The sequence below is a fragment of the Lissotriton helveticus genome, chromosome 4_2, assembly GCF_964261635.1.
Source record: "Lissotriton helveticus chromosome 4_2, aLisHel1.1, whole genome shotgun sequence".
Lineage (NCBI taxonomy): Eukaryota > Metazoa > Chordata > Amphibia > Caudata > Salamandridae > Lissotriton > Lissotriton helveticus.
The window spans coordinates 117,979,601-118,123,779 of NC_136064.1; the positions used below are offsets into that span (position 1 = coordinate 117,979,601).

At 45.0% G+C, this 144,179-nt stretch overlaps 1 pseudogene; it reads left to right on the forward strand.

Moving 5' to 3' along the window:
* Nucleotides 1–25,828: 25,828 nt before the first annotated feature.
* LOC144751962 (nicotinamide N-methyltransferase-like) lies at nucleotides 25,829–103,405 on the forward strand (annotated as a pseudogene).
* Nucleotides 103,406–144,179: the final 40,774 nt, after the last annotated feature.

A 144,179-nucleotide genomic window follows, 5' to 3' on the forward strand; every position in this document is an offset into this window, starting at 1 on the left:
AATGTTTTTGCATGGCTGCAGAAACCTTTTATCCCTTGTTGTTTAACTAAAACAATGTATTGGTTGTTCAAATTAGAGAGTTAACATGTTTACCCCAGCGAAGTGGAAGAAAGGCCTTGAGGTAAAGAAATATGGCTGAAGTTCTATGAAGTTGAGTTGCTGAATGCCTCCCTGAGAGTCCAAAGTATGAAGGTCCTATGGTTTCCACAGGCTGTGGATCTGATAGTCTCCAGAGGCTTTGGGCTCATCGTCACAGGCCCCTGTATCTGATGGCCTTAGGAGGCTGTGAGTTTGATTGTCTAAGATGCAATGGCTCTTATGGCTTCCATAGATTAAGGATCCAATGATCTCCAGAGACTATGAGTGCAACGGATTATGTAGTTGAAACCACAGCTGTACTGTGTACAGGCAGTGGTCACAGTAAATCAGAGATCCAGGCATGGCAAAGAGCCCCTTTAACAGGATTTCCCTATCAAGTGTACATCTGAAAGAGCTCGAACACTTAAGACTAATTATGAAAGCCTATAATTTTTTAGATAAGCGCTAACTCCTTGTACTGAATATATAACAATTATATGTTTGGTTTTCTGCAGCTAAAATGTGACATCACATATAGATTGAGATACTGCATTAAAATAGCATTGTCCAGGTATTTTTCAGGATATTCCTTTCCTTTAAATTGCATCATCTTTTCTTTGAAATTATTTAAGGGGGGATGAATATTTTAATTATTCCCAGTGTTTGGCCAAAATGTTTCTAGATCCTCTGTTATGAGATATGGCCATCTCTGCAACTCTAGCACCATAAATAAGGATTCAGAACTGGTGGGGCACCACTTCGGGGGTTCAGGATTTTTTTAGGCTGGATACAGGCATTAATTTCAGATGGTGGGAACATTTTATGTCCATGGGGCTCTGAAAAGGAGCTCAGCAAACTAACCCATGGAGTCACTCCCGTAGTTCTGGGTGCAGGCCAAGATTTAGGGCTCAAGAGAAAGGCTATCCTCTGAGGGTTAAAGTCAGGCTCCAGGTAGAAAACTAGTCCTCTAGATACAGCAACAGTCTGACAACGGTCTGACAGAGTTCACGGCAGGTCACAGTTTGCTAGATTTCTACATATTGATTGTCAAGTTCTGTGCTCACGCACTTAAGCATTACAGTGCAGCACAGCTAGTACTCTTGTTGTGTTCTGCAGTTGTAAAGTGTGTTTCATATGGTACGCAGTAAACGATGGAACACAAGTCTTGCAAAATGTTAGTACCTAACCCCTCATTGTAGTGTCTTTCACAAATTAAGTAGCAGGCATGAGCAAATGTTGTCGAAGATACCATCTCAGTTGATGATTGACAGGTGGCATAGAGAAAGGCCTAGTCCCAGGGGTAAATGTTAAATGTAATTTGTAACGACAGCCCTGTAGGTATGTGTGTATGTACCATATGCATGTAGTAAAGGAGCCATAGCAGCCATGCACACCCCAAACATTAAAGGGCCATCATTTGAAATGTTGTACTTTTACATTGCACTAAGCAACTTGCATCATGTGCAATGCAATGAATACAGTGAAAACGCTGAAGCAACATATGAGCAATATATGTTCCTCAGATTGTCTACATGAAGGCACCGTAAAACAATGCAGATCCAACAGCTGTGTAGCCACACCCTGGCCCAAGGGGATGTTCAATTGGTTGGAGTGGGTGTATATATTTAACATGCATGGATTTATAAGAATTCCCTGATTTAACATATATGAATGACCAGGGAATGCTCCAAAAATGCCAGACCTCCACAGTTGATGGCTACGCAGGAGAAATAGGTTCAATCTCCATTTATGTTAAGCGTTCCCACTGTGTTGCATTGTGCAGCACACATACACAGATTAAAATGCCTCAGACAAATGTCAATTGGCAGGAATATGTGCATTACAGGAAAAACCTGCTTACAAGGCATGCTCCCTTGCTCCATGTTGCGAGGTATCATGTATTGCTGCTAGTCAGCCCTTTGTGCACCAGTGCCACAATAACTCTGATGTGGCCCTTACAATGTTACATATGGTGTAAACCTGTCCTTTCCCATCACAGCACTCATTTTGTCTTCCCAGGGCCCATGTGTCATGGTGAAAGGGGGACTGAGATGATGCATGCCAGAAGTACTGAATACATCAAAAGCCTGTGGCATTGTACATGCATTTATTGATAGATACCTATATTTGTCAACATCCAGCCCACTTAGCCCTGCAAGGTGACTAGCATCCTATATTAATACAATGTATACATATGTATCCACTCAAAACCACCCCACACTCCCCAACCTAGGGAACCTCACCCCTTATGACATTTCTCCACCTTTGCCGCCTTGTAGTAATTGTTCATCTAGTTCACCTCTCTCCCCTAACCATCTCCCCTCCCCAGGCCTCAACAAAAACGATCCCCCCAACCCTTCGTCTACCAACTTCTCTCCGTCTCCCTCAGCTATCCCGGTGATCCTGGGATTGAGTAGGTCCCCGCCCTCCCCAGTCTCACCTAGACCTCCCCAACTACTCACCACCATCCACTGCTCCTCTACAATATTCAATGACCCTAAACCCCTCAACTGCATGCTGGTCAACTGCTGATCGACATCCTGTCATGCTTTAGAAATCGCCGAAAAAATCCCCAGTGAAAGCATTGACATTGCTTTTCTCACGGAAACATGGCTCAATGCCCACTCCTCTTGACATGCTTTCTCCCCTTGGTTACTCCATCATTAGCAAAGACAGGCCTGACAAAATTGGAGGGGGCCTCGCCTTAATCTATAAAGAAGAACTTCAAATTCTACCCATCCAGACCCCTGATTTTCCTACTTCGGAATACCTTGGTGCTGTACTTACTACTCAGGGCTCCCCCCCCCTATTCAACTCCATAACATCTACCATCACCCTGGTGACCCTCTTCCCTTAGTTGAGGAACTGTCTGATCTCCTTATTCAATCTTCCTTGGAGATTTTAACCTCCACTGGAATAAAAATGATGACCCCTCGATTCAACTCATCAATGACTTACTTGATATGAGTGACATGAATCAACTCTGCAACTCTCCAGCTCAATCCAAAGGTGCCACCCGTGATGCAATTATCACTAGCAAGGATCTGGCCTCTCTCTCAAACATCATCCCCATTGACTGGTCTGACCACCACCTCATCCTCTACTTGATCAACTGCTCTGTACCCCCCTTTCCCTAACTCATTCAAACAAAAGAATCTGACAAGAAATCTTCACCTTATTCCCTCTGACGAACTGGAGACTAAAATCAAAGCTCATCTGCAGGCAACTCCCCACTCCCAAAGTGCCAGCGACCTTACAGAGCATTACAACAATTCTATTGTTGAAGCCCTTGACCAAATCGCCCCGGTCAAACTAAAACTGCTAAAAAATAAACCCTCTAAATCCTGGTTCAATACCGACCTCAACAATGAGAGACGCGCTCTCAGACTGACTGAACGCAAGTGGAGGCAACAGCCTTCCCCCTCCAATCTTGTCCTCCTCAGAGCCGCAAGGGCCAACTATAAAAAACACATCTTTAATGAAAAAGCTTCCTTTTTTCGCTCTCAACTTGACAGGGCTAGAAATCAACCTAGGGAACTCTTTAATATAGATAAAAAACAATCTGCCTCAGCCCCTCCCACACTACTGATCCGGGTCAAGAGATGTGAAGAGATTGCTAGCTTCTTCTCAGATAAAATCTCAAAAATCGATCAATCCTTCGTACTATCCACCCCTGACACTCTACCCTCATTAATTTTCTATCTTTTTCTCCCCCCCCCCATGCCTCCACCGGATTCGGCCCTTCTCCCTCTAGCTGTCACCTCCTCTGATGCCTCCTGCCCCACCCCTCAACTAAAAAACAAGGCTTCCTGGAATAATGTCTGTCCAGTCTCAGAAAGAGATGTCCTCAACATCCTTTCCAGGCTCAAACCATCCTCCCATACCAAAGATCCCCTCGCGGCCAATCGTGTTCAAGACCTGAAAGACATCATCACCCCATACTGGACCACTATCAACAATTCCTCCTGACCCTAATGACTTAAATAACTTACGCCCGATTTCTAACCTTCCTTTCTTATCTAAGGCCCTGGAAAAATGTGCCCTACTTCAATTGGACAATCACATAGATGCTTTCAACCTTTTGGTTCCCTTACAATCTGGTTTTCGAAAGGGGTGTAGCACCGAAACAGCCATGCTTAACATCATTGATGACATCCACCACTCCCTAGACAAAGGTGAATCCTCCCTTCTCATTCTTCTTGACCTCTATGCTGCTTTTGATACTATTAACCATGCCGCCTTACTTAATGTTCTCAAAGCCCGCTTTGGCTTTGACGGTACTGTTCTCAAATAGTTCACCTCCTTCTTCCAACACAGAAACCAACAAATCAAAATCAGCGATTGCCTTTCCAAAACCCTGCCAGTCACCTTGGGAATCCCTCAGGGCTCTATTCTCTCTCCCACTCTATACAACCTCTTCTTGGAACCCCTCATCCACATTCTCAAACAAGCAAAAATCAGTTATCACCTCTATGCTAATGACACCCAACTTTAATACAAGATCATATCTCATGCCGATGTCCTTCATCTGAACGATGCCTTGACCAAGATCCAATTGTGGTTCCATTGCAACCACCTAAAACTAAACCCTAAAAAAACAGAAATCACCCTATTCTCTCCCAAAAACAACTCTCTCCCTATTCACCTCTGGATTTCTGACATCAAAGCCCGTAACTGTTCTCTCTGCATCTCTAACTCTGTCAAATCTCTTGGTATCAGCGTCGACCAGAGCCTCAGTCTTACTCCCCACATAAAAAATTCGGCCAAAGGTGCTCTCTTCGCACTATACATCATCTAAAAAAAATTAGAACATTGGAATGTTGGGAGCTCCATTGAAAACAATGGAGTGCTCTGGGCTTATAATGGCTGGTATAAGCCTGGAGCTCCAATAATCCAATGTTTCTTTGTTCACAGCTCTGGCTGTGAACAAAGGCTACATGGAGCCAGAGGGGATTCCAATCCCCTCGCGCTCCCTGAGGGCATTGTTTTTTTTTGTTAGAACATTCTGCCCTCTAGTGGCAGAATGTTCTAATAGCCTTATATCCCTTTGTAGCTGGGCTATACCCGCTATTAAAGTCCCTCTCCCTTGTTAAAGGCCCTAGCCTTCGGCTCGGGCCTTTAACGCTGGAGAGGGCCTTTAATAGCCGGTATAGCCCTCTACGGCGGGCTATAGGGCTATATTAAACCCTTTATCCCTGCTGAAGACTTCAAATCAATGGTGCAATCATTGGTCCTGTCTAGAATTGACTACGGCAATGCCACTCTCACCGGTACCCCTAAATCTCACCTTGCCCCTGTCAAATCCATCCTTAACCTTGCTGCCAGGTTTATTTCTGACTGTAAGCGTTTTGAGCACATCTCTCCCATCCTCAAAGTCCTCAATTGGCTCCCTGTTGAAGGCAGATCCACCTACAAGACTGCTTGCATCACACACAAAGCCCTCCATCAAAATACCCCATCTTACCTCTCCAACAAACTCCACAAAGCTGGTTGTATTAGATCATTAAGGAGAACTAACACTCTTGTCCTTGTCCCCCCTTTATTAAAAAAGAACTCAACACAATCTCCATCGTCCTCTGGCAACGCACCTTCCATCTGGAATGCACTCCCCAAAGAACTACGTTGCAACTCCTCCTACTCTAGCTTTAACAATGACCTCAAGCTTCTACTACTCAACAAATACTGGGGTCCTTAATATATAGTCACTGACTACTACTTACTACCCTTCCTAACCTTTTTACTCTCTCCTCTATATGTGTCACTCCCCCATTCCATCCTATTCTCTAATTTGGGCCATCCCTGCTCTACTTTTCAGGATAATCCTTATTTCCTTCCCCTGCTCTCTCCTTCCCCTCTCCCTCCCCAGTTGCCCTCACTATCCCGCCCTCCCTCCTCCGCTCCCAATTACCTAACCTTGCATTCTTCCTGTCCCACTATCTTTTATTTGCTGTTCGACCTTGATTTTTTCTTTCCTTGCACATTTCTCTGCATTTAAAGTACTATGGGCCAGATGTAGGTAATCCCCGATTACCGATTCTTAAATACCGAATCATACCGATTCGGTATTTAAGAACTGGCAATCGGGATGTAGGTATATTTACCAAATCAATTACCGAATCGGTAAATACCGATTCGGTAAAATTACCGAATTTACAAAGGGGGGCAGGGTGTCACTTTGACACCCTGTTGCAACCCTGATTCTTGCTTGTGTGCAATATGACACACATACATGGGCATGTATGTGTGCCACATGGCACAGGTGTACATGCATAGATGTGCATGTACACCGGAATTTGTTATTTACCATGAGATAGTATTTCATGGTAAATAACGAATTCTTAAGGGCCTTTGGCACTATTTTAAGTGCCACATACATCTGGAATTACCCATTTGGTAAATATACCGAGTCGGTATTTTACTGAATCTGTAAATTTACCAAATCGGTAAATTTACAGATTCGGTAAAATTCGGGCCCCCTACATCTCAAAACTAATTACCGGTCGGTAACGGCCGAAATCGTCCGTTACTGACCGGTAATGGGCGACCTACATCTGGCCCATTGTCTCTAATCTTCCAATCGTCTCTGGACACTGATGTACTAAAGAGATACTGTAATTCTGTTTTTACCAAAGCCTGTAAAGCACTCTTATACTCTTGGGTCCAGCCAATATATAAAACCTATATAAAACCTTTTAAATAAAATAAATAAATACGTGAAGATTGATGAATATATCTGGGATGACACAGCATTTATTATTGCATTTGGACCATGTGTTGCTGCACTATTTATAATGCAATGTCAAAATCTGTGTTTTCTAGGTGGACATTCAACCCGGGTGAGTTCAACAGCATCCAGGACCCCAATGCATCCAGTAAGTGTAATGAGTACATGGATATAGCCTATTGACATCTGTGTGTGATCCATGTGAGTTGTAACACTGTGGTGTATATTATGAGGTATCTATCAATCACCTGCAACCAATTTACAGTCAGAGTGCCAATACAACAGACCTTGGCAACAGATTCACTTTGATTTGACAAGGAGGCATGTCATTGTGCATGTAGGGGCAATCTAAGTAGACCCACAGCATGTTTACATTACTATGAGTCCCATGCAGGTCCATTGCAGTTTTTCCTATGTTAGCATGAGCATGTTGCAGACTGTAATTACTTTGCACAAATTACTTTGCAACTTGACACTGCTCCAGGCAGGTTGCTCCCCCATGCCGCAACACCACCACCTGGTGAGCCTGTGTTCCCTGCTTGCTGCTGCTGCCGCTGCTGCCAGTTCGAGGCCCTCCTCCACCGGCAGGCTACCACCTGCGCCTCATCCCTGGTGGCCAGTGGCTGGTCGTAGGTCTGCTTGCACTCTAGTGCTTTGTTTTATTGCTTAATTGTTTTTCTCCCTCGGTTTTTCATTGTTAATACTGTGCCCAGTGCCCTTTTTTGCCTTCTGTCCCCTTGCCGTTCCTGCCCCCGTCTTTCCCACTGCTGTGCTCCCTGCGACTCTGCCCCCCTGCTTGCACTGTATTGCATCTGATTTTAACTATTTAAATTGCTTGTTTTTCCTCCTTCACTCTTGGTTTCTATGCCCTGTGCCCTACTTTGCCTTCTGTTCCAGGCCAATTTTTCATGCGGCTGTATCCCCTGCGGCCCCGCCCCCCCGCTCACCCATCTGATCACTCCCTCCTCCCAGCTGCTCCTCCCTCCCACCTCTTCTTAATATGGCGTCTGCTGTGCGGCCACGCAGTGGGTGTGCTGCTGGCACTGAAAGGGGCACATAAGGCAAGCCCGTCTACACCCGTCCATGCCTGGACCGCGACTAGCGCCAGAACCCGTGGCCCCCATGAACCCCACAAAGCCTGTGTCCATTACGATGCCAGCACCCACCCCGAACTCAACACTGGACAATCACACACCTGCTTCCTGGCCGCTCCGAAGCGCATCCATGGACCCTTCTCCTGCCGGAACTGCAGCTTTACCAGCATCCTCCCTGCCAAGCGACCCACCGTGAAAGAATGCAACCACCTCAGATGCATCTTTCTCAACACCCTCTCTGCCTGCAGACACGCCGTTGAACTCTGGGACCTACTTGACTCAACCTCCCCAAACGTCGCCTTTGTGACGGAGACCTGGCTGAACCCCTCCTCAGCACCCAACATCGCCATAGCCATCCCAGACGGCTATAAAATCACCTGCAGGGACCGCACCAATGGAGTAGGAGGAAGAATCACCATCATCCACAGGAACACCCTCAGAGTCTTGACCTGCACTGGCTACCCCTCCACAAGAGGATCACCTTCAAGCTCCTGACCCAGGAACACAAGGCACTCCACAACACTGGTCCAACATACCTCGTCCTCGCCACAGTCCCCCACATCCGAAGATTGACCTCCGACGGCACGTTGTTCTCCCACCTCACCGCCAAGACCTGGAACACGCTCCTCATCCTCCTACAGCAGACCCAGGACCTGCTATTCTTCAGAAGACTCCTCAAGGCCTGGCTATTCAAGCAGTAGCAGCACCCCCGCACCCCCCCAGCACCTTGAGACCCTCACGAGTAAGTAGTGGGCTTTACAAATGTTCTGATTGATTGTTTTGCTTTGTGCCACAATGTCCCTTCACACAAAACACGCTGTTATTTTTGAGATCTGCTCTTTCCTGGGATTTAGTCTGAACAAGAAGACATGGTTGAACAACAATGCCCCTTGGAATTCTGTTCTGGTCAGGGCACAGCACCTAGACAAAACATACAAATGCATCTGTTGTTTGAGAATGCATACTTCTTGTCATATAGGTATGCAATGATAGGTAACACACACACATGGAGAGGGACCTTTCCAGGGAAAAAGATCATGAAGGCACTTGAGATGTAGAACTTTCATCTGTGTATACTGAGGTACAGGGTCTGCTGCTAACATCTAGAGATCTTTTGATTTATAATTTTTTTGCTTCAGCAGAAAGGGAAATTAGGCTATGCTGTTACATATAATGGCAGCTCCAGTTATGATTTGTGGACTATTGCTATGCTAACCGTATTTGTGTTAGGCATTGTTTTACTTGTTGTGGCACGTACACTGCATACTCGAGCACAATAGCTAAACATTTCAGAACTTATTGTGGACTAGTATGAGTGTGAGACTGAAAGGGTGTGTCCTGTAACCACGATTCCTAAGAGGGTTGGGAGTGTTGTGTCCTGGGGTGTTTAATCACTTGTTCCTCTGTGAGTGAGTACAGGGCAAGTGAGACACTATAGGTAGTCGGTTACGAGCTTGTGGGTACTCAGGTGGTAGGATGACTCAGTCCCTACCTACTAAGGTCCCATAATCTCATGCATAGTTCTATAAATCTGCTGAATGCCTGCAACAACATCTGTATAGTTGTGATGCCTTTGGCACAGGAACCATCATCTGGTGCATAATCTACAGATGTTCAAAACATTCAAATTTGTTCATACCCCAACATAACAAATCATGGTTTAATGGATGTAGCAGCAGTTAAATGAACATCACTAAGCTTGGCTGGCAGGTTTCTGTTGTCTATGTCCATATTTCGGTATGGTACAGGTGCTGATGATGTGCAACAATAATACACAAACACTATTACCAAGTGTAAACCGGAAGGGATCATGAAATCAGAGTAATACAAAATGTTTATCAATATGCAACATTTATTCTTTATCATACAGCATACTATGCTCATACATGCTTCATACATTTGACCTTTAGTGCTACATAATTCCAGTGTGACTGACCATAGGTGTGGCTGAAGATACCGGCTGATTGGGACTTAAAATCTTTGTTGACTCATACATGTCAGGTCTGTTGTGTTGGCACACTGACTGGAGCAGTGTGTTAAAGCAAAAACTAAATTGTTAAATCATGTAGGACAGCGTCAGCACAGTAGCAATCACAATCAATCCACTTTTCCTATGATAAATGCTGCAAATGTTGTTGTGATAGGGCAAAGTTGCACCAAATCATGGATTTAACCAATGACAGTGATAATATTGGGAAATACAATAACAATGCATGTCAAAATATATGTATGTATAGTGACAAACTTGCATCACCTAATGTGAACTCCCTCTCTATCCCGAGTCAGAAGCACGTGGTCAGGCAGGTACCGCGACAAAGGCCAAAGCAACTGATTGACTGATCACAGGTGGGGTGACATGTAACCCTTAGACAAACACGCAAAGAGGAGAAACCAGATCAATCCCACAGATATGCAGCAACACCACAATGGTCCCAAGAGACTGGCACCAAATAAAACACATTTGGCCCGTGGGGCGTGCGTTTCCAAAACACCGCACAATCAAATGTCACACTATGTTAGGGACACTCAGCCAATCCGAACACAGCATATACACTATACACAGTTACCGGCACTCCCAATGTTGGAAATCTGGACACGCATCCACTAGCTCTGCATTTTGTCCTTGCAGAACCAAGACCCACCTGCACTTCTTATCAAATGACCAGATTTATGAGTTTGTGGCTAGGCCCAGATTCCTGTTCCAAAAAGAGTACAAAAATTGCTTTATAACACCTTCTGAAATATATCAAATGACAGCCCAAACAAATGTGCTTTGAGACAGTCGTCAGACACTGACTCTACTGCCTGCTCTCCCGGCCGGTATGCTTAACCCCTTGGCCACGGCGCAAATTTCGCCGCGGTGCTGGGGGGCTAGGGTGTGGGTGCGGTGCTTTGGCGCTCATGACGGAATCACGCCACCATGAGCCACGGGCGACATGTGCTCATGGTGGCGTGGTTCTGTCATGGCCCCGCCCACTTATTATTTCACCTGCACAGGCAGGGAAATAATTCCGCGTGGGCGGAGCAGCTGCAGCATGACGGAACCACGCCGCTATGAGCACAAACCACCCGTGTCTCATGACGGTGTGGTTCCGTCATATGCAGGCAAGGGGTTAATTAAACCAACAATTCCTCTTTTGACAAATACCTCTTGTCTTTCATTTTTTCAAGGTAAAATTATATTTGAGCAACAACAAGGACTTAAATTCTTCATTTACTCAACGTATCATGAGGTATGGCTGTTGTAATCCAGTCTCATGGGTATTTGAGCTTCCCTCAGATTAGTCCATGCCAATACTATGTGAACCCTAGAGGGTCTATTGTGGATTTCATTATATTTGCTTGGTTGTGCACACACAGGCCATGTTAGCTTTGCACACATTACTACATATTCATGTTTGCTTTTGTGCCACATTATATTTTCACACAGAACCTGCGGTTGTTTTCTCATTCTGTTTTTCCTGGGATTTAGTCTGAACGGCAGACAAGGTCAAACAACAATGTCCCTTGCTATTATGTTCTGGTCAGGCACTCACAACAACACACAGCACAAAAATTCAGCTGCTGTTTATGAACATGTGTACCTTATCATATAGGTATGCACATTACAGTAAAAAACAGCTGTATATGGGATAGATGTAATACATTCATCTGCATATACTAAGGTACAGGGTCTGCTGCTAAACCTAGACATCATTGCTGTATAATCATATTTGCTTCAGTAAAAGGGGAGGAGGATTAGGCCAAACTCTCTTATAGGATGACATGGCTTTTCATAATATACAATTTATTGACAATGATGATGGTATTTTTGCTAGGTAGTAGTTTTAAAATTGTGGCACGTATATTGTATTAGATAAACATTTCAAACTTCCTTCCTACCTCTTTCATACCTTGCGGATGAGTATGAGTGTGAAGGAAAGGGAGTGTCCTGTGTTTGCGATTCCTGAGAGGGACAGGAGTGTTGTGTTCTGGTGTGTCTATTCTCTTGTTCCTCCGGTTATGAGTAGGAGGGTAAGGGAGACACTATAGCTAGTCAGCCTCAGGCTCATGGGTACTAAGGTGGTAGGATGACTCAGTCCCTAAATACTGATGTTCTATGGTCCATAGCATAGTTCTGTTCCTGAGCAGAATCCCTGTAACAGAGTCACCAAGGAGCATTTACACTGATGCCCTGGAGGCTGGAGGGATGTAGTCTTGTTACTCTAGGTAACCATGGTGTTGTACTAATCATTACCAGAATGCCTGACTGATGCACATTGTGAGTGTGGGTCTATACATGGCAGGTTCCCAGTCATATGTCTTTGTAGGTCTTAACTGGAAGTCAGCCTTCATATCTCTGTGAAATGAGTTAATTGTGGAGCACATTGTGCAAATATAATTGCTGTTAAACCTACAGAACACTAGTAGAACTCAATGCATGGATTCAGTCTCAATGGCATGGTGTGGCAGCTGAAAAAGCTCACTAGTCTGCACATGGATTAGCCTTAAAGTGCATAACTCATCCCTTATTTGTTGTTTCTTGGAGGCAATAATACAATGCATGGTATAAAGTAATGTAGCTGCACTGTGTAAAAGTTCACATGCAGGAATGCACAGTGCTAGCAGCATAAGTTCATTTCATTGCCCACCTACTGGTGGTCTACGTTATACTGGCTAGCATCAATGCAGTCACATTGCATCATGCTGCAAGGATCCCTTCTTTATACATACAAAGTCATTGGACAGATGCCTACTCCAGTATGGATACACACACTCCTGAGATGCATTGTCTTATTTAAAATGCAGTCCTAGGATAATACGTGTATAGACATATGTCTAAGTGAAACTCATCATGGTATTGCTTAAAGTGTATACCAGAAGCTATATGTCAGATTTCAGTGTATTTGCTTGAGGATAGATTGGTGAAAATCACCCTTGTAATGTTTTGCAGGAGGTAGCCAACAACCCTCCATCCATGCAAGGGCTCCCTTCCTCGAATGGCTTACCTTATAAACGTTCACGTATGTTGATGATCAAGTTTCAGCCCATTTTCATGATGCAATGCCAACACCAAAAGGCTCAATATCTGGACTGTGTGCCCACTTTCCTATCAACACATCATCCTGAGTGTGACTCCCTGTTCTGGATTATATGGTTGTAATCATATTGTGTCAACATTTTCATATTGTACATCTACACTAAAGATTCTTGACTCAGTTTTCCTTGTACGATTAGGGGCTGTATTACGGATGTCTGTGCCAGCGCTAATTGTCGATGTGCACCAGAGTATGCGCCCAATGGCATTACAGAGGATCGGTCTGTATTGCGCTGTGATATTGGCGCAGACTTTGAACTCTGTGTTTATGTGCGTTTGCGTCTGTGCACATATTGTATTAGCGCACAGGCGCAAAAGCACATAAACACAAACATACTCTGGTGCACAGCGACAATTAGCGCTGGAGCAGTCATCTGTAATAGTGCCCAAGATGTCTTTATTCTGAAGATATAGTGCCCATAACTCTATCTCAATTATTGTTGTTGGTCTGGACAGCCACATATGATTGCATAGCAATGCTAGCCAGTTTTCCCATACATCATGTACATTTGCAACGTGAGCTAATAGTTTTTGTGCTTTACTTCCATAGCTAACATGACTTGAAATCACAGAAAGGTGTCAAGGGAGGTTTATTTTGAAAATTCGCAATAAACCTGAGACCACTAATTCTGAGGTTTTTAGGGATTTAATCTGCTTAGTTTTGATACTTTAAAAAGACATTCACAAATCAATTGAACATGTCTTTTAAAAGGAACCACCACATTAGTAAATAACCCAATTGCAAAACATTTGTATCTGTGATTTAGAACCATTTCTTTTGTGAGACAATATATACAACACATACATAATACGAAAACGTTATTTGTGACAAAAAATATATACAGCAAACCAATGATCACAAGACATACATCAATAAAATATGTGTGCCAGCCTGAAATTAAACCACTCCTGTATTTGCACTGAAAACACAAGGCGGAACATTTCTCATTCAAAGACACATGTCTACTGTCCTGCCTGTGGGAGGGTGGGGGTGCATATCCTACTTAAGGGTGTTAACAACCTAGAAAAAGGGGGGACGTCATTTCTATTCAGTCCCCTCATGGCACACCCTGTTCTACCTTCCCCCACAATCAACAGCCAACGCGCTTCGAATCCCCAACATTTCCGGGATTGTCTTCAGGACTCGGACGTGGTTTTTTGGGCTCTCAATTGTGCTGCAGACAGCAGTCTAATATCTCTTCTTCAATTCATAGTATTAATCGAAACTTAAATGTTATGGGTGTGTGGGAGTTCTTGATAATGATTTAAAAACGGTCCAGGATCTTGAGACTCGTGAAATGTAGTTAGCGCTCGCGGGCTTGTCACCGTGAATGTCTTCTGCAATAATCCTAACTGTTTCCTTTCATTTCAGCCATGCAAATGCAGTTGGAAAATCATCTTGCTCCTATCATTCAAACCGGCATCACCATTGAATATATATATGTATATATATATATATATATACCCACTTTCAGACCAGGTATACAGGACATAAAAAAAGCTAAGAGGGAGGCCCTAGTTGAGCTGTGGGCTACCTTTTAGGTGGCCCCAGCCTATAAGACTATCCCTGAGTCAGTAAGCAAGGCATATGCACCTCCCCGACTGTACACCAGCAGGGATGTGCTTACACTAAGGCCAGCAATCCAAGCTGCTGCCATGCTGGGTTACACCAATCCATCAGTAGAGGAGGCTGCTGGACCTCCACCAGGGCAGCAAGCCTCCGGGCGGGTAAGAGGATCTGAGGTCTTACCAGTCCAGGTGCAGACAGCCATGGCTCAGTCCAGTGCCAGACCTCCACAGGGCTCAACACCCCAACCTCATTGATCGCGACCCATCAGTTCTGATCTGAACAAGGATCACATACTCATGAGCGTCCTACAGGGTGAAATAAAGTCAGAGGGATGTTTGTTGCCCTACTGGAAGGTGATTCAACAAGTGGAGGGGAAGAAAGGAGCACCAGTCCCACAAAGTCCAACTCTGAAAGGGAAGCCATGGGCTACAGTCCACTCAGTCAGGATTATGGCATGGAAGAAGCATCAGGGAGGGAGGTTGCCGCCAAGATTTTGTCTAGAAAAACAGCACGCAGCACCCCAGGTGGGAGTTAGAAGAAAGATGAGAGTTAAGGATAGAGAGAGAGAGCTCTTCCCTGGGAAGTCCAGCAGGGTGAGGAGACAATTCTGTCTCCCCCTGAGAGAGCTGGAGCTAGGTCTGGGTCCCCACATAGAGGAAGGCCCCTAACTGAGTAACACATCAGCATAGGAGAGGAGCTGACAAGGAAATACATGATCAGGAAAGACTGAGAGGGACACAATTGAGACACATAAAGAGCAGCAATGCATATTTATGTGAGCATGAGGAGAGCGACGAAAGGGAAGTCCAACACTCAGGCAGACCCATATCCTAGAGAATTAGTATCCAGAGAAGCAGGGGATCTCTTTGTGTGACCTTTCTGTGTCCACTGACTAATGCAGTTCTAGGATAATAGGTGTATAGACATATGTCTAAGTAAAACTCATCATGGTATTGCTAAAAGTGTATACCAGAAGATATATGTATTAATCGAGACTTAAATGTTATGGGTGTGTGGTAGTTCTTGATAATGATTTAAAATGTGAATGTCTTCTGCAATAATCCAAAGGAAGGGCCACCAGTATGACCATTCTTGGCCATAGGAGAGATTCTTCTAAACCAATCAAATGACCATTGCTGAGGATTGCATTCAGCATTGAGGGGGAGATCCAAAATAGAACTATTCCTACCAGCAGGAGTGCCTGAGACAGCGAGAGCACTATGTCATAGAGAAACCAACATTGCTACCCGAGCCAGGATTTGTCCTCTATTACAGAAAGGTGCAGCAGGAAACAAATACGTTCCTTGGGCACAGATTGATAAAGAAGGCTTCAGGAATCAATTACCCCATCGATGGATGGGACAGGGATTTGGATCTCATGCTTTGAAAAAATCACCCCAGGTATAAACTTAGCTTTAGGTGACATCAAATGTCTGCTCAGCAGCCTCACTGGGTAGCAGACTGATACCATACCTCCCACGTCTGCATCCTCACAATTATGCATATCAACATCGAGCATGGCAGGTTGCATTTAACTCATTCAGACACCAGATCTGGATGTCCCTAAGGGAGCTTTTCCCAGATTACCCGGACATAGGAGAACTGATGGCAGAAAGCATGAAGGCTGGGGAGACCATGACTGAACTCAGACAGAATGATAGGACGATGTGAGGAGGAGACAGGTCAGCCCTCGACCGACATGTGTCCCCAGGTTTTATTCTTCCACAAAATTCTTCAGACAGTGCTATCCATTGAAATCCAGACCAGATTAGATAGTGTAGTAGGTCTAGATACCAAACGTTTGTAGGAAATACATGCCCACATAATACACTATTTCAGGAAGAGAAATGAAAAGGACAGGGAGAAACAAGCACAGGAACGGGCCAAAGAGACACGGCCAAACTGGTCTAATATAGGCTGAAGAAGACCGCCTTTGAAGGCCCACGTTAACCGTTAATGATCAGGTGGCACCCGTCTAAAAGGGAGCTCACTAGGCACAAGTGCTTGCATGTTTTATATGTCAGGGAGTAAACCCTTGGGCAAGGGTCACTCCCTTTTACTGGGGAAATGTTTTGCCCATTTTATGCCCCCCTAGGACATATCTGCCAAATTTTAAGACCCATTTGCCCCCATGGGAGGCAGAAAGGGACTGGACACCAGACATGTGTACAGTTCAATATGGACATGGGTCGCTCCTGTTTATCAGGGCAATGCTGTACCTGTTGTCTGCTCTCCCTGGGGGCAAATCATCCATATTTCTAGGCCCTTCTGCAAGTACAGGGGGTAGAAAGCCTGTAGACACCAGGGATGTTTACATTTACATGTCAGGGAGTGCCCCCCTGGGCAAGGGTCACTACCCTTCTTATTGGGGCAATGTTTTAGCCATTGTATGCCATCCCTGGGGACAGATCATCCCTATTTGTTGACCCATTTGCCCCCACTGTGGCAGAAAGTAACTAGATACCAGGCATTTGTACAGCTATATGTTTGAGAGCTGACACTTGGGCAAGGGACACTCCCCTTTATCAGGGCAATGCGTTGGCCATTTTCTGCAACTCCTGTGGGCAAATCAGTCATAGTTTTAGATCCTTCTGTCCTCAAGGGGCCAGAAAGCCACTAGTCACCAGGGGTTACGATCACCAATTCCTGAGCCCAAGCATGTATCTTATGTATGCTTTATATACATTTTGCTAAGTGTGATATCACTGTTGCCTATAACATACATGTAGATTATCTTTGTGTTTGCAATATTCCATGTTCTTAAAACATAATGCAACCTGCATTGTGAACAGGGAAATGCTCATCCCTGCTTTGGGCAGGCTGAGAGGGCCGACCAAACAGTCATTGGGCACTTGAGTGGGCATACCACTCGGCCCCTGCTCTGCTACATGAGCAGAGCAGCCCCACCGACCCTCCCGCCCGCAAAGGAAACATTGCATGAGAATAGCAGAAATTTATCATCATGTAATATTTCCTCTTCTTGCACTGCTTAAAAGCAGATGGGTGACACTCTTTCACCATAAAGGCGCCTCCACTGGGGGTGTGTCACCCAAAGGCGCTAGGCCTGGGCCCAAGTCGAACCACGGGCCTCATCAGCTACGTGTCCTATCTTCTCCTCACCTGGACGTTGACACCATGGTGGAATCTGCTGCACTCTCTCCAAATCTGTGACTCAGTCAGCAGGAGACTCAGCCAGCTGGGATGTCACAATCCTGGGTACCGCAGTCACCACCAAGTCTGCTGGGGTACCTCCCAATGCATGTGATGCAACAGGACCCCCTTATTCATGATGTTACAGCGCTCCTGCTACACAAGTTCGGCGCAGCTCAGGGGCCTCAACCTTCACAGCATCCGGCCAGCGCAATATCCTCCGACCTGTGATGCAGAGAGGCACGTCCCACCATTGCTAAATCTCATCCATGCACCCCTTTTAATGATGGCACATGGTATGCAATACAGACCTCCCTACCTTGGTGCGCAGGATCACCTCTACCATTCACAACTCCAAGGGACACCAGGTGGTCTTCTCACACAGGTCAGCAACATGTCTCCATGTGACCTGGCTGACTTTATCACCAGGTAAGATCGCCGACCCCTCGGTCTCTACCGCCACGGCCCAGCAACTCCGCAGCACCTTCGCATCCCATTTCCGGTTCCAGACTCAGGCTCAGTGATGCCTCCGGGACACAGGGACTGTCCACGCCTTCAAGGTTTTGGCTGCCATGGTTATGCAAGGAGGGTGCTATGAAAAGTGATACATCACAGGTTTTCCCCAGCAATGCGCTTCTTTTCACATATGTAGCACATATGTAGCCCTGATTCTGCATTTCGACTTCCGCTGGGACTCAGGCTGGTCATCCTGGCTGTTGTGTGGTTTGGGGAGATTGTTGATTTGTGCAGCACTAGTCCCTGCCTGCTCCATTCTGCATTCCATTGATTTTCTTTTTTTCTTTCAATTGGAGGTGGATTTATTGGCTATTTTGGACCTCTAGAGAAGGTGTAGTTCTGCTGAATAGCATGAGTTCTTTGCCTGCAAATTTGCCTTTTGTCAGTTTTTGCCCACTAACTTCAGAATCTCCATCGCCTTCACGCAAGTGTTAACAGCAGTTTTCACAGCGGCTACCTGAAACTATTGCCATCTGGCGACGTATTGTAAATACATCGCTGACAGGGTGATAGTTTTTGGTGATAGGTCACAATAAGAAAACTGCTGCTAACTAACGCTAACGATAGTGAGCAGCAGTTCTTGTACATATGCCTCTTATTCACTAAACACAAGGCCAGCCAAATTCAAATCTGCACACTTCATGAGCCAAGAGCCGGTGTAATTGCTGTGTCAGTCATGTAGGCATATGAAAGTAATATGAGTATTGTAATGTGCCTGACCCATGGCTGGTGGTGTGACTGGTTATGTGTGTGTCACGTATTAAAGGTGTGTAAATAGCCAGTAAATAGGTTGGTGCCTTGTTGCAGCTTCACAGCTAATGAGCTGTGAGTCAGTCGTTCAGTTTTTTGACCGTTCAGTTATTAACTGTGCATTTCACTTTTGTGAGGTCTCTTGTTCATAAAGTTTTATGTTCTGAACCTTTTCTCACCCTCTTTCCAAATCCAACAAGCATGTGTGTGTACTTTAGGAACAGATGTTTGTGAAGCGATATTTGTCTTCTCTGTCTTTCTCTGCCAGAGTGTGCATTGTCTCTACATTGTCTGTTGCTGTGAGTGTTGTAGTGTGCTGTTAAGCGGTTGGTACCTTGTTGCAGTTTTATTGCTCACAAGCTATAAGTCATTCTTTCTGTTTTTTTATCTTTCAATTATTAACAGTCTCCTGTGAATAAAATATACATTTTGAACCTTTCACTCACCCTCAAGCCAAATCCGACCAGTATGGCAGTGTAGTGTCTGTGTACTGTCCTGCTCTCTTTGAAGCCCAGTTTGATTTTCCCAGTCACTGTTCTGACCTCTTCTCTGCAGCTCCAGAGCTCGCTCCACCAGATAACCTCTGCACTATGCAGATCAAGTATTACCTCATCAAAGCAGCCTGGTTAGGCCTGTCAAGGCTGACCAATCATTAGAAGCTGCCAGAAGACTGTATTTTGGCTCACAGAAAATGAACTCCTATAACTTCTTTTCTGCACCAGTTATGATAAATTCAACTGTGGCAGGTTGTTGGATTTATTATTACTAATCTTTTTAAGTGTCTGAATGACATTTTTAGCCCTTTCCTAGAAATATTTGTACTTAAATAAAGGATTCCAAAGTTAACCTATGGACCTAAGTATTTACGATGAATAAAGACAAAAATTGAGAGTTATTCCCTTGCCAGGGCATATAAAACATCTTTTATAATGCCCCTACTTATAGTTACATAGTGTCCCACCACTAAGGCATATAGAGGAGACCTTAGGGGTCACGTATATTTGAAAATAAAGTAGATTACCACTTTAATTTACAAAGTAGGGCTGCCTTTAAAAATAACAGCAGTCAACACAACACAGTTCTGGTAATTCCAGTGCAGAAACACTACTGGGCTCTGAAATCTCTCTACCCAAGTATATAGTAGGGGCTTATATATCGTTTGAATCTCCCTTGCCTTATTATGGTATAGGGACTTTCAGGGATCTGTCATTGCCAATTGTAATTTTACCTACTTTCCATATACAATTATTGTCAGAGCTTTGGCCTGAGGCCTGGTTAGCAAAGTCCCAGGCACATTCAATTACCACTAGTATCAGTCAAAAAATGGGGTAGAACTAGGGGTGGGCGGATTTTGCGTTATCACGTTACACAAATCTCCGCAAAACAGTAAAAGATCTCTGCGAACACGCAGAAATTCCGCGAACGCGCGGAATTGCATGTTCTCAATGCTTTTTTCCTGTCCGCAATCGCTGTTTGCGTGTTCGGGAGGAAATATCTCACGAACATGCATTTTGAGAAAGCGAACAAGCAAACATTTTCGCGAAGTTGTGGAATACAGAATTTTGGGCAATTTTGCATTCTCAGCAGAACACGAAATTACCCAAATTCCGGAAATTCTGTGACTGGAACGGAATTTACCACCCAGGCCTAGGTACAACAAGGCCAAAAGACTGACTTTCTCACATTTCACTAGATGGGCACCAAGCCTGGGACCAGAATTGCCAGTGCCGCCTGTTGTTTGTGATGGAAAGGGGGGGACCTGCATTTTTGGTCCCAGGCTTGGCCGCCACCTAGGGAAACCTACTAAATCCAGACATTTCTAAAAACTCTACACCTGAGAGAGTCCAAAGAGGTGTGGCTTGCATGGTTCGCCGAACAGTTTCTTACCCAGAATCCCCTACAAACTTCAAATTTAGCTAAAATTATAAAATGTTCCTCAGATTTCTGTGTGGCCCCAGCACACATTTAGTACTACTCAGCATTTCTCTCTGTTTATCGATAACAATGATACCTCACTTTTTGTGGCTACGCCAAGTGCTTGTGACAAGGAAGGGACCAAAATGTGTACAGATTGATTAGGTGCCAAAGCGTGTTCATAAACAGAGATTTTTTTTAAATTTTATGTTGAGGCTGACTCTGCTTTGGGCAGCCACACAAGTGAGGTATCATTTTTGTCAGGCGACCGATGGGAAGACATAGGTGGTAGGAAATGTATGCCAGTGAGAGGATCCACACAGAAACATGTGGAAAATGTTATTTTTTTTAGGTAAATTTGAGGTTTGCAGGGGATAAAAAAACATTGGGGAATCCATGTAAAGCCACACCTCCCTGGACTCCCCTGGGTGTCTAGTTTTAATAAATATCTAGGTCTGTAGGTTTACCTAGATGACCAAAAACACAGGTGCCACCGCCTGAAAAAACAGGTTGTTTTGTTATAGACATTTTTGGTCCCAGGCTTGGCATTCAGTTATCTCATAAGGGCAAATAATTGTCTTGTAATGGTTTAAATTTACTAAGCAAATAATCTTGAAACATAGGGGTAAAATATGTGTACAGTAAAGTTCACAATAACACAAGGCCTTGAATTAAAGATCGCACATCATTTGTTTTATAATTTCAGAAGCAATGCCTTGATTACTTACAATGACATACAGATTGAACATTTCAGTTTTCAACACAATGTCCAATGCTTGGTGATGTCTCTTTACATTCTAAAGTCTTCCTCTCAAAGCTATGTTCGGAAACATGCTTCTCTATGAACCGATTTTGATCCACTAACATTTTATAAGATAGGTTTACCAACAGTAGTGCACTTACTGACACTGCTCAATAAAAATGCAAATTGTGTATTTTTTTATTACCTAGAACAGTTTTTTTATATAAAGTCAAAGACACCAGTCTTTCTGAGTTCCAAAATCAGTCAATTCTGTTAAGCACAACTCCAACAGACTTCCTTCTCCTCCAAAATATAGCCTACATAGGTCTAGAGGCAGAGAACTTCACCCTGTCTAAGAGAAGGAGGGCATGTGAGGAAAAAAGAGATGGTGGAAGAAAACGAGTTTGAGATGTCAAGGGGTTGTGGGTGTGCACCAAAGCTGCCCAAGGGGGTTGTCCGTAGTTACCAGGATGGTGATGACAAATGGCTGACAGCATATATTAGGGACTTTGAAATGAGAAGGGTTAGCCCTTAATAGGTGGGTTTACTTCTATGGATACTGACCCCAATAGCCTGAAGGGATAAGCTCCTGACTCTAGGGGAAAAGAGGCAGAATCGTACTCCCACAGAAAACACTGTCAGCTCAGAAAGTTTGGTCTCACCCCAGAGAAGTTCAGGATAAAGTTCAGGGACACCTGGAAAGTCATCACCCAAACCTGGGTGGACTTTGTTGACATATCAGTAGAGGCACTTGAGGGATTGTTTCAGGGTAACAAAGTTAGTACCTATGAGGGGCTCTATAAGTTGTTCATGAAGGAGCACATATTGAATAATTGTAACTCAGACAAGTTACACCAGTATCTAGTTGACTCTAAGTTGTCTACTCCCAGAGAACTGGGGGAGACAGAAGATAGGTGAGTGTATATGCCTGGGATGACTCCTGGTGGCCCATATCACTGGGAACCTCCCCCACACCCACAGACCATGCACGGTATCTCAGCATCATCCTGGACTCCTCACTCATTATTAACTGCCAGGTTAAAGCTTTCTTATTATCCTGCTTCCAAACTCTAAGCCTGCTCCTAATGATCTGCAAATGGATCCCCACTGAGTCCAGAAAGATGGTCACTCATCATCTTGTCAGCGGCAGAACCAACTATGGCAATACACTCTACGCTAGTCTCACCTAGATACTCATCAAGAAACTGCAGCGCATCCAAAACACATCCTCCAGACTCATCCTCAGAATCCCCATCCACAGCCACATCCCCAGCCACCACCTCACATTCCATGTACCCAACAGAGAACTCTGCTCTCCCCAACTGGCCCTGGCTACTATCCCACATATCCGCAAGACCACTGCTGGAGGAAAATCCTTCTCCTACCTTGCACCATAGACCTGGAACAATCTGACTCTCTACCTCAGGCAGTCACCGTCACTACTCAATTCAGGAAAGGAATTCAAGGCTTGGCTCTTCGATTGATCCATAGCACCTTCAATAGATCAGCAGCCCCTCCCAGTGCCTTGAGACCCTTACGGGTGAGTAGTCACACTCTACAAGCCACTGATGGTACAAGAATATCAAAGAAGTCCCATATGAGAGACTCCAAGAAGAGACGGTTTAACTACAGGTCTGAGAGACATATGTGCCACTAACAACATAGTGAGTGACAGGTTGCTCAGAAAAGCAAGGAGAGTAGGCATAGCTGCAGGTGAGCTCATAACCAAGCCTGTAGACAAAGTGCCCTGCGAAAGGGAGGGAACCCTTGACAGGTAAAAGGTGGTAGTCAGTGCTGACCTTCCCTTAGATTGTATCCTAGGCAATGACCTACCAGTGGTCCGTCTGTTCCCAGATGGGGGCGGTCACCGAGGGTGCTGAAGGAATGGACTTTTTCTAAGGTCCAGCGGTGCCAGGGAACAACACCTGAAACCTACGTGGGATACCTGTTCAGCGCACAAATGACAGAGACACGGGACACTTCCTTCGGCGTCAAAGATCAGCGTTTATTACTGCAGGGAGGCAAAAGTCACAAGAAGTACAACAGAGTGTATGTTCTGAGAGTCTGCTTCAAATTGCAAATGTGGATCGCTCCTTTTATACACATTTTCGTCGTTGCACAACATACGAACAAAAGGTTACAACTCAGTTCCCACAATAAACTTCAAAAGGACTTCTTGAAACCCGGAACATAATTACAGTAACATTGCCGGTTCCCAACTGTAAAAGCACATCTTCTCACCGTTAGGCACATTCCACTCTAGTTGTAAACGGACGAAAGAAAGAGACAAGAACAGCTGCAAGGAAGACAGACAACAGTAGAGAAAAGAGTGTGAGGGTAATATCGGAAGCATGATCACAGGATCAAAGGATTCGATCCTAGCACATGCACGGCTGAAACAATAGACCGGCACGGCAAGATTACCCTCAAGCAGAGCCATCTGCCTTTGCAATGTCATTCCCCTGGTCATAAAAGACGCATGAAAGGAATATGCGTCTTCCGTAAGGCTTGGGAACTAAGGGTCATGACGCGGACAGTTGCCTGCTAACTAACTACGTGAGGGCAAGAAACAAAATGGATGCCGTATCTAAAATGGAACCCGAGGGTTCAGACGAAGCAACGCGGAAATAAGGCGAACCCTTCCAAGTAGTGTAGCGAAAACGCGTACACTTACTAAACTCGTCATTTACGGTTCATAGATACCAAACTTGCCCATATTCGATCATGCCCAAAACATCATAACGATTCTCACGGAACCTCAGTGCCCCCCAACCCAAAGTTTCTAGCTAGACAGTTCCTACAGTGAAGAGACTGGTGTTCCAGAAGGAAGGGAAACATAAGTGGAAAGGTAAGTCGCTCTTAAAGGTAGAACTAGTGAGCCAAGTGCCTTCTGATCCAGTAATGGGAGGCCCATAGTTGGCACTGGTAAGGCTTCACCTGACCACAAGGACATCCTGAGCAATCATTCTACCCTGAAATAACAGTAGGGGAAGTGGAAGAGGGTATCTGCCACAGAACGTTGTGGCCCCCCACCCTAAACAGCAAGAGAGGTTTCAATAACCCACAGCTGGCACTAAAGCATCTCACCCATATGTCAGTGGAGAGCTTAGCGGGTGTTTCTGGATCCTGAGAGCTGTCAGTAGCCTGTGCTGGCCTTCATGGCAGCACTGTACTTGGCATGGGAGACAGATCTCATAGCCAAAAGCAAGCAAGGCCCTCTGACTCTACTGGTCATGGTGGGGTTGTTCAAGTGTGGGGTGACCTCTGTGAGTAAGCTGGGGAATGCCCTAGCAAAGTTACAGATAAAAGAGGTGTGTACCTCATTACCCGAGATAACAGGGGGGAGTAACCCAAATAACAAGTAGTGGAGTTTCAACTTAAAATGTATCCTGTTACTGTTAAGATGGCCATAGGAAATGACCTTAACAGAAAGATGTAAGCCAGAGTGGGCCCGGCAATAGTACAGCTACTTTTCTTCACTGTCTTCCTCACCTGACATTCCAGGAAAACTCTCACAGCATCTCTTGGGCATTTTGTCTGAGCGGGTTGTCTCAGAAAACTGGGCTTTTTTGCAGATTTCCTCTCACATTTTGCCCCTATTTTTGACTGATACTGGTGTTTTCTGAGCATGAGTGTTGCCTGGGCTCTGCTAACATTTCTCACATCACACCACACCTGAAAGAGCTCTACTGTCTCCCTATTTACAAACGATTACAATTCAAACTGCACAACCATACTTCCAAGGAGCTATATAACACTGGCCCAGTATACAAAGCTTCTAGATACCTCGACTCATCTGGAATCCTACTTGCACATACCACAGGCATATGAAAAACCAGATCTGGCAGTCGATCCTTCACCAACATCGCTTCTAAAACATGGAATGATGGAATGACTGCCTCTACACTTAAGAGCCTCCTCTTTTCTTCTTACATTTCATACAAATCTGAAGGCCTGGCTTTGTGAGTAATCTCACTAGGCCTATGATGTGACTGGACTTACACCTGCTGATTGCCAGAATAACTTCCCAGGTAATAGTGTGTTCTACAAATATGTCTAACTTAATACAAATTAAACCACATTCAAAATGTGAATTGTACTGGAGCTAAAATAGAAATGCAAGTGTGAAATGCTTTTGAAAATAATTTAAATTGCACTATATAATTATTACAGGTAACACTGACTAAACACAGGAAAAGATTGCAGTGGAGAAATGGCTGCTGGAAATACTATGAACGAATTCTATGATAGTTATTTTAATCCAATACAGTATATAGAAAAATACTTAGTCGAACAATCAGAATTTTTTCATGACCTTACTGAAATGCTTAACGGTTTCCTCAAGACTTTCTCATCTGGAGGTATGTACTATTTAAGTTATTTCATGTTCACAGACTGCATGATTTCTGATATGTTCCGAGTCAGTTGATAAACTGAAACCGAGTAACTCAGCAATGCTCTGACCTACCATGCTTCTCCTTCTGCTAGGTATTCTTCCCATCATCTAATCAAACATTGAACATGAGTTGAGAATCTGCCATAGAATACAAAAGATAAAAACAGTCAGGATCAACATTTACCACCACTCTTGGGATTTGAAACTCTGGTTACAGCAGAAAATAACCTACCTTTTTTTTTAGAGCATGACCATACAACAAAGTCACTCTAGGTCTTGGTTGACAAAGCGAGACCACCCATGTTTAGGCCTCTCCTGAGCTTTTTCCAGGCGATTCTTGGGGGGATGTATGTCACTAGAACGCATGCTTTTACAATGCATCCCATTACGACGCAGGTTTTACAATGCAAGTCGTTACAACGACATGCGTTGGGGGGTGCTGGATAGTGAATAGTTTAATTTACTATTCCAACTCCAGTCCCCATGGATAGTAGGGAAGTTGTTGGATAGTAAATTAAACTACTCCCTATCCTAGAGCGCCCCCAGCGCAATTCGTTGTAATAACTTGCGTTGTAAAAGTTGCGTCTTAATGGTAGTGGGTTGTAAAAGTTGCGTTGTAAAGGATGTTTCCCTTCTTGGGGTCTTATTATCCCATATAAAGGACCCAATTTTCCCTTGGAGTTTAGCAATGTCCTTTTTGCTGAAAGATAATGGGATCAAATTGTACAAAAATGTTAGTGTGGGTGAAATTATCATTTTAACGAGGTTGACCCTCCCATAGATGTACAGGCGGAGGTTTGCCCAGCGCGATAATAGTCTGCCAACCTCGCTAGACACCCTCTTCCAGCTGATCTTTGGTATCTCTGCCAGGTTCTGCGCTAATCCCTAGGTATCTCATTTGACATTTTGCCCCTTATTAAGCCTTTTAAAATTTCGGAGTTAGAGCGAAAGTTTGCTCTTTATACTGACATTCTCCTCATGTATTCCTCAAATACCATAAAAGTAGTACAAAGGTTGCTGGAGGTCGGCAAGAAATTTTTGTGAAGTTTCCAGCTATAAAATTAATAAAGAGAAAACAGAGATCATGGAGTGGAACTTTGCCAATATAACACGTGCCCTGTATATTCTGAGTGCTTAAAAGATAATCCACAATACGGTGCACAGACATAATATCGACTCCAAAATATCGTTTGGACATAATATCGACTCCAAAATATCGTTTGGACAAAATATCGACAGGACAGAATATAGTCTGCCAAAATATCGTTTTTAAGGTAAGTGAAGTAATATCGACTGTAAATAATATAGAAAGTGAAAATATGTAAGTATATAATATAGATAGTAAAAAAATGTGTTTTTATTTTTAGGGTTCAGGGTCAGTTTTGGGTTTTTGGGTAAAGGGGTATTTTTAGGGTTCAGGGTCAGTTTTGGGTTTTTGGGTAAAGGGGTATTTTTAGGGTTCAGGGTCAGTTTTCAGTTTTTGGGTAAAGGGGTATTTTTAGGGTTCAGGGTCAGTTTTCAGTTTTTGGGTAAAGGGGTATTTTTAGGGTTCAGGGTCAGTTTTCAGTTTTTGGGTAAAGGGGTATTTTTAGGGTTCAGGGTCAGTTTTGGGTTTTTGGGTAAAGGGGTATTTTTAGGGTTCAGGGTCAGTTTTCAGTTTTTGGGTATTAATTTATTATATTTTGTTACTATATATATATGTTTTAAGAAATATGAAATAAAACATATTTATTTAACTTTCATTAATTATTTAATTATTATAAGTTAATTTAAGTAATTTTAAGTATATTTTAGTAATTAATTATTAATATTAATTTAATTTAACACTGTTTTTAGTAAATACGATATTTTTTACAACTATATTTTTGTAAACGATATTTTTAACTCGATATTTTTGTACTTACCTGTTTGTAGATAGAAACTCGATATTTTGACTGTCGATATTTTCTCAACGATATTTTGGATGGTCGATATTCTGTCCCTCGATATTATTTCAGTGATCCCCACAATACACTTATTATGGTGCTGTTTAGAGTTTTTAACTGCACATTGCTCTTTACTAGAAGCAATGTTCAAATCAAATGGATCTCCTCCTGCAATTGAGATGTTAGAATGTTGCATGACCACAATTGTTCCCAAGTACTTGTTATGCTTTGGGAAATTTGCTAACAAGATTTGCACCACCATCAAGCAGCGCAGGTCTTGACTTTGTTGGTTACTGCCTCAGAGTCAATATTTTAAACTCCTACGTATTCATTCTTTAAATGAAGCATTATTCTATCTTTCTGTTTTATTTTCCAATTGGTGTCTACACAATCTTAACTGATTTTACTGCTCTGTTTTAGGAATTTCTTGTGATTGATTGTATCAATTTTTATTAATTGACACAAATGAAACTATTACTTCACTGTGGTAGGGATGTGATTAGTTCAAGGGACAGAAATGTGTATTCCACTGGAGGGGCATTTAGTAACTTTGTATTACTCGTGTAACTTTGAATTCATAAATAATTCGACAATTCTGTCAGCCAAATTAAATCAGCGCTGCAAATGTTTTTTAAACAGGGCTGTGAGGCAGCAGTCCCTCTCTGCTTAAATAACACTGTAGATTAAACTTCATATTTAAGCATAAACAACCGGCTCCTTCTTGCAGCTTTGTTTAAATTATCAGTGCATACCAATTGGTACTTTTACATAAGTATGTAAGGGCACCCAGGGGTATGCACTGGGGTGGCTGCACATTGGTGCCTATATATACTTATGAGTATGTAAGGGCACTATGGGTTATCCACTTATGCACAGCACAGGAGTGTCTTACATACTCCTCCTGTGCCCTCCTCCTGTGCTCCTACATAGGGCTGTAAAAGCACTGAGTAGAATGCACTGCACTAAAGTTCAGCATTTACCCCGTGTTGCCCATACATAAGTATGTAAGGGCACTGAGGGGTTTGCACTGCATTGGAGTGTATTGTATACCCATAGATGCTCTTGCATAAGTATGTCAGGGCACTGAGGGGTGAATACTAGTGTGAATACCCGTCAGTGCCCTTACCTACTTATATAAGAGCACTTAGGGGTATGCATTGCACTATAGTGGAATACACACCTCTCATTGCCCTTACATAATTATGTACACTGAAGGATATTTACTGTACTGGCGTGTACTATGTATCCCTTAGTGCTCTTCATAAGTAAGTAAGGGCACCGATATTTTACTCGGCTCCTATTGCCGACGCACAGGCCGCTGGCCACACCCACTTTTAGGCCACGCCCCCTTCCAGCCCTTTCTGGCTCTTAAGCGCTGACTACGAGCGCTCTGCTTGGACTGTGTCTCCTGAGGCAGAAAGCCCGGAGAAGTAGCTTTTGTATTTTCATTGTGTGATAACTTTGTTTTTAAAAAACCTGCAATCAGCACTTTTGGGCGCCGTGCAGCGGAGCTATCGCTGTCACGGGACCCACCTTTTACTCGGCTCCTATTGCCGACACACAGGCCGCTGGCCACGCCCACTTTTTAGGTCACGCCCCCTTCCCGCCCTCTCAGAGGGCGCTACTCACCTCGTTCAGCAACATGGCGACCTCCCACAACAAGCTAATCATCTTAGGTGATTTCAATCTTTGGCCGAACGGTATTTTAGATACCGGACTGCACAATCTTTTGATCTCTTGTGAAAGCGTGGGACTCCATCAACTGGTCAAGGAACCCACTCATAAAGCAGGTCACCGACTCGACCTTATCTTCTCTACCCCTCAGTTAGTACACCTGAATGATATCCTGCCTATGGCTGGACCGATCATGCTCTTCTCAAATTCTATATCACCAGTATGGGGGCTAGAATGCCGGCACACAGCACCTCTTCGGAATTCATGTACAGAGATTGGAAAGCTCTGGAAAAGCTGAGTACTACTGGTGCCGTGTTTTTAGTGGAAGACAGTTTTTCCCCAGATAATCCGGTAGAGGATAACTACGAGGCCTTTTGTAGGAGGATATCCTCAACTACTGACTCCCATGTTCCTTTAAAAAGATGTAAGCCTAAGGGCAGAGCATCAGCCCCCTGGTTCGATGACTCTCTGAAAACCCTCAAATTAGCCTGCAAACAGGCTGAGAGGAAATGGAGGCAAGGATACTCCGACACCAACAAGCTACTCTGGAAAAACAAACTCCTGGAATACAAATCTGCGATTATTAAATGTAAATCTACCTACTTCTGCTCGACTATAGTTACTGCTGCCAACAGCTCCAAAAGCATTTTCCAGATCCTTAACAACCTCATCCACCCTGAATGTGCCAAAAAAAATCCCTCCTACTCAAGCACTCTGCGATAATCTCGCACTGTTTTTTAAGGACAAAATTGAGACCATTATCCACAACCTGAACACTTCCCCCTCACTGGGCCGTCTCAACGGTCCCGGGGCTGTCACTACTGACTCTGATTCGGTGAACCCAGGGTGCCAATCCATGGATTGTTTGTGGGAATTTCCCCCCATCTTGGAAGCGGACTTCGATAGACTGGCGCATGGGATCTCTTTGGGCTCTCCTCTCGACCCTCTGCCCCCTAAAACCTGGAAAGCTTTCGGAACAGAACTCTTCTGCACTCTTTGCAGGATCTGCAATCAATCCCTGCGCTGCGGATTTGTTCTGACTCCTTGGAAGCAGGCTCTTATCACTCCGCTGCTGAAGAAACCCTCCTTGAACCCCGAGTGTTTACTGAACTACCGGCCTATCTCTCTGTTACCATTCCCGGCGAAAGTTGCCGAGCGCTGGGTGAGCTCTTGTCTCTCTAAACATCTGGAGCAGAATCACATCCTGGACGAATTACAATTTGGTTTTCGTCCAGCCCATGGCACCAAAACAGCTGTCCTCACGGCCATGGAGGATCTTCGTATGCGTGCAGACAGGGGCCAGGCAGTAGCTCTGATCTTACTGGACCTGTCTGCCGCATTCGATATGGTCAATCATGTGATTCTGCTGAAGAGACTAGGGGAGGCTGGGGTTGACGGCACAGCCCTGCTTTGGTTTCAGTCCTACCTGCGGGACAGGAAGCAGGCTGTGTCCCTTCCCCCGTTTCAATCTGCCTTCTCCTCAGTACCCCATGGGGTGCCTCAAGGCTCGTCCATCAGCCCCATTCTTTTTAACGTTTACCTTAAACCTTTGGTTACGTTAATAAAATCCCATGGGCTAAAAGCCATAAACTACGCGGATGACACCCAGCTCATCCTCTCTTGGGAGGGTGAAGAATCGATCCCTTTGGAATCGTTTCATGACTGTCTGAGGGATACAGCTGGTTGGTTGCACAAAAACTCCCTGCAATTCAACTCCTCCAAAACCGAGGTTCTGTTTTGTGCTGGAAGCCGGATTCCTCGCCTGTTCCCAGCCGAATTTTGGCCCCCGGAGGTCCCGGTAGGGCCACAGCCGGTCACCACTGTCCGCAACCTGGGTGTCATGATGGACAATAAGCTTAGCATGGAGACTAAGGTTGCGAAAACAGTGTCCACTTGCTCGGCCTTATTGCGCTCTCTACGCAAGATCATGCCACTCCTCCCCTCACAGGCCCGAGCATTGATAGTCAGGTGTACTGTTCTTAGTCGCCTTGACTATTGAAACGCTATGCTGCTCGAGGCCCCAGCTGTATTGCTAGACCGACTCCAAAGAGTTCAGACGGCCGCTGCCAAATTGGCCCTTGGCTGGACCAGGAGATCTTCGGCCACAGCGGCCTTGGCCGAGCTGCACTGGCTCCCTTTGAAGCATCGAGTGGCTTTTAAATCACTCTGTCTTGTTTTTAAAGCACTGCACGGAGTCGGGCCCAAATCCTTGCAAGCCATGTTCACCTGGTACATCCCAACCAGAGCTCTCCGCTCCTCCTCAGCCTGCCTTGTCACAGTACCAAGATTCAACAAGGTCAGGACTGGTGGTAGATCCTTTAGAGTTGCAGCTGCAAAACTGTGGAATAGCTTGCCCCTTGACATTCGCCAAACAACGCAACTTCTTCCTTTCAGAAAGCGGATTAAAACCTGGCTTTTCCCTTAATTGTTTACTCTGGCTACTTGCTCTCAGTTGTTCCCCACCGCCTTCCACCTTAGGAGTAACTTCCAGCGCCAGGATACCTGCAAGGTGACAGCTGCGCTATATAAGTGTTAAAAATAAATAAATAATAAATAAATAAATATGTATGCAGCCTGGTGATGGGCCATCAGGATGCACATGTCACACCCCTCTACCCTTTTTATGATTGTTTAGAGGGAATGCACAAAGCCCAGCTGTTACTGAATCCAGACATGTATTCAAAGACAGGCAGAGGTACAGAACGGTTAAAGTAAAAAAAAAAATCCACATTTCTAAAAGTGCAATGCGATCCATCGATAGTTAACTGGATGCAGCCGAGATTCCTTATAGTAGATTGGGATCGCAATACTCCCCTGCCATGGTTTGGGGATTTTCCTGGTAAAGTAGCAATGAGAGTAACGTGGTGCGAGAAACTTACTCCACTCCTCAGGATTACTTTGAAATACCTTCATCAGGATCTGGTCCCGTCCCATTACAGCAGACTGTCTTGCTTTCTTTATATGATACTCTATGTGGTGAGCTGCAGGAGTAGAATTATTTATTTTATTTATTTTATTTATTTATTTATTTAAACTTGTAATGCGCACAGCTACCCGCAGTGGGTTTCCCGGCGCTAGGGATAGACTAGAGAAGAGCGGTATGTATGCAAAAGTTGCTAAGGGAGGCTGCAAATTATTGTTGGAAAAGCCAAGTTTTGAGTCCCCTGCGAAAACGGAAAAGGTTAGTCTCCGTTTTTAGGGTCAGAGGCAGAGTGTTCCAAAGTTTGGGACCCAGATAGGCAAAGGAACGGCCTCCCATTTTAGCAAGCCTAATTCTGGGAACGGAAAAGTCACCCTTCCCTCATGATCTCAGAGTTCGGCTGGGCTGATAAGCCTGGATGAGGTTCTGAAGATATTTGGGGGCCGAACCTTGCTTGATTTTAAAAACATGGCAGAGAGCTTTGAATCTGATTCTGTTAGAGATTTTAAGCCAATGAAGGTCACAAAGTGCTTGAGAGGCAGATGTTCTCCCCGGGACATTACAAAGAAGCCTAGCGGCAGCATTCTGGACAACCTGTAGCTTTTTTATAGTTGTCAGGTCAGCTCCAAGATATAGAACGTTGCCGTAGTCCAGGCGGGAAACAACCAGCGCCTGGACAACCGTTCTTTGGGTCAAAGGAGGCAACATCCACAGGATTTTTTGAAGCCATCTCAGAGTGGCAAAACAGATAGAGGCTACTTTTACGGCCTGTTGTCTCATTGTGAGGTTCTCATCAACAAGAAACCCGAGATTGCGTACTACAGTTACAGGCTTCGGGGTAGGTCCCATGTCCTTGGGACAATGTTGTGGGCCCCACAGGTGTTTATCCCTGCCTAGTATTACGACCTCGGTCTTATTGCCGTTAAGTTTTAGGAAATTACTCTCCATCCACTTAGAGACACAAATCAAACCTTCCTTCAGAGTAGAGGTGTCTTTGCCCTTTCCATTAGAAAGGGAGAAGATGATTTGTGTATCATCTGCGTAGGAATATAGACTAAGACCGGCCTTCTCCACATTCGTGGCCAGGGGTCTTATATAGATATTAAACAGTAAGGGACTGAGTATAGACCCCTGCGGGACGCCGTAATCAGATGGATAAATTGTGGATGAGGCAGATGTAGAAAAAACCTGGAAAGTACGATCACTAAGGAAGGAAGCTATCCAGGCTAGGGCAGCGCCCTCCACACCCAGGAACCGGAGAGTCTCAAGAAGGATGGGATGGGACACAGTGTCGAACGCCGCGCTTAGGTTGAGAAGAATAAGCGCAGATGTTTCTCCGTGGTCGACACTGTGTCGGAGACTCTCGGTAACTCCTAAAAGTGTGGTTTCGGTCGAATGGTGCGCTCGAAAGCCTGACTGAGAAGGATGTAGAAATCCCGAACTCTCCACAAGGTTAGTTAGTTGTGTGTTGATGTGCCTTTCCAGAATCTTTGATAGAATGGGCAGCAATGAAATAGGTCTGAAGTTAGATAAGTTGGTAACATCAGCTCCAGCCTTTTTTAATAGAGGAATAATCATTGCATGTTTCCACTCCTGTGGGACATGTGACTCTGATAAAGAGGAGTTAAGAAGGTCCATCAACACACGCCGTGGGCCATGCTCAAGCAGTTTTAGGATTTATCCTGTATATACTTATACTTGGTGCTTGACTCAATTTTTCATGATTCAAATGTAGTTTATATAAATTACGTAGATATATTTGGGGGAACTGGGGATGCTTTGTTTGGTTATTAAGCTCCACTATGCCTGAGTATTGTTTTGTTTTGCTGCAGTTTGAATTTTACCCAATTTAGATTCTGTTGCATTTTTCTGATTTTTTTCTTTTTCCCTCTGCGGGCATTCTTTTAGATGTGTAATTTTTTGATCTCTTGTTTCTGAATAATGTAAAAATTGCAGACAAATTAATTTGTGTAATGCAATCGCTCTTTTATCTGGCTTCTTTCTTGTATGGATTGTTGCTCAAGAGACCCACTGTTTGAGAGACACCTGTAGAACTTCCAATATTTTATTGAATGCTAATTCAAAATTTACTATTGGTTCCGAAGAATAAGTGAATTTTAATGCTTCTGTGTTGACGAATCCCTACTCCACAATTTTCCAAAGTGATCAATGCAGATAAATGAGGCAAAATCGTATTATCTTCTCTCACTATATTAAACCGGGCAATTCTAAATGGATGCACTGAAGGAGACCTACCAGCAACCTTCACAAGAAAAGGCAAATTCAGCTCTTCAATTTTAGACTATATGATTTGCAGTCAAGATCTGTTTGGCGAAGTCACAAAACTAAGTATCAAATTTCAACAGGGAAGCGATCATGCAATATTAAGACTCAAAGCTGAACTAACACTGCAACTCACTTCTCCTGTATACATTATGCACTAAGAGAGTATTGTACTTGTTAACCAGGTCCAAGGGCAATTGATATGGGCATCCACTATTCTAATAAAATCAACTATGAATTAATAGAGCTTCCTCTTGTTCTCCATAGTCCCATTTTTCCAGAAGATCAATAGAGACTTTCCCATTGAAGTAGCCTAATAGAAAAACAGGAAGGAATACTCTTCCTTTGAGCACCTTTTCTAATTCCTCAAATGCTTTATTCATAAGAACATCGCTCGTGGGACATGGTTTAATATAAGCATTGAAAATTATTAGGTCAGTTGAAATGTCCATGGAAACATGCATGGGGATGACTACCTGATCCTAAAAGTAATACTTGTGCAACCAAATTGCTAGACCTCCTTTGGCGTGACCCCAGTTCACTGGTTCTGCTGATTTGTCGTATACAAAATACTCATTTTGATTGAAGGACTTTATTGACCAGGTTTCTTGTAGTGTGACCATCGCCGGGGAATCCCCCTGAATGAGCACCATTTTCTCTTTATTTTTTCCTGCTATGTTCCAGGATGCGATGGACAGCCTTCTGTTAAAAAGGGAGTTTGGTTTTCCTTCCCTGTTTATGACTGTTTAGGGAGCACTCCTGCTTAACTCCTGCTTAACTTTACTTTTGTTCCAGATCACTCTCTCTCCATCTTTTATTAAGATGATTAGATTTTCATTAGGTATACTGATGGATTTTTGGTGCTACTGTTTTTTTGGTCTAAAGACTGTATTTTTATACTGTTCTTTTCCTTAAATTTCTCCTTTGTTTGATTTCCTTTATTATTTACGACTGCAACGTCGTATTCGTTGTTGTAAAAGATCTCACTTTAAAAAAAAAAGGATTGTTGGTATAACACACAACCAGAATTCCACAATAGCGACTGTGGTTTTAGACTTTGTCGGGAACGCCACAAATTTTATTTCAGAAATTTTAAAGACTGATCTTATGGATCAGATTCACTATTCTCCATGTGTTTAAAGAATCATTTACTGAGGGAAATAAGTCAGAGATGTCCAAGGAGTACAATTGACTCCACTGTGCCTGGTAACGTATTGCCCCCGAAGTCTGTTTTTTGGTTTGGGTGTGGGATAACACAGATTGTTTTATATCGTACCGAGACATAGAAACGCTTGGTGCAGAAGGATTTAGTTGTTTTTGATTTGATTTCTCCTTAAGTTCTTGGTTGCAGTAACTGATCTCATGTACACTTAATACTGTGCTACATTCCAGGAGACCATGGTAAGGTGAGGCTTGCGAGAAACTAGCCCTGCATGCAAGGACTGCTACATTCCAGGAGATCATGGTAAGGATGGGCTTGCCAGATACTGGCCCTGTGTGCAAGCCCTGCTACATTCCAGTAGATCATGGTAAGGTGAGGCTTGCGAGAACCTGGCCCTGCGTAGAAGACCTGCTACATTCCAGGAGATCATGGTAAGGTGATGCTTGCGGGAAACTGGCCCTGCATGCAAGGCCTGCTACATTCCAGGAAATCATGGTAAGGTGAGCCTTGCGAGAAACTGGCACATGCGTGCAAGGCCTGCTCCATTCCAGGAGATCATGGTAAGGTGAGGCTTGCGGGAAACTGGCCCTGCATGCAAGGCCTGCTACATTCCAGGAGATTATGGTACAGTGAGACTTACGAGAAACTGGCACATGCGTGCAAGACCTGCTACATTCCAGGAGATCATGGTAAGGTAAGGCTTGCGAGAAACTGGCCCATGCATGCAAGGCCTGCTACATTCCAGGAGATCATGGTAAGGTGAGACGTGCGAGAAACTGACACATGCTTGCAAGGCCTGCTATATTCCAGGAGATCATGGTAAGGTGAGACTTGCGAGAAACTGGCCCATGCATGCAAGGCCTGCTACATTCCAGTAGATCATGGTAAGGTGAGGCTTGCGAGAAACTGGTACATGCGTGCAAAGCCTGCTACATTCCAGGAGATCATGGCAAGGTGAGGCTTGCGAGAAACTGGCCCTGGATGCAAGGACTGCTACATTCCAGGAGATCATGGTAAGGTGAGACTTGCAAGAAACTGGCACATACGTGCAAGGCCTGCTACATTCCAGGAGATCATGGTAAGGTGAGACTTGCGAGAAACTGGCCCATGCTTGCAAGGCCTGCTACATTCCAGTAGATCATGGTAAGGTGAGACTTGCGAGAAACTGGCCCATGCGTGCAATGCCTGATACATTCCAGGAGATGATGGTAAGGTGAGACTTGAGAGAAACTGGCCCATGCGTGCAGTTTCTCTCAAGTCTTCCAGTAGATCATGGTACGGTTAGACTTGGAAGAAACTGGCCCTGCGTGCAAGCTTTTGTAGTAATAGGAACAATTTTTCAATTTAGCTGATAAAGATACTGATATCCAGCCCCAGTCTGCATTTGACTTTATGCTGGAGTGGGTTTGGACTACATGTTTTACCTGTTGGCTGTTGTTTAGACTTGAATCTTAAGGTTGCTTAAGCAATTAGAGTTTGAAGGGCCATTTGCACCCGTTGGGATGCTGGAAGTTCATTTATGCTCTGGTGGGAAGCAATCAATGTTCAAATAGTGGGGGTATTTTTCTAACTCTGTAGGTCCTATAGTGATACTCCATAGTGCAATATTGTTTGTGTTTGACCTTCTTCTCCAAATTAACATCATACATCTTGTATTCCTGCATTTCGAGATCTATCAAACTGAACTTTAAAAATGTCATTAGCTTAAAAGAGGTCAGGGAGGCAAATTGTTGCAGGAGATGAAGAATATGTTCCCTGTTCAAGGTGTCATTCTGACCCTGTGATGAGTATTTTAGAGTCAAAATTACCTTCATTCATATTTTTTGGTCATCCCACATCAAATTAACTCTAATGAAATTAAAAGAGCAGACACATTATCATATCTTGGTATTTTATTTGATAGAAAGGGGACGTGGTCTCAGGCGGTTAAATCGAGGAAGCTGTTATTTCATAAAGCTGTAGCTGCCTTAATGAATTTTAGCAGGAAAATTGGCAAAAGGGCCCCAAAAGAATTACTTCAAATAGATAAAGTTAATGCGTCGCAGTTGCTCTTTACGGCGCAGGCATATGGGGCCACGAGGATGTGTCATCCTTGCAGACCACAGAGAATAGGTTCCTGAGATAGTTATTGAACCTACCAGCCAGTACCTCCTCTTTCATTTGTCACACTGAACTAGGCATTTACCATCTTTCGGATATTATAGAAATCCAACCAGTACTCTTGCGGTTTAGGATCTGGACCACAGACCTGACAATTTTAAGTATACAAATTCTAATGGATTGCCTTAATTTAGAGGGGGTTAAGAACATAATATGGCTGGAATATATCAGAAAGGTGATGCTTAATATAGGCCATCCTGAGGATTTTGCCGATACGACTTCTATAGGCTCCATATCAAGGAAGGATTTTAAAAATAACAGTTTGACTTTTATGGAAGATCTTAGAAGAGGGGTGGAGTTAAAAAAACACAGTTTATGCCCATTACTCCATCTTAACAACTTTTAAAATCCAACCCTATCTAGGGTTGCCCATAGGTGATCATAGTAGATTTTTTCTAACACGCTTGCGTCTGGAAACTATACATAGATTAATCTCATTTCCAGAACAGAATGATTGGTCCAGGGATCTGTGCAAATGTCCGTGTGATGATTTATCAAACCAGTCAACCATCCACACATTATTTGTTTGCAGATTCTATCGGTGAGAAAGAAAGAACTGGATTTTGCCTCTCTTGAGGAAAATTGGCCTAAGGCAATGTCGTCCGGCTTTCTTAGTTTTACAATTATTGAAAGACAAATTTACTATTTTATCGGTCTTATTATTTTTAGAGAATGTTTTTAAATGTAGGAAATCAATTTTAATGTAAAGCATGAAGCTCTTCTTCGAACCCATTTCCTTTCAATCGTGATTATTCACATGTATGCTTCAATCTTTTTAAGAGTTTTTTGTATTCTGTTTTTATGATAATCAAGTGATATTATCGAATGAAGCGTGTTTGATTTGATTTGATTTGACTTCCAACACTTGAAGGTTTATTAAAGGAGCTGGTATAGGAGCCATTTGGATTGTGGTTATTTTGGGGTATTCCACTAATGTGCGTCTCTAATATTTCTTGTCGCTAGTCAGAGTTGGCTGATATAAATGCTGCTGCTAAGTGTACTACTGGGTGAATCCATTGTGTGTCATCCTGGGCTCTTGTTTAAGTGAGTATCTGATGATTGCGGAAAACCGTTCACCAGAGAGGTCATAGCTCCCAGCTGTGTTGATAAGGAATTTTCAATCATAGCAGTGTTTAAAAAGACAGGTCATTTTTATAGAATCAAGATTCTGGGCTGCCAGAGTGTGGCATATGAGTCTGCTGGCACCTGGGGAGCAGGGCTCTCAAACTGGACTGTTATTGAAATTTGGGCCAGTCGAGAAAATGTCAAACTATTTTAGGGGTGGATGTGGCTGAGGGGAAGCATTGGTGTCAGACCTGGGTGCAGAGTTAAAGACTGGGGCCATGCCTGCTAGAATCACCAGCTTCTTCTTATTTTTCTTTAGCCTTTTTTTCTACCTCCCAGATAGAGGGATGTTGACGATTTGGTTTTCTCTAACCTACTCACAGTAGTAACAAGGCCCTTTGTCAGTTCACTCATGCTGCTGTTTGTGGTGTCCTTCTGCAAAATTGCAACCTCCAGCTGGATCTGTTTGAGTTATTGGGCCTTCTGGATGTCTGCCCTTCTGTACAGAGACAGATGGCTTGGTCTGTTTTATTAGGCCCTACTTTCAAGAGAAGGCTACGTTTCAGGCTGTCTACCGAGACAGAGAATAACTCTAGAAGGATGCAAATCTTGTCTGCTAGATGGTATCTACTGAGTTTGGGTTCCAGGTGTATTATTTTTCATTCCTTAATAATTACTAAGTTTGCAAGAGTTTGTACTAAATCAACCTGGAGTCCTAACTTGAGGGACTGCCAGGTGAAAGGACTTCTGGCCACCAGAAGAGTGGAGTTTATTCGTAGCAGAATAGCCTCAGTAGATGAGTGCTCTGTTGCTCTTGTTTTTTCCCTGATATACGTGTTTAGGGTGTTTTGATCAAGCTTTTCTCTTGATATTTTATCTGAGGCATTCAGAGTAATGCTTGCTGCAACTTTTGAGAGCAGATCTAATTCATCAATTTGGGATTGTGGCCATGGAGCGCATGGTTCTTGTGGCTCAAGCGGGGTAAAAGGTTAAACCAGGAGCATATGTCAACCTTGTCAGCCCAAATCTTGGTGAACTCATACTTTCACTTTTTTGTCTGAGCTGGTTAATTCAGCAAAGCTGGCAGAATTGTATTATATGTTGATTGATCTGTGGCATTGGAGGCAAATGAGGCTCAATCTGATGAGAGTTCAATGTTCAAGTTGTAGCAGATTTAGTTGGATTGGATTGGATTGGATGTGCATTTGTAAAGCGCGAATTGCTGCCCGGAGGCGTCCAAGCGCTAAGAATACCGTAAGACCAGACTGAGGCACCCGTGGGGAGAAGGGGGGGTAGGTTAGATTGGGTGAAATAAAAAGGTTTTCAGCTGTTTGCGGAAGGCTAGAAGGTTAGGGTTGGCTCTAAGATGCAGCGGTAGGGCGTTCCAGGCCCTCGCGGCGTTATGTGAGAAAGATCTGCCTCCGGTTCTGGATCTCTTTATCCTGGGAACTATTGCCAGGAAGGTCTGACTCGAGCGTAGACTTCTGTTGGGTGTGTAGTGGGTTATTAGATCTTGAGTGATACTGGGGCCAGTGTTCCAGAAGGACTGATGAGCTATGCACATGGCCTTGAACATAACTCTCTGGCGCACTGGAAGCCAGTGAAGGGTTATCAGTCCGGCCCTGGCTGACTGTCTGCGAGGAATGTTGAGTAGGATGCGGGCTGCGCAGTTCTGGGCCGTCTGAAGCCTGTTCAGAGTGTATTCCGGGGCCCCGAGATAAAGTACATTGTTAAAATCGAGGCGCGACTGGATTAGACCTTGGACAGCTGTTTGTCTGGCCTCCATAGGAAGGAGAGGGAGGATTCTCATCAGCATCCTCATGATGCTGAAGCAAGTTGCTGAGAGTTTTGTGGCCTGCGTACTAAAGGACAGAGATCTGTCAAGCCAGACTCCGAGGCTCTTGATGCTGTTTTTAGAGGTAGGTGGCCACATGGAGGTGGGGAGACTGAGGTCTGGGGGCCCGAGGAGCATCAGCTCGGTTTTGTCTCCATTCAATTTTAAAGATGAACGGGACATCCAGGTTTTCACTTCCTCCAGGCACTCTCTAAGCCCGCCCTGTGTTGAAGGGTTGGCAACCTGCGTCAGGGAGACCACTAGCTGTGTGTCGTCCGCGTAGGAGATGATCTTAATCCCAAAAGGACGGACGACATCCGCCAGTGGTCTCATGTACAGGTTGAAGAGTGCGGGGCTTAGAGAGGAACCCTGGGGGACTCCACATTTCAGGGGCCTGCTAGTGGAGACAGACTCGCCGTCAAACACGCGGAAGGACCTATCCTCTAAGAATGACTGGAACCAGGACCAGGCTTTGTCCTTAATGCCAAGTAGACAGAGGTGGTGGATTTACTTTGAGTGTGATAGAACAGGAAAGAGGGTGAGCTGAAGATAATTTATTACCGGGGAGAAAGTAATGCTTATTAGAAAGTGAGCTTCCTTTGATTTTTGCTTCAAAGTTAGATAAAGATGCCTCCTGCTGAGCCTGTTGAACCTGTTGGTCTGTCTTTTGTCTGCCCTTCCTGCCTTTATCTTTTTAGTTTGTAACTGTTACCTGCGGGGAATTGCTGTGATACTACCATTTCATTGCAAGAAAGCCCATATGAAAAAATATATGGCAATTTCTACTATAGCAAAAATGATAAAGATCATATTCAGGCATTTTGGAAGCAGTTGGTTCAACAAAATCTACTGTGCCTTGCCGTTTTTTGGCCGGATTGATTATGACCTGTATCGATAAAAAGATGTGCTTACATGTTGAATCAAGAGCAATAAAACTGAGGTGCTGATTGTGTGGTTATCTGACTTTCCAGCCTTCCACGACCTCATGCTATGGCTGGTTTTGGGTATATTTGGTTATATTTGTAGTGGGAGGGCAGGAGCACAGCACCACACAGAGAAAAAGTAGGCAGTGTCTACAGATAGAACAAGCACAGGTCACAGAATGAAAACATTCTGCTCTAAAAGTACAACAGTGTGATATTAAGTACAAAAATCAGGGGGTTACAGAGCTGCGTGTGATATTGCAGCATAAGATCAAGTCCTGATAAGGGGGTGTATATGATCCTTGCTGGTGGCATTCCAACCCCTGTGCAAACCACACCTGCCACTAGGTTGGTCACTTCTACCCTCTAGTTTGAGACCATTGTGACTAATGCACCCCAGGCTCTGTACTTTCAATGTACTCCTACTCACTTGCCCCATGGCTTTTGTTCCTGCAGCTTCTACATGCGGCACCCAAGCTTTTACTACTGTGATGTATTTACTATGGGTACTGTATCGATCCCCCTATTTCTGACCCTTGTCTGGTTAATAATTAACTAGCAGCCATTCAACTGCACAAAAACCCGTTATCTGATTAGCCATACAACGGCACAGAAGCCCGTTATCTGATTAGGTCATAGCGCATGCCATCTCATTAGGCAAGCACTATTTCTCCAGCCCCCTAATAGGCATACGGTGTTCTCAAAACAAATCAAACCTACCACGACCTGGGAAATCCCCGCAGCTATTGTTTTGATTTAGCCGAGAACTTCAGTAAAGAATGTGCGAACGACCAGTTCGTATGACATCCTTATTGACGTATTTATGTCCATCCTTACGTCAATCTCGGCACCTTTCAGGTATAAATAATACCGACATTGCCTTAAGCAAACACACGAGGTGGTGACAAGATTGGAGCAGCGAGACTTGCCGAGGAGCCCAGCTGACAGCGAAGCCCACAGACGCTGCCCCTCCTTTCTGATGCGCTGAGAGAGAGACGCTGCCTTTTCTCCTGCCGAGAAATCCAGCTCCGGCGCTTCCAGCCGCCCTTGCAGGCAGCTGGGATATCAAGCCCTGAGATAGAGATACCAGCCCTCCAGCCTTCCAAATCCCAGGTACTAAACTTGTGGTAAATAAATAATTAATTACCGGTACTATTTTTGAATACATTAATAATAACAGATAGCTCAATAAATAAGAGGCAGGATCCGAGGAATCTGAGTCGAACGGGCTTTATTCAGGCAAAAGGGAAGGGACAGGATCGGGACAGCCTGAAATAAAATAGAGAGGCAGCTGCAACGTTTCATCAACAGTACAAGGTATATATAGTAAAACATCACAATTACATTACATACAGTAGGCGTAACTAGTGACAAGCGTAAGATAAGAACACATGGGCGTGAAAAGAAGGCGTGCACAGGGCGTGCACGTAGACATGTGATGAGAACGTCACAGAAGTGTCATAAAGTGGGTGGAAACATGGAGGGGGCTACCTTAGCAGCTGGGACCTTTAACCTAGTGGTGCGCGCAAACTGGCAATGACGTGTTACCGGGGAGAACTGGGGGCTAAGACTTCTGCACTAGAAGAGGATACGAAAGTCTACGGTGTCAGGACGACATGTACCTATAGCATATCTGGTATCTGGTGTTTGGAGTACATGTTGATAGAATCTAAAAGTTATCAGGGCAAAGGCCACTTGACACTAAGGCTGGTGCATGCATATATTTTACATGTATTGCGTGTGCTATGAATCTTCCATGAATATTAATACAATTCTCTTGCATGGAGACAGAAAGACTAGACTATAACTGAAGATGTTTATGCTGTTCGTTAGCTTAGGAATGTGAAGACGGAGAGCTGAACTGATAACTAGAGGCATAACATATTCTTGGCAGACAGGCAGGCAGAGCCAGGCCGGGCACCGCGCTGCGCGGCAGGAAGTAAGTGAAGGGTCAGGGATGCAGGTGGGGGCTGCATCGCTCCTCGGAGTGGGTTCAGGAGACTGGAGCTTGAATCTGGTGTCCGGGCCCTTTGAGGCCTAGAAACGGGGATAATGCGATGAATTAACGTGCACAATGTAAAACGTTGGCAACATAGGCCTAATACTCGTTGCTTTCACGAGAGCTGGAAACTGGCATACTAGAGTGGGACACAACTGTAATTGCGTCTTTAATCGATCATAGGGGAATACATGCATATCGATCATGCACATATAACATAGGATGGGGAACACGTAGGCACACATGACAAGGCAAAATTCAATTTTCCTCAAACTGAATAACCCCTTGCAGAGAATTCTTGAAGCAGACCCTTGGCAAAGCAAACTTAACTTAAACTGCTACTTATCTACTCCCGCCCACGTATTAGGCTTAGGTCAGGTACATTGGGGTAGGCGTAGTTAGAAGCACCAGTTGAGTACGATTAGTCAATGTATATATGTATGTATCTATTTTATCCATTTTAAGTATCATATGGCTAAGAAACCATATCAATGCTTTTACAGTATTATTTTATAATTCTGTTATTACTGTATGCACTTTACTTAACAATAAGTATTGCAATAATAGCGATTCATTTCTCTTGTAATGGAAAAGAGACTGATCAATAAATAACATCTTTTTATTGAACACGCCCATCTCTTCCTTTTCTCTACAATCTGGTGAAACTAAGAATGCACTGAACTGACTGAGTAAAATAAGTTGTCTTTTGTTTTCACACGACTCTAGAGATACAATCTTGATTAGGGGAGAGCAAAGTTGTCATGTTCTATGGTTGTCAGAAACTAAATCCCTTCTTGTCTATCCAGGGAGGTTAAACTCCTCCTTGTCTATTCGAGAATGTTTCTAGTGAACTCTGAGCTAGCTGGCAAACACTAAACTTTAAGTCTAATATCGTCAGTAGAAGACCTAGTTAACCTCTGTCCTACGTCTATACTATTGAAGATATTATTCCAATGCGCAGAGCCTATTGGGATAATAGGAACTACACTACACTACCGCTACCTCCCCAAGTCTGAAAGTAACTAGGTCAAATCCCCACCCCTGGAGACTATGGCGCCATAACTGGGGTGATGGCGACAGCAGTAGAGGCAAATGACATGCAGCTGATGGTGAATGGACATCCCTCTTCTCCGGCATCTCCTGTGCATCTCCTACAGCCTGTGTGTGACAAAAGCTGGAAAGCCGTGGGCTGGTCAATCTGAAGCACAGGGCAATCAGTAGAAGGACAGCAATAACAATGAATCAATCCCTAGCACAACCATAGCTTCTTTTAAAGGAAGGGCAAGCACGCTTAGCACCATCACAACCAGTTCTTTAGGCTTTGCCTTTGTAAGAAAATTCTCCTCCCAGACGTCTTTACACTTAGGCTGCATGAAAGCCAGAGTGCAGATTTCATAATTTGCTACCAACCATTGATTTGTGTGAAGCAAGGTGGACATTATGGTACCCAGGGCTTGTCCATATGAAAAAGCAACATGCAATCATATGGTAGAGCACCTCAAAAATAGAGATGCTGCTGAGAAAGAAGTAAAATGGATAGAAAGAGCCAGTGATGAGGAAGAAGTTGTTTTCTGCTTATGATGCAGTCATGTGACTATTGCTTTTAGTGTATAGTCATCACACACAGCAATCTCAGCCTAGTACAAGGAGAAGAGGGATTAATGCAGCCCAAAATGTTCAAGCAGCCTACTGGTAGTTGTATCCTATTAAAAAAACAACAACAGACCCAATAACCCATTATCCAGTCTATGTTCAGCAAGGAGTACCTGCCAAATGTTAGCTCATAGCCTCCTCCCTTAGCTTTCTTAATCAGAGAAGGGTTGATTAAACTTGTGGTGACCCTTTGATTAAAATGTAAGGTTGTAAGCTAGATTTATTTTTAAGTATTGCTGTGCAAGCATGCAGCATCAAGTGATGCAATCGGTTGGCATTCAAGGGGAGTGCTATTCAGTACATCAGCCCAGTCCCATGAAAGACATGTAGACCATTTATCAAGTTACAGACTAGATATGCATCACTGCAGACTGGGTTTCCTTCAAGGGAGTTAAGCAAAACCCGGCCAAAGGTCTCATCACTCAAACAATTGCTATGTTTCGTATGGAAATGGAATATACAGCTGCCGAAATCTTTGAAGAATGTGTTCCAAAAGAATACAAGTGATGTCAAACCAGATGTCTCAGCACTAGATTTGTTCATACTGACAATGGAAGCAATATTGTCAAATTCAAGTCTGATCGAGGGTACTTCAGAGTCCTATGTTTATCGTATTGGATCAACCTAATTATGCAGGACATTCTCATAACCAGAACAAGTAGTTACTGATCAATTGTTGCAGGATTAGCCATTTGAGCACAGAAGCAACTGAGGTTGATTCAGCATGCTAATAGAGTACCAATAAAGTCCTCATGCGGAGGTCCCAACCTGTTGGACCTCTTCCTCCTACATGCTGCAATACATTTTGAGAAGTACAGGTCTATCAATGACAATATACATTCAAAGCTGCTAGGGGCGGGGTTGAGTAGCCAGGTATTGAGTGCTTTCTCAAATTCTAGAATAGAGAATGAGGTCCGTACGTTAAGGGGGAGGTCATTACAGGATTTTGTTGAGAGAAGGAGAAGTGGTGTGTGCAAGGGAGAGGGAAGTGAGGCAAAGGTGCCTGGAGGGATGGTGGAAGTTCAGGCTAAGGTTGATGCATGCTTATCCTTGATTGTGAAGGGCCTTGTAGGTGTGAATCAGCATCTTGCATTGACATATTTTCTAAATGTGGAACCAGTGGACCTTTCTGAGGTGTGTGTGGTGTGCGTCTGCTTGGGGAGGTTGAGGTAGAGTTTGGCCACTGAGTTCAGTATGATTTGTGGCCTTTGCGAAGCTGCGGATCGCATGATTTTTGGCAATTCCACGTTCTCCATGGAACGCAAAATTACCCAAATTCCGATAGCAGAACCAAATTTGGTGTTGATGGAGAGTCATTTGAAGATCTTACGGTGCATGTGAAGAGTGAGAAAGCAAGAGGAAGACACTTTGTTGATCTTTTTTTTCATGGTTAGCTCACTGGCTAGGATGATGCCAAGGCTGCTTGCATATTCTGTCGAAGAGGGTGCTGGTACAAGTTCAGAAAGCCATGAGGAGTTATTCCATGGGCAGCTGTTATTCCCAAAGATCAGGACTTCTATTTTGTCTGTGTTGAGTTTTAGGCAGTTGTTTTCACCAGCCCGTGATGCCTGTTATGCACCTGTAGACGTTGGCCCTCTTGGTGGAGTGGTACTTTGAGTGAGAGTATGAACTTGGTGTCATCTGCATAGGATATTATGTTCATTCTGTGGATTCTGAACATGTTGGTCAAGGGGGTCATGTAGATTTTGAACAGAGTAGGGCTGATGGATAAGCATTGAGAAACGCCCCCTATGAAGCTTTTGGGTTCTGATGTGAAAAGAGGTAGGCAGATTCTCTTGGCTCTACCTTTGAGGATGAGTCAATCCATTTGAGGGTGTCTTGTTGGACTCCAATATAATGAAGCATCTTGATGAGTGTGTGTTGGGATACAGTGCTGAATGCTGCAGAATGATTGTGGATGATCAGGGTGGTTTCAGTGCTGTGGTTAGTGCAGAATATGGATTAAGAGTGGTACAGAAGATTGTTGATCTCCATGTGTTTTGAGAGATGGTGATTAATGGCCTTTTTAACCCCTTGAACTTACGTGGAATTCCCCGAGGTGCAGCCGAATTCCCCAGGCCCTCCGACGCACACGCCCACTGTGACGTCGGACGGTTGGGGGCCGTCCGACAAATGGAAAGGGTTAAGGACTTTGACAAGAAAGGAGAGCAGTGAGATGGGACAAGTTCTTGAGTTTGCTGTGGTTGGTGGAAGAATACGTGAGATGGAGTTTCAACTTCTGCATGTTTCTTTACTTCATGAAAGGAGGGCCTGGTTATGGATGAATTGAAAATGGCAGTGATATCACTGCTGATCGTCTGCATACCGAGGTTGAGACTAAGTTTGGGACAGTGGTCCATGTGTGCAGTTGAGTGGAAGAAGTTGATGATTTCTCTAGTGATCTGCGTGGTGAGCTGGTCTTAGGTGGAGAGCAGGTAGATCGTATCAGGGTTTTCATCTTTGGTAGTGAGTAGGCTGAGGGTGTCAGTGGATCTGGGTTGGGGGTTTAAAGTTTTTATAGATGGAGGAGATCTTGACATTGAAGACGTTCGACAGGTTGTCGCTGATGTTTTTAGTAGTTGAGGGACTGGAGAACTCTCTCACCATATTAAAGTGTTCTTTGCTATGGTTAACAGGTAAAAAAGTCCTACAGATGATTGTGGAGAAGTGTGGCAGCAGTTGTTGTTGTGGAGTCTGTAGTCAAGGGCTCGGAGCTCAGCAGCAGTGTATCTGTGAGTAACAAGAAAAGCCAGGGGTCCTTGCACTGGGTGCAGTCCAGGCGCAGTTGTGCACAGAAGTGCTTGCCTTTGGCATGCTAGCCAGCAGAATGCCCACTGCATGCCCCCACTTGGCAACTGCTTTGTGGCCTTCATTAAGTAGGTCCTGAGAGGAAAGACAGTCCCTGAAAGGAGCTGGGTGGGATTTGTGAGGCAGGAAGCAGGTGGGAGAATAAGGCTGGAAAAGATTTCTGCAAGATGGGGCAACCAACAGGAGAAAACAAGGCAATAGAAAGCAGTAAAGTGAGTAGGCAAAATGAAAAGGTAGAATTGAGCTGGGCAGTGAACTAGCAAGGGGGGGACGGACATGATAGTGTTCTAAAAAGAGGACATCTGTTCCACAATGCCGGATCACTGATACAAAATGTGGGTACCCACTTTAATTTTCATATCAACACCATGTTTCTACTTACAAAGATTGGATCATCAGGAACGTAACTCCAAAAACACATTCCAAGATATATCTGCTATTAAATCTACAACACCTAGAGCATTACTCTCTCTTCCAACTTATGCAATGACTCATATATTGTGAAAAGGCACAGGTAACTGAGAAACAGTATATCGCAATAGAGAACCAAACAGAAGGTTATTTTCATCAAGAGGCATTCACATATTGCTATGGGGTACAGGAACAGTGTCCAGAACTCAACAGAATAGATATAAAATACCTTGCCTGTCCTGTAGCCAGTGTCTCCTCAGATTGGTTGTTCAGTGCAGTTGGTATAATTGTCGCAGACACCACAAGTCATTTTGCCCTCAATGAACTCTTTGAATTTGAGGATGAACTCAGAATTAAAAAAGAAACAATAACACAAAAGAAATGTCTGCTGTGAAAAAAACGGAATATATAAAAACAGTTATATTTTTATTTCTGGTGTGAATGGTCTGTGTGCATGGCACAGATATAAAATTAAGGAGGAAATATACATTTTATAAAAATGTAACCTGCAGCTAATCAAGGGCCCTCTAATTTTACTCTGGTGGAGAGTGCATATCTTTATTTGCATTGACTCATGAACGCACTCATTGACAATGGGAAGGTTCAAGAGTATGGCAATGTTCAGGACCCAATAATGAAACACATACTTTCTGTGGCAGAATAAAGGCCAGTACAGTGACAAATAGCATGCATGCACTGTTGCCGAACAGGTAATATCTTCAACTGTACAATTATGAACCATGTGAATTCAAACAGAAGAAAGAATGAAGAGCCAGATGTATTGCAAATCTTGCAATTCATAAAATCAAATTGTGTATTTTTGAAAAAGGGCTTCTTACAATCTACAAACGCTCTTTGATCAGTCAGATTACTCTTTTTACTCGGTGAAAGGACCTTAGAGACTCTGAATCACACGTTTGAGTTTAAAATTATTTATTAAGCGCACGGTCACCAGCGGCTTCATGGCGCTATAACTGGCAAAATAACAGGGTAGGAACAGTAAATACTAAGCTAAAGGAATTGGAACTACAGAAGGACTAATTAAAGACTTTGGTGAACAAATGAGCTTTAAGCTGTTTCCTGAATTGCGGATAAAGAGTCGAGGCTCTAAGTTCTGGAGGCAGGGAGTTCCAAAGAAGTGGAGCAAGGGTCGCAAATTTCGATCCTCCCCATTTCTTCCTCCGAAACCGCGGGACTGTAAGAAGGGATTTGGTAGATGAACGTAGTTCCCTGGTAGGAACATAGGGTATAATCTCAGATGAGATAAAGACCGGAGCCGTGCCCAGTCGAGCTTGGAAGGTGAGGGAAGCGAGCTTGAACTGGACACGCTCACGGACTGGGAGCCAATGCAGAGATTTGAGGAAGGGGGTGACATGGTGAAACTTTGGCAATTTAAACACCAGACGTGCCGCCTGGTTCTGGACCTGCTGCAACCGCCTTAGACTATATGCAGGTATACTAGCATATAGGGCGTTGCCTTAATCCAGGCGGGAGATGACCATTGCCAAGGTAATCAGTTTCAAAGCGTCAAAGGAAAAGAAACGGGACACCTTGCGTATAGTGCGCAGTGACAGAAAGGAAGAGGACACCACAGAACTAACCTGGGAGTGAAGGGTGTGCTGGGGATTGAGTTTAATGCCTAGTGTTTTTACTGAGGTGGAGGGAACAGGTGGGAGACCTAGGGAATGGGGCCAAAACAGAGAGAACCAGGGACTGGATGAACCACCCGTCAACACCAGCTCAGTCTTGTCTGGGTTGAGTTTCAGATGGTTGTGGTTCATCCAGTCTCGGATGTGACTCATAGTAGATTGAAAGTTAGAGACAGAAGCAGGGGAAGAAGACAGATTAAAGACAAGTTGGAGGTCATCCGCGTAATTATACACGGAGACCTCCATCTGTTGTAATGAAAAAATAAGAGGGGCGATGTAAAGATTAAACAGAAGGGGTGAAAGGGAGGAACCTTGGGGGACCCCGCACTGAACTTTCCGGAAGTCCGCAGTAAAATCACCCAGGCGAACCACCTGGGTGCGGTCCCTCAGGAAGGAGGATAACCATACCAGGGCGGTACCCCCGATCCCCGCCGCCCTGACACGGGAAAGTAAGATGGTGTGATCAACCGTGTCAAAGGCGGCTGAGAGGTCGAGGAGGACCAGGGCCTGGGTCTGGTTAGTATCCATTCCCTCCCCGAGGTTGTCAAGGACGTAGAGTGTGCGGGGCGGAAACCGGCCTGACGGGGAGCTAAGACCCCATGCATCTCCACAAAAGAGCTCAAAGTGCAGGTGACATGGCGCTCGAGTACTTTTGCCAAGAATGGCAAAAGGGAGATGGGGCGATAGTTGGCGGGGACCGAGGGATCCGCGCCCGGTTTCTTAAGGATAGGGACAATGATTGCTGTTTTCAATGGGGGGGGGTACAATGCCCTGAGAGAGAGAGCTGTTGAGAAGATGAAGGGGGGGGTCAGGGCAAGAGGAAAAAATGTGGCGGAGAATGTGGGAAGGACAAGGGTCTAGGGGGGAACCAGATTTAACTAAAGGGATAATTGAAGTCAGGGATTCCTTGGTCAAAAGAGGGAGGGCACCAAGTTGTCCCTTGGGGGAGGGGCACTGGGGGTCCACAAAAATAGAAGAAGGAGGAGGAATGTTGGCTTTGATGATAGCGATTTTTTGGATAAAGAAGTTGTTAAGGGAGTGACATAGTTCCAGAGAGGGGGTGGGCTTCAAGGTGGTTCTGTCGGAGAATGCCAGGTTGTGCACAATCGAGAAAATTTCCCTCGATTGGTTCTCTGCGGCGAGGACTTTTGAGGAGAAATAGGTTGTTTTTGCCGCCAAGATGGCCTGTTTGTATTGGGTCAAGATGTTAGTGAACTCCAATCGGAGTAGGGGGCAGTAGTGAGAGGGGAAATGAAGGGGGAATGCCCAACCTATTTGTGATTCACTAAGATATATATTAATTATTTACAATTTCAATTCCAGTTGCAAACCATTGATTATTAATCAGTTATGGACAATTCAGTTGGGAAGGTAACTGCTTTGGGACTCCTACTTCCAGACAATAATTTCAGATTAATCTGTGTAAGGACCCTGAAGGTATATGATTCATATGTGGAATGTGTTAACAGCTGTGTTTAGAACACAAATGTTAAAATAAGGATATGGAATGTTGAGGTCGGATGCAGTAGTTATTGGTGATGTCTATCAACATTGGGACTCCGTCTCCTGTCTCAACTGTATCTTTATATTTTCTTGTAAATGTACATTAAAAAACAAACTGGAGCTCATCTCCTAGTTATTCAGAAGTACTGTCATTACAATATTGTTCCAATCATGCCCAGGGCTTATGGGAGGTTATGCACCATTAAAGGAATACATTGCATGCTGAGCGCCCTTATGGCCTGGGCTGCATTGATGATTCTGTGATCACTGTCACCGGGAGGGGTGTTCTGTGATCATGTGTAGACATTAGCCAGAAGGGGAAGTAGTGAAGTTTAGGGTTCTGGCAAATCATGAAAGGATATAAAACTTGGCCTTTATCCTTGCTTCTTTGGACATTATTAGATGTTCACATTCTAAGATAATGTGTATGTCTCTCCTATGACACCAGTTTCTGCTTGGATTATAGATGAGGGAGGCACTTGTGAGAGGAAGATGTGTTGTAATGCATTTGGCCCCATTTTTGTAGCCTTCATCCACTACATGTTCTTTATTTTTTCCTGATTCTTGGCTTCTTGCAACTCGATACCATATGGATATCTTCCCCTGGATCTTATTCTGGCTCTTCTCTCTCCCTGATGTCAGGTTGAGTTTGGTGTCAGGCTTATCCATTGTTCCATACATCTGATTCTCAACAAGTGTTTTCTAAAAAAAATGTAAATTGATACTTGTATAGCGCACTACTCACCCGCAAGGGTCTTAAGGCGCTTGTACGAATACCGCTGTGGAACCCATCCTGGCTCTCCCTGTGAGGTGTCCACTCCTGGGCACCCCCAAGGTGGAGGCCAGGCATCATTAGCATTGTCGGGGCCTTTGTGGAGATTAAGCAAGCTATTGCCCAGAGTTGCAGAGTGGGACTCCATGATTGGAATAGGCACCGAGGCGAGAATTATCAGGTCCGTGGAATTTGTTTGAGCCCATGACCCGCCGAGGCGGGGAATTGAACCCTGGTCCCGGGCTGGACCTCTGCATCAGGGTCTGCCGATCTAACCATTGAGCCACACTTCTCCACTCTTTCTTTATCTTTAGTTTTTCCCCCTCCAAACTAGAACTTTCTTAGACGCCTTACACCCTTCCTTATGCTATATCATGCAGGATGATACTGTGGCTACTCAGAGGAGAATATTAAGGGATTTTAGATTGAGACTATGCCAAAGCACATTTTACTTAGGCTATGTCTGATCACCTAAAAAACACTCATTTCTTTTAATGGGTCATAACTAAATTGATTGTTTGATAATGTGAAACACACAAGACTGGAATAGAAAATGCTCTCAAACTAGTTGTGGCAGGATAGTTATCTTAGAAGTTAAATCATAACCTCTCAGGCAGTACTGAAACAGGCATATACCAAGTAAGTTGCAGTATGCACTTCTAATGTAGCAACTCAGGAGGAACTTGCTTGAAAGCCTGAGAGATTTGCTGTGAAGAGAACTTAAAACTCATCTAAAATATCAGCTACACACCCATGGTATAAGGGACCAGTGTCTACTAGCAAAACCCACTCTCCTGAGGTTTTTTCAAAACAAAAGATCAGAATGTCATTCGCTCAGATCCAATAATATTTAAGGAAATGGTAGCCCATGCCAGGCTTAGCTGGGAGAATGGGGTCTGTTCAGAATTGGATCATGAGCTGAAATGAGAGACGCTAGGACCTTTTGGGGTATTGTCAGACAACCTCCACAGTGGCCTTCAACATCTAACCACATAGACGGATAGATCATTTTGAGAAGCTGCATTCATGTGTGGGAGTGGGATGTAGTGGGTTAGCTGGCCAGCCCCTAATCAATCATCCTAGGTGCCTAGACGCACTCGAGACTCATAAACAGTGCTATCCCTTGGAAGGTCACTTGCCCAAATTGCTTACCAACTGTACCTAGCCAAGCCTGACATCTGGGTCATTGTGGAGAGTTGAGATCATCCTGATGTTCAAGAAGGGCTGGAAGGATGATCCAGGACATTACAGACATATCAGTTTAATAGACGGGCTGCAGAAGATTTTTTTGCTGGCAACTCTTGAAGAAATTCACAGACTGGGCCCTTGCCAGTCACTGGGCCCTTGCCTTTTGGACTTCCAAGCTGACATAGACCTAAAACTAGCACACTGGATCAGATGTTGAGATTTAGTGCTATTTACTGGAGAACAGTAGTATTTGAAAAAGGACATCTCTACTTTGGTTCGTAGACTTAAAGTGAGCATTTGACCTGGTCTCCTGCAATAAGTTGTGGGAGGTCCTAGCCAACATGGATGTTCCAGAGAATATTTGAGATATTCTCATGAGATTGCATGAGTTTAACCATGTAAGCATGAGGTATAGAAAGAACAGGGAACAAACTAATTACTTTGGGATAGCGAGGGGAGTCCACCAGCTCTACATTTTGGCAGCAACACTCTTCTCTCTGTTCATTAATGACTTGGTAGAGTTCCTTGATTTACCCAAGAATGACTCTTCAAAAGTAGTCTTCATCAAAATTCCTACTTTATTATTTGCAGATGATACACTCCTTCATCTAAAACCTCTGCAAGACTGCAGGGCATTAAAAACTATTTCTTTTGTTTTGTGCAGATTGAGGCCTAGAGCTAAAAATAGCAAAACATAAAATGTATGGTGCTAAACCCATAGAGGTCATCATGGGGTGATAATTTTGATTTTAAAACTCACCAGGGCCGTTTCTAGGTGTTTTGCCACCCTAGGCGAGAATTGAATTATGCCGCCCCCTCCCGTGTCAAGATTATTTTGCTTTTAAAGTTATAGCAAAAGCACAGAACAGTATTGTGACAAGTCTGGGAAAAGTCCCAGGATTTGCCTCCCTGGGGACATCCTGCTGTTCTTGCGCTCTGCTGGGGTCAGGGATTTGTGTACAAAATAGCTGCAATTTGAAAACAAGACACTAGTTTACCAAGTGGAGCCCCAGGGCTAAGAAACACTACATGGCTTCGAGAGGGCAGTGAAAGCAGGGGGCGAAGTTGACCTAAATCTGTACCAAATGCTCAGAAACACTTGAAAAACACAAATGAAGAGGCATCAAATATAAACTTTATTCAACTGACGTTAACTCCATATTGTTTCATCCAAAAGTCCTAGCTGAGGAGCGCCATCAGATTAGGCGCGTCTGCTTCCTCGGGATCGGGCAGGTGCATTTTGTAGATCTGTCCACTTCAGCTGGCCCCCACTCCAAAATAGCGCCGGTGAGGATTACAGCTTTGAGCTGCCTGTGCCAGGGTGGGAGTGAGCCCTACTGTAATTTTCTGAACACCTTCGGAGTCACGTGGAAGGCTCTAAAGCGAGGCCAGATTTGTACCCAATGCACGTTTACGTTTTGCAGTTATATTTAGGCAATCTCGACCCAAAGGTTTGTGAGCGCTTTACATGAGTGCCACTTATGTTACACATGGAAACATACATTTTTGGTAGGCACGGGAAGGTTAAGTGATTTGCCCAGAATCACAGGATGTTCAGCCGACACGGAGGCTCGAACCTGGTACCCAGCTCCTATGCTGGCATCTCTGGCCCTTACCCCACATCCTCTCCCTTTGGCACCAGGAGAAGGGCTAAAAAGGGGGAGCTGTTGATCCAAAAATAAAACACTGATCAGAAGCACATTTTCAAGACAACGCCATTAAAAATAAAAATGTTGGTTGAAATAAACTTCATATTGTGTACCACAGAATGCCCTAGGCGGCGCTAAGAAATGAAGTCTGTCTCTAGTGCTTTCTCAGGACCGTGCACATACGTCTTTTGCAGCGTTGCACCATTACTACTTACTAGAAGAGGCCTGCGAGGATGACAACGTCGAGCTGGCGGTGGGCGTCGGAGGATGTCTAGTTCTTGCTTGGACAGACATCCCTTCTTGCCAAGCCAATATACTCAAGCCCCTGAGGGAAACGGACCATGAGGATGCCTTTCATGGGTGCCGGCTGGCTGCAATCAAAGGTAAAGATCCTTTCTTAATGGGAGATTCACCCCATCCAGCTCTGTGGAATGGATGAAATGCGGAGCTAATGAAAGGCTCTGTGGACCTGGCCAGGGCTTTCTGGGCCTGCCTGCCTCACATCTGCATCCACGTGCCGGGTGGGAGCGGCAGGTGTTACTGAAGGAAGAATCGAGCTCCTAGTAACGCTCTCCTTCCCTCTCTGAAATAACCGCTATCTGCCCTGCTAACGATTGGCATGAAAGGGCTGGCTTAACTCCACTTAGTGTGTGTTATAAACACAGGAATTGCAAACCTCCATTACCAGTTCAGAAAATGGGAAAGTATTTTATGTCAGTATTTGATGTTTAAAAAGAAACCAACATGACAAATATTGGATTAGGCACTTCAAAGTTTCAAGTAACATCTTTAACTGAAGTGCGGCATTGATGTTAATAGATATATTTGTGCATTGCCCCCAGCTGGCGACCTGAGGCTGTCCAAGTGCTTAGAGGCGGGCACTAGGAGGGGAGGCCCTGCTAAAGGCTGGGGCCACGGGCGTGCATGTCTCAGCACCTTGTAACTAAAGTCCTTCCGAGCAGAGCTATGGACCCTGCTCGTTGATGCCCCCCACCCGCTCGTCTAGCTCCTCTGCTGCTCCTCGGGGACTCGAGGCAACCTCCCCTGTGTTCAAGACGGGGGCACAGTGCTGTGCATGCTGCGTCCTCGGACAGGACTCCACCAAAGCGCGCTGGGGCCTTCCAAAGGACCCTGACCTTCACACACACTTTTTTTGCCGCCCTAGGCAGCCGCCTAGTCCTGCCTAATGGCAGAAACGGCCCTGAAACTCACCCCTCAACAAAATCCAGTACTTAGTTTATCTTGGGGTGTACCAGACCCGCAATTTAAGCTGGAGTGCTCCATCAAACAAGAGTGTGTTATAATTAAAGCAGAAGTCAGAGGTAATGCTTAAGATGGCAAGAACGATGAAATCTAAAAATCTTTCCCCAGCCATAGAAATGTACACAGTGAAAGAGAAGGCTCAGCCTTATATGGAGTTGAAATTTGGGATCACACAGCTGCCAAGGAGCTTACATTGGCTGTAAATAGATTTCTTAGGCTGTTTACCAACCTACTACAAAGCACATCTTGCCTTCCCTTGTTAAATATTTGGGACCATACCCGAACTCCTTATCTGTGCAGCAGAGACCCTTGATGTTTTGGCAAAGGTGATTGTCCGCTAAAGAATGGGGACCTTATAGACTCCTTCTTAGGGAGCTTTTCAGTACCAAGGACCTCTTAAGAATACCATGCTGGCCTATATAAAGGAAATGTTGTACATATTGAGCCTCAATTCCCTTTTGCATATCTCGGAGGAACCCGCTCAAATCCCAAAGTAATTCATCAAGGATAGGTGCAGGGAATACCTTTGGGGCAGAGAGTTTCAGGAGTGTAAGGCAGCAGACTCATCGACCAATTCATTGATCACAAAAATTCCCAATTTATGAAGCTTCCCTTTATGCTTTCTAACGCTCCATTCCAAGAGAGCTATACCTAAAATGTAGATATGGGTCTCTCCCAGTTCTCAGATTCATTGCAAGCTGAGAAAACTGTATCAGATTGAGTGCAGTGTACCCCACTTGCAAATAGGTTCCTAAAACTTTATACCACTTCTACTATTCCGTGCTGTTTACAGGGGTCCAAGCATACCGTGGATGTTACTGGTGTGCCATCTTCTAGGTGTCAGGCATTATGAACAAGCTTCAAGGATTTTGAAGTCCGACACAAGGGAAGCTGCAGTTATAAGCATGTCCAAATTTGTCAACGCTGCCTGGCTTACCCCCAAATGATACCTGGAGGATTTCCACTGCACTTCTGGCTTTATGTAGCTATTTAACTTTACAAATGAAAAATATGGTGTCATTCTCTATTGCTAGTACAAGCTAAAATGATTAGCAACTGCCATGTACTGTGAAGGACGTCTTTTATCTCTCATTTCTTCTCCCCCTTATTCTAAGATGGTACTTGTCCCCCTCTTGACCATATTACGATGCATTTTGACATTCTTTTTTCTTTCCAAACCCCCTCTACTCCTGTACCAGATATGCATTTCAATTACCTCCTTTAATAAACTGTCATGAGATTGTGTTTCATTAAACATTTTTAGGAAGATTTGTATAACTACTTGTTTTTACAAAAGGACATTGTTTTGCAATTTGTATTGCAATAGTTTTATAATCTGCTATTGTATACAAACTACTAAGGAGCTTTTGAATACATTGTTATGTTTTTTCTTGAATGTTGTATGCATCTTAAATCTAAAATAAACAGTATTTTAAGTTGAACATGTGAGATCTAAAGAATTAAGCAGACAACATTAATTAGGAATAAAACAGAAGACAATAGATGTCAGGTTCCTAAAGGGATATAATTTAATTTTGTTCAATGTAAGAGTCAGGTAGTTATTTAAATCTCATCATTCCCACAGCTCAAAGTAGCTATACCAACCTCAGATACAAATACAGAATGCACTTTTAAGCCAGAGTCAAAACAATGCAAATTAATGATAAAAGGCCTGCTTTAATCTTTGATTTAGAAATATGGCATTGAATACTTGACCAACTCTTCAGGGGTTGGTTCTCATATTTAGAATACTGGAGCATTCACCTCTTCAGGTTTGGTTCTCAACATTTAGACATCTCTGGGCCCTGCAAATTAATGTTCCTAGACAGTATGTCAAGAATTTGCTTTACCTTTCATATTTTCCTTAAAAGCCATTACTTCACATTTAAATTGGGATTTTGTGTTATAATCATCTGTAAGATATGGCAAAGGATTGCACTTTGCTGCAGCAATAATAATACAGAAAACATGACGATGAGGTGAGTCAAATTTTTGGGCTCTAGCGTTCTGCAAGATTCTGGCATTTTAAGGATTAATAAATTGAGAGAATGGTGGCTAAGACTATGATTTTGCAAGTCCTAAATGACACAACTCTTATGTACCACACGTCTACTGCTTCTAAGTACCATAATTTAGAGATGTTGCCATTACTCAGATTAAGATTAAGAGTTTAAGATTAAGAGTACTCAAATTACAAACCTCAAAAGGAAGGAATGCTCAGGAATTAAAACATGTTCCCTACAGATCTGAGCTTGATGCAGCAGCAGTTCTGAAATCACTCACCACATCCTACCAGATGTTTTCACAAATGCTTCTAATATATTCTATAAAGAGACTCATTCAGAAGAAGGCATGGGGCTGCATAAATTAGCATATAGAAAGAATGATTAGACCATGCATATGTCTGTTTATTGCCCTTCAGGCATTTGTACCCCTCATATATAACCAATTCTCTGACTTTTATATATTTCTCTAAACAGGTGCTGTTGAAGGAAAAACTTTGATTCAAATATTTTTGCCGCCTTACATCTACTATACTGTACCAATCTGTGACTACTGCACTGAGATCATTTTTGCCTCACCGAATGATAAATCCATTGAAGAGTTAGAGAAATGGCTGAAGAACAAACCTGATGCTATGGACTTGAGTGATATACAGAAGCAGAGCAAATGGTAAGGAATAAGGATTCTACTGATTAATAAGATTGTCCTACTTAATTTTCCTGTTCAAAGTCTTGTTTTAGATCCCTTCTAAAGAACTGGAATGTTCTCAGAATGCAGTACACATGCCAGGATAGAGTCTAAGGGAATGAGTAGAGTTAAAGCTGAACTTGAGCCCTAATAAACTTCATTATCTCATCTTCTATTCTATGCCAATATCACCGCCCCCACTGCTTCCCAAATAAATGCGGAGGATAAAGGTTAATGTGGCACGACCAGAGACACACTAAAAGCAATCAACCAATCACCAGGCCGAAGGGGACCTCAAGGCTCTACCAAGACTGTAGCTTACAGAGTGAGGGAAGCTTCATCAACCTCAGCTAAGCCCGACAGGAAAGACAAGTTGACGGTTGTTAACATAAATCAAGCAGAGGGCAAGGTCGATGTCTTGGCACAGAAACCCTTAAATGATATAACTTGTCAAGAATCGCAGGAAGCCATGACACAACATAACCTGCCTTCCATCATACACGATGACTTGAAAATATTGCTCCACCCTGAATATGTCTCTCAGGGCAAGTGGGACATCCTTAATCGCAGCAATCTCTTAAAACTTTGCGCCAATATCTCAGGTCTAGAAACCAGAAAAACAGCAGATATTGAAAGTGTCTCCTTCCTTACCCCAGGACCAGGTGAGAGCAACGAGATCACAGGATTGCTTTTTTCCATCCTGGATATGGCTCGGGCATTAAAAAGAAATAAGAAACAACTGGAAGACTGGGGCAAAACGATCACGAGTAGGCCTGCGGTAAAATATCCAATGCCCCTGAAACATTGTTATTCGAAGCAACAAAACGCCTCTCTGGAACTGGACATTCAAAAAAAGACTCAATTGCTGGAGTCACCCCATCTATTGCCACCAGCACTGTCCATTCTTCACGGGACCAACAGCGGCACAAATATAAAACTAACAAGTGATGGTTTAATTAAAGTAACCACAAATCTGGGCAAGGGCCCTTAATCACAATTCCTAACTCCAGTTCCTTCGTAAGCAAGAAATTCTTACAGCACCCGCTAACGGATCCTCCAGCCAAGAATAAAAATTTGACGATTAGTATTCAGAGTGCAACTATTATGTCCTGGAACGTAGCAGGGATCTTAAAGCTAGTACAAAACCCGGCGACACTGCCGTTCCTAGAAGGAGTGGACATAATTTGCATTCAAGAAACGTGGGCCATCAAACCATTATCAATAAGAGGATTCGCGGAATACTGTAAACCAGCCATCAAGGAGAATATATTTGGTAGACCATCTGGAGGTATTTCCATATACATCAGGCACTCTCGGAAAATACAATTCACAGAAATAAAAACATCGTCAAACATGTTCATGGCAGGCACCCTGAAAGTTTTTTCAACAAACAAGGGCCCACTTACAATACTCTTAATTAATGTTTATTATAATCCTCACGGACCGGGAGCTAAGGACAAGCTGTCCAGCTAATACGCCATATAGAAACTCTTCTTCTACAATTCGCACACATGGAATTAATAATACTTGGGGATTTTAACACACACAATATTGGGGCTAGGGCAGCCCAAATAATAATTCTTCGGCTACAGAGGCCTTTAATGCCCTAATGCTCTCTTATCAGCTGTTATCAGCTCACTCTCTACTCTTAAGGGTCACAACAGGAGCCCTTTGCCCGCCAACGTACAACAATCAAACTACCGTTGATTATATTCTACTAAGCATTCAGCTACAGAATCTAATGACAGGCTACAAAGTACATCAACGTAAGGAAAGCAATCAGGCCCCACTAACAATTACGTTAAATTTTACAGCAGATAATCACTGTACGTTACAACACGTTGGGTCAACAAATGGAGCGGAACTGTTTACATTGTTGAGAAGGATTAAATGGGGCACTGTGCCAATTAACAAGTTTGAGGAATGGAAAAAAGAATGGGCCGATGGGCTACAAAGCGAAAACAACAGGGGTGGAATAGAAGAATGGGATCAGTTTGCTCGCAACCTAGTAATACAACTTCAAGGAGGAACAATAAATAAAACTCACCCACACTACTTGCACAGCTTTATCCCTGCAATTAAAGAGAGTGCAAAACAATTAAGAACTAAACAAAGGGCTTATCAGAAAACGGGTTCAGCACTGGCTGAAAGGCTACTTCAAGAAACAGCAAAACTCCACTCGAAGAAAGTTTGGGCCACAAAAAGGGGCTGTATTGAGGCAAAATGGCTAAAGATCTTTGACCTACTGAGACCCGATAAGGCACAAGAGTTTTGGCAATATCTAAATACCTTAAACCAAGGAGGTAACCAGAGGGAGAACTCACTTGATGCTGACACCTGGGCAGTCCATGTGAAAAAATTGTACAAAGAGGAAGGCAGCATAGCTCCACCAAATAAAGATCCGGACGAGGCGGGACCATCAGCCAACATTATCCACCCCATAAAAACTGCGGACCAGCTGGTTCTCCCTGGAAAAAAGGCAGTTAAAAAAATCTTAAAAAAGATTAGGCACAACGGGGCACCAGGACTTAACGGCCTGCCTGGTTCTTTCTTCAGGGAAGACACAGATTTTTGGACGGACAAACTGACCACGTTATAAGCCGAATGCTGACTGATGGAGGATGTCCCAGATTCTTGGAGAGAGTCGCTACTGCACCCAATACATAAGAAAGGGCCGAAATCCGACCCTCAAAACTATCATATGATCGCCCTGCTTGACATCGAGGACAAGGCCTATGCAAGTACCCTTCTGGTGGAAATCTGGGTCAGTAATGAGGGCCTTCTGCCCTTTTATCAAACAAGGTTCAGACCCGGAGCCTCAACAGTGGACAACATTATAGCACTCTCATGCCTAGCGCAGAAGGCTGTGGCACGAAAATGTCTGCCGATTTGTGCTTGCTTCATCGATTATACGGCTGCATTTGATGGCGTTGACCGTTCCATCCTCTGGCAGAAATTGGCAAGCTGGAACATTGATCCCACTTTATTACAAGATATTCAATCAGTATATTCAAGAAAATTGACACTGACCGTGGCCTAAAGCAAGGATGTGTCTTAGCTCTGATGTTGTTGAACCTATATACCGCAGACATGGGCCAAGCCCTGATTGGAGCCACACTAGCAACACCTAGGATTGGTCACACTAAGATCCAACTACTGCAATATGTCGACGACTTGGTTCTCCTTGACCATACTAAAATTGGACTACAAAAGCACTTACGGCCCTGGCAAATTACAACGCCAAGAACAAACTGATTGTCAACCGGCCTGTGACGAGGGGGTCCCGGACCCCCCTGGCTTACCTGTGTCCCATCTCTTTACACAGCACACCGAGACCTGGAAGACACCGCATGCTGTGTACACCCCCGGACCGGAGACGACGGCGGAATCCTGTTTCTTTAATTGGGCGGAGCTGGACCCAGACAACGCCCTCCCGTCCGAGGTAAACCCTGCTCAGACGACCTACAGGTGTGTTTAACACCCGGAGGTGGCGGAAGTGTTTGGCGTGAGGACAGAGAGGAGTGGGAGTACGGAGCGAGAGAAGGAGACTGGCGAGAGGACGACGAGGAGGAGGCGAGTGGAGACCATCGGAGGAAGGAGGAGGCAAGCGGAGACCATCGGAGGAAGGAGGAGGCTAGCGGAGACCATCGGAGGAAGGAGGAGGTGAGCGGAGACCATCGGAGGAAGGAGGAGGCGAGAGGCGAACGGCGGGAAGAAGAGAAGGCTGACCGCGAAGACGAGGAAGACCCACAGCTAGGAGTCGAGGAGAAGAACGGAGACCAGCGGAGACCGGGACGAGACGTCCGCGACAAGCCAGGAGGCCACCCTAGAGGCGCTTCGCCCGGCCACGCTTCAAGGGAAGTGTGGCTTGAGCAGGTACGGTCACGCTTTGCGGGCTGGGCGGGTCGTAGGTGGGTTAAGCCACCCTGAACCACCTGTCATCCCTAGTGTTAAACCCTATCCTCACAAGCACTACACTCTAACCTGGGTCGGATAAAAGACACGTGTGTTCCTCACTCCCTCCCCTGTGCACAGTCCTTGACCCCAGCCTAACTGCACTTTCTTTCTTTCTCCGGTACACTGGACGGGACAGGGAGACCTTCAGAAGAGAAGCGGCCTACAAGTCCCAGAAGACCCCGGAAATACCGAAGAACTAGTACAGTGAAGCGCCTGGAACGCCTGTCGGAAGACACGGACACGCCACTCCCCTATTATCGCAAGACCATTCAGAAGAAGCGATCGTATAAGTTAATAAAACCATCCTTACCCAGAGTTCCTTTGTCCGTCAGTCTGTTCGAAAGCCCACATGGCCAAAATCAAAAAATAATAATTTTTGGGCACTTTCCGAATTTTTTGGGGGCAAAATGGAGGATAGGACACCTGTATTCGGATTGCACACAACATTACAATTCCTTGGGAGTTTGGCTTAGTGAGACAGGGCACCCAGGAGTTCACCTCGATAAAATACGTGTAAAATGGAAAAGCATTACTTACGCCCTTGGTAAGCTGTATGCTACTTTACACAGCCCCACAACAACAGCAATTCGAACAGTACTGAGGGCGAAGTTAATACCATCACTTAACTATGCACAACAGGCCTTCCCAGGAAAATTGCCAAGAGTTCTAGAAAAAAATCCACTGCTCGGCATATAACAAGTTATTCCACCTACCCGCCTGTACCAGAAACAATCTAGTGCGGTTAGAATTCGACTTGAATCAACAAAAATTGGAAGAAATGGCTTCCATGGGCAAATACTTTTTTCTCACTATGGCGGCAACAGAGAATACATTGAAGTTCACCATAAAAAGTATTTTTCTGGAACCAGATAACCCCTGGTCAAACAGCCTTTCTGCCGCCAAAGAAGCACTGAAGCTCGCAGTGGAAAACTGGGACCCCGAGTTAACTAAGTACACCGCCAATAAAAGTGCGATAAAAAAACAGATTTGCCTTTGCTCACGCACCTCTGACCTGGAATCACTGGAAAGAAGAGGCTTTCATGAGTCCCAAAGCCTCGCACATACAGAACATAATTCCAAACTCCATCTTACCGGTGGGGAGACAAGCTATACATAGGATTGTAGCATTCAGATTACATCCTCTCCCCCTTAAGGAACTATACCCCTCGAGGTCGATAAGGATGGGGTACTTGGAGTGTCGGCTATGCAAATATAAACATGAGAGTTTGGCCCACATTCTTTTTTGCCTCCCGGTCTTGTGTTTTGAGCGTAGTCTTTACCTTAAGCCAATCTTACTACAACAAGGGATCAGATCCACAAAGGAGGCTGTTCATTCCCTGTTCACACTGGAAACAGTGAAACATATGACTATGTTCGGCAAATTCATACAACATACACGCCAGAAATTGATGGACTCCCCCAGCTAAGTAACTAGACCAGTATCGCACTGATCTCTCACACCGTTGAGACTTAATAGTCTATCCCATTGAGACCAGGCAAGATTGCTGGGTGAGCACAAATGGACTAATGAATTTTAGATTTTAACAATGCTTATGTTTTCAACTATTTAATTTTTTGATAATAATGGAATGTTCTTTTTTACCTTGTTGTTTTATTTTAATGGTTTTGAGTAACCATAAATACATTTATTTATTCATTCATTCATTCACTGCTTCCCAAATAGAAGTTCTGTACATGCAGTGCTTTCTGTTCTATCAGGCAAGTGTGTCTCATACAAGTATGCAGTGATATACAGACTGTGTGGCATGCATATGATCTTCAGTGCCTGATTTTACCATACTTGCACAACTCCTAAATGTAGACCCGGGAACATATCATCAAAAGTGCCCCAAGTGCACAACACACAAGTGTGCTTGCTTTCTGTTATTACCAAAGGGTCTACAGATGTTTGCATTCTTAAAGTTTAAGGTTCAAAATAGCACCTTAAAGATAAATGTGTCAACCATTGTCATCCAGGCACCTTTATCACCACAACCAAGGGTCCAGAGTGTATGGACACCTCTTGTAGGTTCAGGACTCACTCTGGCTGGGTCCAGGTCCAAGTTCAGGATGATAGCCTGTTATTCCCCTTTGGCTCTGACCAGGAGGCTAGTAAACTAGCCCTTGAAGTCATAGCAGGAAGTCCTGGGTGCAGGTGGAGATTCATGGCTCAACAGCAGGGCTGGCCTCTGAGGGCTCGAGGCAAGCTCCAGGCAGCAAAGGGATCCTTCCAGGTATAGCAGCAGTCTGGCAGAGTGCACAGCAGGTCACAGTAGCAGTGACTCCTTTCACTTGTCCAGTAGTGAACAGATGCGTGGGTCTAAGAGTCCTATATGTATATCCTGGTGCCCTGCTCCTAGAAGGTCGAAACCGTTCTAGAAAGGTTCTTTAAATTTCTGTGACTTTCCTGCCTCCACTGCCCTGGCTACAAACGGCTGGAGTGACAATACAGGGCCAATATGCCTATTGTGAGAAGACAGGGCAGAGCCTATTCAGATGTATTTGGGGCTGTGCTTAGCTTAACCCCATCAAGCGAGTTAAAGGCCCATTGAGGTTCAGCTAATCCCACTGTTGTGTGGCTATCTGGAGGAAATTCACAAAGACCTAACAGTCAGTTAAATCCAGATATCTGATCTAGGAAAGGCTGCAGGGAAAGAAGGCTAGGGGTAGGAAAATGTCACCTTTCTAAATTTGGCATTTTCAAACTTATAATGATAAATTCGACATTACTATTAAAGGGAGTTTTATCATTGCAAGTTCAAGAATATCAAGCGTGCCATATCTACCTATTCTCATATAGTGATTAAAGTGTATTAAATGTAATATGGAATCCACAATGTTATCATATGCGAGGGATATGCCTCACAGTAGTGACAAATGACTTTCACTAACAGTACATGTAAACCTTAAATGTGCATGCCTTAACTTTTAATTACACCGCACCCTTCCCTATGGGCTACCTAGGGCTTTGCTTAGCAGTGACTTGTATGAAATAAAAGGTATGTATAACACTTGTCAAGAGGTTTTAACATGGCAGTGGAATATTGCATTCAGGCTGCAATGAAAGTCCTAGGACATGTTTTAAGGTGCTACTGAAATAATTGGCACAATAGGTGATGCAGGCCCACTGGTAGCATTTAATTTAAAGGCCATGGGTATATGGAACACCACTGTAAGAGAGAATGACATGTAAATTACATTTTTACATTTGGGTATTTGCCAATCAAACCATGTTTAGCAATGGTAAATTGCACATAGTCCTGAGGTTGACAAGGTAAAATCCAGCATAAAATAGGAGGAGGAAAGCAAAATGTTTGGGTGTGACCCTTTAGAGAGGACTATTTCCAGCACGCCCCCTCTCCTGCCTAAAGGCAGGGTAGACTAATCAATACCTTGATGGACTTCCATTCTAAGGCGATATAACATGGACAATTACCCTCTCCGCAGGGACACTTGTCTGTTGGACCCCTCTGTCCACACTTTGCTAAGCCACTGAACTGACCATGGGTAACCATGGGGGACCTTTCACCTCACCTTGAGACTCCATCTATCCAGCACCTTACTTTAACTTGTTCACAGATGCATCCCAGTTGGCAGAACCATTCCACCCCCTGGATCTGACTTGTGTCCACAGCTCAAGGACACATCTGTCCACAAGGACACCACCCAACAGTGGCCACTGACAGCTGTCAGTATAAACAGAAAGGACCCAGGCCATCCAGGGGCCTCTGTCCAATGTGGTTTCTCAGAGTGGGGGGCTATAGCAACAGGTGTTTTGTACAATTTCTCTCTGCACCCTCCCACCAATTCTGGGGTGGTATCCTGAGACTGGTCAACCAGCCTAGGGCTTGTGCCTTAAGGGTGAACAAGGTCAAGGAGGGTCCTTCCTCCCCTTGGCAGTCAATCTGGACCTCTCTACCATCTGCTGTAGGGTGGTACTTACAAAAAACTGAAATGGTAGGGTACCTTTGGTAGCTTCCCCTACCAGCTCTCAAGAGTCTGTGGAGCTCCCATCACTGGGTGATCCCTCAGTATCAACCAGGTTCCCTTGAATGCCCTCCCTCTGCAAGCAGCAAACAGAAAGGAGTTAGGTCCTTAGCGGGGCTGAGGGAGGGCTGGACCCTATATATCGTGAACCAACAAAATGTGCCCCCTCACTCAATTACTTGAATATTATTTCACGACCAAATGAACATAAACATTAAATCTGGTCTGGTATCTTTATTTATACCTTTTATGACTTATTATTTCAAAAATTATTTTATATGGCAACAAGAGAATACAACATACACAATTATTTACAAGTGAAACAAAAATACATTGACACAATACTACTAACGCTTTCTGTGAAAAAAATATTTAAATGTGACATTCCAATGACAATACAATACTTAAATTATAACCATCATCACAAAACAGTTTTATAAAGCCAAGTCAAAAATTCAGACTAATCAAAAACCATATACAGAGCCAGTTCAATACAAGAGAAAAAGCGTGAAGCAGGTATGATTCATAATCCACAATAAATGTATATCATTAACTCTTGCTGGATTGCCGACGCGTTTCAAGTTTGGGCGTGAAGTTTCCAAACTATCATCAGGGCTCTTGTGATTTTTCTGTTGGAATGTGAAAAAAATACTGTTTTAATATAACCAAATGGCCTCTTCTGTCAAAGAAGAACCGTTTGAATGGGATTAAAAGTACCTGAACGTTAGTGATCGGTTGGCCTGTGTGGGTTTCTGTAACTGGACCAAATCCTTTATTCAGGACCCAACCAAGATAGCTTCAGTGGCAGCACCAACCTGGGAAAACAGGTGTTGCCTTTATTTAACATAAGGTCCCTTGGGAATAGAATATCATCCTGCACTCTATTTCCAACACAATAGTAATATTGAAAAGCGTGTTGTCATACCTTTAGTGGTTCAACTTTATATCCACCAAAAGGCGGGATTTTTTTCTCTTTGGGAGGCAGAGGATTATCTCTTCTTTTAATCCTGCATGGGGAACATGCACCCATTTACCATAAATTCAAATGTATACAAGTGTATACAAGTGTCTTTTACTTGAAACAAAAATCGTGATATCATACCTTTCACGATTTTCTGATATGAGGCGGCAGGAATTTCTACCATGTATCTGTGAAAACAATGGACTAAATCAATGCGCGCTTTAAGTTTTTACCAAAGCTGCACCAAACGTTGTACCGTAATTAATGACCCGTTCGGTGTGCCAGACCTGAATGTACCTTTATTTCTTGTTGTTATCTGCTCGCCGCGTTTCCAATCAGGGCCCCAGCCGGGGCACTCGCGGAGCACAGTAACTCTAATCCGCTCTGTGTACAGCACTCACGTCCCGTCGTGATCTGGAAAAACGCACGGGAGGTTAGTGTGAGGATTGCCCATCCCGCGGCAGTCTCATTGCGGGTGGTTCAACCTCCCGGGAAACGCTTACCTCAAACCTCTCTGCTCTCTCTGCTCAACTTTCAACCGGCGCTACTCACTCGCTGCTAGCTACAAGTGGCGCCGGCCATTTTTCCATTCTTAAAGTGACACCGCGGGAACGACCTTCTGTGTCCAAGGTGCATTCTGGGATTTGCAGTGTAAAGCCCTTTCTGGTGTGATAGGGTCAATCAGTGGTGGTTTTTATGGCACATGGAACTTGAATTCAATCTGTACAGTACTGCAAGGTACCTCATTTTGTGGCAAAAAACGAATGGATTTAGTCTGTATAATGTTAAAAAGGTGCATGATTTTCACTGTTTTATTCATGAAGGGAGCAAGAACATGACGACACTGCAGTTTAACACCAAGTCTCAAATTCTTGACAGTTCAGACATGTTGTTGAGGCCAGTCATGATGCAATTAAATTTTAAAATTAGATATGCTTCTTTTGTCAGTAACATTTTGTCAATGTCAGCAGGGCGCTTTACATGACTCATAGTGTGTAAAACCGTCCATTTGAAATCATTTTCGTTGTGGGACATTTCGATGAAATGTTCTACCACTGGGGCTGTTAGTATTCTTTTTTTGATTCTTGATCGGTGCTGTCCCATTCGAAGATTTACCTGCTGGTTCCCTCTGCAAGCGGCTCAAGCAATGGGATTGGAAATAGTGCACTCTTGGTCTCAGCTCACCATGTTATGTTATGTTATGTTATTCGCTTTTATACAGCGCTCGAATCACTTGGGGGCATTTCGGCGCTTCACTCTAAATCAACTCCAAGGGAGGACCGCTCAAGGAACAGGAACGGGTTTCGTACAGGAAAGCTTTTAAATGTTTTCTAAAAATAAGGTAGGAGGGGGTTTCTCGTAGAGAGAGTGGAAGGCTGTTTTAATATTTGGGGGCAATATACGAGAATGCCATGCCTCCGGATCTAAGGAGTCTAATGCGGGGCACCTGAAGCAACTGCTGCGTGCAAGATCTTAGGGGGCGAGTAGGGGCATATCTTTTCAGTTTATTCTGGAGATACAGTGACCCCTGATCCTGAAGCGCACAGAAGGTAAGGCAGCATATTTTAAAGAAGGATCTCTGTTTAATCGGAAGCCAGTGTTATTTTCTCAGAGGTGGTTGAGAGGGGGTGCCGGCTGGCATATTCAGAACCAGCCTGGCTGCCGTATTCTGAATAACCTGTAGTTTTTTCAGAGATGTGGTTCCCACTTCGGCCAACAGGGCATTCCCGTAGTCCATGCGGCTCATAGCCAGGGCCTGGGTTACGGTTCTACGATGTTCCATGGGGATGAACAGCAAGATCTTTTGCAGTAATCTCAATCTGTAATAGCATGCCCCTGATATTGCGGTCACATGGTCTTGCATGGACAAAGACTGTTTTAATTTTATGCCCAGATTGTTGACACATGGTTTTGGCATTGGGAGGGGACCTAGTTGTAGCGGCCACCAATCATTTGACCATACTGCTGAGGCCTTCCAAAGAAGCATGACTTCCGTCTTGCTTGGATTTAACTGTAAACAGTTGTTGGTCATCCACTCGGAGATTGCCGAAATTCCCGTAGCAAAGCAGAGTCTGTCAGCTTCAGGGTGTTGGCTGATGTTAAATAGCAGCTGGGTATCGTCTGCATACGATATTATTTCAAACCCCAGGGCTTCCGCCACCTTAGCCAAAGGAGCCATATAGATATTAAAAAGAGTGGGGCTAAGGCAGGATACCCTTGTCTAGTGATGTTTTCTCTGATTGGTGGGGTCCCAGTATGACCGTTTAGGAGCGATCTGCAAAAAAAATCCGTAGCCATTTATGAGCCAGTCCCTGGATACCGCAGGAGCTTAGCCTCTCCTCAAGCCTGGAGTGAGATATAGTATGATAACCCCTGAAACCCCCGCATCCACTATTGTTCTCAAGGAGTCAGTCACCGATAACAAAGCCGTTTCTGTGCTGAAGCCTCGACGGAAGCCGGACTGTGAGAAGTCCAGAATATTGTTAGATTCCAAATAGCTATTTAATTGCTTGTTAATCAGGCTTTCCAATATTTTACCCAAAAGAGGGAGCAGGGAAATGGGGCGGAAATTGGACAACTCAGACGGGTTGGCCGTAGGTTTTTTTAAGATGGGGCGCACAGAAGCTTCCTTCCAAGGTGCTGGAATTGTCCCTTCCCCCGATGGAGCAATTAAAAATCTTCTGTATTGTGGGGGCCAGAGTCTGAGATAGGAGTGCCATAATTTTAGGAGGGCAGAGGTCCGCTGGTGACCCCGATTTGGCAGAAATTAACGCCTCCTGGGTCTCGAGAAGAGTAATAGGACTAAAGTGTTCGAGAGAGCACTCGGACCCTGAAATATCATCGTCCGGATTAACGATGACCAGTAGACTATCCAGATTGTCTATGGGAAAGTTAGCATATATTTTTTTGATCTTCTCGTGAAAGAACTCGGCCAATGAGTCACAGAGATCCTTTGACTCAATACCCGGCTGTTTACACACCGTAGGTTCCACAAAGTCATAACCTCACCCCCTACCCTTGGAAGGAACATGGGATCCATCAACCCCAACCTATATTGGGACAAGTCTGGGTCCCTTTGTACCTCCCCCATTCTGTTGGGGAGGAACCTGATCCACCCTCCTTAGGATCACTCCCCAATTACTTTCCAAACACTCTTGTACTCACCCACATGTCTGCCTGCTCTGCAAGCTCCATGGGATCATTGAGTTTGCTGTCAACCAGGTGTTGTTGTGGGTCTGCAAAAACAATGACTGCACATGTGCTCTCTGTCAATCAAATTGTAAAGACCCTCAAACTTGTTTACCTACCTATCCATCATCCATACAGTTATAGTCTGATAATAATTAACCCACAAACTCCCTCCTTGACTGGTGACACAGTTTCTGACTGTCCCTGATCTCCAACTGTTCTCAATTGGGGTGAATACATACTTCTTGACAAGGGCCTCCTTCATGGGTAAGTAGGGTGCCCCTCCCATAACTAGGTAAATGACTCGAATGGCCATCTCCCCAATCATCATTTAGGATCCTGTGAACTTCTGAATCTGCTTTATATGCCTTAAGTCACCAGTCTATGTTATTCCCCACCTTAAACTGAGGCACCAGGTCCTTGGGTATAAGGATGTCTCGATCTCTTGTAGACACTGGGGTATCACTGCCACAATTTCTGCTGCACTCTGACATCTGTTTCACTTTCAAGTGCAGCTCCTTGAGACCCAGTTCATGAGCCCACAACAGTCCTCCAGAACCAGTTGTTTCTCCTTCAGAACTAGGGTTCTCTCTTCTTTCTCCCCTGCTGCTCGTGCATCCATGTCCAGTTGAGCCATTTGCAGCTGGCATTCCCCTTCTGCTCTCCTGTCCCCCTAGTATTTAGTGGGCATGACTGTCGGGCTGCAGCTTACAATCTGCAGACCTCCCCTCAGGCTTCAAGGGCGATCTGGTATTCCAGCTTTCGGTCACTCTTAGAGATTTTCAGTCCCCTCTCCCTGCACTGCTTCCTCAGTACATCTATGCTGTAGCTCTCAATAGTATTGATATTCAATGCCATCTTGGCAGACAATAGTCACAGACAGCAAAGAATTTGAGGTAGGAATCAAATTTGGAAAAAGGAAAAAAAGGGCCAATCAAGGACAATTTAAAAAAAGATATTTTATCTGGGATTTATGTGTAACACAAATCACCGTGGGATACTGCACATGCACGAGTCCTGATCCCACCGCTTACCAGGAAATTGACCAGAGATCAGAGTATTTCACCCTTTGAGATAAAGATGAATATTTATATTGGAAAAGGACACAGGTATACAACTTATTATGTTCTAGAAGAGTGAATGATTGTATGATCAAGTTATAATTCTTTTATTGTATCGAGGTTTTTACATATGAAATGCCCCTGATGAAGGCGGAGGATTGACTCCAAGAGGCACTGAAGCGCCATGTCAACAGTAGAGACACAAGGGGCACCTTTCTGCACAAACACCGACCTGAGGGGCTTTTTAATCTTTCTGTTTATGCTGGACAGAACACATAGAAAGAGGGGAAAACAAGGAAAAATAAAGATTTCGATCCTAGTTAAGCTGCTCCTGGGGAAAAGTCGCATTTTTAAGAATTCCCAGGGTTACCTTTTCTTGTAAATGTGGGAATGCATCAAACACCATGGATGTTGCCTGGGAACGCCCAAGCAACATCCATGGAAATGCCTCCCCTGCGTGGAGTGATGCAAATCAGCAGTTTGCACTGTGCTACAGTACGCAAGATGTGTTGTTTTCGATGGCATATTCTTTTACAATGCATGCCTTTACCACACATTGTTTAGACTCCCCACACCCCTGAATGTACCTTAAATGCATGTTAAAGTCATATGTGTTCTAAACACATGTGTGGGAAAACATGCAGGGTAAAGGCGGCCCTGTGTGGCTTCATAAATCTCATTTTTCATGTGTGTTGCTCTTGCACCTCAATGTCTGGTGCAAACGTGATGCAAAGGGGGTCATGAATATGAACCTAAGTTGTCCTAGTAGGGCTGAGTGAGCCTACGTCACCTAGCAGAGCAGTCTCACCCCTAGCGATCACATCTACATGGAAATGTGCTGCATATGGGAAATGATGCCTGGTGAAGTTGGCTGGCAGTGATGATGATATTTATTTGTACATGTAACAGAATAATTAAAAGCAGAACCTTAAAAGAAATTCATGTACAATTATAACCAATTTCAATCCATGGAAAGTACAAATAAAATATGAAACTTCTAAAAATTAATAAATTGATAATGTGTGAAGCATTATGACGTGAGTCTGTCCACTGCAAGTCTGTTTTCTTGCAGTTGGCTTGATCTTATTCTTTAACAAGTCTGGAACGCACTCCCTCCATATATCTCCCGAGTCCAGCCAGGTCGGTCGGTAGAGTACAGGAAAATAGAGCCACAACAGCTTCTTTTACTGTCCGAACCCCTTGGCATAGCCATATTGGCGCTAGTAGCTTCAGACAAGATTGTAAAAGACCCGGGCAGCCGCACGTCAGATGTAGTAATGATTCAGTTTTGAAACTGCAGATTCTACAGCTGATCTTGTGTTCAAGTGCTTTCCACCCTGGATTTAGTTCTTTTATTGGGAGAGGCACTAGTCTAGCCCACTGAATGTTTTTTACGGCCTTTCTCCCCAATGCTTGATGAAGGTAAGGCTGGGATTTGTGCACCATGTATGTAGCAATCAGCCCTGATGGACCACTTCCACTCTCAAAATGTGCCAGATCACTTTCTCTTGACAATTGATAGCATTGTTTATTGATTGCCCTTTAGATAGCCGGGTAGGTTATGGCCTCTTGACCACAATATTGAGTTGCCAAATCTAAAACTTCAACTGCTTCCTGCATGTGGACCTGGCATGGATTATGAGGTCCCCCATAGATGAGTTTCAGCCTGCTCTTCATGTTTCATTCCGGAGCTATGAGTATGTGATAATAATATTTTGCGTGCACCCCCAAGCATTCTTTACTGTGTTGCACCAGGCAAAATTCCTGCCAAATCCCGCTATTGCGGGTGTATTTGGGAAATTTAAATATGCGTTTGTACGTCCCGGCATTGTGCTTTTTGCATCATTGTAATCATTTTGCCTGGGAATTTTTGCTGAGAGTAAACCGCGATTTCCTTTATTTTAGATTGTAACACCTTTCTGATTGGGATGGTGGTTGGGCTCTGCATTTTCTCATGTAGTTTACACAAAGCATAGATTGTAGACTCTACTTTAGATTTCATTTTGTTTAAATGCAAAGTTGCCTTTCCCGTGTCACTCAGCCAACACCCGAGATAATTATAACACTTTGAAACAGTTATTGTCTCTTTGCCCATGTGCCATTTGAGGAGTGTTTTTTTATACAACTCCCGAAGATCAATAATTTAGTCTTTTCTGGATTTATTGTTAATTCATTGATCTGATTGTAGGCGTTTAAAGCATCTAGTCCCCTGTGTAGTCCTATTTTTGTGTGGTCCATCACCACTAAGTCGTCCGCGTATTGTAACATTTGGATTTTATTGACTCCAATTTTTGGAAATGCAAGGTTGGTGTTGTGAAGCGTCTTGCCCAGGTCCGATGTATATAGATTGAAAAGTGTTGGGGCAAGTACACAACCGTGTTTGAGGCCTTGATTTGTAAGGCACTTTTTTGTTGTAGTGTTGCTAATTTAACTTGATCCAGGTTTTGCTGTATAATGAGATGATAGCGCTGAGGAGGCCTGGTGGAATTTTCCAATTACACAATATGGACCAAAGCTTACAATGTGGCACCCCGTTGAAGGCTGCTGAATAGTCTATGATATGAAGCAGGCAAAGACTGGTTTCTTAATTTTGACATTGGGTGGCTGACTTAAGTATGATATGGTCATGATGTTATCGATTGTCGAACAGCCTTTGCTGAAACCTGTTTGATAAGGGGGAAGGATTTCATTATCTTCAACCCATCTGTTCTATCAACAGGGTGCATAGTCTTTCCCTTCAATGTCTAGAAGGGCAATTAAGCTGTCGTTTTTTTGGTTCTGGATTATCGCCCTTATTGTACATGGGTTGTAGGATTGACCTGCGCCACGAGTCTGGCACGTTGGCCTGTAGTCGGCTGTCAGTGGAGTTTATTCAATCCTTGAGTAAAGGAAGTTTTACCCAGAGAAAAGGCAACATTGGTTTGTGTGTAGATTACAAAATAGTTGCCACAATCTCTGCAAGAATGCTGGATGGTGTCCAAACAAGAATGGATAGAGCTCACTTTGTACACCATACCTTGGCCACTGATCCCTCTGACAAGTTTTAGCACTCTTTTCTGCAGTTATTATGGTCTCACTTCACATAAGTACGTATCGCATAAGTTTGGATGTTCCTAGTTCAATTCTCTGCTTCTAATTACATCAGTTTTCTACAACAGTGAAAATCTGAGGTGGTGTTGATATGTTTCAGACACATCGGCATGCTACACATGTATCTCTACAGAAGTACACATTTAACTAAAACAGCTAAATGGTTTATAAGTTCTCAAATTTTTATTGCAATGCATGAGCTGCGCTTTGCCTTTGGTGCCAAGGCTGGCATACCAAACATATAGCGCTTAGTGGCTTTGCTACTGTAGTTAGTCACACACCAAATTACATCCAAAGTTAGGCTGTTAATTTCTTCAGGCAGGGAACTCAAATTACTGACTTAAATACTGATTGGCTTTTATTTGTTAAATAACATGATGGTCTCATATGTACTCATGACAGACATGCTAAACATATGAGTCAGGACTCAATATATGATGTCCCTTCTCGTGATATCACTTCCTGTGAGGTCATGGGTTATGATGCCACTGCCGCTGATGTCATTTCCTGTGATGCCATGTGCCATGCATGTGCTGTGATGTCACATGCATACTGCTTTGCTTGGTTAGCCACTTATTTTTTGGGACTTCTCTGCATATAAGCCTAGTGACCCTTACACACTTCTCCAACTGCACTAACAGCAACACCTACAATATAACCTATCAGTGTGAGGTCCCTTATTGAAATGAATGAATGAAATATAATTTACTGGTGGAATAACCAGGTTTTAATACTCACCCTAAGGTCCAACATGTTTGATTTGTTCTTAAGAGCTGATGGCAATGTGTTCCACAGGTTTGCCGTGCTTGTGATAAAGCTCTTACCACCTCATCTAACTCTCTTAAATCTATTGGCAACATCCCTGTAAGCTTTATTGTGAATTCCAGCGAGAATGAAAGAACAGGATGTCCTTCTCTTATTCATCCCAGATGGAAAAGATTCAGAATAACAAACCTGGAATCGGTGTGTTGGATCAGGAGCTACTGAGGGTAAACTCAATCATTATTGGCCTGTAGTTTGTAGACCACAGATTGTTCCACAGATGGATGGGATGTAAAGTAGGTGTCAGCAGTCATTGTTACTTGTAAAGAATAGCAACAAGCTTTTCTATTAACTCTGTTATACTACTGGGAGACGGGATGCGGCTAACGTGACCCCACGCACGTTGCAAGAGCGCTTCCTGGTCATCAAGCCCCGCCCTGCCTGCTATGGCTGCCCGCTATAGTACGCTACTCGCTGTCTGAGGACGGCGCGCTCCTGTGCTTGCCTTGCCCAAAATTTTGACCCAGAGCTTGCTGACACCCGCCCGCTGATGGCCCTCTATCGCTGCCCTCCTTGATTTCCCTCCCCCTGTTTAACGGCAGATTTCGGACAATGACAACGGGGGATCTCGGGGGGGGGGTCTCGACGTCGGATGCTAGGTTGAGCGCTGAGTGGAGCGGACGTCAGGTGGAGGAAAAGTGAGACACGACACGACTATGGACTTTTTCGGGCTGAGCCCCTGCAGTCCCTTACGCCAACACGCCAATACCAACGCCAAAAGCGCCAAAAACGCCAAAAATTCCAAAAACGCAAGGACTGAGTCGGGCTGCGCATGGTAATTGTTGGCGCCTCAACTGTGCAACTGCTCAATGGCTCAATTGCCTAAACGTGAGTACTCTCAGTGCCTGCACCCACTGCCTTCGCTGTCTTCGCTACACTGTTACCCTCACTACCCTCGCTATCGCTGCCATGCCCTACCCTGCCCTGCTTTGGCCTCTACTGTGCTGCGCTGTGCCACATTAAATTTTACGTTCCTGCAGCCCCTGAGGCCCCAGTTTCAGGGTGGAAAGTACTACAGGCTCTGCTAAAGGGGGACAGATAGTGCCAGTAGCACGGGAAGAGCCTTGCTGAAAACGCTATTAAAGCGGGTACATTAGGAGCTTGAGAAGACGCTTCTTAAAGGAGCTGTTGCACTGGAGTACAGAAAGCACAGAAAACACTGAGTTATTGATTTGAGAAAACGCTGGTTTGCCCCATTTAAGTATCGCTCTGCTCTGGCTGAAAAGTTGCATCAACCTATCTGTTACTGCTGCCTGAATATAGCGTTGCAGAGCGTTGAATAGCCGATAGCGACATTGCCACTGCCAGCTCCCAGCGCTCCTCGTGGAGAAGTCTGATCAGCAGTTGCTTATTTTACATCAGGATGTCAGCGAAAGTGAGGGGTAAGCAGCCCAAGGCTGAGATAGCAAAGGAGTTTTAAAAAACTGGCCTGTCACCAACGGTACCTGTACTTGTGTCTAAGGGGGCAAGGAAAGGAAGAAGAAATGTGCAGCAAAGAAATGATTTAAAAAATAGTACTGGCACTGGCGGAGAAAAATAGACAAAATACCTCTGCAAAATCCTTGGAAGAAGATGACGAGGTGGAAGAAGATGAAGAAGCAGAGACTCTATCCGAACTGTCGGCAGAACTAAGTTTGCTCGCTGTAGGGGATGAATGTGAAGGAGATGGTGAGGATAAAGTGGACAAAGTAGGGAAGGTCCTGAATAAGGGGGGAGACAGTCAGTCAAGTTCCAAACAATACCCCCTTTTCAGTAAACCACTGGCTTCGCAGGGGAGACTCACAAGTACCCCTCGGTTGAACCGGGAGGAGTTGAAGGACCTGAAAGATCGCGGAGTGAAAAATGATGTGAGGTTTACACAAGCAGCGCAACAACATCATCTGGCACTGCCTAATGACGCCTACCCCCCGGATTCTCAAGTCAAACAGCCGCAGCTCCAGCCCTAAACAAAGCCTAAACCTCATCCTCATCCAAAATCAGATGCAACATCAAAAACTGCTGAGCATATAGAAGTTATTGAAGAAAATACGCCCCCTCCCTTAAACACACCATCCTCTGCCTATCCGACAGGTCCAGAGCTACAAGAGACTCAGGTTCTACAACAACCACGACAGAACAGAGAGGAGGAAGAGGTTTTATCCAATAAATTAAGTACTCCGTCAGAACTACCGGAGCCAAAAGACAGCTCAGTGCAGGAAATGCTAATAACTATCCTCCAAGAAATAAGGGTTCTTAAAGCTGCACAAGCATTTGAAATATGTACAATCTGTGAACAGGTTTTTTAGTGTTCAGAAATCTGGCGCTCTACTTCTCACGGTAAGGTTTCAGAGTGTCGTAGCTTCAAGTTAGGTGCTTCTTGGCAGAGGAAAACCTTAACCTCTGTAAGAGAAGAGGATCAGGGACCTCCCTCTTAATGCAATTGTATAGGAATCCAGAGCACACTATGCGTATCAAATTGAATTTCAATCTTCAAATGGTCATACATATGGGATAGATCAGACCAAACATAAGTTTTCAAAAGTTTTATTGCTCAACAGTGTTCTCTTCTCAGAATCACTGTGCCTGTCACTCTAGCCTACACGTGTTTCATCACAGCATGTGGCTGTGAATCTTCAGGGCTAAAAAGGATGTATAAAGAAACAAACGATAATAAAAGAAAATTATAAACAAAATGAAAATGAAAACCATACAAACAGTATGTGTGGAGGGAAGGGACACCAGTGACGTGGATACCAAAAAAAGAGGGTAGGAGAAAGACAAATAGTGACTTTTGAAATGTTTGTTCACATACGGGTTCTTATATTTGTGTGTTCTCAACTATATAACTGTGCAATAGATTGTGTAAAGTGACATCCGGCGTGTATACGGTTGGGGGATCCTCTAGTCAGTGAACATTAGTTCCAATCCTAACTAATCAAACAAATTGTGTTGTGAGGTGACTTGTCATTCTTAAGTGTTTCACTTTAAGTGGTCTAGAATTCAAAAACGTAATATCATCTTGCCTGAGAATCAAAGTTTAAATAACCACTTATACTGCATTTCGGCATTATATTAAATAAGCATAGACAAGGATGGCCCACGGGGAAATGTAGAAAATTAGTCATATAACATGAAAAGAACATCTTCTATTACTTCATTCATTAATAGACCATAATCTCTAATTATCATTGCATTGTCGTTTTCACTATGTAAATTACATTTATACTCTTTGAAATTAATATCGTATGTTTACTCATTCCTACATCATTTGTTTGAAAAATCCAATATCATAAATGATAACTCGCACAGTCACTAAGCAAGTGTTGTTTTGAAGCCCGGATTTACAACATTATTCTTTGTATATTTCCCCTAACTAATTAGTACAAATTATCGTTTAATTCAAAGCATACGAACAGTCAAAGCCGTGTCACCTATTTCTATCAATATGGGTAACTATAATTAAAAAGGTTTGTTCATTACAATCTATGCACAGACTTTAAAAAAAGGAACGGGCTACAATCAGGCAGCTGCAAAAGAAAGCGAGGAAAAGGGGAGGTGGGGGGAAGGGTATTGTTTACCTGATCTTAATGATCGAGGCGCGTTGTCTGGAAGTAAAAATAAATAAACCGCAATCAGAAAGAGGAAACGGTGATTGTTGGTACACTGAAAACGTTTAACAGACATGAGAGTATTTCCTGAAGCACTCTAAAATAGACTCACCGGGTGACCGGTGATAATTCCGACCCGGTCCTTATCGGGTAGTTTCTGTAGAAACGAGAGCGGTACCGATGGTGTTCGGTTGCCGTTAGTCAAAAAAGGGGTTGCGTGTAGTGTTACACAGCATCAATAATTTAGGGCTGGAATTCAAACAAAAAGAGTATGTTCCAAGGTGGTTTACATAATTTAACTAGGCGTATGATGAGAGGCAGTGATCTCCGCGGAGATCGTTAAAAATCTTACCCGTTTGTTGCCCGTGGTTTGAGCTTGGTGCAGCTTCAGTTTCCAAGTGCGGGAACAAACAAACCGCGGATCCCGCCCATTTTTAAAGGGCAGTTTCCAAAAGGACTAGAGTGCTCAGTTTGTGGAGTTGCTGGCAAGAAATAGAAGAGTTACTGCCATTACACACATGGCTCTTTTCTTGAGCGGAATCATATTGACAGCTCAAGAGAACGGAAAGTAGAAGAGGAAATATAAGTTATAATATAAAACGGGTCAGCACAATGAAAATTAATCAAAACTAATAAAATATAAAGGGCGGGGGGAGGGGGGTTTGCATGATGGGGATTTTTTTGGGGAAAATATTTTTTACATGGTTTGAGGTCCAGAATAATCGCATTTGTGTCAGATGCATCAGGGAATGGTTTAGCGTATAGTTCGAGCGCTTAAACTCCTGAAAGAAAGCGGTATTAAAGTAGTTTCTAATTTCTCAAAAATGGTTTCATGATTAGAGGTGTCCCCAAACTCGCCAAGATTTGTGTTTTAAGGCTAAATCGAATGGTCATATAAAATTTTTATAATTTATTTTGCAGCTGGCTAAGGTTATAATCAATTGGTGAGAGTGACCCCTATAGGGTGTTGGACTACCCTTAGAGTCCAACATGATAATTTGAAAGTAATTCAGTTAGTTTTTTTCAGTTGCTTCCTTAAGATTGAGGGCTTCTATCTCCTTCTCTAGTTCCACAATTTCTGCCTGTAATTTCGTTACTTTTCGGTCTGCATTTTCTATTAAAATTCTCATCAGGTTGGTGGAATTCATGGTTACTGATTCCTCCCATTTGTTTAGGAGGTCGTCGTCGAGGTCATCAAAGGTAGGAAAGGTTTGTGATCGAAGACCTCTCGGAATTCTTTGTACCCTCAGATATTGTTTCAATGTTGCGCCATCCCACCAGCGTGAGTTTTCTGTTTTTTTAAGTCTTTCTAGTTTAAGAAATTTTTGTTTTAAGCTGGTTCCCTTTTGTTGATTTCCACTTGTATTGGTAGTAGTTGGATGTGTACCTTTAGAGAGATTTTCAAACATCTCGGAGGCGATCTTATCCCTATCCATATAACTGGAAGTTGATGATGAATATGTAAAGCAATGTAGAAGTAATGACCTTGTTAATGATGCCAATATATCTTACCAAAGGGGCTTCCATCGCTAATAATTATCCCAGATTTTGACGGTTCTGTTTTCTTTTCCTCCCATCTGGGAGTTGTTTTTCAATTTTCTGCCAATGTTCATCCACACCAAGTTGAATTACTTTCAAATTATCATGTTGGACTCTAAGGGTAGTCCAACACCCTATAGGGGTCACTCTCACCAATTGATTATAACCTTAGCCAGCTGCAAAATAAATTATAAAAATTTTATATGACCATTCGATTTAGCCTTAAAACACAAATCTTGGCGAGTTTGGGGACACCTCTAATCATGAAACCATTTTTGAGAAATTAGAAACTACTTTAATACCGCTTTCTTTCAGGAGTTTAAGCGCTCGAACTATACGCTAAACCATTCCCTGATGCATCTGACACAAATGCGATTATTCTGGACCTCAAACCATGTAAAAAATATTTTCCCCAAAAAAATCCCCATCATGCAAACCCCCCTCCCCCCGCCCTTTATATTTTATTAGTTTTGATTAATTTTCATTGTGCTGACCCGTTTTATATTATAACTTATATTTCCTCTTCTACTTTCCGTTCTCTTGAGCTGTCAATATGATTCCGCTCAAGAAAAGAGCCATGTGTGTAATGGCAGTAACTCTTCTATTTCTTGCCAGCAACTCCACAAACTGAGCACTCTAGTCCTTTTGGAAACTGCCCTTTAAAAATGGGCGGGATCCGCGGTTTGTTTGTTCCCGCACTTGGAAACTGAAGCTGCACCAAGCTCAAACCACGGGCAACAAACGGGTAATATTTTTAACGATCTCCGCGGAGATCACTGCCTCTCATCATACGCCTAGTTAAATTATGTAAACCACCTTGGAACATACTCTTTTTGTTTGAATTCCAGCCCTAAATTATTGATGCTGTGTAACACTACACGCAACCCCTTTTTTGACTAACGGCAACCGAACACCATCGGTACCGCTCTCGTTTCTACAGAAACTACCCGATAAGGACCGGGTCGGAATTATCACCGGTCACCCGGTGAGTCTATTTTAGAGTGCTTCAGGAAATACTCTCATGTCTGTTAAACGTTTTCAGTGTACCAACAATCACCGTTTCCTCTTTCTGATTGCGGTTTATTTATTTTTACTTCCAGACAACGCGCCTCGATCATTAAGATCAGGTAAACAATACCCTTCCCCCCACCTCCCCTTTTCCTCGCTTTCTTTTGCAGCTGCCTGATTGTAGCCCGTTCCTTTTTTTAAAGTCTGTGCATAGATTGTAATGAACAAACCTTTTTAATTATAGTTACCCATATTGATAGAAATAGGTGACACGGCTTTGACTGTTCGTATGCTTTGAATTAAACGATAATTTGTACTAATTAGTTAGGGGAAATATACAAAGAATAATGTTGTAAATCCGGGCTTCAAAACAACACTTGCTTAGTGACTGTGCGAGTTATCATTTATGATATTGGATTTTTCAAACAAATGATGTAGGAATGAGTAAACATACGATATTAATTTCAAAGAGTATAAATGTAATTTACATAGTGAAAACGACAATGCAATGATAATTAGAGATTATGGTCTATTAATGAATGAAGTAATAGAAGATGTTCTTTTCATGTTATATGACTAATTTTCTACATTTCCCCGTGGGCCATCCTTGTCTATGCTTATTTAATATAATGCCGAAATGCAGTATAAGTGGTTATTTAAACTTTGATTCTCAGGCAAGATGATATTACGTTTTTGAATTCTAGACCACTTAAAGTGAAACACTTAAGAATGACAAGTCACCTCACAACACAATTTGTTTGATTAGTTAGGATTGGAACTAATGTTCACTGACTAGAGGATCCCCCAACCGTATACACGCCGGATGTCACTTTACACAATCTATTGCACAGTTATATAGTTGAGAACACACAAATATAAGAACCCGTATGTGAACAAACATTTCAAAAGTCACTATTTGTCTTTCTCCTACCCTCTTTTTTTGGTATCCACGTCACTGGTGTCCCTTCCCTCCACACATACTGTTTGTATGGTTTTCATTTTCATTTTGTTTATAATTTTCTTTTATTATCGTTTGTTTCTTTATACATCCTTTTTAGCCCTGAAGATTCACAGCCACATGCTGTGATGAAACACGTGTAGGCTAGAGTGACAGGCACAGTGATTCTGAGAAGAGAACACTGTTGAGCAATAAAACTTTTGAAAACTTATGTTTGGTCTGATCTATCCCATATGTATGACCATTTGAAGATTGAAATTCAATTTGATACGCATAGTGTGCTCTGGATTCCTATACAATAGCATTTGAAATATCACAACTACACAGCAGACTCACAAAGATGGAGAAAAACTTAGGTAACCTTCCCAGAAGGGTAACAGAGGGAGAAGCTCAGGTCTCAACATTGGAAGATACTGTCACTGCCATGCAGAAGGACCTCCTCGTGCTGAATAAAGATAAATCTCAGCTGGAGGTAAAATTACACCTAGTAGGTGTCTCGGAAGGATTGGAGGGCATAGACGTGGTGAAATGGACCGAGACACTCCTTAAGAAGGCGATACCCGAGCTTCAAGGTGACCTAACAATCACAAGAGCACACAGAGTACCTGCACATAAACCTACTAATCTTAAGTACCCATGAACCATCTTAATGAATTTTTCTGACTGTAGGATTAAAGAGAAAATCCTGAGTATGGCAATCTCGAGAAGAACTTTCAACACTGATGAAGTAAAAAACTTCAGGATTTTCTTGGACATGTCAGCAGCCTCGGCTCATAGACGCAAGGATTTTGATTGACTCTTTTAAGGCCAGAGGGGCTCAAGCGATGATTGTTCAACAGTCTAAACTAAAGGTGGGAGTTAAAGGATTTTTTTTTTATTCACGGACACTCAAGAAGCACAGACATTCTTGGAAGGTCTTAACACATAAGAGAACCAGATCTGATCAAATGGCGATAGAATACCTGGAAAGTTTAAGACTTTATGAAGAGATCACTCTGATACAATGGGCGGTTGTAAGATGATTCAGGAAGCGCACATGGATGCAATAAGATGGCATCCAAAAAGAAGAAGGAAAAGCAGAAGGGGACGGAAGTGGGACATTGGGGGTTTCCGTTCCCTCTAGGGGGGGTAGGGAGGGGAGAAGGTGAAGGGGGTGTAGCAGAGGAAAAAAAGAGAGTTCATAGCAAAAGTCTCTATGATGGTAGTACGAAGCACAATGCTCGAATAGGATAATTCATTCTCCCAAGGTATCATTTTCTCACTAAGGGGAGGGCTTGTGTTCAATTATTGCACTTTAAGGCACTTGAATCACTTTGTAATTCATGGTGGATCTCTATATTGCTCTAAGATTTGCATATTTTTGCACTTTAATGCAGTTTTGCAGACTGATTATATGCAAAGGCCAACTAGGATGGTGCAATATTCACAGAATCCCTATTGAAGATATATTCTGTATAGATGCTTGAAAACTACGCTATTTGCACATTAATGCTGACTTTGCACGTTTCGCCATTTTCTTCTCCATTGGATGCTTTACACCTAATGTTTGCGTATTTTGCACATATTGAAGATATATTCTTGAAAGATGCTTGAGAACTACCATAATGTTTGCATATTTTGCACATTTAAATAGGATATGGCTAACAGAACCCGCAAAAGCCAACTAAGTATGGGTATTGTAGCACCATTGTGGGTCATACTATGCTTAGCTTGCACATCATGCATCTATTTCATCTTATGCACTTTAGAAATAGTTAAGTATAATATTGGTAGCGCTACTGTAGCATGTCCAGATTGCACATTTAACTTTTTTTTTCCACTGGCTGCACTTCAGAAATTTCGGCACTGTACAAAAAGTTTGAAAACTAATGAGAAATAAGTTGATTTTTCTGTCCTTAAATGCGAATGGGTTAAACAACGGTCGCAAGAGAAATGCTATTGAATGCTGGTTAAAGAATCTCTGCCCAGACGTCATTTTTATACAAGAAACGCACCATATGTTCTTAGCAGACTCCGAAAAATTTCTAAAGAATTGGGCGGGCTACAGTTTTTCGTCAGTATCAGGGATGGCACAGAGGGGGGTGAGTATCCTCATAAGAAAACACGTCAGGTTTCAAATTGAAGGGTCACATTCAGATCTGAGTGGTAGATGGGCTTTTGTCTACGGGAAAATAAATCAGGTAAATATCAATCAATCAATCAATCATAACACTTGTATAGCGCACTACTCACCCGGAAGGGTCTCAAGGCGCTTGGGGGAAGGGGTCCCCTACTGCTCGAACAGACAGGTCTTGAGTTGTCTCCTGAAGGTGAGATGGTCCTGGGTCAGCCGGAGGTGGATGGGGAGGGAGTTCCATGTCTTGGCCGCCAGGTAGGAGAAGGATCTGCCTCCGGCGGTGGCTCTTCGGATGCGTGGTACGGCGGCGAGGGCGAGGCTAGTAGATCATAGCTGGCGGGTGGGCGTGTAGAAGGTCAGGCGGTCGTTGAGGTACTTGGGGCCCAGGTCGTGGAGAGACTTGTGTGCTATGGGTGAGGAGCCTGAACGTGATTCTCTTGTTGACGGGGAGCTAGTGCAGTTCCCTCAGGTGGCCGGAGATGTGGCTGCGTCGGGGGATGTCCAGGATGAGTCGGGCGGAGGCGTTCTGGATGCGTTGGAGTCTTTTCTGTAGCTTGGCTGTGGTTCCGGCGTAGAGGGTGTTTCCGTAGTCCAGTCGGCTGGTGACGAGTGCCTCAATCAATCAATCACTCAAAGCATTTATATAGCGCACTACTCACCCGGAGGGTCTCAAGGCGCTAGGGGGGGGTCCGCTACTGCTCGAACAGCCAGGTCTTGAGCTGCTTCCTGAAGGCGAGGTGGTCCTGGGTCAGGCGAAGGTGGGTCGGGAGGGAGTTCCAGGTCTTGGCGGCGAGGTACGAGAAGGACCTTCCCCCTGTGGTGGCTCTTCGGATGCGGGGGACGGTGGCGAGGGCGTGGCCGGTCGATCGAAGCTGGCGTTTGGGAGCGTAGAAGTTGAGGCGGTTGTTGAGGTATCCTGGGCCTTGGTTGTGTAGGGCTTTGTGTGCGTGGGTGAGGAGGCGGAAGGTGATTCTCTTGTTGACCGGGAGCCAGTGCAGGTCTTTCAGGTGTCTGGCGATGTGGTTGCGACGGGGGAGGTCCAGGATGAGTCGTGCTGAGGCGTTCTGGATCCGCTGGAGTTTCTTCAGGAGTTTGGCGGTGGTTCCGGCGTAGAGGGAGTTGCCGTAGTCCAGATGGCTGGTGACGAGGGCCTGGGTGACCGTCTTCCTTGTCTCGGTGGGGATCCACCGGAAGATCTTGCGTAGCATTGGCAGGATGTTGAAGTACGACGAGGAGACGGCGTTGAATTGTCTGGTCATGGAGAGGGAGGAGTCCAGGATGAAGCCCAGGTTGCGTGCGTGGTCTGTTGGTTTGGGTGCGCTGCCTAGGGCGGAGGGCCACCAGGAGTCGTCCCAGGTGGAGGGTGAAGATCCCAGGATGAGGACTTCCGTCTTGTCCGAGTTCAGTTTCAGGCGGCTGTTCTTCATCCATTCGGCTACCTCTTTCATCCCTTCGTGAATGTTGGCTCTGGCGGTGGCGGGGTCATTGGTGAGGGAGAGGATCAGCTGGGTGTCGTCGGCGTAGGAGATGATGTTGAGGTTGTGCCGGCGTGCGAAGGCTGCGAGTGGGATCATGTAGACGTTGAAGAGGGTTGGGCTGAGCGAGGAGCCTTGAGGGACGCCGCAGATGACTTCGGTGGCTTCTGATCTGAACGGGGGGAGGCGGACTCTCTGTGTCCTTCCGGCGAGGAAGGAGATGATCCACTCCAGTGCCTTCTCCTGGATTCCGGCGTTGCTGAGGCGCTGCACTAGGGTGTGGTGGCAGACAGTGTCGAAGGCCACGGAGAGGTCTAGGAGGATGAGGGCCGCTGTTTCTCCGTTGTCGAGCAGGGCTCAGATGTCATCGCTGCTGCGATCAGGGCGGTCTCGGTGCTGTAAATGGCCCGGAAGCCAGACTGCGAGAGGTCGAGGGATCCGTTCGTCTCGAGTAAGGCGGCCAGCTGCTTGTTGGCGGTCTTCTCGATGACTTTTGCAGGGAACGGGAGCAGCGAGATGGGGCGGTAATTCTTGAGGTCGGTGGGGTCGGCTGATGGCTTCTTTAGTAGAGCGCTGAGTTTGGTGTGCTTCCAGCTCTCCGGGAAGGTGGCGGTGTCGAAGGAGGTGTTGATGATGTCCCGCAGGTGGGGTGCGATGACAGCGTCGGCCTTGTTGAAGACGTGGTGAGGGCAGGGGTCGGTCGGAGATCCGGAGTGGATGGAGTTCATCGTGCGGACGGTCTCTTCGGTGCTGACCGGGGTCCAGGCATGGAGGGTGGTGGTGGGGGGCGGTGGTTCGGACGTGGCGTGCGTCGGTTGGGTGCAGAAGATGTTGTGTATGTCCGCGATCTTGTTGTGGAAGTAGGAGGCGAGGGAGTTGCGGAGGTCTTGTGAAGGGGTGATGTCGTTGTTTCCGGCGTTGGGGTTGGAGAGTTCTTTAACGAAGTTGAAGAGTTCCTTGCTATTGTGTGCGTTGTTGTCCAGTCGTTCCTTGAATGCAGTTTTCTTGGTGGCGTGGATCAGTTGGTGGTGTTTTCAGGTGGCGAGCTTGAGGGCAGTCATGTTGTCTGGTGTTGGGTGACCGTCTTCCTGGTATCGGTCGGGATCCATCAGAAGATCTTGCGGAGCATGCGAAGGGTGTGAAAGCATGATGAGGAGACGGCGTTGACTTGTCTGGTCATCGAGAGGGAGGTGTCCAGGATGAAGCCCAGTTTGCGTGCGTGGTCTGTTGGCTTGGGAGTGGTGCCCAGGGCGGGGGGACACCAGGAGTCATCCCAGGCGGAGGGCGATGGTCCCAGGATGAGGACTTCAGTCTTGTCTGAGTTCAGTTTCAGGCAGCTGTTCTACATCCACTCGGCGACGTCTTTCATCCCTTCTTGTAGGCTGGTTCTGGCGGTGTCGGGGTCTCTATTGAGGGAGAGGATCAGCTGGGTGTCGTCGGTGTAGGAGATGATGTTGAGGTTGTGTTGGCGTGCGATGGCTGCAAGAGGTCTCATGTAGACGTTGAAGAGGGTGGGGCTGAGTGATGATCCTTGCGGTACTCTGCAGATGACTTCGGTGGCCTCGGATCGAAACGGGGGGGGGGGGCGGACTCTCTGTGTTCTTCCGGCGAGGAACAAGATGATCCACTCCAGTGCCTTCTCTTGGATGCCGATGTTGCTGAGGCGTTGAACTAGGGTGCGGTGGCAGACAGTGTCGAAAGCTGCAGAAATGTCCAGGAGGATGAGTGCCGCTGTTTCCCCGTTGTCGAGCAGGGCTCGGATGTCGTCGGTGGCTGCGATGAGGGCGGTCTCGGTGCTGTGGTTGGCTCTAAAACCGGACTGCGAGGGGTCGAGGGATCCGTTCGTCTCGAGGAAGGCGGCAAGCTGTCTGTTGACGATCTTCTCGATGACTTTGGCAGGAAAAGGGAGGAGCGAGATGGGGCGGAAGTTCTTGAGGTGGGTGGGGTCCACTGTTGGTTTCTTCAGTAGGGCGCTGAGCTCGGCATGCTTCCAGCTCTCCGGGAATGTGGCGGTGTTGAAGGAGGTGTTGATGATGTTCCGGAGTCCAATGGTGGAGTCGGCCTTGTTGAAGACGTGGTGGGGGCAGGGGTCGGTTGGAGATCCGGAGTGGATGGTGTTCATCGTGCGGGCTGTGTCTTCCGTGGTCACCGTGGTCCAGGTGCGGAGGGTGGCGGTGGGGGGCGTTCGTTCGTCGGTTGGGTGCGTGGGTGGTGCGCTGAAGCTGTTGTGGATGTCAGCGATCTTGCGGTGGAAGAACGAGGCGAGAGAGTCGCAGAGATCTTGTGAAGGAGAGATGTCGTTGTTGCCGGTGCTGGGGTTGGAGAACTCCTTGACGATGCTGAAGAGTTCTTTGCTGTCGTGGGCGTTGTTGTCCAGTCGTTCCTTCAGTGATTTCTTCTTGGTGGTGCGGATAAGCTGGTGGTGCTTGCGGTTGGCGTGTTTGAGGGCGGTCATGTTGTCAGTGGTCTTGTCGAGGAGCCAGGCTTTCTCGAGGGTGCGGCAGGTCTTCTTGGAGTCCTTGAGTTCATCGGTGAACCAGAAGGCCTTCTTGCATCTGGGTCTGCTGGGAGGGTTCTTCAGTGGTGCGAGGTCGTTTGCGCAGGCGGTCAGCCACTGCGTGCAGTTGCGGGCTGCTTCGTTGGGGTCTGTTGTGTTGGCGGGTGGGTTCTGGCTGAGGGAGGTGGTGAGCTGGTCGGCGGTGATCTTACTCCAGCTCCTGTGAGGAACCTGTTGCGGGTGGTGGTGGGTCGTTGTTCTTCTGAAGCTGAAGTGGACGCAGCTGTGGTCGGTCCAGTGGAGTCCGGTGGAGTGGCTGAAGGTGATGTGCTTGCTGGATGAGAAGACGGGATCAAGCGTGTGGGCTGCGGAGTGGGTGGGGGTGTTGACCAGTTGCTTGAGTCCGAGGTTGGTGAGGTTGTCCAGCAGGGCGGCGGTGTTGCGGTCCTTGTTGTTCTCCAGGTGGAAGTTGAAGTCCCCTAGGAGGATGTAGTCGGCGGAGGGGAGGGCGTGCGGGCTGATGAAGTCTGATGAGGTCGTCTTTGGGTCGGTGTGTATCTGGAAGTGGAGGTGCTCGGCGGCGGTGAAGGTGTCGTCGGAGTCGGTCGTGATACGGATGGTGTTCTTGTGGATGATGGCGATGCCTCCTCCGGTCTGGTTGACGCGGTCCCTCCTGATGATCTTGTACCCGTCTGGGATGGCGATGTCGATGTCGGGGCTGAGGAGACGTTCATCCAGGTTTCCGTGAGGAAGGCGATGTCTGGTGATGTTGTGTCGAGGAGGTTCCAGAGTTCCACGGCGTGTCTGTGGACGGAGCGGGTGTTGAGCAGGATGCACTTGAGGTGGTTGCTGCTGGTGCTTGGCTTGGCGGGTGCGGTGCAGGTTCGGAGGCAGGTGAACTTGCAGGTTTTGCAGGTGAAGGGTCCGTGGATGCGTTTCGGGGTGGCCTGGCAGCAGGCGGGGTTCCGGCCAGCATTGAGTGCGTTGAGGGCGGCGGCGTTGTAGGTCTGTCGGGTCGTCTTGCATCGGCGGGGGCCAGGGGTCCTGGCGCTGGGCGCGGTCCAGGCACGGATGGGCGCAGACGGGCTTGCCTTTGGCGCGCCTTCGGCACACCATCGGTGCGCCTGCTGCGCGTACGCATGCACTCTGCCATGACTGGAGAGTGGGGGGGAGGCGGGGCGAGGGAGGAGCAGCTGGGGGATGGGAGTGGGGTGGCGAATGGGGGGAACGATGCGATAATGCCAGAGGGAGCGGGGGTGGGGCCACGGGGGAGCAGCGGCAGGAAGCGGGGTTGGGCAGCGGCACCGAGGTGCCGGGGAGAACTGGGTGACAAGGGGCAGCAACACCATCACGAGGAGGAGCGAGAAAAAAAACAGCAAAGAGACAATACAGAGTACAATATAAAAACGAAGCAGGCACAGAGGGAAAGTCAGGGGCTGGGGGCCAGAGAAGAAACGGCGATGAAACCAAACAGAATACAATTTAAAAAGCAAAGCAGACACAGAAGGAAATCAGGGGCAGGGGGCCAGACGTAACAGGGGCACAAGACTACTCCTGGCAGCGGCGGCGGCAGCGTGAGGAGAACGGCCACACTCTGGGTAGGCCACGCGGCAGGAGGAGCGACCGGACGATATAATACTTGCCACATAATATGCACCAGTTATAGACGACCCACTGCCTATTTTGCAATTGAAACAAGCATTGACGGGCATACCAGGTCAAATAATATGGGGGGTAAAATGGACCGAGACACTCCTTAAGAAGGCGATACCCGAGCTTCAAGGTGACCTAACAATCACAAGAGCACACAGAGTACCTGCACATAAACCTACTAATCTTAAGTACCCATGAACCATCTTAATGAATTTTTCTGACTGTAGGATTAAAGAGAAAATCCAGAGTATGGCAATCTCGAGAAGAACTTTCAACACTGATGAAGTAAAAAACTTCAGGATTTTCTTGGACATGTCAGCAGCCTCGGCTCATAGACGCAAGGATTTTGATTGACTCTTTTAAGGCCAGAGGGGCTCAAGCGATGATTGTTCAACAGTCTAAACTAAAGGTGGGAGTTAAAGGAATTTTTTTTTATTCACGGACACTCAAGAAGCACAGACATTCTTGGAAGGTCTTAACACATAAGAGAACCAGATCTGATCAAATGGCGATAGAATACCTGGAAAGTTTAAGACCTTATGAAGAGATCACTCTGATACAATGGGCGGTTGTAAGATGATTCAGGAAGCGCACATGGATGCAATAAGATGGCATCCAAAAAGAAGAAGGAAAAGCAGAAGGGGACGGAAGCGGGACATTGGGGGTTTCCGTTCCCTCTAGGGGGGGTAGGGAGGGGAGAAGGTGAAGGGGGTGTAGCAGAGGAAAAAAAGAGAGTTCATAGCAAAAGTCTCTATGATGGTAGTACGAAGCACAATGCTCGAATAGGATAATTCATTCTCCCAAGGTATCATTTTCTCACTAAGGGGAGGGCTTGTGTTCAATTATTGCACTTTAAGGCACTTGAATCACTTTGTAATTCATGGTGGATCTCTATATTGCTCTAAGATTTGCATATTTTTGCACTTTAATGCAGTTTTGCAGACTGATTATATGCAAAGGCCAACTAGGATGGTGCAATATTCACAGAATCCCTATTGAAGATATATTCTGTATAGATGCTTGAAAACTACGCTATTTGCACATTAATGCTGACTTTGCACGTTTCGCCATTTTCTTCTCCATTGGATGCTTTACACCTAATGTTTGCGTATTTTGCACATATTGAAGATATATTCTTGAAAGATGCTTGAGAACTACCATAATGTTTGCATATTTTGCACATTTAAATAGGATATGGCTAACAGAACCCGCAAAAGCCAACTAAGTATGGGTATTGTAGCACCATTGTGGGTCATACTATGCTTAGCTTGCACATCATGCATCTATTTCATCTTATGCACTTTAGAAATAGTTAAGTATAATATTGCTAGCGCTACTGTAGCATGTCCAGATTGCACATTTTACTTTTTTTTTCCACTGGCTGCACTTTAGAAATTTCGGCACTGTACAAAAAGTTTGAAAACTAATGAGAAATAAGTTGATTTTTCTGTCCTTAAATGCGAATGGGTTAAACAACGGTCGCAAGAGAAATGCTATTGAATGCTGGTTAAAGAATCTCTGCCCAGACGTCATTTTTATACAAGAAACGCACCATATGTTCTTAGCAGACTCCGAAAAATTTCTAAAGAATTGGGCGGGCTACAGTTTTTCGTCAGTATCAGGGATGGCACAGAGGGGGGTGAGTATCCTCATAAGAAAACACGTCAGGTTTCAAATTGAAGGGTCACATTCAGATCTGAGTGGTAGATGGGCTTTTGTCTACGGGAAAATAAATCAGGTAAATATCAATCAATCAATCAATCATAATACTTGTATAGCGCACTACTCACCCGGAAGGGTCTCAAGGCGCTTGGGGGAAGGGGTCCCCTACTGCTCGAACAGACAGGTCTTGAGTTGTCTCCTGAAGGTGAGATGGTCCTGGGTCAGCCGGAGGTGGATGGGGAGGGAGTTCCATGTCTTGGCCGCCAGGTAGGAGAAGGATCTGCCTCCGGCGGTGGCTCTTCGGATGCGTGGTACGGCGGCGAGGGCGAGGCTAGTAGATCATAGCTGGCGGGTGGGCGTGTAGAAGGTCAGGCGGTCGTTGAGGTACTTGGGGCCCAGGTCGTGGAGAGACTTGTGTGCTATGGGTGAGGAGCCTGAACGTGATTCTCTTGTTGACGGGGAGCTAGTGCAGTTCCCTCAGGTGGCCGGAGATGTGGCTGCGTCGGGGGATGTCCAGGATGAGTCGGGCGGAGGCGTTCTGGATGCGTTGGAGTCTTTTCTGTAGCTTGGCTGTGGTTCCGGCGTAGAGGGTGTTTCCGTAGTCCAGTCGGCTGGTGACGAGTGCCTCAATCAATCAATCACTCAAAGCATTTATATAGCGCACTACTCACCCGGAGGGTCTCAAGGCGCTAGGGGGGGGTCCGCTACTGCTCGAACAGCCAGGTCTTGAGCTGCTTCCTGAAGGCGAGGTGGTCCTGGGTCAGGCGAAGGTGGGTCGGGAGGGAGTTCCAGGTCTTGGCGGCGAGGTACGAGAAGGACCTTCCCCCTGTGGTGGCTCTTCGGATGCGGGGGACGGTGGCGAGGGCGTGGCCGGTCGATCGAAGCTGGCGTTTGGGAGCGTAGAAGTTGAGGCGGTTGTTGAGGTATCCTGGGCCTTGGTTGTGTAGGGCTTTGTGTGCGTGGGTGAGGAGGCGGAAGGTGATTCTCTTGTTGACCGGGAGCCAGTGCAGGTCTTTCAGGTGTCTGGCGATGTGGTTGCGACGGGGGAGGTCCAGGATGAGTCGTGCTGAGGCGTTCTGGATCCGCTGGAGTCTCTTCAGGAGTTTGGCGGTGGTTCCGGCGTAGAGGGAGTTGCCGTAGTCCAGACGGCTGGTGACGAGGGCCTGGGTGACCGTCTTCCTTGTCTCGGTGGGGATCCACCGGAAGATCTTGCGTAGCATTGGCAGGATGTTGAAGTACGACGAGGAGACGGCGTTGAATTGTCTGGTCATGGAGAGGGAGGAGTCCAGGATGAAGCCCAGGTTGCGTGCGTGGTCTGTTGGTTTGGGTGCGCTGCCTAGGGCGGAGGGCCACCAGGAGTCGTCCCAGGTGGAGGGTGAAGATCCCAGGATGAGGACTTCCGTCTTGTCCGAGTTCAGTTTCAGGCGGCTGTTCTTCATCCATTCGGCTACCTCTTTCATCCCTTCGTGAATGTTGGCTCTGGCGGTGGCGGGGTCATTGGTGAGGGAGAGGATCAGCTGGGTGTCGTCGGCGTAGGAGATGATGTTGAGGTTGTGCCGGCGTGCGAAGGCTGCGAGTGGAATCATGTAGACGTTGAAGAGGGTTGGGCTGAGCGAGGAGCCTTGAGGGACGCCGCAGATGACTTCGGTGGCTTCTGATCTGAACGGGGGGAGGCGGACTCTCTGTGTCCTTCCGGCGAGGAAGGAGATGATCCACTCCAGTGCCTTCTCCTGGATTCCGGCGTTGCTGAGGCGCTGCACTAGGGTGTGGTGGCAGACAGTGTCGAAGGCCACGGAGAGGTCTAGGAGGATGAGGGCCGCTGTTTCTCCGTTGTCGAGCAGGGCTCAGATGTCATCGCTGCTGCGATCAGGGCGGTCTCGGTGCTGTAAATGGCCCGGAAGCCAGACTGCGAGAGGTCGAGGGATCCGTTCGTCTCGAGTAAGGCGGCCAGCTGCTTGTTGGCGGTCTTCTCGATGACTTTTGCAGGGAACGGGAGCAGCGAGATGGGGCGGTAATTCTTGAGGTCGGTGGGGTCGGCTGATGGCTTCTTTAGTAGAGCGCTGAGTTTGGTGTGCTTCCAGCTCTCCGGGAAGGTGGCGGTGTCGAAGGAGGTGTTGATGATGTCCCGCAGGTGGGGTGCGATGACAGCGTCGGCCTTGTTGAAGACGTGGTGAGGGCAGGGGTCGGTCGGAGATCCGGAGTGGATGGAGTTCATCGTGCGGACGGTCTCTTCGGTGCTGACCAGGGTCCAGGCATGGAGGGTGGTGGTGGGGGGCGGTGGTTCGGACGTGGCGTGCGTCGGTTGGGTGCAGAAGATGTTGTGTATGTCCGCGATCTTGTTGTGGAAGTAGGAGGCGAGGGAGTTGCGGAGGTCTTGCGAAGGGGTGATGTCGTTGTTTCCGGCGTTGGGGTTGGAGAGTTCTTTAACGATGTTGAAGAGTTCCTTGCTATTGTGTGCGTTGTTGTCCAGTCGTTCCTTGAATGCAGTTTTCTTGGTGGCGTGGATCAGTTGGTGGTGTTTTCAGGTGGCGAGCTTGAGGGCAGTCATGTTGTCTGGTGTTGGGTGACCGTCTTCCTGGTATCGGTCGGGATCCATCAGAAGATCTTGCGGAGCATGCGAAGGGTGTGAAAGCATGATGAGGAGACGGCGTTGACTTGTCTGGTCATCGAGAGGGAGGTGTCCAGGATGAAGCCCAGGTTGCGTGCGTGGTCTGTTGGCTTGGGAGTGGTGCCCAGGGCGGGGGGACACCAGGAGTCATCCCAGGCGGAGGGCGATGGTCCCAGGATGAGGACTTCGGTCTTGTCTGAGTTCAGTTTCAGGCAGCTGTTCTACATCCACTCGGCGACGTCTTTCATCCCTTCTTGTAGGCTGGTTCTGGCGGTGTCGGGGTCTCTGGTGAGGGAGAGGATCAGCTGGGTGTCGTCGGTGTAGGAGATGATGTTGAGGTTGTGTTGGCGTGCGATGGCTGCAAGAGGTCTTATGTAGACGTTGAAGAGGGTGGGGCTGAGTGATGATCCTTGCGGTACTCTGCAGATGACTTCGGTGGCCTCGGATCGAAACGGGGGGGGGCGGACTCTCTGTGTTCTTCCGGCGAGGAACGAGATGATCCACTCCAGTGCCTTCTCTTGGATGCCGATGTTGCTGAGGCGTTGAACTAGGGTGCGGTGGCAGACAGTGTCGAAAGCTGCAGAAATGTCCAGGAGGATGAGTGCCGCTGTTTCCCCGTTGTCGAGCAGGGCTCGGATGTCGTCGGTGGCTGCGATGAGGGCGGTCTCGGTGCTGTGGTTGGCTCTAAAACCGGACTGCGAGGGGTCGAGGGATCCGTTCGTCTCGAGGAAGGCGGCAAGCTGTCTGTTGACGATCTTCTCGATGACTTTGGCAGGAAAAGGGAGGAGCGAGATGGGGCGGAAGTTCTTGAGGTGGGTGGGGTCCACTGTTGGTTTCTTCAGTAGGGCGCTGAGCTCGGCATGCTTCCAGCTCTCCGGGAATGTGGCGGTGTTGAAGGAGGTGTTGATGATGTTCCGGAGTGCAATGGTGGAGTCGGCCTTGTTGAAGACGTGGTGGGGGCAGGGGTCGGTTGGAGATCCGGAGTGGATGGTGTTCATCGTGCGGGCTGTGTCTTCCGTGGTCACCGTGGTCCAGGTGCGGAGGGTGGCGGTGGGGGGCGTTCGTTCGTCGGTTGGGTGCGTGGGTGGTGCGCTGAAGCTGTTGTGGATGTCAGCGATCTTGCGGTGGAAGAACGAGGCGAGAGAGTCGAAGAGATCTTGTGAAGGAGAGATGTCGTTGTTGCCGGTGCTGGGGTTGGAGAACTCCTTGACGATGCTGAAGAGTTCCTTGCTGTCGTGGGCGTTGTTGTCCAGTCGTTCCTTCAGTGATTTCTTCTTGGTGGTGCGGATAAGCTGGTGGTGCTTGCGGTTGGCGTGTTTGAGGGCGGTCATGTTGTCAGTGGTCTTGTCGAGGAGCCAGGCTTTCTCGAGGGTGCGGCAGGTCTTCTTGGAGTCCTTGAGTTCATCGGTGAACCAGAAGGCCTTCTTGCATCTGGGTCTGCTGGGAGGGTTCTTCAGTGGTGCGAGGTCGTTGGCGCAGGCGGTCAGCCACTGCGTGCAGTTGCGGGCTGCTTCGTTGGGGTCTGTTGTGTTGGCGGGTGGGTTCTGGCTGAGGGAGGTGGTGAGCTGGTCGGCGGTGATCTTACTCCAGCTCCTGTGAGGAACCTGTTGCGGGTGGTGGTGGGTCGTTGTTCTTCTGAAGCTGAAGTGGACGCAGCTGTGGTCGGTCCAGTGGAGTCCGGTGGAGTGGCTGAAGGTGATGTGCTTGCTGGATGAGAAGACGGGATCAAGCGTGTGGGCTGCGGAGTGGGTGGGGGTGTTGACCAGTTGCTTGAGTCCAAGGTTGGTGAGGTTGTCCAGCAGGGCGGTGGTGTTGCGGTCCTTGTTGTTCTCCAGGTGGAAGTTGAAGTCCCCTAGGAGGATGTAGTCGGCGGAGGGGAGGGCGTGCGGGCTGATGAAGTCTGATGAGGTCGTCTTTGGGTCGGTGTGTATCTGGAAGTGGAGGTGCTCGGCGGCGGTGAAGGTGTCGTCGGAGTCGGTCGTGATACGGATGGTGTTCTTGTTGATGATGGCGATTCCTCCTCCGGCCTGGTTGACGCGGTCCCTCCTGATGATCTTGTACCCGTCCGGGATGGCGATGTCGATGTCGGGGCTGAGGAGACGTTCATCCAGGTTTCCGTGAGGAAGGCGATGTCTGGTGATGTTGTGTCGAGGAGGTTCCAGAGTTCCACGGCGTGTCTGTGGACGGAGCGGGTGTTGAGCAGGATGCACTTGAGGTGGTTGCTGCTGGTGCTTGGCTTGGCGGGTGCGGTGCAGGTTCGGAGGCAGGTGAACTTGCAGGTTTTGCAGGTGAAGGGTCCGTGGATGCGTTTCGGGGTGGCCTGGCAGCAGGCGGGGTTCCGGCCAGCATTGAGTGCGTTGAGGGCGGCGGCGTTGTAGGTCTGTCGGGTCGTCTTGCATCGGCGGGGGCCAGGGGTCCTGGCGCTGGGCGCGGTCCAGGCACGGATGGGCGCAGACGGGCTTGCCTTTGGCGCGCCTTCGGCACACCATCGGTGCGCCTGCTGCGCGTACGCATGCACTCTGCCATGACTGGAGAGTGGGGGGGAGGCGGGGCGAGGGAGGAGCAGCTGGGGGATGGGAGTGGGGTGGCGAATGGGGGGAACGATGCGATAATGCCAGAGGGAGCGGGGGTGGGGCCACGGGGGAGCAGCGGCAGGAAGCGGGGTTGGGCAGCGGCACCGAGGTGCCGGGGAGAACTGGGTGACAAGGGGCAGCAACACCATCACGAGGAGGAGCGAGAAAAAAAACAGCAAAGAGACAATACAGAGTACAATATAAAAACGAAGCAGGCACAGAGGGAAAGTCAGGGGCTGGGGGCCAGAGAAGAAACGGCGATGAAACCAAACAGAATACAATTTAAAAAGCAAAGCAGACACAGAAGGAAATCAGGGGCAGGGGGCCAGACCTAACAGGGGCACAAGACTACTCCTGGCAGCGGCGGCGGCAGCGGGAGGAGAACGGCCACACTTGGGGTGGGTCACGCGGCAGGAGAAGCGACCGGACTGACCAGGTCAGGTCAGGTCACAGCTCCTTGCCCGTGAGCCTCGCCTGCAGTACTCTTGTGGGAGGGAGGAGCAGCTGGGAGGCGGGAGCGGGTGGCGAGTGGGGGGAACGATGCGGTGATGCTAGAGGGAGCAGGGGTGGGGCCGCGGGGGAGCAGCGGCAGGGAGCGGGGTGGGGCAGCGGCACCGAGGTGCAGGGGAGAACTGGGCGACAAGGGGCAGCAACACCAACACGAGGAGGAGCGAGAAAAAAAATGGCAAAGAGACAATACAGAGTACAATATAAAAACGAAGCAGGCACAGAGGGATAGTCAGGGGCAGGGGGCCAGAGAAGAAACGGCAATGAAACCAAACAGAATACAATTTAAAAAGCGAAGCAGGCACAGAGGGAAGTCAGGGGCAGGGGGCCAGACGTAACAGGGGCACAAGACTACTCCTGGCAGCGGCGGCGGCAGCGCGAGGAGAACGGCCACACTCTGGGTAGGCCACGCGGCAGGAGGAGCGACCGGACGATATAATACTTGCCACATAATATGCACCAGTTATAGACGACCCACTGCCTATTTTGCAATTGAAACAAGCATTGACGGGCATACCAGGTCAAATAATATGGGGGGTAATTTTAATTTTTTACAAAATCCTACAATTGACTCGACTAAAAAAGACCGGCGCCAAAATAGACCGCAAGTGGACATTGCCCTGCAAAGTTGCAAAACAGATCTGGATATTTTTGACTGCTGGCGTTTTCAAAACCCATCTAAACGTGAATATTCTTGCCACTCTGCAAACTACAACTCAGCATCTAGCCTTAATTTTTATTTAATCTCACATGGTCCCAAAATCAGTACCTATGAACATTTCCCAAATGAATTTTCAGATCATGCATAATTACGATGGAAATAAATATAGGCAATTTGGAAAAGGAGGGATCTAAAAGATGGCATTTTAATAAATTGAATCTTGCAGAACCACAATGGTGCACAGAAATCGAGGAGGAGATACAGGCTTTTTTTTAACTTGAACAGAGGCTCAGCCCCAATTAATGTAGTATGGGGCGCATTTAAGGCTACATTAAGAGGCATAATCACCTCCAAAGAAATACCAAAACAGAAGGCTAGAAGGGAGGAGAAAGCTGCTTTACAGACAAGTCTGTCACACGCAAACCAAGAGCACTATAGAATTAGGTCCCTAGCTACTAAACAAAAGGTATTAGACGCAAAAAAGAAAATGAGGGAATTCTATTATGAACTAGGGGATGCAGCTAGCAGTCTATACTCTCAGAAGCTCTACGAGGAGAATGAGTACACAGGGAGACTGCTAGCTTGGCAAGCCAAAGAAAACCAGGTTCTTAATAGAATTGACTGTTTATATGATACAGTTACCAAAACCCATGTGAAGACTACGGCGTCTATAGGTGAGATGTTCCTCAAGGATTATAAGGGAATTTATCAGACCACCGAACAGGGTACGAGCGAAACAATTTATGATTTCTTAAAGGGATTACAAATTCCGAAATTAGGAAATGATTACAAAAAGCTGCTAATCGAGGAGTTTACAAAAGAAGAGTTAGATGAGGTAATAAGTTCCCTACCTAGTGGTAAAGCCACCGGGGAGGACGGCATCCCAGGGGAATTCTTTTAAATATTCTCTGGAACTCTGAGCATCGAGTTTCTGAAACTTGCTAATTATTTATTGCAAGGAGGGCCACCGCCGGAATACTTTCGCACTGCAGTTGTAGTCAGTATTTTAAAAAAAAGAAAAAGATAAAGAAAATATGAACTCATATAGGCCAATAAGCCTATTAAATACAGACTACAACATTTTTACCAAACTGCGTGCTAATCAATTTAATAAAATGGTAGGATCACTTATTGAACCAGACCAGTGTGGTTTCATAGCAGGGAGACAGCTCCACACTAATACAAACTTTTTAGTGGAGGCTTTGGATTTTTTTAATGTTAACAAGGTAAAAGGAAAGATTTGGTTTTTAGACACCGAAAAGGCTTTTGATCTCGTCTCATGGAACTGCCTCTTTGCGATCTTGCAGCGTTTTAATTCCCCGAAAGAATTTATATCTCTATTGAAACAACTCTATAAGCACTCCCAGGCACAGATCGTAGTTAACTCAGTAAATGTAGGGATATGCAATATAAACAGAGGCACTCGTCAAGGCTGCCCCCTTTCTCCAATTTTATTTGCCTTATTTATTGAACTGCTGGCTAGTGCAATTAGGGGGAAAAGAGCTCATACGGTACCAGTTTCTGGAATGACTAACATAAAACTCTATGCCGATGATATTGTTCTATTTCTAATTCCAAAGTTCACCAGCCAGTTGGAAATTTTAAAAATATTTACAAATTTCCAAAAATTAGGAGGTTATAAAATAAATAAGAACAAAACGGAAATTATTTTATGTAATTGCACTGTAGACACCTTACTAACAGAGTTTTAACAGACATATAATACCCACCCTAAGAGGTATTTAGGAATTTATATAACAGCAAAAATGGAAGATCTTTGCCTACTAAATTACATGCCACTACTAAAGACGGTGGGCTCTCAATTAGCTCGGTGGAATCAACTCCCATTGTCAATAATGGGACTTGCCGCCCTAATCCGAATGTCTATTCTTCCACTTTTCAACTTCCTCTTTAGTGCAGCTCCTTGTGCAAAACAGGCTTCTTTCTTTAAGCAGATAGATGGTAAGTTTTGTTCTTTCTTATGGGCAAATAAGATACCGATGTTGGCACTTAGCACTTTAAATTGTTTGATCACAAGGGGGGGATTGTCTCTCCCAAATATTAGAGACTACTACTATGTGACATTTGCACATCACAGTTTTTTTTTTTCCTAGACGACCAAGAGGCAGACAATTTTTTTAATGAAGAAGATCCTAATTGAACTTAATATTAATGACCTTGTAAGAGTGACCAAGTACCCTAAGAATGTACGATATATGACTATACAATGGCTATTCAAAAAAAGAGCCCAGCTCCTGAAATATTTTGATATTTTAAGAATAAATAGTTCAACTAGACTAATGAATTTTTACACAGGAGAGATGGGCACTTTAGATAAAAATACACTGAGACTTTGGAAAGAAAATGGTTATGATAAAATCCAGGATTTCATTGCGGGGAATAGTTGGAAAACCTGGGAAGAAATTGAAAGGGGGATTCAACATTCTAACACAATTTTAAAATGGTCCTTTGTTAGCCTTCATGTTATATTGAGTGTACTAGATAAGAGTAATTTATTTTATAAAACCTATATAAGTGAAGCCCTAAACAGCCCCATACAGAGGAAGATTAGTTCTTGGATAAAAATCTTTAACGAGGACAAATCAATCGCTCTGTATGAAAAGCTCAGGTGGAGAAAAAGAGAAGATATTGAGATTAATAGATTCACCTGGGATACAGTAAATAAATATAATAAATCTATATTCCGAGGTGCTAACTTTAAACGGATGCAATTTTTCTCAAAATGGCTAATCTATAGAACACCTTCGTTTCTCCACAACATATATCCTCAAGTAGAGGATAAGTGCTTCCTCTGTGAGGAAAAGGGCAACTGGTAACACATTATATGGGAATGCTCCAAAATACAGAATTTTTGGAAGGATATTGAAAAATATCTCAGAAATACAATAGAGGTCCAAATCTCATTTAATGAATCTATTACGGTTTTTGGTTGCTCCTCTGCTCCCACTGCCCATGATGAACCTTTATTTATAGCAGCCCTTGTAGCAAGATCTCTTATCCTGCAACTCTGGAAAACAGACATAGTACCGACTCTTAATGTATGGACATTTTAAATATCCAAGATACAGGGGATGGAAAAAAAATATGCCTTGAGATCAGGGGCAGTCAAAAAATATGAGAAATATTGGAGTGTGTTTGAATGCTAGCCCCTCTATCATTTTTTAAATATTTTCTACTTTCTTAAGATCGGATCTGGGCTATATTATGCTTGTTAGACCGCTTGGGGTCCCTTTTAAGGTCTCATTTAAATAATATTTGATATATTGCACATTGCACTTTAAAGGAATCTCTTATTCTATGATCAGAAACTATATTTGCACTACGGAGTATTTGTAATCTGCCACGTATGTACTTTGTATATTTGGAATTTCATGTGAAATTGATACGTATTCTATATCTATATTTATGTCTATGAACTCTCAATAAAAATATATTTAAAAAAAAAAGCTTGTCTATTAACTCTAACACCTAATGATGCTGTTTTCATTTTTAGTGATGAGAAGCTAAACATGGTCCGCAGAAAAGCCAAGGAAGTTCTCAAGTGTGACGTCATGTGCAATACCACATTGTCACCCATGACCCTGCCCCATGCTCTGTCTGCTGCTCACACACTGCTTGGAGCTCTTACTGATAGACAAGAAGACCTTCTGTGAAACCCTGAAGAATCTTTCCTCACTGTTGAAACCTGGGGGGCATCTGATAATGAGTGTCGCTTTCGGATGCACATACTTCATGGCTGGCACAGTCAAATGTCCCCATTTGTCCCTCGACGAGGAGTTTGTGAGGTGCGCTGTCATCGAGGCCGGTTACGACATTGTGGAGCTCCACGTTTGTCCTCGGCAACTCAATAAGTTATATGATGTATCAGATTTTACTGCTGTTTGTAATTTAAAAGCATGCAAAAAATGAGAAGTGTCTCCTAATGCATAAATGCAGGAAGGTGGGAAATGAGAGGGACAAGGTAGCTTCAGAGCCCATGAACTTCATGTATTTTTCCAGATCTATGTGATTACTGCCTGAAAACTGCTAGTGTTCCCCTAAAAAGAACAGCAATACTGAGAAACAATAAGGAATAAGCATACTAGTGAGTAGTTGATGAATACAATGTCTCATAATTACCTTTTGCTTACCTCACTCCACCTTCTTTGTTGTACTTGAAGGATAGTCTTTATTCTAGAGTCAGCAGCCACTGAGATAGAAGGAGAGTTCTTTGTTCCATGTTAGGTTCTTAGGTTCCAGCCTCAGGCTGATAGGTCATTTTAGGCCTCCATTCCTGTTACATCTGCAATCAACCTGCAAGCTTTACACTATATGCAGACACCAACAGTCCATGCGTCATCACCTTCTCACAGCATCCTGGCTCAACAACCAATGCATCATCACATTCGCACAGCATCCTGGCTCAATAGCCGACTGCATGTCCGCTCAGCCGATGCATACACAGACACATCACATCATTGAATCATTACATTCTCACAACATCCTGGCTCCACATTTTATGCACATTACATTCTCACAGCATCCTCAGTCAACATTCCATGCACATCACCTTCTCACACATTCTGGCTCAACATTCTAGTGCATGCCTGCTTAGCCCATGCATACACAGACATCACATGACTGTATCATCACATTCTTACAACATCCTGGATCAACATTAAATACATCATTATATTCTAAAGATTCCATGCACATCACATACTCACAGCATCCTAGCTCAACATTCCATGCAAAATCACATTCTCACAGCATCCTAGATCAACATTCCATGCACATCACATTCTCAAAGCATCCTAGCTCAACCTTCCATGAAAAACCACATTCTCACAGCACCCTGGCTCAACATTGAAACATATCACATTCTCACAGAATCCTGGCTCTACCTTCTACTGCATCCCTGCTCAGCCCATGCATATCTAGAAATCACAGACATCACTGCATTGCGCCGCCCTTCCTTGAAAGAAGAGAAACAGACCTGCTATCTATATTCAAGCCTCTATGACTTGAATTGCCTCTTTCTTTGGCCTAATTGAACAAACAACATATATATAAATCTGTCATATTGAGGCTCAGTAATCACGGAACAAGTGAGTAGATAGGAGAGAAAAGATCATCAAATAAAAAGCCTTGTTTCAGTGCCTTAGTCCAGTTCTTGCTGGATACAAATATGTATTGTCACTTGATGGTTAATACATCAAACAGGGTATGATTAGATTAAGGATCTGAAACCAGAAGGGCCCCTCCATCCATGGGGACAGGGCTCCGTATCAAACTATAAAGTAACAAGGATTTCCCTTTGGAATTATAAATCACCTCAGGCCTCATTCAATATCAATCCATCATACAGGAATCTTCACAGTTATCCACAACTCATGTGCATGACCTCCAGCAGCACTAACTTACCATAATGTTATCTGATTCAATCAGAAGTTTAATATGAAAAGTAATGAACATTATTTCACATGACACTGTACAATTAATATGATATGATTTTCTCAGATAGCTCACAGGCCAGGTCACAGAGAAAAAGAGACCAGATATAAAGGAGAACATCTAGTTTGATCATGAAGTTGACAAATTGTTTGCCTGAGCGTTGCAGATTATTTTTTTGAAGCTTTTTTAAAAAAAAATGTTTATAAACTTTATTTTTCAGGTTTTCAGAAAGAAACATAAACAAAACAGAGAGCAATAGGGGTACATTTAAAGGAAGGACGCGGTCAATACTCAAAAAGAATAAGCAGCTTCAGTTTGTTTGGCACAGGCCATCATCTTCACCCATGTGTCAAGTCTAATAAGCAACAGAGAGGAGTACATAATGTGGGTTGCTTCAAGTTACATAGTGTACTAGACAGTGCAGAGCAAGTATAACTGACAGAGGGATGTTGGGGGTAAAATGAGAAAGCATTCAGAACAGCTCTATATCAGGTCATACCATTCACAGTAGCCAATGTCAAACATCCCAGGGAGTTCAACACATTCGTATCTTAACATGGCAGATCCACATGGGCACTTCTGCACATCAGTTCAAAGTCAGTCATTAGGGCGTGCCTTGTACAAAGCAACGTGTCAGGTAGCACAGTAAGTATATAGGCGGGGGGGAGGGGGTTGCATGCAATCATCTCTATTGTGACACATGGTCCCCGGCCACATTATCAGAATTAGGATGACTTAGTAAGTAACATTGTAATGGGGCCCATATATCAGCAGGCCTCGAGGTCAGTGATAACAGCTCAGCGTACGATTTAGTCTGTTCTTGACAATACACAAGATCGGTCAACCATTCTTTAAATTTGGGCGCTCTTCCTCTTCCCCATTTGCACGCCACTCTTCTGTTGGCCATAAGCAGCGCCAATGCCACAAATTTACGATGTAATACTCGCACCGATTCCACACACCCCAACAGTGCAATAACAGTCGAGGGCTCCAACTCAACATGAATCATAGTAGAAAGGGCCTCAATCACCTGTTGCCAATACCCCTGTACAGCTGCGCAATTCCAGGCTAAATGAAGGAAATCAGCGCCAGGGGCATGACATCTGTCACATTCATCTGAGTCGCGTAATTTATACCTATATAATCTCGCAGGCGTGTAATGCAATCTGTGTATAAATTTGTCATGTAATATTCTAAGCCTACTACTAGAGGAAATTCGCTCAGTTTGTTGCATGCTGAATGTCCATTGTTCGTCAGTCAATTCTATGCCTATTTCATGCTCCCAGCTCGCTTTCGCGTCAGGAGGGCGCACCTCTCTAAGTGAGCGAACCATCCTATATATAGTGGACACCAGTCGCTTTGGCGTGGCAGTCAGCAGTATTTTGTGAAGAGGGGCGAACACCTGGGGTTCTTTCGGAAAGTCAGGAGTGAGCGTCTTGATCCCCTGCCGGAGCCGGATATATAAAAAGGTGTCTAGAGGAGAGTGTTGAGCGCCTGCAAGCAAGTCTTCTAGGGTGCGGAACATTCTGTTTGTATATAAATCCCCCCATTTCGTAACGTGCATGCGTGCCATAAGTTTGCGAAAAATAGCTTCCTGTAGTAAAGGCAGATTCGGGTGATAAGCTAGAGGAAGGAGCGGTGAGTACAGTAGGGAGGTATCTAGTAGTTTACCTAGTTGGCGCCATGCATTGACCGTGCTCAATATCGTCGTCTGAGTCCTGTCTCTGTCCAGGTTGAGTAAATACAGTGCACCATCCAGTGGGACAGGCTGTGCCAACCAATGCTCTGCCGCAATCTGTGGCATATATCGAGGCTGAAAGACCCAGTAAAAGGCAAAGTGAGCTTGGGCGCTGTAGTAGTAGAGTTCAAAATCCGGTACATCGAATCCGCCCTGTGCATACTGTCTAGTCAGAATCTCCCATTTCAATCGCGGCTGTTTGCCCCCCCATACCAAGCGAATAAGGACAGATCGGAGTTGCTGGAAGAAATAACGCCCCGGATAAAAGGGGATATTTAAAAATAAGTACAATAATTGCGGCAATACCACCATTTTCGTCAGTGATATTCTGCCCGCCATAGAGAGAGGGAGCGCTATCCATTTAGTAACGTTGTCAGTGAGGCGGGACATAGCGGTACCATAATTTAGTCTCATAAGCTCGTCTCTGTCACTGGAGATGTCAATCCCCAGATATTTAAGTTCATCGTCACACCAAGTGATGGGGTAGTCCATCGGGAACCTGACAGTTGCAGGCGTTAGAGGAAATAGATAAGATTTACTCCAGTTGATGTGTATACCAGATAGTCTGCCAAATCGTATACATTCTCGAACGAAGCACAGGGTTCAAGTTGTCTTGGGGGTCGCGGATATACAGTGTTATGTCATCTGTATACATAGACACTAAAATTTGCCTCAGAGGGCATTGTAATCCCTTGTTATTATGATGTTGCCTTCATTTAGAAGCGAGCGGTTCGACCGCCAAGGCGAAAAGCAGGGGCGATAGGGGACATCCCTGCCTAGTGCCTCTAGTGATAGGTATATCTTGGGACTGTTTCCCGTTGATAAGGATTTTAGCTACAGGTGCTTCATAGAGCAGTTTGATCCAGGAAAGGAAAATAGGTGGGAATCCCATACGTGTCATTATCTCTAGTATGTAGTCCCATTCCAAGGAATCAAAGGCCTTGGTGGCGTCTAGAAACAGAGCTGCGAGGGGCAAATCTTCCGACACATTATTCATGACAGAAAAGAAGGTACGTAAGTTATGGGAGGTAGCCCTGCCAGGTACAAATCCAGACTGGTCAGGCAGAACTAAATTGGTCATAAGGAGATTTAATCTGGTGGCAATAAGTTTAGCTAAAATCTTGACATCACAATTAAGAAGTGACAAGGGTCGATACGAGTCACAGCTAGTCGGGGATTTTCCCGGCTTCAACAGGGATGTGATAAGGGCAGTTCTCATAGATGGGGGGAGATGGCCTATTTCTAGAGCATCCTCGTATATTTCCTTAAGGACCGGGGCCATAAAGTCAATGTACGTTTTATATAATTCAACGGGTATCCCATCTAGTCCAGTGGCCTTGCCCGACTGCATGCTCATAATAGCATCTCGGACCTCATCAATTTCAAATGGTGCGGCCAAAAACCGCCTCTGGGCGTCGCTAAGCCACGCTAGGGCAACGTCTTGCAGATAATCATTCAGGTCCAGAGGTTCGGACCGAGACGTAGAGTATAAAGCAGTGTAATGTTGGACAGATTTGCGTGGTGTCTCGATACATTGTTCCATCTGTCCCCTCAAGTTCAAGTATAGTGTTCGGTTGTCGTGTCAGTCGGACTACCGATGCCAAAGCCTTCCCGGGTCTTTCCCCCTCATTATATCTTCTAGCAGTCCAATATCGCCCTTTAAATGTTGCCTCTCTATCAGCTTTCTCAGCATATGCCGTGATTTTGTCCCTAATTTTTGCAGCAGTATCATTGTCAGGATGTAAGGCTAGTGAGCTCTCTAGGGCCCTGAGTTCAGCGTCTAGTCTATGAAGTGTACCTCTGATGCTCCTAAGGACCCCCGACCCCTTAGAGATGCATATGCCACGCAATGTGACCTTGAAGGCCTCCCAGATAGTCTCAATCTCTGCTACGGTGCCCTTGTTTAGTTCAAAGAAACCTAGCATTTCATCTCGTAATTCCTCCTTAAAAACAGTGTCTAAGAGGATAGTAGATTGCAGTCGCCAAAAGAAATCGGTGGAGCAGATCTCATCCGCAGCCAAAGTTAGCCGAACCGGTGCGTGGTCCGAGTAAGTTTTAGCTAAGTGTGTAACTTTCAAGATCGCTGGGCAGAGGGCCGTCGACATCAGCAGGTAGTCTATGCGCGCCCATGTCGCTGCATGAGCAGTATAGTGGGTACCTTCAAGGGTAGTGGGGTGAATATGTCTCCAAGTGTCAGTGAGATTGTAATCACGAGCTATATCGCGCATCGTAGTACGGGCTTTAGTGTAATGGTGGGGGGATGGATTAGATCTATCTACCTGTGGGTCCATTGCCATATGATTTTATCAGGCCCTGTGGCTATCACTGCCGCCCATAAGTCTGTGAAAAATTGTGGATTGTCCACATTCGGCCCGTAACAACACACAAGGGTTATCGACATATGTTCTAGTCGTCCCCACATTATACAGTAACGTACACATGTGCTAGTTTTCTGATTCACTAGTGTAAACGGAGCGCCCTTTTTAACAAGGATCGCAGTTCCCCTGGCGTAAGTGGAGTAGGAAGAAAAGATAGCGTGGGAAGCCCATCTGGGAGCAAATGTGGGAGTGCCCTGCGGGTGAAGGTGCGTTTCCTGTAAAAAGACGAATTGCACATTATGTCTATCAAGATATGATAACACATGTCTTCTTTTCCTGGGAACTGAGCCCCCGCACATTCCATGTTAGAAAATTTATACTAGAGCGCGGTGTCTGTTGCATAGCAGCGGGTAAGGTAATAAAAATGTGTGCATGTAACCCGCCAAGGACTTCGTATCCACAACAGGTATATCTCAGCTGTTCCCAATATCAGCGTTCTAGGTACACAGCAATGTCTATACCAGAGTGTCGCATAAGGATAATCAACAGTGCCAAACAGTAGCATTACAAAGAGCATCCTTCCAGAAACATCAGACCCCAAACACACCCCAACTTCATAACCGTTGTGCTTACTATCCCTATGCAGGAACAATATATCAATTAACCACAGTGCATTGTGACCCATCCTCCCCTCCCCCACCCACTGCAGCAACCCAAACTTGCCAGAATATTCTACCTCCCCCCCACCCCAAAAACTCCCCAAGGGTTGAAACAGTCCCCAGTAGTCAATTTTGAAATACGGGGTATGCCCATAAGGGGAAACACATAGAAAGCGCACAGCCACGTCTCCCTCCACCAGCCCCAGACGTCTACCGAGCATCTGAAATGACCGGGGAGGGATAGTGGTCCCTGACATACATTACCACTGGATCATAGGCACCAGGCCTTCACAGAGGAGCGTCCAATGTCCCAAATCAGGCTACGCCATCTATTGTGTAGGGTGTTTACAATCAACAAGAGTAACAAGTGGCGGCCCATCATCTGATTAGGCTTCATCATCAGTGTCCGGTGAATTCTCCTGGTGCGCCGCTTCCCCACCAGTGCCCCTTCGTTGAGCTTTCTTAAGGGCTTTCAGATATTCTTCCACCTGGTGAGGTTTAGTGAAAAAGCGTTGTTTCCCCTGGTGAGTAACACGAAGCTTCGCAGGATACAAGAGTGAATTTCTGCAGCACGAAGCTTCCGTTTGACCTCCAGGAATTTGCGACGCTCCTCTTGTACAATTGCAGTAAAATCCAGGAAAATTGAAAAATGCACTCCGTTGTAGGACAGATTTTGCTTGGCGCGGGCAGCACGTAGCGCCACATCGCGGTCACGATAGTTCAAAAGACGGGCTATAATGGGCCGAGGTGGAGCCCCAGGCTTGGGTACAGGACCTAGTGATCTGTGCGCCCGTTCGACTATAAATTGTGCGGAGAATGCATCAGCTCCGATGGACGTTAGAAGAAGTTTTTCTACATAGTCCTCCATCCGCCCTGTGTCTGTGGATTCTGGAATGCCTGTGACGCGGATGTTATTGCGTCGACTGCGGGCTTCCAAGTCCTCATTCTTTGCAGCAATAATTCTTAGTAAGTTGTCCATACGTGCCAGTTGAGTCGTGTGGGTGGCAGTAGTGTCGTCATTGGTCGAAATCCTCCTCTCGGTCTCTGCAAGTCGCTCTTCATGCTGGTCCACCTTATGCACCAGTGCATCCATTCTGGAGGTAAGTCGATCAACCTTATCCACAACAGTGGCAAATCCTTGGCGCATTTCCTGTAATATCTGCTGCATATTTAATTCCCCAGGAGGGACGTCACAGCACGTCGCGCCCACAGCAGTTGTGTTGGGGTCAGGCGTGGCAGGTTTGGACTTATTTTTTTGGGTGGCATCAAAGGTGATTTTCGGCTGTCGACTGTCCAGCCTCCCCATGGTGTCCTCGGGCTCGCCGGTCCTCAGCGATACAGTTGATCCTTCGTTCCTCAGGTTGTACAGACGCACTTCAAGAAAGGATCCGCAGCTATTCCCCCGTGCAATAGGGACCACACACCGTTATAAATACGCGCTCACCGGAACCGAGAAGACACACGCCGGAGACTATTCCCAATGCAGTGCACTGAAGGAGCTAGCACTATCGTCGGAGGAGACGTCGCAATGCACAAGAGGTAGTTGTAGGCACAGTCGTCTGCCACCCCAAGCAAACAAGCACAGCAGTGTACAAGGCCAGTTATAATTATCGAGGTTCCCAGAGTAGGTATGTCCACACAATTCAATCCACGCGGCAGGTATCTCGTGGAAGTGGGCAATCAGGAGGTTACGTGCAGCACTCTTAATAGGGGGGGGAATCCGCGTCCCTTTAGAGTGCAACGCAGTCCAAGGTGACAGAGCCCTGTCAACTCCCCGTAGGTCCCCCACACGCACCTTCTCAATGCGCTGCAGTCAAATCAGGGTGCCGTCTCAAGTCGGAGCCTTCGAAGGTATTGTATGGTCACAGTCCGCCTGCCTCGCCACAGAGCATTCGTATGCAGAGGAGGGGGGAGGGAGAGAGGTTACCAGTGGCCCGGGATATGTGATTTTGCCCGTAATCCCGCCAAAGTCCCACTCATCTCACACAGGACAGCCCGGGGGCCGGGTGTATTCACGCTACGGTCCAGGAGAGCAGTCAGCCACCGAATGGAGGAGGGGGAGTGCAATCCCTCGCAGGCTGGGGCCGAAGATTGGAAATGCCACCCGAGTTCACCTTGCCAAGGTATTTTCACAGCTCCTGTCAGGCAGCGGGGGGGGGTTGATGGTGGCAGAGTGAGCACCCCGCTCGCAACGCGGTAAAGGTGGCGCGCGCTGCGGTACTCACAGCAGGATCTTCACTTTAGGCCTGGCGCCTCGTGGGACGCCCCGGACTTTCCTAGTGCCGCAGTCCGAGGCGCGCTACAGCAGGGGGTCCAGCGGCTTCCTCGGCGGTATCTTCCGGACCGAATTACTCAGACACGGCTGATCGGAGCCACAGCAAAAGTTAGTCGAGTCTGGCAGTGGACATGGGTAACCCAATTACGGAGTTTCCGTGTAATTGGAGTCCAGTAATCCAGGATTAATATCGGATAAGTGAGTCAGGGAACAGGAGCCTCACCGAAAGGCGGCCATACTGTGTGTGCGCCCTCTAGCGCCCCCGAGCGTTGCAGATTTAATCATATTTCACAGCCAATGTTCATGTGCATGGTGTTTAAATTGATTATCGGAATTGTAACCAGGCCAAGAACTGACAAACCTTGCTAGCATAAACATTCACAAATCTAGTCCCTTCTGATTACTAGTTCATGCTTTTGGACCTCCAGGGGGTTAACATCACACCCTGGCCAGATCATGGGCAAGACAAAATGTGCTGAAGGTCCCCTCCATACACGCTCAAACATTGCCTCATGACGGGGAACTGCAAACCCCTTAGGAAGCTTTGTTGCTTCCAAGCAGGTATCAAGGCCAACACTATTGTGGCAGTGAATGCAAAGCACATCAAGTGTTCATCATACCATCATGCATCACTGTGAAATTCCCCTGCGATGGGCCACACTCAGCTCTCTAATTTGACATTAAAATAGATCTGTTACCTCATTCCACAGCTTCTGATGCCTCAGTACCTGTGTCAGTGATCTCTTGCACATAACTCCACTCTCACACTTTGTAGCAGCCTCTGGCACAGTTGTGGATATCCCTGTACTGTAATGAGCCAGAGGCCATTCTCATGTGTCCCTGTTGAGCCAACAGCCTCATGCTGACTCCAAAAGACTCCCAGCACTGACCTGTGGTGCTGCAACTCATAGCAGCTTGTGATAAAGGAACACAACAAAAGGATGTTACTTTGTGTCCCTGTAGAGCCAGCTGGATGGTGCTATGTCAAAGGTTCAAACTAGTTGTCCATGCTAGAGACAGTTCCTTGTGGGTCATGAGCATGGGTTGTTGAGGAAAGTAAGAGAGACCTGGGCAATAATGTTTCTGGATTCAGGGGTGATGATAATAATGGTTGTGTCTGCTGAGGCTCTTATCTGTGCTGTGGGGCAGTACTTGGTGGCAGCGGAGGCATGAGTTTAGGCCAGGGAAGAGGTGGCAGCAAATCTTGGTGTGCTTTGGGTCAGGTGCTGGGCTTTGTGTGGTGCTACCACCACAACCCTCCCTTAACTATTGCCTGGCCTTTGTTTTGGGGGCCTATTTTCAGCTTGGGTCCCCAAGCAGCAAATGAGAGCTGAGCAGGAGCCTAATGAGAGGCTGCTGTGTGTGGTGACAGTCCCAACCAACAATTGGTGCAGATTTAGTAGGAATATGGGGTGAACTGGCTGAAGGGGTGTGCCAGTGGGGACAGCAGCTGTTATACCTGGGCCTGATAACTTTCAATGGGGTCCCCAAGTGGACCTGGTATTTGCCTTGGACCCAATTAGGCAGTAGCCTGCTGTAAGTGCTGCCCCTTAGAGATGTATCAATGGGATAAAAGGGCAGGACCTCCCTGCATCGCTGTGGAAGACAGGACCCACACATTTATGATCTCCCTATTTATGGGGGCCATGTATGAACTCTAGTGAAATTGCTGTGGCACCCCAGTTCTAAGAATTAGCATGAAGGGGGAGACTCTGGAGGTAGGAGCTTGAGCTAGCTGTGCCACTCTAGTTCACCTGACCCCTGAAATCTCAGACCCCTTTTTTCCAGGGGGCCATATTGGGACTGATATGGGAGGGGCCTGAGGAATTATATGGTATTAATGAAAAAAGAAACACCTTCTGGTTGACATACTGGTGGCTTAGTGAAGGCCTCTTTTTTCCCTTACCCCCAAAAAGGAACAAACCCCTTATATGCTCTTTGTGGGCATCAAAGGAACAGATAGACATGTTTCCTGGTAAGATCTATTCTGCTCTGACACTTTGGCTTAATGGCTAAAGACAATCCTGGGATCCGAAAGCAAGTTTGACAAATGTATTAAGGTGCTGCCACTGTCAAAGAGCATGGCTGAGGTGGTAGTGGAGGTAGCCTAGGAGAAAACACATCACACTTGGCCCATTGCTTCGACAGTTTGATTCCACAGATGGCCCTGACTTCAAGGTCAGGACAAGAGACACAGTTAGCGGACGTTGGTATAAATGTGACCCTGATGTGGTAGGACCTTAGAAATATGGAAACAAGCTCCTAGAGGTAGAAGGCTACATTTATATGCTGTGCTGAGGGTACATTCAAGGCTGCTGTCACAAAATTGTCCACTTCTTCTGGAGAACTACAGTGGTGGTCAGAAGGCCATTCATGTAGAAGCACCTGCTTTCCTTCCGCGTCCCTGAAGTAGTGAGGGAAGGGAACCTGAAAGTTTCCTGGAACAGAGGCTGATGCGCATTTTCACAGCAAAAGCATGTTCTACCTGCTTCGTTATTTAGAGGGCACACCATGTTCTGATGGCAACAGCTCTGGCCTGCCCACATGATGCGTGATTCAGGAAGAAGTGCACCTTGAATCTCAAAATATCCTTATGTTGTAGTACCACACAAGGGCAGTCCAGAACACTGCAAATGTGTAATCAAGTCAGACAAAAGCTGAGTGCTATGAATGTATATGATCCTGTTGTCCACCAGATTCAAATTTCTCCTCCAGGACAAAGGTTGTTGTTTTCAAACCCCAGACAAAGCTTGGGGCTGGGTGTAAAAGTGGAGAATAGGATTAGGATCTGAAAGAGACTAACAACTGAAGAAACAGGCCCCAAGACTTAAAGCGGCTAGACTATGGGGACAGAGATGCAGATCTAGGTGAAGAACAGACTCAATATGAAGAGCTGCAGCACAGCCGGGGGGGGTACAGCGGAAGGGTCTTTAGCAGGAAGAAGAGAACAGAGATGAGGAAGCTGCAAAAGCAATCATAAACTGTCCTCTAAGCCCATTGTGATTAAAGAGGCATGGGTATGTACAATGTGGATTCTTTCCTAAGACGGGCGGAAGGATGGGTTGGGCCAGTGGGTTGTATCTGGTGCACATAAGTGGGTGCTAGGTAATGAATGTTTGTTAGACAAGGTATGAATTTAAAAGACGTATTTGTCTTGGTTGCAGAAAAGTACATCCATAGCGAGGTCCAGGATTGCCATGAGGATAGCCCGTCAAACACCCCACCCGGAGCAGCCTCCCTGCTGTTCAGCCCAAACACACGCGGTACAAAAGGGGGGCTAGATAGCAAGGGCAAAGACACATAAATAATAACCCAAGATCAAATACAAGGTATGTGGCTTCAGCTGTGCTTCCAAATAGAAAGATCTACTACTCCATGGGAATGGGTGATACATATACTGTAGTAAAATCATGATGTGGTGACTCAACAGTAGGTTGCTAAAGAGGGATAGAACATTGAAATGACAGTTGAGACTTAGGGGCCGAATTTGATGTTGGGCAGAATTGATTCCACCCAACACCAACTCGGTCTGGGACCGACGGATAATTGCCAAATTAGCATGCGATCAAAAACTGTTCAGTCGCATTCCTAAATTTCCCTACAGGAGTTTGCATTACAGCTGTTAATTGGCCATAATGCATGTTCCCATAGTAAAATGGGTGGTGTGGTACATCCCTGCACCCTGTGGCAAGCACCTCAAGGTGCCTGCCTCTGCGTGAAGGGATCGACAGGGGGGGGGCACTTTGGCTGCCTACCATAGGCCGCACACCCAAAGGGGGCCCTGCTGGGGGACCCTGAGCACACTTTCCGACATGGTTTTCATGTCAGAAAGGCTGGCATGGAAACCATGCTAGAAACCATGCATCATAATCTCAAGGGTGGAAACGCCCACCCTTCATAATACTACTGAGCTTCCAACTTGCCGATGGGCTCCAGGAGCCCATCGGAAGCCAGCTGGAATGACCAGCCAGTTTACATTCCAACCGCCAGCATCATAATGTGGCAGTCGGAAAGTAAACCAAGGAGCCCATTACGATGCAGCTCAGAGGGATCCAACCATCAGTCGGAGCCTTCCGAGCTTCATCTTAATTGGCCCCTAAGTTGTGGGTGGTTGGGGTTAATGGGAGTAATTGACACCTTGGTTCTATGACCAGAGGGTTGGTCATATGCAAGTACTTATGACAGATGCTTCAGGCTAAAAGTGTAAAGTAGAGCAAGGGTGCAAACATTAATTTAAGGGGTTCTGTTCTATGTGCATAGTTATTTTTTTATGCAGGCAAAAAGGTTCTAGTTCCAAGAGGTTCCAAAGATTTGGAAGTGGTCACAGCAGCCAATTGTACTGCAATAGAGCTTACTCCTGGAATGTAAAAAAAACTCCAGAATAAAATGATGTGAGCAGCAGTTCTGCAGACTTCCAAGATATAATTCCCAGATATTTTGATGTTTTAGGGGACCCTCTTGTTGGGTAATGCATGTGATTTCCTGGCACGCTATGGGTTTGACATGGCATATAACTAAGGGTTCATGGTTCAAACGTGGCTCCATGGGTGATAGCATAATTCTGAGAAGGCACTTCCCATACACTACCACTAACATACGGTAACATTGTTTAGATATAATGCTTTCATATATGGTGAATGGCAACTCTTTAACCTGCCTGAATGTTTACACACCCCTCCCATCCTCAGGAGACTTTCTTTCTTTACTTTACTTGGAAAGGTCCTGATGGAAGCCCAGGCTGGACACTTACTTCTTGGGGGTGACCTTAATGATGTTTTTGATAAGGAGCATGACAGGTAAAGAGGCAGCTTACGGATAACAGAATGAGCGCCGCCCCTGGCTGCCTTTGTGGAGGGTTACGGGCTCTGCGATGTGTGTTAGTCTATTTGTGTTACTGGAGGTGTTACAGGTGCTTCTCATAGCCCAACTACATTCTCCTCCTGGATATGGATCTAACTTGTGTTGCAGCTGCAAAGACTTCTGCCAGGGGTCTGTCTGACCAATGCCATGAGCCAGTCAGGGGGCACTTCAATAATGTCCCAAGAGGGGCAAGGGGATATTAGTCATCCTTTAGCATTAATGCAGGGTCTGTGAGCTCTCTGACTCTGGTCTGAGAAGCTTTTAAACATGTCATCGGGGGTCGCATATGGCAAACATTGCTAGATTCCGAATGAAGAGGGAGAATTAGCTCCTGGAAGCCAAGGCCCAGCTGCCAGACCTGGAAGACAAATAGACTGGAGGGGAAACAGTTGCTCAATTATTAAGTAGATGTAGTCAGACTACACTGCTGATAGGGGCCACTGGATGAAGCCCATAAGGCATCTCTGACACAACCAGTAGATTGTATAACCAGTCGGAAAAAGGCTCCTTTTTGGGTTGAAACTGAAACACATATAGCACAAGTCAATATGAATATCAAATCAGGGGATGGCAGGTGATCAACTGTGAAGAGATAATGAACAGATTTGACCTTTTTTTAAATAAAACTATGTGAGAGACCTTGTGGAAAGCCTGCATTTACCCTGGAATGTGTGACCTCTTTGCCTAACCAAGCCCTGTTTGTTTTGACACTGTGGCTTTTTAAATTATGAGATCACATGTGAGGAGATTGCAGAGAGTATTAGCCAGATTTAATTAGGGAAAACCCCTTCCCAATGGCCTGCCTGTTAATTATATAAACTAACTCCTAACTGTTCACTGAATATCTCCAGGACCTTTACTGGCATACAAAGAAGCATGTAATATTGCATCTGTATGTTTGGAAGGTGACATTAGTGGTGAAACCCGAGGTGGAATGAATGGGCAGCAACTGTGATGGGGTAATTTTGCTCTTTAATAATGAAATTAATATTTTCGTAAAGATCCTTGCAATCCATCTCGCTGCTGTGGATGACTCCCTGATACATAGATCCCAAAGTGGCTTTTTGCTTTTGTGTGTGACAAGACATAACTTACTTCACCTACTCTCATGGACTAAGCATTTTGCATTCCCAGCTGCCACATTTCAGATCGACTTCAAGCAGGCATTCGACTACCTTGTTCGATATACCTATTTGCCTTGCTGGAAAGGTTGTGGCTGAGGTCCACATTCATGGCATACCTTAAGTTTCTCTACCCGGGCCTGGGTAAAGGATCAGGTTTGGATGCATACTTTCATGCAGCCCCCTTTCCTGTTCTGTGGGGCACTAGGCAGGGCTGTACCCTATTTCACTCTGGCTATAGGGCCATCTGGTTACAATGCTGAAATCACTACCCAGTGTAGGTGGATTTTGATGGGCTACCGGGTACCATACAAAGTTAGCCGTTATGCTAATGATCTTCTGGGCTATCAAGGGAACAAGGATTCTCAGGCTAGAGAGCATCAAATACTCCAGGAACTTGTGGAATACACAAACCTGATGGTGAAATGGACCAACTATTGTCTATATCCATTAGTGGGCAGAGAGTGTGAAGGCAATTGGATTTCCCAGATCTCATTCTCAGTAGCAACAACCAGCATTGTTTATCTTGGTATGTTTGTGTCAGAACAGTGTGCATACACATGGGTGGGTAATATGGGACACCAATTCAGGACAATTGAGAGACAGCTGGTTGTAGCAAGCCTCAGCAAGTCCTGCCAGTGCAAGGGATTCGCCTTTCTTTGCTCAGAGTCCTCAGACCAATAGTACAAAGTTGGCACAGAAATTGTAATAGAAAACAAAGTATTTATTAAACCTCATGAGGTGGAACCACAACCATGCAACACCCTTCGGTAGTGTATGAAGTAGCACACTGACTAGAAGGAGCTTGGTCGTTTTATACCCACACTGGGGCTGAAATGAAGGCGGTACAAGGCACAGAGTGTTGGTTTCAAATACATATAAGGTCATACAGAGAGTGTGCTAGCAACAAGTGGGAAGGGCTGACAATAAGCTAATTCTGGTGGACACATCTTGACAGTTACAAGTTAGGAACAGCTGTAAGCTCAACTGAGCATGTGCAAAGCAAAGGAGGATAAATATATCTCGTCTCTAGGCAGAATTCAAGAGCAGTTAATAGGAAGGTAGGACAGAGCACATGGTGAGCACATGGCAAACAAAATGGCTGCCAGAAATACAAAATGGATTCCATAAACGGACAACATAATCTCTAAATACAGGATGTCTCTGCTAATGCTTAATCTAATCGCTGTTAATTTGCAACAAGCTGGCCCATTGAATAGCTCTCCTGATCTCACTTATGGGCTACAAGATGGTCACCCTTCCTAGAATACTCTACACATTAAGTAGTATCCCACATAAAGTACAAGTCTCCTTTTTCAGATCTCTGAAATCAACATTCTGCTCTTGTCCATGGAATAACATGGCTTGCAGGATTAGTATGACTAAGTGCTGTAAGTCATGATTCAATGGAGACCTGGGATTGGTGGATCTGCCCTTCTATTAATGGGTATCGGAGAGTGCCTCTTTTGACCTAGTTAGCCCCCTACTTTTTGCCTGATGTCTGGTGTACTCACAAACCCACTGCCAGATCTCCTGTCCATAAAACTGTACCACAATTGGCACAACTTCTGTCGCACCTATATGCCCCAGTAAATGCTACCCCTGTTACTCAGAGCATGGGGACAGAAGGAAGTCTCTAGCGACCCCTAACCCGATCTGACACTGCTGTTATCGCAGACCATGTATCCAGGTGCAGGACAAATGAAGAGTCAACATGGCATTACGCCCTGTGTGCCATTCCAGCCCCCCTGGGTGCACTATAACCTGTAAGGGCCCCTCAACATGATCAGATGGGTCCTCATGATATTCCGTCCATTATGATTGTTAAGTAGGCCTGGGGGATAAATTCTGTTCTGTTCCCGGAATTTGCGGAATTGGGGTAATTTCGTGTTCCGTGGAGAATGCGGAATTGCCAAAAATTCCGCAATCCGCTGCTTTGCGGATTTTTTGCTTGTTCCCACTTCCAAAATGCATGTTCGCGAGATATTTCCCCCTGAGCACACATAAAGCATTCGAAAACAGGTAAAAAGCATCGCGAACGGGCGGAATAAGCAATTCCGCGCGTTTGCGGAACTCTGCGCCTGCTTGCGGAGATTTTTTACCATTTCGCGGAGCTTTGCATTGCCCGACTATGCAAATTCCGCCCATCCCTAGTGTTAACTGAGCAGGGAAGCCATAAAGATTACATGGGCTGTATACTCACCAGTACACGTTTTCTACCTCCATGATGTTTTCACTGATTTCTAAGATGTTTGGTACCAAACATATTGTGTTAATATATGCTCGCTGATGCTGGTGTTGGATGCATTAATAAATTCATATGAGGAGACCCTTTTAGAGGGTGCCCTGAAACCTTACCAACCACTGATGTGATTTGTGTCTACTTTTGGCCATCTGCCATCACCAGACATGTTTCTGCAACCCTGGGTAAGGAGCCAGAACTCTGTGTATGCAGCAAAAAAATCTGCTCTGGGCGAAAGAGGTCACTTCTTCCCCTCTGTCTGCAGCATCTGCCTCAGCAGAAGCTGGCCATTAGAAGTAATGGGGTAACCTAGTAACTCTCAGAACCTGGTTAAGGTAACTAAACAACAACAATGGTTCTGGTGGGGATCACAGTTGAATTTAAAAACTGTAATAAATACAAAATAACACAATATATCCCATGAAGGATACATAAGGAAACACACACTGACCACAATAGTTAATAAAAGGTAAATCTTTTAGTGTAAACCTTGTAGTGAGTTAATGCACAATTCTCTGAATAGCTGTCCAAAACAAACAATACACATGGTCTAGATATACATTGAGTGAATAGGTCGTGACCAATGTTCCCGCTAATTTCTTTCCTCTGTGTGCGGCAGTGGAGGGTGTCTGTGCGCTGCAATCATGGCTATGTGCGCCAGGAACCAGACCGCGCTTGTGTGCGGCACCAAATGTCACTCAAAACATTGATGCATTTTCACACATACAGCACCACAATAAGGGTCTTAAGGGCAGTTTACAAATTGGATAAGCATGCCATGACATGAATTGGTTACACTGGCAAGTACACTTCAAGTTTAGAAAAGCACCAGACTTCAATGGTGGTACCAACATAAGATTTTAATAAATATTCTTAACTGGAGCACAGTTGGGTGGGGAAACGTTGCGAGCCTATACAATATCACATATACACAATAAGGGAGAGGGCTGTTCAGACAAGTCAAGTGGGATCACTAGATGGGTGACAGGGTTGCTTCTCACGGCGATCCTTGCCATTTTTACAGTGCTGATAAACTCGGTCTAGGTCAACTTTCCCATTCAGGAGATAAGCCTTTGTTCTCATCAGCATATCCAAATGCTTCTGCTCTAGTCCATTCCTCAATTAGTGAGGCTGAATCCTTGTTCACAATCTGCACTAGATGCTTTAAACTTTGCGCAGACATCAACAAGCTAAGACACCACACTATACTGAGCAGCATTGCGTTCAGTGAAATTCACCATGTCTTGAAAGGTGGTAAATAACCCACCCTTTACATGTCCTGCCACCACATATTTATAGTCTCTGTATTGTCGAACAACATCTTCTGGTGTTTCACAATCACCCAGGGCCAAGACATGTTTATACTTTTCAACAAGTCTTAGTATATTCTCAGTCCCAAAATCAAAATGTGATCGTGTTGCTATTGCCTGGATTTCAAAACTTGCCCATTCTTTCAACTCATCTTCAGGGAACCTTTTTTACATGTGCTCACAAAGAAGGGAAACAAAAAAACAAAATAAGCGACTGTCATTCTCTTGCCTGTCCTTGTAGAACACCATCAGATCTCTTACATTGCTGCTCCAAAAGACAGAGATTCCCAAATATTGTTGCTTAATTTGGCCAATATTTGCTCTTGCATACTGTACAGCTTCAACAGTAGTCAAATAACTTTTTGGGAATCGTTTGCACAAAGATGCAGATTCACCCAGAATGTCATTAAGTACTGCAAGTGAAATTTGGTAGTTGGAGTCCGATAGATTTTTAAAACAATATTTAGCAATTGGATCATTCACCTCAACTTTCTCATGCTCAAAGTACTTAAGAACAGTCTCGTAATTACGAATTAGTGCACCAACAGCAAAATGCCTTGAAAGCCACCGGACTTCATCCAATGGTCGAAAAGAGACAACTTCACATTCAGTGACTGATGCAATTTCATCCAGCTTGGACTTCTTTGCAGGAGATCTGGAGAACACAGTGTAGACAGTCCTCAATAATGTCTCCATCTCTTTAATCATTGGAACCCTCTTCCAGGCATCATCAACTCCCAAATCTTCTTGATGGGCGACACAATGCTGCTCAACTAGATGAGGAATGAATAGTTTAAGGCAAGTAGCAACACCATTATTCTTACCCAGCATCAGAGACGCACCATCCGAGGTGAACATAACCATTTTCATGAGGTCCAGTTCATTGGCAGTGTAGAATTCTTTCACGGCAGTAGTGATAGCCTCAGCATTACAACTAGTCAGCTTCACTATGCCCCCAAACTGCGTTTTGTGCTCTGTTGAGGTTATAGGTCGGAACTTGAAGTACAAGATGAGCATTTTTGTAACAGAAATATCTGTGCTCTCATCAATTATCAAGGTGTGATGCAAAGCTTGCCAAAGTTCTGCCATAGCTTCACAGTGTATCATGATATTGATGGCCTCAAGGAACTCAAAGGCATAGTTCTTGCTTTCCAGCTGTCTGGTATCTTCACATACAAAGCTAGGAGGTCATGGATGTCTTTTACAGATAACAATGAAGTATTCATCTTGACGGCCAGCAACACATTGTTGATGAGAATCTTTATCTCCTCAGGCATAGATCTTTGGCGTTCACCTCCTTCCATTCTATTTGCTTTTCAGTGGCAGTTTTACCTTTTCTAATAGGCCACAGAAAGGGGGCACCATCGGGTTCCAAGGATATGGATATATTACCCTGTATTGTTGATATATTTTCTGGAACCATCTTAATTGTGTCAATGTGGGCCATTTGCCACAATTGGTGCTTCAATTTTCTGATGGATCATTAGGTCCCTCTTAGGTACCCTTAACTTTAAGGATAGAATGCCATGATCACTGAATATTGTGAATTGGTTTTCTAACAAGGTGACTCTACCACTAAGGGGATTAGTGACTTGTACCCTGTTCTCTGAAAAGTTTGCCCTTGGTTACCTGTTGCAAGATTTAGGACATTCATTATTACCATGTTTCGAGCTACCATGGTCCTATTTAGAGAGTTACCATATCCATTATGAGTGAAATGGAGTAATGGGTTCCGTAAACAGGGGCTATAGTATATTTACAGGGATGTGAATTGAAATGGCCCAGGCAAATTAGATTTACTACCTCCTCTTTTCTGTCATTTATGAGCTTCTCTACTGCCTTATTGACCTCATCTACCACATTTTACATATTTTGCCCGAACACCTTATTATAAAAATGAATTAGGAGCCGCGTGCCTTTGGTACCTCAAGCATCAGCTAGTGGAAGTTCAGGATTGATGATCCAAACTTTTTTACTTTTACTGGTAGGATATTAGGGATTAAGGTCAAAATGCCCCCCTTTGCCCTCCCCGATAGAGATTGTTTGGCCAGGATTTGGAAGCAGAGATAACCGTTTAGGAAGATTGGCTCAGTCGACCAAGTCTCGTGGAAACATATCATGTCATGGTCATGCCAGAATTTTTGCCAGTTGACATCACCCAATTTTAAGGCAATGCCTGCCATGTTCCATGAAGCAATTTTTAGAGTAAGTGTGCTTCCCCCCATTGTGAATTAGGTGATATTGGACTCTCTGGTGGAAAAGGCCATAATATCCTGACTGTTACAACCTTCCTGTCCTTTTAACGGACTAGAGCATAGTCAGTGGCTTGAATCTAAGTCGGAGAGAGGAGCGGATCTATTCTCCGGCCTTAACCCCAACACCCCATAGCTACCCTCTGAATTTAGTCTTTGTGGTATCCTATCTCTTGCAGCCAGCGGTAAAAGTGGTCTGTAAAAATATTCTTGTGGCAAAGCAGTAATCTGGGAGCCCTTGGTAGGAGCTTTGCATATGTATGAAGAAAAAAATGAACTACAAATTTGTTATTAACATTTTTCACCACACAATCTCCCAACATTACTTTTCTTACTGTACCCAATCAGCCTATCCTTCTAGCCATGATAATTTGGTTTGAGAAACAGCGGCCTCTTCCCCATGCTTCGTGTAGTTTCCACGTTAGCCAGTAGAGGGCTTTAGACATTATTTGGTCTGTGGTTTCTGATTGGCCCTCCCGCAAGGGTGGTGTATTCACCAACACCAGTATGAATGGGGATGCTGCCTGGGGGAGATGCAAAGTCTGAGACTGAGTCGGAGTTTGAGTGGCCATAGCTCCGAGATCATGTTCTTCCTCACTCCGATAGTCCGCTCTTCCCCCCTGCCCTGGCTGGTTTATGGACTGGCGGGTCGGCACAGTATTGAAATTGTAGGTTTGATGGTTTTGGCGGACCCTCCCGAGCTAGGTTCTCCAAAGGGGCATTTGAATGTTCTAGAGATACTGGTATTGGGGGTGTGAGGTAGTATGGTTGTCAAAATTGGATTGAGGAGGAATGACCCGATTGACAGGTGGAATCTCTATATTTGTGCAGTTCACGCTTGTATCTGGTAGACGGGCCCTGCTTGTTTATGCCACTCAAGGCCAGTGTTTAGACTATTTCTGGAGAACAGAGTCTCGAGCAAACAATTGATATTTGAATCGTGGTACTCCAGAGTGACTAACTTCTCTTCAATCTTAGTCAGCTTCAATATGATTGGGTGCAGCATAGTGGGGACCATAGATTCTAGCCTCAACCAAGTATTGTCATTGTTCATCAGGAAGCAAATGGGATGGCTTACCTGGGTGCTTCCACCACTTTGAGCAGGTTCTAATTTGTCACCCTCCCCTGCTTTGGCCGATCTAGAGGCTTTCGCTGGTTTCTGTCGCTGTAAGCCACCACCTCTTTTTCTCCTTGATGATGGTTTGGGGTTGGCACCCTGGAGTTTTTTAGGCCCTGATCCCCTAGTAGATATTCTTGACTGGGTGGGTTTCACCGGTGATATTGTATCTTGGGGGTGCGTGGTCTAGGAGTTTTGAGCGAGAGTGTTAGCAGTGGATTGGCCCCCCAGGGCGGAATGCTTCTGCAGGACAGGCTCCAAAGATAGCTGTTGCTTGGTCAGCTCTATCTCCTGTGTTAATACAGACATAGCCCTTGATAAAAAAATGCGTTGAGTGTTCCTGCAATACCTCCACCCTCCTGATCACTCATAGCCTTGCGCTTGCTCATTGTATAGGGGGAGATGGGTTGACCGTATTTAGGAAACTATGCACACAGTTCCATAATGAGGTCACAATGGTTAGAGCAGTGACCCAGCCCAGCCTCTTACTTGGTCTGACGGGCATGTCCCTGTGCGAAACACGAGCCGCAGGCCGGCGTCTTCCTCAAGTAGCGCATCCATGCGCTAAGTGTCATAGGAGTTGTGGTCCACCCAAGTCCGTGCTGCAAGGAAATCCTCAGGCCGGTGATACAATGCGGCAATATAGGGCCAGATGTAGGTAGCCTAATACCGGTCGGTAACACCCGAAATTACCGAATTTCGGCCGTTAACGACCGGTATTAGGCATTTGAGATATAGGAGCCCAACAAATACCGATTCGGTAAATACGAATCGGTAAATACCAATTCGGATGTAACCAATTCGGTAAATACCGATTCGGTTGTTACCCAATCAGTAAATACTGAATCCGTAATGTAGGGAGCACTCAAGTGAGTGCATTTCTTAGTTAAGGATTCGGTATTTACCACCAACTAAAAGTTGGTGGTAAATAGCAATTTTGTGCTTTTTTAACTGTGCCATGTGGCAGCCATACATGCCCTTAGGGCAGGCATGACTCAGGAGTGCAACAGGGTATAAATGTGACACCCTGCCACCCCTGAATTGTGTTCCCCCTACTACTGAATCAGTATTTACCGATTCGGTAATTCCCATTCATTCCTATGGGCCTCCAGGCCCATAGGAATGAATGGGAATTACCGAATCGGTAAATACCGATTCAGTAAATACCGAATCGTACCGATTCGGTAATATTTACCGAATTGTTACCTACATACCATTTATCGATTCTGAAATACCGAATTAGTAAAATTTGGTATTTTAGAATCGGTAAATATAGATTACCGAAATCTGGACCATAGTGCTTAGAGTCTTAAAGTTCAAACATGGGCTGTCTGTTCGCTGTTTACTGAGAAAAATCTAAAAGTTCAGGCCCACCACAATGGAGTGCGGGTTGGATAAACCACCAGCCTTGGCTCACTGAAAAAGTACCTTGGGTGCAGGATGCATCAAAGTTGAAAACCCAATGTGTGGAGCGGAGGAAGAAAAGTGTTGTCATCGATCCTTTGGATGTAGGCAATGCATCAGCTCTGATCTGGGCAGTCAGAAAGGTATTGTGGGTGAAAACTTTGCAATGCAGGTGAGTTGCCATTGCAGAGCCGCACAATCAGCGAAGCGATGTCCTTCAGCATTGGATTTGAAGGAGGAGATGCGTAGAGTTTGCTGGTGTCAATACAGAAGACTCATGTCAAGGGGCCCACAGCTGGATTGACACCACTTGCTGTTGCAGGGTTGCACAAAGTCTTTGAGGTCCCTGGGACTTCAGAACATGGGGCAAGCCAGCATGCCCTTGGAGCCACTATGGGTTCAAGTGAGATAGTTTTAGTCCTTTCCTCAAAAGTGGTTCTTGTAGCAACAGGGAAGTCCTTCTTTCTGGCAGAGTTTTTTGCAGGTTTAGTAGTGGAATATTGTGGTGTAGTCAGAGACTCATTACTTATACCATCTTGTGCCTTTGAAGTGGTAGTGACTTCAAAAAATGTCTTGGAAGTGCACAGATGTTCTTTCTTCCTAACCCTTTCTTAAGACAATTTATTTGAAAAGTTTTATAAAGCACAAACAAGACCCAGATGGGCATAAGAGCACTGTACAAAGAAACAAATTAATGTTGACATGAAGAAACTGTAACTGTACAATATAAAATGGCAGCATAAGAGAAACCTGAGACATAAACGAAAATGTGGGTGCTAGGGGAGGACGTGGTAACAGGTAGACAACCATATAAAAGCCCTACAAGATGAGGATGTGCAGGTTAAGCAGGGCACTACATCCAACCAATGACAACATACATTTCAAATGCAAAGCAAAAGTGTCTGTTAAGTACATATTTCAAAACATAAAGAGAAAAAGATTGTCAGGCATACATTTCAACACACAAAGTAAAAATGATTGTCAAGCACTAGAGGAAAGTGACTATCATATGACATAGAAGATATTGCTGATGAAGATCTTCCAGAAGAAGCCATTTGACCTGTTTCTTGAATGAAGCAGTTGAGGTGTTGGCTCTGATCTCCGTCGGTAGGGCATTCCAGATTCTTTGAGCCAGCCCTGAGAAGGTGCAATTGTAACTACTTTTTTTTATTTAGGTGGTTTTAGGCATAAGGTATTGAAGCTTCCTAAGTTTTGACTCAAACCAGAGAGCTTGAGTTTCTTTGTCAGGTAAACTGGGCTTTTGAAATATATAGCTTTATGTATTTATTTATTTTATTTAAGAGTTTTATATAGCGTTAGCCAGACAAGGAGGTATCGGAGCACTTTATAGCCTTAACATTCGTATGATACATTAACACAGTAATATGTACAGTGCCTCAAGACGCAAGAGATCATAGTGACATTCGTAGGATATATTATCACATTAGTCTGCACATTGTCTCATGTCGCTTCACGTAGTCTCTCCGCAAAAGACAGTGACTTATAATTGGATTGGAACCTGGTACGGGGGTTAGAGGAGGTAGTCCTGAGGAGAGGGAGGTAGAGGTCTTAATGTCAAAGTGTCTGTTGTGGGAAGGCTCCTGTGATTAGGCTGTAATTATCCTTTCGGGAGAGATCGCTTGAAGAGGAGGTCTTTGAGATGTCTTCTGAAATTGAAGTAGGAGGGGTTAGTCCTGACATGGACTGGTATGGAGTTCCAGATTTTGGGCGCATTTCCTGCAAAGGACCGAGATGTGGTTTTCAATGGGATAAGGAGTAAGGTGTTGGTACTCCTTGGGCTTCTTGTGTGACCAGTCTTCTGGAGTTTGGAGGCCAGGTATGGGGGTTTCCCTATGTGCAGCGCTTTGTGGGAATGCCAGGCAGTTCAAATGTTGGCACACATTTCGACTGGTAGCCATTTGAGTTCTCTGAGTGCCGGTGAGATATGTTCATACTTTTTAACTCTGGCGACCATTCTGGTTGCTGCGTTCAAAGTAGTTCTGAGCGGAGCTAGATGAGATTTTGCTGATTCTGTGAGGGTTGCATTCCCATAGTCCAGTCTGGACAGCACCAGGGATTGAGTGGCTTGTTTGAGGTCATTCAGGGGATGAAGGATTTTATTTTATTGAGTAGTTTAAAGTTGAGGAAGGCGTTTTTTGTGTTATTCTTGATGTGTTTGCTCATGTCTTATTTAGGGTCTAGAGTGAGTCCCAATGATTTTACAGCATCGGCTAGGGTGGGGTTGTAGTTGAAAGCATCAATAGCTTTAAGCCATTCTATGATTTGGGGGTTCTTCTCCTTGTTGGAGATGAGGAGGAATTTAGTCTTGTCTTGATTTAGTTTTAGGTGGTTGCGCGATAAACAGTGTTGGACTTCTTTTAGAGTTTTGTTCAGTCTCTGAATGTCTTTCATGGATGAGGTTTCCAGATAGATCTGGGTATCATCTGCATATCGGTGGAAGGGCATGTTGTTTTTTTTGGGATGGTGGTGAGGAGTTCCATATAGATGTTGAAGAGTTGCGGCGAGAGTACAGATCCTTGGGGGACATCCCAGCTAACGGGGAGTAGGTCCAAAGTGAAGTTTTTGATTTTTGTTCTCTGGGTGCGGTTCTGTAGAAAAAAGGTGAACCACTGTAAAACCACCTCTTCCGCTCCAACCCTTTCTTGCAGTGCCTTAAGCAGTAGATTGGGCTGCCGATAGGTCCAGAAGTACGAGTAAGCAACATTGTCCCGTAACAAGAGATTTGTGCATATGATCAATTACATTTAGAATCGTTGTCTCTGTGCTGCAGCCTTTTCTGAAACCCGATTGGTAGGGGTCTAGAATGTTGGTGTTGTCCAGGTGTTGAGTAAGTTGGAGGAGAACACATCCTTCCAGGATTTTCGCTAGGAGAGGGAGGTTGGAGACAGGTCTCTAGTTGTTCAGATCGTTTATGTCAGAGCCTGTTTTTTACAGTAGAGGTGTGACTTGGCCGGTTTTGAGACAATCAGACTTGATTCAAGTGGTCAAGGGGCTGTTTATGATCATGGTCCAGTGTGGAGCTGGAGAGTGATTGTGTTTTTTGGCTATTTGGGCAGGAATGGTATCCAGGATGTGTGTTGAGGGTTTGGCGCTGGAGATTATTTTGATGACCTCTGCTTTGGAGATGGGGATGAAAGAATACCATAGGTTAGGGGGAAGCTTGCTCGTGATATCTTCTATCTCTGGGGGTGATTTACTGCTGGGGGACTGTGGTGTACTTTCAAGGAGAGTTCTATCTTTGTGACTGTGTCATTGAAGACATTGGCAAAGTTATCCCAGAGCTCTTTGGAGGCCGTAGCAGGGATCAAGGGGGGCTTGGAAGTTTATTGCCTAATGAGATTAAAGAGTTCTTATGTATCAGACAGGCTATCTTGAAGAGAATACTTGCTTCAATGGGAAGCAAGTTAAATTGAATTGTCAGTTGTGATATGATCACACTTTCTGGAGCCTGCGATTAGTCTAGCAGAGGTGTTCAGAGTAGCTCTTAGCAGAGCTGACCTAGAATTAGGAAGCCCAGCTAGGGTCACCAAGCCATATTCTACTTGCAAGATTACTAGGGATTGCACTGCTGGCTGGATGTCTTCAGGAGGTAGGAAAGGTTAGATTTTTTTAAGAATGTTGAGCTGATGATTTGCACTCTTAATGGTGGCACTGGTGTGTCCTTGCATGTTTAGAAATGTGCCCTGGGTGACACCTAAAGAACACGCGGAGTCCACCATATGAAGGGTGCTGTTGAGTGCAGAGATGTTTTTGATCAAGTTTGCATTGGGGTCTCTTGGCTGTGGGGGGAGTAATCAGGAGAAATTCTGTTTTGAGGGAATTTAGTAACAGATGGTAATGAGTTAGCCATTGTTGAGTGTTATGGAGCACTCCATTAAGAGTTTTAATGTCCTCTCGAGTGGAGATTTTCAAATACAGTTGAGTATCGTCCAATTACATGTGGTACTAAATGTTTGACTCTTTCAGAATAGCAGTTAGTGGTTCCATGAAGAGAATGAAGAGCATGGGTGAAAGAGCAGACCCCAATAGTGACCGTGGTGCTGGCAGCCAAAGATTGGATGACTTTGATTCTTTGTGTTCGGAAATAGGAGAATCAATTTAAGACAGGGTCAGATACCCCATCCTGTGTTGCAGAAGGTTAATTAAGTTATCATGTTTGATAGTGTCAAAAGGACAGGAACGGTACAGAAGAATTAGAATTAGCAATCAACAATGGACTTGATCACCAGGCAGTATACCCAAATCTGTACATCCAGCAATAGTGGGGTCACCATAAACTTTATAACTCCCTCACAGACTTAACTAAGTCCCTAAGCTGTGGTGTATACAAGTTGAAAAATATTTATACCATTACAATCCACCCAATGTGCAGGAAAAAAGTGTGGAGAGGAAAGGAGGCACCTCACGGTCGTAACACCAAGAGGACGGCTAACTGGTACTCGTCAGCAAGTCCACTTATGATCATCAGTTACCACCTTTCCGTTTAAAGAAACGTGTGTGTGTGTATTGTTTAACAAAAAACTCAAAACCATGAAATCAGGAAAAACTAAAGATCTGAGTGTGATAACATGCTGTTATGTTATTTTATGTTAAACTTTATTTGTAGAGCACACGTACACCAGGTTGGTTTCTTGGCACTGCTCTAAGGGAAATGTACTAAGGTGTTACTAGTATCCCAGTTTGAATAGCCAAGTTTTCAGGAGTCTGCGGAAACTCATGAGGTCAGTGCAGAATCTGATCTCCAGAGGCAGGGAAATCCAGAATCTGGGGCCTATGGTGGCAAACCTTGTCCCCCCGGCACGTTTTAACCTGAAGGGGGTATGAGCAGGAGATGCAGGTGGGCAGATCGCAGGTTACGGGCAGGGATGTATCTACTGATCAGGATGTTGATGAATTTTGGCTTTTTACTATTTATGGATTTAAAGATGAAACATCCCTTCTTAAATGCGCATTGGGAGTCAGTGCAGTTTTTTCAGCAGAGGGGTGATGTGTTGGCGCCTGGTACCTTGAAGGATCAACCTTGCCGCCTGGTTTTGAACCATTTGGAGGCGGTTGGTGAGGTAGGCCGGAATGCCAAAGTAGAGGGAGTTGGCATAGTCCATGTGGGATATTACCATCGCGAGGACTGCCTGTATTTTTGCTTCCTGATTAAGGAACCTGCTAATTTTCCTTATTTTCCTTAACTGGAAGCAGCAAGTTGAGATCACAGATCTGATTTGATTTTCATGGTCAGGTTGTTTTTGATTAAGACTCCCAGTGTTTTGGCCAATGTAGAGGGGACAGGGGATTGTTCCAGTTCTTTAGGCAGAAGTGGGAGCTCCAGGGGTTCGATGCGCCAACTGTGAGGATGACTTCCGTTTTGTCCAGATTAAGTTTGAGGTGGTTGCTGTTCATCCACTCTCGAATTAACAGCATTGTCATCTGGAAATCGTGAGCAGTGGTAGGGGAGTTGTTAATCGGAAAAATTTGTTGGAAGTCATCTGCGTAGTTGAAAGTTTGGACTTTCTTTTCTTTTAGTGCGTGGATCAGCGGGAGAAGGTATAGGTTAAACAAGTGGGGGGAGAGTGTAGAGCCCTGGGGGACCCCGCTGGTGTTTTTGATCTTGGGGGTTATGAAGTTTCCCAGGCGAACCGCTTGGCAACGGTTTTTTAGGAAGGAACTTATCCATTTGAGTGCCGGTCCTTGGATTCCTGCGTCCATGCCACGGTCGATCAGGGTGTTATGGTCGACTGTGTCAAAGGCGGCGGAGAGATCCAGTAGCACTAGTGCTTGGGGTGATTTCTCATCCGCTTTCTCCCGCAGGGAGTCCAGGACTGCTAGTACCACTGATTCTGTAGAGTGAGCCGGGCGGAACCCTGCTTGATGAGGATTCAGGTAGTCTGACTGCTCCAAGAAAGCAGATAAGTTTGTGGCTACATGAGCTTCAAATATTTTGGCCAAATAAGGAAGTAGTGAGATGGGACGGTAATTAGTGAGGGTCCCGGGATCAGCACCAGGATTTTTCAAAAGAGGGATGACGGATGCCTCTTTGAAAGTATCAGGTACATGGCTCTGGGAAAGAGAATTGTTTAGAAGGGCCATGGCTGGCTCTGGGTAGGCCAAGAAGGCTTCTCTTAGAATCCAAGGGGGTCAGCAATTTCTAGGAGAGCCTGATTTTACTTTGGTTATCAGGTCTGTAAAAACTTCTTGGCTTATCATAGGAAACTGTTCTACCCTTTGTATGTTTTTAGGTTTTATTTCGCAAGTGGGTTTTGGGCATAGAGGGATGCTGGCTTTGATCACTTTTATTTTGTCAATGAAAAAGTTATTCAAGGAGTCACATAGGGATTGGGAGGGTTTGATTTTTTGGACTACTCTGTCAGGGTTTGATAGGTCATTAAGTATGGAGAAGATGTCCATCGATCGGTTTTTGAAAGTGAGGATTTTGGCTGAGAAATATTCAGCTTTTTCAGTTATAATCGTTTTTTGGTAAGATTTAAGGGCTGTTAAGAAGGTGTTCTTGTCATCTGGTAAATATTTGTGTCTCCATTTCCTTTCTGCTTGGCGCAAGGCAAGTTTTAGATCTTTTAGATCTGTGGAAAACCATTTCTGGGCTTCATGGGGTTGTGGCCGTTGTGTTTTCCTAAGCGGGGCATGTTTGTTGCTGACTGTCAGCAGCCAGTTTGACAAGTTTTCCTCAGTCTCCTCCATGGAGGGTTGAGTGACGGGGATTGTATTGGCCAGGGTTTCCAGAAATTGACATTTGGCGACGGTATTCCAGCTCCTAAAGTATCCAGGGTCAAGTGGGGGGATTTTCGACTTGGCAAGGTTACTTATAGAGAATGTAATCATGTGGTGATCTGACCAGATGCAGGGAATTAAATCTAAGTTCGTCATAGTTGGATTTGTGGACCATACCTGATCTAGAGTATGCCCTTTAATATGTGTGGATGTGGTGATGTGCTGGCTGAGATTTAGTCCCGTAAGTAGGTCAGTTAGTTTAGCTGAGTGAGGGCCACCTGCTGGGTCTTTGGCCCAGTAGTTGAGGTCACCGATGAGGAGAATTTTTGCATGGTTAGTTATGAGGTGTGTCATCTGTTCGCTCAGGGACTGAGGGAACTGTGGCATGCTCTGCGGTGGTCTGTAAAGTATGACACAAACTAGCGGGGTAGAATCGGACTCTAGTTAAATCACTAGATTCTCTATTTGTGGTAGTTCAAGGGGGGCAAGTACTGAGAATTTTAGGTCTTGGTGTATTATGGCTGCTACCACTCCTCCAGTTTTTCCCTTGTGGCGGTTGGCTTGGAGTGTATAGTAGTTGATGGGTAGTGCTGCTAGGATATCCGGGGCAGAGTCCTGTGTTAGCCAGGTTTCTGTTAGTAGTAGGATATCTGGTTCTTCAGTCGTCAATAGGTTGTGTATTTCAAGTTGGTGTCGGACCAAGGAGCGGGTATTTAAATAAGTCACTGCTAGGGGTTTTACTCTGTATGTGTTTTTTAGGTTCATCCTTTCTCCACTCGGGTGTTGGTGTTCACTGATTTCTGGCAATGAGGATCTTTTTGCCATTATCCCGTTAGCGGCTATGTTTGCCCAACAGCGCAGGTCAATAGCTAGGTTGTTGGAATGGAGCTATTTCAGCTGAGTTGTAGAGTAGGTAATGGTTTGGGCATAGTGGATTGCCCCTTGCCGCGGACGGCCGCAGACGGGCTTGCCTTTGGCGAGCCTTCGGCGCGTCCGCTGTGCTTCCCCGTTGTTACCAGCAAACAGAAAGGAGTTAGGTCCTTAGCGGGGCTGAGGGAGGGCTGGACCCTATATATTGCGAACCGACAAAATGTGCCCCCTCACTCAATCACTTGAATATTATTTCAGGACCAAATAAACATGAACATTAAATCTGGTCCGGTATCTTTATTTATACCTTTTATGACTGATTATTTCAAAAAATATTTCATATGGCAACAGGAGAATACAACATACACAATTATTTACAAATAAAGCTAAACTAAATTGACACAATACTACTAACACACTCTGTGAAAAATATTTAAATGTGACATCCCAATGACAATACAATACTAAACTATAACCATCATCACTAAACAATTTCATACAGCCAAATCAAAAATTCAGACGAATCAGAAAACATGGAAAGAGCCAATTCAATACAAGAGAAAAAGCGTGAGGCAGGTATAATTCATAATACACAATTAATGTATATCATTAACTCTTGCTGGATTGCCGACGCGTTTCAAGTTTGGGCGTGAAGTTTCCAAACCATCATCAGGGCTCTTGTGATTTTTCTGTTGGAATGTAAAAAAAACTGTTTAAATACAACCAAGTGGCCTCTTCTGAAAGAAGAACCGTTTGAATGGGGTTAAAAGTACCTGAACGTTAGTGAACGGTTGGCCTGTGTGGGTTTCTATAACTGGACCAAATACTTTATTCAGGACACAACCAGGATAATTTCAGTGGCAGCACCAACCTGGGAAAAGAGGTGTTGCCTTTATTTAACATGAGGTCCCTTAGGAATAGAATATCATCCTGCATTCTCTTTCCAACACAATAATAATATTGAAAAGCATATTGTCATACCTTTAGTGGTTCAAATTTGTAGCCACAAAAAGGGAGGGGGGATTTTCTGGGAGGCAGAGGATTATCTCTTCTTTTGATCCTGCATGGGGAATATGTACCCATTTAACATAAATACAAATGCGTAAAAGTGTCTTTTTCTTAAAGCAAAAACGAAAAATCGTGTTATCATACCTTTCACGATTTTCTGATATGAGGCGGCAGGAATTTCTACCCTGTATCTGTAAAAGCAATGGACTGAATCAATGCGCGCTTTTAGTTTTTGTCAAAGCTACACATAACGTTATGGCATAATTCATGACCTTTTAGGTGTGCCAGACAGGAATGTACCTTTATTTGTTGTTATTATCCGCTCGCCGCGCTTCCAGTCAAAGGACCCCAGCCGGGGCACTCGCGGAGCACAGTGACTCGATTCCGCTCTGTATTCAACAGTCACGTACCGTCGTGATCTGTAAAGACGCGCGGGGGATTAGTATGTGAATTGCCCGGCCCGCAGCAGTCTCTTGGCGGATAAATCGACCTCTCAAGTAACGCTTACCTCCAACCTCTGTACACAAATTGGAACCGGCGCTTCTCACTCGCTGCTAGCTACAAGTGGCGGCGGTCATTTTTACATTCTTAAAGTAACACCGCAGCAGCGCCCTTCTGGGTCCAAGGTGCATTCTGGGATTTGCGGTGCAAAGCCCATTCTAATGAACTGGGGTCAGTCCGGGGTGGATTTTATGGCACACAAAAAGTGAATTCAGTCTGTACAGTACTGCAAGGTACCTCATTTTGTGGCAAACACCAAATGAATTTAGTCTGTATAATGCTAAAAGGTACATGATTTTCCAATGTTGTTATTCATGAAGGGAGCAAGAACGTGACAACGCTGCAGTGTGACACAAAGTCTCAGATTCTTGACAGTTCAGACATGTTGTTGAGGCCAGTCATGATGCAATTAAATTTCAAAATTAGATATGCTTCTTTTGTCAGTAACATTTTATCAATGTCAGCAGGACGCTGTACGTGACTCATGGTGTGTAAAACAGTCCACTTGAACTCATTTTCGTTGTGGGACATTTCGATGAAATGTTCTACCACTGGGGCTGTTAGTATTCTTTTTTTGATTTTTGATCGGTGCTGTCCCATTCGAAGATTTACCTGCTGGTTTGTTTTCCCTATATATAGCCTTGGGCAGGGGCAGATGAGGGCGTAAACCACATTTTTGGTTTTAAAATTTGAAAAACCTGGATGTTTCCATTTTGTTCCTTGATGCTCAAATTCGCTACCCTCAATGGTGCTACTGCATGAAACACAGTTCCTGCACCTATGGTGTCCCTCTAACGGTTTCATATCCCATAGGGCTCGAAGATCTTGTTTTGGTTGTGGCCTAGGGAGATCTGCTCGCACAATATGTTGACCCAAACTGCGGTTCTTTTTGTATGCAAAAATTGGGCGTTGAAATGGGCATTCTAGCTCCTCTTGCAGATGCCAGTTCTTGAGGACTGTCTGCCTCAGCTTATGAGTATCAGGCCCAAAGGTGGTCACGCACACCAACCTGTCCAATTCCTTTTTCTCATTTGTTTGTAAAAGGGTTTCACGTGGGGTACAGCGTGCCCTCTTAAATGAATTCCTAAGGAGCTTCCTAGGGTAGCCTCTATGAATCATTTCATTACAAAATGTCTGGGCATGATGGTCATAATCGCCAAGCTCCGAGCAATTCCTTCGGATGCGTAGCATTTGCCCATAGGGCAAATTGGCCTTCAGACTTCTTGGGTGGTAGCTTTTATGGTGGAGGATGGTATTCTTGTCGGCCGCTTTTTTAAACAGTGATGTTTTAAGTTTACCCTCCTCACAGGTGACCTCGACGTCCAAAAACGTCATTTTTGTGGTACTTATTTCGATGGAAAATTTAATATCCGGGTGTCTGTTATTAATCCATTCATGGAACTCTAGAAGTTCAATCTGGCTCCCCTGCCACAGGAGCCAGATATCATCAATGTATCGCCACCATTGAAGGATATTCGCCTTGTAGGGGTTGTTATTGTCTACAAACAAACTCTTTACTGCCCAAAAAACCAGCGTCTTTTCTTTGCATGAGAACATCGGAGATTAAACCCTGAATCTGTTTTGTGGGGTCCTCATTTAAGGGACGGTACCACATGGTGTTGTTGACCTGTTTTAATCCTTCAGTGACATATTTTTCACGAGGCCAAACGACGACCGCACCACCCTTATCGGCCTGTTTTATGACCAGGGTGGGATCCTCTTTAAGGCTTTGTAGTGCTTGCAATTCGCCCTTGCTGATGTTAGAAGGCACGTATCTTTTGGATTTTTCCATTTTATTAATGGAAGAAAGCATTATTTGCTCAAAGGCTATTATTTGTTTAGGAATGTTTTGATGAGGAACAAAAGTGGACTTGTTCCTCAATCCTGTTACTTCCAAGTTTTGAGCAAATGGTTGAGTAAAAAAGAAGGCTTTCAACCTGAGTTTCCTACAAAACTCCAATATTTCTATTTTCAGTTTTGTGTAATCCGTGCGTTTGCATGGGACGAATTTCAAACCCAGATTTAATAAGGATTCCTCTTGTTTGGTCAATATCCGGTCAGATAAATTCACCACCACATTCGGTTTACCTAAGATTGGTAAAACCGCTTCCGTGTTCGCATTTGCCAAGGAGCTTTGGGCTTGGCTCTTCCTTGTTGGCCCCTGTCTAAAAAAGCAACCTGCTTTCTTGAATTATTGCCTCTAGAATCTGGGTCAGATGACCCTGAAGACGAAGTGTCAGAGAAAGTAGAAAAACGATTCCTAGATCTGCCCTGAAAGTCGTATAGCGCCCTGCGTGACTCGGCCTGAGTATAGTAATCCTCTTTGAGGAATGGATATACTGATTCTAACTTGAAGGATTTACTGTCCTTCTCGTATTTTAAAGATTTATTATTTATAGTGATGTCTTTGAAAACTTGTATATCCTTTTGGATCTTGTCAAGAAGAGTCTTGGCGTCAGTGACTGCAGGATTGTCAGCTATGGCTTTAGTTAACTCCTCGATTTCCTCCAATTCCTTCTTACACAGCCTTTGCGCCGTCTCAATGGTGTGGACCATGAGATCCCGGCTGCACTTGGTGTTGATCTGGCTGAATCCCTTTTTATATTCAATATCGTCAACAAAAATAACAGGGGTATTCTTAACCTGGAGACCCCAGGGGATAGTTCCACCCTGTAGATGTTTTAACAAAAAATATCCATGAAGTTCTGTTCTAACGTGCTTTTTGCACAGACGAGTCAATTTCTCTGACTCGTTTTGTTGTTTAGCATCGGTACTTAAAGAAATAGACCCAAACGGAGAAGAGGCTATGAGAGACTGGATGTGACTCTCGCTAAAAGAAAGTGTATCCTTCTCTGCCATAATATGTGAAGGACTCAAGGTCCTTCCATGATCAGAGTGCTCTTCGTGCCCCTAATTCTCTCGCGGATAGAATATCCACTCTTAACAGCAAACAGAAAGGAGTTAGGTCCTTAGCGGGGCTGAGGGAGGGCTGGACCCTATATATTGCGAACCGACAAAATGTGCCCCCTCACTCAATCACTTGAATATTATTTCAGGACCAAATAAACATGAACATTAAATCTGGTCCGGTATCTTTATTTATACCTTTTATGACTGATTATTTCAAAAAATATTTCATATGGCAACAGGAGAATACAACATACACAATTATTTACAAATAAAGCTAAACTAAATTGACACAATACTACTAACACACTCTGTGAAAAATATTTAAATGTGACATCCCAATGACAATACAATACTAAACTATAACCATCATCACTAAACAATTTCATACAGCCAAATCAAAAATTCAGACGAATCAGAAAACATGGAAAGAGCCAATTCAATACAAGAGAAAAAGCGTGAGGCAGGTATAATTCATAATACACAATTAATGTATATCATTAACTCTTGCTGGATTGCCGACGCGTTTCAAGTTTGGGCGTGAAGTTTCCAAACTATCATCAGGGCTCTTGTGATTTTTCTGTTGGAATGTAAAAAAAACTGTTTAAATACAACCAAATGGCCTCTTCTGAAAGAAGAACCGTTTGAATGGGGTTAAAAGTACCTGAACGTTAGTGAACGGTTGGCCTGTGTGGGTTTCTATAACTGGACCAAATACTTTATTCAGGACACAACCAGGATAATTTCAGTGGCAGCACCAACCTGGGAAAAGCGGTGTTGCCTTTATTTAACATGAGGTCCCTTAGGAATAGAATATCATCCTGCATTCTCTTTCCAACACAATAATAATATTGAAAAGCATATTGTCATACCTTTAGTGGTTCAAATTTGTAGCCACAAAAAGGGAGGGGGGATTTTCTGGGAGGCAGAGGATTATCTCTTCTTTTGATCCTGCATGGGGAATATGTACCCATTTAACATAAATACAAATGCGTAAAAGTGTCTTTTTCTTAAAGCAAAAACGAAAAATCGTGTTATCATACCTTTCACGATTTTCTGATATGAGGCGGCAGGAATTTCTACCCTGTATCTGTAAAAGCAATGGACTGAATCAATGCGCGCTTTTAGTTTTTGTCAAAGCTACACATAACGTTATGGCATAATTCATGACCTTTTAGGTGTGCCAGACAGGAATGTACCTTTATTTGTTGTTATTATCCGCTCGCCGCGCTTCCAGTCAAAGGACCCCAGCCGGGGCACTCGCGGAGCACAGTGACTCGATTCCGCTCTGTATTCAACAGTCACGTACCGTCGTGATCTGTAAAGACGCGCGGGGGATTAGTATGTGAATTGCCCGGCCCGCAGCAGTCTCTTGGCGGATAAATCGACCTCCCAAGTAACGCTTACCTCCAACCTCTGTACACAAATTGGAACCGGCGCTTCTCACTCGCTGCTAGCTACAAGTGGCGGCGGCCATTTTTACATTCTTAAAGTAACACCGCAGCAGCGCCCTTCTGGGTCCAAGGTGCATTCTGGGATTTGCGGTGCAAAGCCCATTCTAATGAACTGGGGTCAGTCCGGGGTGGATTTTATGGCACACAAAAAGTGAATTCAGTCTGTACAGTACTGCAAGGTACCTCATTTTGTGGCAAACACCAAATGAATTTAGTCTGTATAATGCTAAAAGGTACATGATTTTCCAATGTTGTTATTCATGAAGGGAGCAAGAACGTGACAACGCTGCAGTGTGACACAAAGTCTCAGATTCTTGACAGTTCAGACATGTTGTTGAGGCCAGTCATGATGCAAGTAAATTTCAAAATTAGATATGCTTCTTTTGTCAGTAACATTTTATCAATGTCAGCAGGACGCTGTACGTGACTCATGGTGTGTAAAACAGTCCACTTGAACTCATTTTCGTTGTGGGACATTTCGATGAAATGTTCTACCACTGGGGCTGTTAGTATTCTTTTTTTGATTCTTGATCGGTGCTGTCCCATTCGAAGATTTACCTGCTGGTTTGTTTTCCCTATATATAGCCTTGGGCAGGGGCAGATGAGCACATACTAATCCCCCGCGCGTCTTTACAGATCACGACAGTACGTGACTGTTGAATACAGAGCGGAATCGAGTCACTGTGCTCCGCGAGTGCCCCGGCTAGGGTCCTTTGACTGGAAGCGCGGCGAGCGGATAATAACAACAAATAAAGGTACATTCCTGTCTGGCACACCTAAAAGGTCATGAATTATGCCATAACGTTATGTGTAGCTTTGACAAAAACTAAAAGCGCGCATTGATTCAGTCCATTGCTTTTACAGATACAGGGTAGAAATTCCTGCCGCCTCATATCAGAAAATCGTGAAAGGTATGATAACACGATTTTTCGTTTTTGCTTTAAGAAAAAGACACTTTTACGCATTTGTATTTATGTTAAATGGGTACATATTCCCCATGCAGGATCAAAAGAAGAGATAATCCTCTGCCTCCCAGAAAATCCCCCCTCCCTTTTTGTGGCTACAAATTTGAACCACTAAAGGTATGACAATATGCTTTTCAATATTATTATTGTGTTGGAAAGAGAATGCAGGATGATATTCTATTCCTAAGGGACCTCATGTTAAATAAAGGCAACACCTCTTTTCCCAGGTTGGTGCTGCCACTGAAATTATCCTGGTTGTGTCCTGAATAAAGTATTTGGTCCAGTTATAGAAACCCACACAGGCCAACCGTTCACTAACGTTCAGGTACTTTTAACCCCATTCAAACGGTTCTTCTTTCAGAAGAGGCCATTTGGTTGTATTTAAACAGTTTTTTTTACATTCCAACAGAAAAATCACAAGAGCCCTGATGATAGTTTGGAAACTTCACGCCCAAACTTGAAACGCGTCGGCAATCCAGCAAGAGTTAATGATATACATTAATTGTGTATTATGAATTATACCTGCCTCACGCTTTTTCTCTTGTATTGAATTGGCTCTTTCCATGTTTTCTGATTCGTCTGAATTTTTGATTTGGCTGTATGAAATTGTTTAGTGATGATGGTTATAGTTTAGTATTGTATTGTCATTGGGATGTCACATTTAAATATTTTTCACAGAGTGTGTTAGTAGTATTGTGTCAATTTAGTTTAGCTTTATTTGTAAATAATTGTGTATGTTGTATTCTCCTGTTGCCATATGAAATATTTTTTGAAATAATCAGTCATAAAAGGTATATATAAAGATACCGGACCAGATTTAATGTTCATGTTTATTTGGTCCTGAAATAATATTCAAGTGATTGAGTGAGGGGGCACATTTTGTCGGTTCCCCGTTGTTACCGGCATTTATATCCCTAGGCAGACCCAGCCCCTCCCCCTCCTCTCTGATTGGCCCACGGGTGGTGGCTCTACCAGGAAGAGAGTCGAGCTGAAATGGCAGCACATTTGGCACAGTGAGTGAGGTTCGAGTTTTAAAATTCAGTGCATCATATCGCAATTCAGTAGTGACTTTCGAATTGAAAACAATACAATTTTTTAAAAACAATATGAGCTTAGCGCTTTGCGCAGGCAGCGTCACCTTAGAGTAGTTACTCCTGAATTGCTGCTGTCAGCTTCTTATCCCTAGGCAGCCCCAGCCCCTCCCCCTCCTCTCTGATTGTCCCTCTGTTGGTGGCTCTACCAGGAAGAGAGTCGAGCTGGAATGGCGGCGGATTTGGCGGGGTGAGTGAGGTTCGAGTTTTAAAATTCAGTGCATCATATCGCAATTCAGTAGTGACTTTCAAATTCACGACAATACAATTTTTAAAAACAATATGGGCTTACCGCTTCGCGCAGGCAGCGTCACCTTAGAGTAGTTACTCCCGTGTTGCTGCTGTCAGCTTTATATCCCAAGGCAGCCCCAGCCCCTCCCCCTCCTCTCTGATTGGCCCTCAGTTGGTGGCTCTACCAGGAAGAGAGTCGAGCTTGAATGGCAGCGGATTTGGCGCGGTGAGTGAGGTTCGAGTTTTAAAATTCAGTGCATCATATCGCAATTCAGTAGTGACTTTCAAATTCAAGACAATACAATTTTTTTAAAACAATATGGGCTTCGCGCAAGCAGCGTCACCTTATAACATGTATACACAATGGACCCTATGAGGATACAAGCAGAGAATCCTCACCACTAAAACTTGGTCCTGTTTGGGTTGGAAACTTTCAGTGCAGCTGACAAAGCTGTATTAATTTCCACCTGGGTGGAGCACCTGATCTACCTCAAGGAAGTGCTTAAGGCCCTGCAGCAAGCAGGCCTGACTATCAAGGCAAGCAAGTGCCAGATAGGACTAAGATCATTGGTTTACTTGGGCCACCTTGTAGGTGAAGACCACGTACAACCTCTCCAGCCCAAAATCCAGACCATCCTGGATTGGGAGGCTTCTAAAACCCAGACACAAGTCAGGGCTTTCCTTGACTTCACTGGGTACTACAGGATGTTGTTTGGTCTCACCGGGTATTTTTGAAGATTTGTGCAGAATTATGTGACCACCTTGGCTCCCCTGACAGAACTCAACATAAAGAAGCAGCTCAAAAAGGTAATTTGGACTCCACATTGTCAGAGGCCTTTGATACTCTGAGGGAGTCTATGTGTTCACCACCAATGTTACTAGCCTCGGACTACAGGGATAGGGGCAGTGTTGACACAAGGAAATTCGGTAGGTCTAGATCAACCAGTTGCCTTTATTAGCAGGAGATTACTCCCCAGACAACAACAATGGACTGTCATTGAGAGGGATGCCTTTGCTGTGGTCTGGTCCCTGAAGAAGCTGAGACCATAGCTGTTTGATACTCACTTCCATGTTCAGGATGACCACAGACCTCTCAGATCACTCATGCAGATGAGGGAGGAGAATTCAAAACATTTGAAGTGGTCAATTTCCCTCCAGAGATGGGCTACACAGAGAAGCACAAATCTGGGACTACCCATTCCCATTCATAAGGACTTGCCAGGTTTTTTTGTAATTAGCTGATGAGGACTACAGGGCATATTACCAAGGGGGGCGATAGGCAATTATCGCCGATTTAGCGGCCGTTTTCCTCCGCTAAGCTAAGCTAACTGATGTTAGAGACATCTTTTAGGTGATAGCGAGCGGTTTGGGGCCCGCTTTGCATGTAAGCGATGTTTATCGCTAATGACATGCAAAGTGGGCGTACCCAACCTGTTAGCGACTGAAAGCAGTCGCTAACGTCGCTATCGCCTATTAGCAAGGTAGAAGTAGCGATGGAAATATTCACGCTAAGCGCGAATATCTCCAAATACTAACACCTGCCCAGACCAGTTCTTAGCCATGTTATCCAATGGGAGGTGGATAACATGGCTAAGAGCATTTCGTCGCTAATGCGTGAATATCGCTTTATTCTCAGCGATATACACACATTTCGCCGTTATCGTTGAATATTTTAGCACAATGGAGAAAAACGTTGCTAATAGCATGTTTTCTCCGCTAACATATCCAGCGATAGGCAGTGATAAAAAAAAATGTGCTAAGCACATTTTACGATAAATATCGCTATTCCTTGGTAATATGCCCCTTGATGTGTGTAGGTTAGTTTTCGATCACCTTTCATCTCGGGAAGCTGTGTGAGAAAGTCATCCTTTTTGTGCCCTGATCACTCCCATTTTTTTGACTGATACCTATGGTTACTGACTCTAATGGTGGTCTGGACTCTGCTAATCAGGAGCTGGGCCAGTGCTCCGTTTATAAGGTATTTGGTAATTAGGTGTACAATCAATTGGTTCGGACAGCCTACCTGGAATTAAAAGTAATCACAAAGTCTAAAACTATAATTGTATTACATATAAGTCGTTCCTAAGGCATGCCTTAGGTGCCCCAATTGTAGGGAGAATTGTTATAAAAAAACAGAAACATTAAAAAATATGTTTTATATGCCATATTGAGGAAAAAAATGTTAATTTCATTGTTCCCCATTGTGT